Source organism: Cervus canadensis, chromosome 15 (genome assembly GCF_019320065.1).
Source record: "Cervus canadensis isolate Bull #8, Minnesota chromosome 15, ASM1932006v1, whole genome shotgun sequence".
Taxonomy (NCBI): domain Eukaryota; kingdom Metazoa; phylum Chordata; class Mammalia; order Artiodactyla; family Cervidae; genus Cervus; species Cervus canadensis.
Window position 1 is genome coordinate 8,952,351 of NC_057400.1, and position 142,697 is coordinate 9,095,047.

Sequence of the window (142,697 nt, forward strand, 5' to 3'; positions counted from 1 at the left end):
AGTATTGGAGCTTCAGCTTCAGCATCAGTCCTTCCAATGAATATTCAGGACTGATTTCCTTCAGGATTGATTGGTTTGATTTCCTTGCAGTCCAAGGGACTCTCAAGAGTCTTCTTCAACACCACAGTTCAAAAGTATCAATTCTTTGGTGCTCAGCCTTCTTTATGGTCTAACTCTCACATCCATACATAACTACTGGAAAAACCATAGCTTTGACTAGATGGACCTTTGTTAGCAAAGTAATGTCTCTGCTTTTTAATATGCTGTCTAGGTTGGTCATAGCTTTTCCTACAAGGAGCAAGCATCTTTTAATTTTATGGGTGTAGTCACCATCTGTAGTGATTTTTGAGCCCAAGAAAATAAATTCTGTCACTGTTTCCATTGTTTCCCCATCTATTTGCCATGAAGTGATGGGACCAGATGCCATGATCTTTATTCTTTGAATGTTGAGTTTTAAGCCAGCTTTTTCACTCTCCTCTTTCACTTTCATCAAGAGGCTCTTTAGTTCTTCGTTCTCTGCCATAAGGGTGGTATCATCTGCATATATGAGGTTATTGATATTTTTCCTGGCAATCTTGATTCCAGCTTGTGCTTCATCCAGCCTTACATATCACATGATGTACTCGGCACAGAAGTTAAATAAGTAGAGTGACAGTATACAGCCTTGATATACTCCTTTCCCAATTTTGAAATAGTCCATTGTTCCATATCTGGTTCTAACTGTTGCTTCTTGACCTGCATTCAGATTCCTCAGGAGGCAGGTAAGGTGATCTGGTATTCCCATCTCTTTAAGAACTTCCACAGTTTGTTGTGATCCACACAGTCAAAGGTTTTAGTGTAGTCAGTGAAGCAGAAGTAGATGTTTTTCTGGAACTCTCTTGCTTTTTTGATGATCCAACAGATGTTGGCAATTAGATCTCTGGTTCCTCTGCCTTTTCTAAATCCAGCTTGAACATCTGGAGGTTCTCAGTTCACGTACTGTTGAAGCCTGGCTTGGAGAATTTTGAGCTTTACTTTGCTAGTGTGTGAGATGAGTGCAACTGTGCAATAGTTTGAACATTCTTTGGCATTGCCTTTCTTTGGGATTGGAATGAAAACTGACCTGTTCCAGTCCCGTGGCCACTGCTGAGTTTTCCAAATTTGCTGGCATATTGAGTACAGTACTTTCACAGCATCATCTTTTAGGCTTTGAAATAACTCAGCTGGAATTCCATTACCTCTACTAACTTTGTTGGTAGTGATGCTTCCTAAGGCCCACTTGACTTTGCACTCCAGAATGTCTGGCTCTAGGTGAGTGATCACACCATCATGGTTTTCTGGGTCATTAAGATCTTTTTTGTATAGTTTTGTTGTGTATTCTTGCCACCTCTTCTTAATACCTTCTGCTTCTGAATTTTTAGTCAGCTTTTTTTTAATCGCCAAGAATTTTTTCATATTATTATTAATTATAATTAATATATTATTAATTATAATTAGTAATGGACTATAATTATAATTATATAATTACAGCATACAAGGTTGTTAAGTGAGGCTTTTAAAAATAAATTTGGAGTTGAAAATCCAGGTTTAAAACCCAGAATGTAATGTACCCCATATTCCAAAGAGAGATGCTAGACCATCATATAAGACCCACTATAAGACAGTAAAACAGGTCTTGTTCTCTTAGTCTACTTCCCAACTCAAGTGCATATACGAAGAGAAAGTAAGAAAGAGGAGGGGAGGGAAGGGGGAAGGGAGGGAGGGAGAAATAGAGGTTGAGAGCATGGAAGAATGGAAAGAAGGAAGGAAGAAAGAGAGAAAGGAAGGAAACAAGGAAGGAAGAAAGGAAGGAGGGAAGGGAGAAAGGCTAGAGACTTTTCAAAGTGAGTCAAGATTTTTTTAAAGAAATATATACATGGGAGTGGGAACATGTGGATGGTTCTCCTCCCCCCACCCCTTCAGGCCCAGCAAGGAGACACTTCTCAACACACACTCAAGTCCCTGGAATTGCCTGCCATGGGTGGAGACTAGCGTCCTGGGCCCCAGCCAGCTTCTGCTAAGCTGCAGATACCTGTGGGCTTGATCTATCTATGCTGCCACTTAGGCAACCGGCAAAAGTTTGGGGAGAGAGTGCTTTAGGGGAGAACTAGATCCATGTCCTCTGGACTTAGGGGTCAGCTGGGTGGGGGGCAGAGGGATTAGTGCCTTCTAGTCACCTGAGACTGCCTGGTAATACTTGTGTAGAACAAATAAGAGAGTATAGTGGAAATGGTTTAAATGTTCACACAAGAGAGAAAGAAGGGAAGTGGAATGGATGAGTCCTGAGTTCCAGGAACTAAGTGGAAAACCAGGAAAGTAAGAGCTTGAAAGGACCCCCGCATCACCACCACCTAATAACTCTGTACCAGCAGATGATGAGACATCTGCAACATGGTGTTCCTCTCAGTGAAGTGTGGGAAGAACAGAACAAGGTCAAAAGTCCCCTGAGATGGTAGGCAAAAAAGTACTACCAGAAAGGATCGGCTTGGGGCCACAGTCACACAAAGGCATCAATGACAGGCAGGATAGCCCAATTAAATACAGTTTCCTTCTTCTAATTTTGGCTTCCCTTAGGCATGACACTGGGAGGGGCAGAAGCATCAGACAGTGGATGTGGGAATAAGGAGGGTGAGAGTGATAAAAGAATAGTCCATGAACCCCCACTTTCACTTTGCAGAATTCTGGGTCAGATTCAAGCTAGGAGGGGGAGAAGGTATGGATTGGATGAAAGACTGAAGGAGAAACTAGAGTGAACTGTTTAATACCCGGAAAGGAAGTGATTCTGACCCCCCAAAGTGCCCCTAAGAGCATATGCACAGACCTGATCCAGGGGTGGGGGAAGGAACTCTAACAGCAACTTAAAGAAGGGGGATAGGACGACACCCAGGTTGCCTCCTGCTTGCACCTTATCGAGTATAACTCATTTCATGAACTGGATATAATAGCATGTTTGTTTCCTTCTCCATTCTCTTTGTCCTGTGGAATCATACTCTTGCTATCATTTTATTTGGATTTCAGGGCAAAGAGAAGATGGGCACACATGTCCAGTCCCTTTTCCAACCACAAATCCATGCAACTGCATTTTTTACTTCCAGAGTTTTTCCAAGAATAAGCTAACCTATTGATATTTGAAATGAGAAATCAATAGATGATAGGATAGTCCCGGATTTCCACGTAAATACTGGGTGTATTTCACTTACACAAGTTACCTCTGAGAACAGTTTTAGCTGTGGTCCACCTGAACTCTTTCGCCAGATCATTGACTGTCACATCTGCCACCTGGTGGCCACTCTGATGCACATATTATGCTAATATTACCACGCCTGGCCTACAGCTTTTCATCCATCTATCACCCATCTACACATCCATGGTACACTTGTTCAAGGCAGGTTCGGGATATGAAGATAAACAGAAAACACACATCCCCTTGTCCTTCCTTGAGGAGCTGACAGTATAATGGGGAGACAAAAAATATTTTAGGGTGATTTGTAAGAGCTAGGGGACTAAGGCTCAAGTCCGTATTTTTAACTTTTGTTTTCTCAACTGGCTTTTCCCCTCCAATTTAATAAAAGATACTCATGTCTCTGCCATCTTTTAAAAAAATCCAAATAAACAAACTTTCCATCAATCTTGTACTCCTTACCATCTTATTTCTTTCCTTCAATTCATAAGTAAACTTCTCCAAAGAGGAGTCTATACCCTCTGTCCCCTCTTTCCTGCCAATAATTTAAAGTTTTTAATTTCATTTTCATAATATATTATATATATATATTTAATTTATTTAATTGGAGGCTAATTACTTTACAATATTGTAGTGGTTTTGCCACACATTGACATGAATCAGCCATGGGTGTACATGTGTTCCCCATCCTGAACCCCCCTCCCACCTCCTTCCCCATCCCACCCCTCAGGGTCATCCCAGTGCACCAGCCCTGAGCACCCTGTCTCATAAATAATTAAAACATGCAGAAAATAATAATAAAATTGCCCAAGTTATCACCCACCTTTATCAAATTTTGACAGTATATCATACTTGTCTTAGATCTTCTTTCCCCAAGAAATAAAGCAGTAGAGATAGAAAAGATGCTCTGTGGTCATGCTTCCTGCTCTGTTCCTGATCCATCTCCTTGCTGCCCCCAGGGAGAATCACAATCATGAGCATAATTCCCATGCAGATTTCCGTGCTTTAAGTTCATATTCCTGTATCCATAAGCATTGAATAATATTATTTTGAATGGTTGTAAATTCAGAAAATCATTATGAAAGTTGCTTTCCTTAAAAATTCAACTTTGTATTTTTCATATTTATCCATAGTCAAACATATAACTCTAGTTCATTTTCACCACTGGATATTAAACCATGGCATGAGGATATCCCGAATTATATATATCCAGTCTTCATTTGATGACTATGTAGGTCACAGTCAGTATTTTTCTATCCCAAACAATGCTTGCCATGAACAATCATGTGTACATCTCCTTGCTCACATGTGTAGTTCTTGAAAAGAGGCCCCTCTGTTCTGCCCCTGTTCTGGAAAGTGAGGAAGAAGCTCCGCAAGAGTTCTCTCTATTGAGGGTCTTTGCCAGCCCATCACACCCTCTGCTGGAGACAAGAAAGGTCACTGTCCTGAGCACTGGATTCAGTCCTCTATCCACACAACCTGGGAACAGCAGTTACTTACCTGCCAAGTTGACGCCACTGTGTAATGAGTCTACTTCTGAGCATCCAGAACTACAACAACATTATTCTTTCTCTACTAATATAATTCTGATTTCTTTTTTTCTTACTTTTATTGCTATTAAGTAATGGTTCAAATAGGGTTTCCCTGGTGGCTCAGCTGCAAAGAATCTGCCTGCAATGCAGGAGCCACAGGAAACTCAGGTTCTACCCCTGGGTCGGGAAGATCCCCTGAAGGAAGCCGTGACAACCCACTCCTGTATTCTTGCCTGGAGAATCCCAAGGCCAGAGAAGCCTGGCAGGCTATGGTCTGCTGGCTGGGCTGGGTTTGGCAGGGTTGGGTCTCAGGTCCTCTCCCTCCTCTGTTTCTTGTTCAAGAGCCCAGGCAGAAGGAACTGTGGCTGCCTGGGTATATTCTTATAATGGACAGAATGAGCAGAAGGATTCTCAGTATCTCTGCCCAGAACCAGCACAATCTCATATCTTCCCACACTCTTCCAGCCAAATCAATTCTTTTGACTCAAAGTCAATACAGGACACTTGACATCCATAGTAGCTCGATGCTAAATTGTTGGTAATCCCTCCCAACCACTGTGAAAACTGCAAATTCTCCTTGGGTGCTGAATCACACCCCCTCACTCCCACTGAGAACCCTTCTCAGTGACTGGCACACAGCAGACATTCAATGGATATTTGATATCCATTGGGGACAGTTTGGCAAAATTAACTTTGCCAAACTGCCCTCCAGAACCCTTGAAAATTTTATTCAGTGATGAGGGAGTGTTACAGCAACTAGTTTACTGTCCTTACAACATTATTTCTTCCATGCAAAAGTTACAACTTTTTAATGTGAAGCTTTGGATTTTTTTTCTTTTCATATACTTAGTGACAATTGCTTTGAGTATTTCTCTAGTCAAGTCTTTGGCTCATTTTTCTATTAAATTTTTCTTCCTCATTTACAAGAACTCTTGTCACAGGTAAGGAATGTGTTCCTAGTTTGTCTTTTAAATGTTTTAATGATTTTCTGACAGGCAGACATTACGAATATTTACATAGCCTCATCTCTTACCCTTTCCCTTCCTGGTCAGCTGCAGTGAACATTTTTACTGACAACATGGTGTTGCACCAAAAGCATATATACTATAATGTATTTGCCCATTCCCTTTTAGTGGGCTATTTACATGGTTTCCAGGTTTTTCTCTTATAAATAATATTATGATGAAGACCACCTTTTTTTTTTAAAGGTTTCTTTTTAATGTGAACCATTTTTTTAAAGTCTTTATTGAATTTGTTACAATATTGTTTCTACTCTGTTTTGGTTTTCTTGCAGTGAGGCACTGTGGGATCTTAGCTCCCCAACCAGGGATGGAACCCACACCCCCTGCGTTGGAAGGCAAAGTCTTAACCACTGGACCACCAGGGAAGTCCTATGATGAAGATCTTGTACTTAAGTCTTAGTAGTGAAAGTATCACGTCCAAGGATATTTTTTCAGTTCTTGATACAGTCTGTCAAATTATTACTGATACTCTGCTTTCCAGGCCTCACACTCTAGATTCCCCAACCCGAGAATCAACACTTCAGATCTTCACCTCCTAGTCAGCCACGCCCCAGGCCCTGCTGAGGAACCCTTAGCAGCCAGCCTTGGACGGGAGCTGGCAAGGTGAGGGGGGTGGGGGTGGGATGGGTGAGAGTGGGTCTGGAGGGGCAAATAGAGGTTTCCAGAACACCGTAGATGCTCCTTCTGTCTGGAATGCTCTTCCCTGAGATCTTCCCATAGCACCTTCTTGAGACTGGAGTCTTCCCTCAAATGTCTCCCAAGAACACTATCCTGACCCCTTTAACTAGAAGATGGACATGGTGTCGGATCTAAAAGAGCCTCTGATTCCAACGTATTATTCCCTATCACATTACACTGTTTCTTTTTCTTGAAGACCACTTACATCTATCCAACACTAACTTACTAATTTACATACTTAATTGCTGCCACTAATCATCTTGTCTGGTTTGCTAACTGCAGTGTATCCAGCATCAGGAAAGAGTCTCTGGCACAAAAAGAGTGGTTCTCGAATTGGCTGCTCACCGAAGTCACCTGTGAAGTTTTAAAAATTCACTTCCTCCCCCAAATAAGAAATGTATAATGTCAATTTTATCAAGAAAAAGTTGGATATCATTTTCTACAGGAGACACAGACTATAACAGATGTTCTCAAGCATTTGTTCATTGCTGTGTAGCTGGATCTTTGTCAAGTCCTTGCTAATGTTGCTAGTAGAGTGTGGTTGTGAAAATGATGGAAATTGTTGGAATGCTTTAATAAAAGTATCATGTTTGGAAAGATGCAGTAGAACTCATCCGTGTGTGTGTGTGTGTGTGTGTGTGTGCGTGCACATGCTGGGTTGGGTCTGAAAGCAGAGAGAGTGTGTGGTGTGTGTGTGTGTGTGTGTGTGTGCGTGCGTGCACATGCTGGGTTGGGTCTGAAAGCAGAAAGAGTGTGTGGTGTGTGTGTGTGTGTGTGCGTGCGTGCACATGCTGGGCTGGGTCTGAAAGCAGAAAGAGTGTGTGGTGTGTGTGTGTGTGTGTGTGTGTGCGTGCGTGCACATGTTGGGTAGGGTCTGAAAGCAGAAAGTGTGTGTGTGTGTGTGTGTGTGTGTGTGTGTGTGTGTGCGCATGCACATGCTGGGTTGGGTCTGAAAGCAGAGGGGGTTAGGTTTGCTTGTGCCTCTACTTTTGGTGCACAAAAAAGAGTATATGAATGGTGCACTGTTGGTGCCTCTTATTTTTTACTACAGAAATATAACATGCTTAATATAGGATGTGTGTTGTAAAATTTTACTGTGTGAGAACAGATCAGCTTACAATTAAGGATTTTCAAGAAGAATTCACTTAACTTAGAGACTTTTAGCTTGCTTATGGATCTTAAATTTTGTGTGCCACGGTAAACCTTAAAAAGTAACCTAACAATAACAATGTAGTCACTAATTAATATCACGTTGCCCAGGTACATATACCTGCATTGTTTTGTGTATAAACAATATATTCCAAGGGAAAAATTCAATACTCATGTTTCCTTCCAGATCCAATAAACCAGAATTTCTGGAGGTGGAACCCAAGGTATTGGTAACTTTTAAAACTCCCTTGGTGATTCTAAAGTGCAGCCAACTTTGAGAGTCACTGATGTTAAAGGAACTCAGGAATATTTGTTGGACTGATGGTTGGATGGATAAATGACAGAAGGATAAAAGGACACTGTGAATCAGAAATCTGAGGCTCTAGTTCCAGCACATAGCCAATAATGTGCTATGTATCCTAAATTGTGTCATTCTATTTTCCTAAACACCCATAGCTGCCTTCCAAGTTCCTGCTTCAAGACTTCACAATTCCCCTTCTTGGTTATAGCAAGGGCCCTAGAGTGGAAAAGCTGCAAGAAACATGAGGACAGCATGTTTGAGGCTTTATAAAAATGCACCCAGAATAAAGATGACCCTAACAGAAAGCTCTTTACCATGGCAACCTTTTACCTAGAAAAGGAAAGCATTTGCAAGGTTCCTGACAATCTCACACTTAGAAGAACATCACACATCTCTGTACTGGATGTGCAGAGGAGGGACAAACTGATCCCTAATCCCCAAATATCCCAGTTGGGAAGTAAAATGTGTGTATGGGTACCCTGAACCAGAAAGGGAGAGATGCATTTATCTGAGTCCCCACAGATCTCCTTCTGACATAGTCAGGAATATTTGTTGGACTGATGGTTGGATGGATAAATGACAGAAGGATAAAAGGACACTGTGAATCAGAAATCTGAGGCTCTAGTTCCAGCACTGCCAATAATGTGCTATGTATCCTAAATTGTGTCATTCTATTTTTCTAAACACCCATAGCTGCCTTCCAAGTTTCTGCTTCAAGACTTCACAATTCCCCTTCTTGGTTACAGCAAGGGCTACTGTTCGTCTATACAGACAGTAAAACCGTATGGTTTCTTACTGGGAAAGATAGCTGCTCATGTTTATTTAAAGTATGACAAAGGCATTTACAACAAGAAACTCCTGTGTGGCCTACCTGATTCCTATTATTCTTCAGGCCCTGTTCCCCAGGCTGCTTTAAATACAGCTTTCTGCTGTGGGAGTTAGCGCTACATGTCCCTTGGCATCAGTACCTGCCTGGTCATTCAACAGTGGCTACAAATTATCTACCTTTAGTCCCCCTCATCCTATGCCATCTCAGGGAAGGACAGTTTTAAGCCTACAAAAATAACTCACACGCTAGTAAAGTAATGCTCAAAATTCTCCAAGCTAGGCTTCAACAGTACGTGAACCGTGAAGTTCCAGATGTTCAAGCTGGTTTTAGAAAAGGCAGAGGAACAGAAATCAAATTGCCAACATCCTCTGGAGCATCAAAAAAGCAAGAGAGTTCCAGAAAAACATCTATTTCTGCTTTATTGACTATGCCAAAACCTTTGACTGTGTGGATCACCACAAACTGTGGATAATTCTTAAAGAGATGGGAATACCAGACTACCTGACCTGCCTCTTGAGAAACCTGTATGCAGGTCAGGAAGCAACAGTTAGAACTGGACATGGAACAACAGACTGTTTCCAAATAGGAAAAGGAGTACATCAAGGCTGTATATTGTCACCCTGCTTATTTAACTTATATGCAGAATAAATCATGAGAAATGCTGGGCTGGATGAAGCACAAGCTGGAATCAAGATTGCTGGGAGAAATATCAATAACCTCAGATATGCAGATGACACCACCCTTACGGCAGAAAGTGAAGAACTAAACAGCTTCTTGGTGAGAGTGAAAGAGGAGGGTGGAAAAGTTGGCTTAAAACTCAACATTCAGAAACTAAGATCATGGCATCTGGTCCCATCACTTCTTGGCAAATAGATGGAGAAACAATGGACACAGTGACAGACTTTATTTTGGGGGGCTCCAAAATCATTGCAGATGGTGACTGCAGCCATGAAATTAAAAGATGCTTGCTCCTTGGAAGAAAAGTTATGACCAACCTAGACAGCATATTAAAAAGCAGAGACATTACTTTGCCAACAAAGGTCCATCTAGTCAAGGCTATGGTTTTTCCAGTAGTCATGTATGGATGTGAGAGTTGGACCATAAAGAAAGTTGAGCACCAAAGAACTGATACTTTTGAACTGTGGTGTTGGAGAAGACCCTTGGGAGTCCCTTGGACTGCAAGGAGGTCCAACCAGTCCATCCTAAAGGAGATCAGTCCTGTATATTCACTGGAAGGACTGATGCTGGAGCTGAAACTCCAATCCTTTGGCCACCTGATGCGAAGAACTGGCTCATTGGAAAACACCCTGATGCTGGGAAAGATTGAAAATAAGTGGAGAAGGGGACGACAGAGGATGAGATGGTTGGATGGCATCACCGACTCAATGGACATGAGTTTGAGTAAACTCCGGGAGTTGGTGATGGACAGGGAGGCCTGGCGTGCTGCGGTCTATGGGGTCGCAAGGAGTCGGACATGACTGAACAACTGAACTGAACTGAAGAAGTTATGAGAGTGGGCACCTTAGACATTGTATCCCTGGCTTCACAGTGAATAAGGGTAAACTGCCACACAACACAGGCAAGACTGGCCTCATACCATAATTTGCGTATTCAAATTTCTCAACTTACTGCTAAATATCGTTATCAATATTTACTAAGTATATTTTAAAAGGAAATGGTCGTTCATACGATGCTTCCAACCTCTTGTAAACTCTGGTTCCAGAGAAATCTCTCCTCTGTCAAGAAAATGCCCGGGAGGAGTGCAAAAGTCGCAGAGAATTTCTTCAAGGCAAACATTGAGTACCTGCTTTTTAAGATGCTAGGGATACAGAGAGGAATACATACACACACAACCTCTTTGAGTTCAAGGGACTCACAACCTCACACTCCTCACTCGGCCCCTCCCACCCAACGCCCTCACAGAGGAAACTTTTCTACAGGAAAAGTTTTCACATGTCACCTCTTTCTTCATCCCTTAAAGAAGAAAAAAAATAATAATTATAGAGCCGGTGCCCAAGGCTTGTGGCTAGGTACATAACTCCTTTATATAAATGCCATTCTCTGGGACAGACAAGGTGTGCTTCAGGTAAATGGTGTAACTAAAATGACATCACTACAGGAGTCGCATCCTCAGAGATGACTTTCCTCTCAGGAAGAACAAGAAACGGAGGGTAGTTAGGGTGAGTGAACACGAGGCACTCACTGAGTGGAGGGACGGAGGGAATCCTTTTTGGGGGACTCGGTTCCCCGGTCCGTATATCAAGAAGTTTGCCCAAGTGCGTGTAACTCAGGGGACACCCCGATTCTGAACTAGAACCAGCCCGGGTCTGAATCGCCAAGTTGATCATTGCTCAAACCTTGATCCGGGAGCAACCGGGCTTCCGAAGTCCGGCTCGCGGAGAGAACCAAACCCACTTGGGGCATCCGATGCCCGTGAGAGGCAGAGAGGGGAGGCAGGATGCAAACCTTCCCCAAGATTGAGGAATGATCCCTTTACAAAGCACCTCTGAGGAACACGCAGAGCCGGGGCGCGAAGTTACGCGGAACGAGGACCGCGCCGGGCGCGCTGAACTGCATGCACCTCCTCGCCGGCGTGGGTCCGGGCCTCGCCCGGGGCTGCCCTCGCGCAGGCGCAGTCGCGCAGCGCTCTCGCCCCAGCGCGCATGCTCCGCCGAGCCGCTGCGCTCCAGGCTCCCGGCGGCGGCGGAGGCGGCGGCGGCGGAGGAAGTTTCCGCTCTGCTCTCCACCCCGGTAGCAGCTTCGGGGCCGGGGACAGCTTCCCCCGGACGCTCCGCGGGCTTCGCTGCCGCCCCACGGCGGTCCGACGGGATCATGGGGTTGTCAAAGGGGCCGGAAGGCCAGGGTCTCCCGGAGGTAAGGAACCCCTCCTCCTCCCTGACACGTCCGGGTTTCCGAGCGAGGGCCGAGCCTGCGGCGTCGCAGGCACCGGGGGATCCGGCAGCGTTTAGGGCTCCCCGCCTCCTTTCTCAGGTGTGTCCGCCTCCCCAAGCACCGGCCCTGTCCGCTGGGGGCCGAGCTAGTTCCCCAGTGTGGACATGGGCGGAGACCAACTTCAAACGGTGCCGGGTCTCCTGGGACGGAGGGAGCCTTCCCGGGCCAGTGCCAGCCCCGACGCTGCCCCAGGCGCCCTGGGGCCCGGGGTCCCACCTCTCTGGCTCCCTCCGGCAGTCTTCCCCGGACCCCGGCGCCGCTCGGCTCGCCTCGAGGACAGAGGCTCCTGCGCCCAGTAGTCACGAGACGCGCGCTGGGACGGTCCAGGCTCGGGTTGTGCAAGGGGCGGTGACCTTGTGGCGCCTACCGCCGCCTCCCCGGGCCCACGGGGTCCTGGCGGCCGGCACCCGCCGCCGTGGTGTCAGGGGGATCGCCTCCCTGCGTTTGTCCCCACGCCGGGCCAGGCTGGCTGGAGGAAGTTTGGGAGCCGGGCGCGCGCCAGGTCGTGTCCGGCCGGGTCAGCGCACCGCGGTGTCCGCGGTGGAGACGCGCTCTCCTTCCGTGCTGAGTGGCCGGGCGGAAACGTCGCTGCTTTTCCAGAAGGTAGAGCGCGTGCCTCTCCTTCCAGAGGTGTTTGTTATTAAGTACTCAGCCGATCCCGAGGGACAGGGTGATCAGCGGTTTCTGGATTTATACACACATTACCTGGGAGGAGAGGAAAAGTGCATTTCCTTTTGGCTGCAAAGATTACTTAGCTAGACGGTTTGCATCAGTGCTCTGTTCCAGTTGATTTACTCAACAGCTAGTCTAGTTTACCAGATTCTTGAAAGAAATGGAGTCCATACTGCGCCTCTGTCCCCTTCCTAAGGTTCTGAAGCAGGTGTTTGTCAGACGGACTGATTCCTGGACATGGGGCGTGGTCCCTTCACACTTAACTGCCTGGGGCCAGTCTTGCTTCTTTGCCTTACTCCCCAAATGCTTAGTTCTTAAATCCCACTAGTACCATTTATTGAGGGATCACTGTTCTGTGCATAAAAGCTGGAGATGTAGTGATTGCAGAACAGACTTAATCTGTCAGTGTTTGTTCCCAGAATGCAAATCCATTTCATCATCTTCAGAAAACCTAGCAAGTGTAATGTCAGAACCCTTCTGTTAGGTAACACTTGACATGCAAGTTGCTTTGATGGACCAGGGTTTGTGAAGACTAGAATCTGTTCTGTGATTTGATTTGATATTTCTTTTTTGCCTTTTTAAGTTCTAGGCTCTCATCAGGTTTTTTGCCTGGCACTTTGCTGTGGACTCTGTCTGGTCTCCCAGGTTCTAACTTAAATCCCTTCAGTTCTTTGCCCCAGTGTACCACCAGTAGGGTCTTTCTAGAAAAAAAACAACTTGCACCTCCTCTGTCCTTTGTTTAACCCTTCACTGTCAGGAGACTGGGTCTAATTTGTCGCTTTTCCAAGTTCCTGACAATTAAGAGGCAAACAGGATTCACTTAGTTCAAAGACTAGTATGTATGAATATGAATAGTATGTGTCATTAAGCTGTGACTAGTCTGGTTATTTCATTAAATGTAATTTTGTAAAAGCTTTTTTGTATGTGAAGGAAAGAAAGATAGCTAGATGTGGCCCTGCCTTCCAGCTTACATGAACTATGGTCCAAGGCAACTGACAGTTTAGTGTTCCTAGTTTAAGAGCTCACAGCATTCCTTTTTATTAGAATTTTAGTTTTAAGAGTTGGGTGTATTACCCAGCCTGGTGATGTTTTATGGCTTCAAGCTAGAGTATTCTTTCATTCACTGCATATTAGCTAGTGACCCTTTTGCATTTTGTTTTAATGCTAACCTATGAAGTGGATTTGGTGTCTTAACATTCCCCATTCATTGTCTTGTGCAAGAAAATTACTTCACAGGGTGCATTGCAGAAGTACACTTCTCCATTCCAGGGGTGGGTGGATGGGAAGCGTGGGCCGTGCACGCGTCAAGGTGTGGGCAGTGGGTGCCCACTAGGTACAAGGTGCGGCAGGGAGGACCCTCCCGGGTTGTCCTGATCTATTGTCCTCTTCTTGGAAGGGTCTTCATGATAACGTGGTTGAACAAATGAAGGATTCCTTTTTTTACATCCCAGGAGTTTTAAGAAAATACTTATATTATCCCATTTTCCTTTTCTGTTCTATTTTTGTGAACCATAGCTGTTCTTTATTTTCTCTTATTTGAATCTCTCGACTTGTAGATGGTTCTCAACCATCACAGACCTTTTGCAAGGAAGAGAAGGTGTGAATAATTAATATTTTTGCATGTCGCCTAGGAATTAGTGAATGCTAACCTTCAGAATCTTTGCTAGCCTGGACCAGGGTCATTTGAGAAGGAAGTGAAATGAGCAGTGTCACAAGGCTTTCCCCTCCATCACTGCCTGTTGCAGGAGATAAACAGTCTCTTTAATAATTCCATGTTCAATGATGTGTTAACATGTGTGCTCCTCCTGAAAGTTTGTACTTTAAAATAAACTTGACTTTCCATTATCAGTGTCATGATTGTGAAAGCATGTTGTTAATCCGTGACTGGCTTAGGTCATGGAGCTTGTGTGATTGATGGTTAAGCATGTCATTCCATATTTAATAAGTGTGTCCTTGGAGCCTAACGCTGTTCAGAACAGAGAGATAAACATGGGTGGCGAATAGATGGAATATATGCCACCCCCCACCCAACCAGCTAACAGTCTATTTGGAAAGACAGGCATGCCACTCAGAAGAAGTTGGTAATTGTATGAATAACAGACTATAAATAAAATAGAGATGCAAAGGAATGACCATTTTAAGCTGCAGAGATGACATTGAATGGGAGCTGGAGTTTGAAGGTGGTGTCTGGGCGGTTGGAGAATATCAGGAGAGCAGTGAAGGGATGGCCACCGCTGTGTCTGGATTGTTTTGGTGGGAGGTAAAGGATGGAGCTGAAAAGATAGGTTGCAACCCAAGATCTGAATGCAAAACCAAGACATATGGAACTTAGCTGGTAGTCAATGAGTGATGCCTTAATGATGAGGGCTGGGTGCTCAACTAAAGAGGGGTTTTGAAAAAGCTGTGATTTAGGAAGGAATGAGCAGGATAGGCTAATAGGGAAGAAAGATTGAGAGGCAGTTGCCATTGTCCTGGCATGACATGCAAATGGAAGATAGGATAAATGTGAGTTGCATAATTAAGGAAGATTTAGCAGGCATTTTTAGCTAAAGGGAATAGTCAGAGGTGGATATGAGGCTATGAACCAGGATATCTTGACATTGTTTTCTATAGAGAGGCAGTTGTTTATTTTCTGCAATAATGGAAGACAGGAAAGGCACAGTTCAGTAAAGTGTATGGAGGCAAAAGTACTAGTCTAATTAGATGTATTGAACTTGGAGTTAACAGCCTGGAGTGAAGGTAGGATAGAAATAAAGAATGTTTAAATCAAATCCCTATTTAAATGTATCAAGTAAATATTATTTTTAAGGCAGCCCTGTTACATGGTAGTAATCACCCTGTAATATGTCTTGTGTTGAAAGCCTTCCTTGTATTTGCTATAGAGATCAAAGAGCAGAGGGAGCCACATGATTGAATTCTTTGTTCTTGCCCCTCTTGTTGGTAATTTCTAGAACCAAGATGAGTGTAAAGTTCAAACAAAACCAACCACGTGTTCCATCTGAAAGGAGTTTGTAATGCAGTTGAGAAGCTGCTATATAAGTCACGTGTTAGAGAACGGGGTGGTAAGTGTGCTGAAGTCTTCCTTTCCCTGGATTCCTTCAGCACCTGCTGAACCTGATAGACCCGTGCATGTCTTCTCCCCCATCTGTGATGGTTAACCGCTTGTTGAGCCGGAACCTTGTTCTCTGTGACTCTGGCAGCGCTGTGTCCGCCAGGCTGCTGCATGAACACAGTGATAGCTGCCAGGATCATATGCTCCCTGGCAGTGAGTCCATGCTCTCAGGGAATATACCTGGTGTTCCTTTATTCAAGGTAGCTTTTACCAGCCTTTTGCTTTCGTTTTAGGTAGAAACAAGAGAAGATGAAGAGCAGAATGTCAAGTTGACTGAAATTCTGGAGCTCTTGGTTGCAGCTGGGTATTTCAGGGCAAGAATTAAGGGCTTATCACCTTTTGACAAGGTAAGAGGAAATCTTTCTAACCATTAGGGTATTCTTTGTCAGGATGTCATGGTTTACCATGGAAAGGAAGAAGAGATTGTATTTTTCTTTCTATGTATCCATGTTGCATTTCTCCAGGATTCAGATTCACTATGGAAGTGTTTGTTTCCTATTAAAAGAAAATACTCATGTATCAGTAAAATACACCTTCAAGTCCTTTTGTGCACAAAGATTTGAGAAATACAAATAAGCAAAATAAATAGTTTCTCCTTTCAAGGAGCTTAAAGTTTGGGTGGGAAGATAAAGCTTGTAAGATAAAGTAATTTGAGTTAATAGGGAGCTATCCCAGGTTGATAAAGCTGATAAAGAATCTGCCTACAATGCGGGAGACCTGGGTTCAATCCCTGGGTTGGGAATATCCCCTGGAGAAGGGAATGGCTACCCACTCCAGTATTCCGGCCTGGAGAATTCCATGGACTGTACAGTCCATGGGGTCACCAAGAGTTGGACACAGCTGAGCAACTTTCACTTTCACTTTCACCCCAAGTTGGGATGCTCACAGATAGTGAGTTGCCAGGTATTCTCTGGGCTCTGAATGCTAGGTTTGGAGAAGGAAGAAGTCGCTGTTGGATGAAGTCATTTAATTCGGCAGAACCTTGAACAGTTCTTACACATAAGGAATAGAAGTAGGGTTGAGAGCACAAGGATAAGAACAAAGACCTTGTACTCAAAGAGCCTGACTTCTGCAGGGTAGGGAAGACAGACAGTAAGCCAGTGCACATGGAATAAATGGCGTGATTCATTAAGTGCCTCAATGACTGTGCACAGAAGTGAGGCATCCAGATCAACCGGGACATGCCGGGCAAGCTTCCTGGTAGAAGGAAGCATTGAGTTCTGCAGTGGGCCAAAGCCCTGTCTCCACGTAACAGGCTCTTTTGTAATACAGATGTGTAGGTCTCAGCCTTTGAAATTCTGATTTGTTAGGTGTGGGCTGGGACTGGAATCTGTATTTTATTAGGCATCTCGCATGAGTCTACAGTATAGCCAGGGATAAGATTCATTGTTGATCTTTTCTGAGATCAAGCAGTGTCTATGAAGGTTTTGTTTCAAAGGGATTTTTAGCCTTTGTCTCATTTGCATCTGAGAGAAGTCCCATGGCAAAATAAGAGTACAGATTCTCATCTCCTTTAGGCAGAAGAAAAAATGGGATGTATGGAAATTAAGTAACAAGCCACAGAATGTCTCCCCTGCTACCCACATATCTGGTCCATAAAACTCGTAATTCCTCTGCCGTCTTGCACTTGACTGTAACTGGATTAAGGCTTCTCTCAGCTGAGAGTTAATGTCCGTCCCCATTGGTATAAAGAGAATCTATGCATCACACATCCATTTAGTCTTAGAAGGCAGCTTCTCAGCTTCCCCTGGCCACATGTTTCAAGTGCTCAGTAACCATGTGTGGCTGGCAGCACCACACTAAGCGGTGTGGATCCAGACTGTTCCTGTCCTGGCAGAAAGCTTTATCCAGCAGTGCTATTTAGATGGGAGAAGGCAATGGCAGCCCACTCCAGTACTCTTGCCTGGAAAATCCCATGGACGGAGGAGCCTGGTAGGCTACAGTCCATGGGGTCGCTAAGAGTCAGACACGACTGAGCGACTTCACTTTCACTTTTCATTTTCACGCATTGGAGACAGAAATGGCAACCCACTCCAGTGTTCTTGCCTGGAGAATCTCAGGGACGGGGGAGCCTGGTGGGCTGCCGTCTGTGGGGTCACACAGAGTCGGACACGACTGAAGCGACTTAGCAGCAGCAGCAGCTGTTTAGATGAGTTGCAGTGGATGGAGCCAGGACACATACTGTCTCTCTCTGAGGATACACAGTTTTGTATATAAAAACTGTTTCTATTTTTTCTGCCTTACACTTCTTCCCTTCTTCCCAAACTAGGAAGAGAAAATAGGTATTTTTTTATGTCTTGCAGGTGGTGGGAGGAATGACCTGGTGCATCACCACTTGCAACTTTGACGTGGATGTTGATTTACTCTTTCAGGAGAACTCTACAATAGGTCAGAAAATGTAAGTTATTAGGCTTTCCATAGATGAGCCTGAACAGTGAGAAAGGAGATAAATCTTGAGCATTTGCTGTGTGCCAAAGGTTGTGTTAGATGCTTCACTCATGGACTAAAAGAAGCCAAGGTCACACAGCTAACACATGAGAGTCATCTAATATTATTATAATGTTAATAGGCTATTTCTGGCATTTTTTGTTGATCAGAATTTCTGTTGATTGCTTGAGTATCTCCTTCCAAAGGCATTGAATTTGGATGGAAGTTGGATAGTTGAGGGGAATCTTTCCCTCCCTGTTGCTTCTGCATAAGGCAGAGCCTCACTTTGCCTGTGTCCTTGCCAAAGACATCCAGGAAGAGTGCCCTGGCTGATCTTCTGTAGCTCACCAGGGACTTGGTGATTTCATGAGATCATTGGGATCCCAGTTTTGCCCAGCCCTGCCAGTGGGCAGCTGTGTGACCTTGGGCAAGCCTTCCTTTATGTATAGAAAGAGGGTTTGTGATCTCAGATCTATAGGATTCTGTGATTTACTTACTCATTTTTCTGAAGCCTTGTCCTCCCCTAAATGGACTAAAGATGGTTTATGATGCATGGGAGAGCAGTAATAGTGGAAAAGTGAAGCAGAGCAAAAGGGGTAAAAAAGGGAAGGAAAGGCAGAGTTGTGGGTAAGGAACACAACTGTGAGGAGCCAAAAGGCCCTGTTTGCCTAAGGATGGGACACAGATTTGGCTGAAAAGAAGGAAAAAACACGAAAAGAAGAAAACATAAATTATCCAATTTATACTTTCCATATAGTAGAAGAAAAACAAGTCCCTGGGAATCACCAGAACCCTTAACACTAAGACCAGAAGGCATCCTTGGCTCCCTGTTAAGGAGTTGATGCTGTCTGACACAGTAATGCCGTCATCAGTGCCCGGCCATGAATACGGGCGCTGCCTCCTGACACCTGTGTGCGGGGCTGTGGCGTCATGTCCAGCCACCCACAGAGAGACGTTCACCTGGGCGGGTGCAGTGGAGTCCAGGTGTGTGGCTCTACTCCCAGTGATCCAGTTCACGCCAGCAGGGGAGTGTAGTCCTGTTCTTTTATTAAGGTGTTACATTCGTGAAGGTACAAGAAACATTTAGATACTACCAAAGGGAGCAAAACATGCAGCTGATGTCTCTCCCCTTTCCCGTTTTACACCCTAGTTTTATTCCCTGGAGAGAGTCATCTTTGACTGTCCAGGTTTTAGATTCTTCATCGTGGTCACTAATATGTCTCCACCTTTGTGTACACTGTTTCATTCAAATCCAAAGAGAGGAGGAAGTTGGCTCACCTGTACCACTCACTACATCCCCTTTGTCTTCCAACTTCCACTCTTAATTTTTATCTTTTCTATAATCGCTTGCATAATTTTGCTCTACTTAAGCTTTTATTTCTTGACCCATTAATATAAAGTAGTTTCTCCTATTTATAGTCTGTTCTATAGTAGCAGTTAAGTTGTCCATGCTTTATCTACAGGTAGATTCTAAAAGTAAATCTATAAACAGTATTTGCAGTAAGGACTAAGACTTGTGATGGGGTCAGAAAAAGAACAATAATTTTCTGGACCATAATGGTGCTGTTTAAAGGAGAATATTTGAATATTACAGTCAAAAGCAATCTCTTCATTTATTCATTGACTCAGCAAATTCATAATGTTCTGGATGCATTAATGAAAAATGTGCTACCCTCATGGAGCTTAGAGTCTATTGGAGGAGACAGACAAAAACTAATCTAATAAGTAAGTACAGTATGTGTAGACATATGTGCTATGAAAAAAAACTAAACCCAGGAAAGGGTATGAGGAGAGATGTAGGGTGGCAGGCAGCTGTGGTTTAAGTCTGTAAGCTTCACTGAGAAAGTGATGCTGGAGTTAAGACTTGAGGGATGAGGGTTCCAGGCAGAGGGGACTGCCAGTGTGAAGGCCCTCGCAGAAGCGGGCCTAGAGTGTAGTGTGGAGGGGGCTGGGGCCGTGGGGAGGGGGCAGCAGCAGACGAAGTGCAGAGAGGTCGTGGGACAGGCCAGGTAGCGCCTTGTAGGTCAGGTTAAGGGCTTGGGGTTTACCCTGCGTCAGGTGGGAAATCCATGGAGGGGGCGTTGAGCAGGGGAGGAAGACAGCGTTTTCTGTGTTTAAGGAGGAGCCCCCGCCTGAATACTGAATTAAAGGGGTGAAGGTGCAGTCGGGAGCTGCTTCGGCGTGTCGCAGTAGTCCCCCCTGGGCCAGTAGCGGTGGCATTCTGGATCTGTTTGAAAGGTAGAACCAGCAGGGTCTCATGGCATGTTGGATTTAGAGTGTGAGGGAGAGGAGCGTGGAGCGTGACTGTGGAGTATTTGGCTCGAGGGAGTGGAGGTGGTCTCTGCAAGTCATTGAGAAGCAAGCACTCTGCATTTTGCTTCATGTTTACAAAGCTTTTTTTCCCTTTGCGTTTCTGATTGCCTTTTTTCCTTATTGACAAAGAAGCATGTACTTTCACCTGTAGCTGAGATCAGCCAGCTTCTTAATCAGTCTGTTGACTAACATGAATTCTCTGCCTCCTCAAGTACACTCTTAGCTGAAGCCTCTTTCTGTTCCAGTTTGAGCTGATTGCCTCTTACACATGTGGCACCTCTGATGTTCTGGGATTTCTTTCTTTTGCATTCTTTGTGGGCTAAGATTCTCAATCTGTATTTCTGAAATCTAAAAAACAGTGAAAATGTTGGTGGTTTTTTTTTTTTTTTCTTTCTTTCAAGTGTGGATATAAAACTTTAATTGGAAGTAAAACATGACGACTGACTTAAGGTTATTTATGGTCTTTATTGATCCCACTTATGTGAATATTCATAAGTTTTACTACAGAAATACTCATTTCTTTGATGATAGCGTGCTGCTGTGGATTTCAGTGGGTCTTACATAATACATAGTATATACCCCTTAATCTACTAAGGTGCAGCATCTAAAGAATTGTGAGTTCTGAAGTGCATCTGCCCCCACAGGGTTTGGTTAAGGAGTTAAGGGTGTGTTATTTTTCCTGGTAAGTACTTGATGTGAAAGCAAAGCTGGGGACAGAGTTTACTTGTAAAGACCCAGTAGACTCCTAGCAGATTCATCAGGCAGTTGAGTCTTTATTATCTGTAGGAGAAATGTCATAGCCACAGGGCACTGAATTATCCAAAAATCTGTTCTGTTTGGTTTTGGGATGTGTTCTGTGTTTGTGGTCCTCCCACGAAGTTTCTGGTTTGGTTCAAATCAGTTCAGTCACTCAGTTGTGTCCGACTCTTTGTGACCCCGTGGACTGCAGCATGCCACCCCTCTCTGTTCATCACCAACTCCCAGAGTTTGCTCAAACTCATGTCCATTGAGCCTGTGTTCTGTGTTTGGGGTCCTCCCACGAAGTTTCTGGTTTGGTACCGCTCAGACTAATATTGCCGTGTGCTTGCAGGGCCTCTGTGCATCTCAGCTGATGCGAGGGGGCAGCACCGTCTCTGAGGTACACACTTGCCCCATAGGGCATGCTTATCTTCCATTTGTGCTCCATTGGGGCACAGATGGGCCTCACTTGTGGATGGGCCTCCACTGGGGTCTCATCCTCTTTCTTGATCCTTCTTTCACATGGGTTCCCTGAGCTTGCCCTCTGCATCCCCAGTTTGTCCTAAAGTCCTATCACCTCAGAGTGCTGTGTTCCAAGGTCCATAAATAAGATTTTAGGCTTATAACCGAGTTCATTTCTACAACACACATCAACACACATTTATTAGGCACCTGTGTGCCTAGAGAGCCCGTGCACTTTATTATTTAACCTTCATAGCAACCCTTGAATAGGCAGGACAGAGATTATCCCTCATTTTATGATGGTAGTGTTGGACCAGAGGGACTGGGTAGCTTGCCAAAAGTACCAGAGTGGGTGATGGAACTTGGAATTTAGACCTTGGTTTAACTCACTCTCTTCCAAACTGTTTGCAGTGGAGGAGGAGACAGTGCATTGAACTCTTAGAAAACTAAAGGAACCAAACTTACCTCCAGTAATGAAAAGTATGTGTGTTAAAAGCATAGACTGGGAAACCTGTCTGGTGACCTCTGCAGTTGTCATTTTCCCTGATTTTCAGAAAGTCAGAGGATCCACTCTGAGCTCCAGGGAAAAGCCCAATGGAGACTGGTAGGTTTCTGCAGGAAGTCTTCCTGACTTTTGCCCCCAGGCCGATCTGTTTCTCCCGCATCCCCACCCCTTTGCAGTAACAGTGCCTTCCGCTTCTACACGCTGCTGACGCTGCACGCTTGGTCGTCATTCCTGGGAGGCAGGCTTAACAGGGTTGTAAACTGCAAGATGACCCTGGGCATCCTTCCCTCAGGGCCTTTATGAACTGGGAGAGTGGGCCATCTCTGAGGAGTCGCCAGGGAGAAACTTGCCTGAAGGTGGAAGGTTGGCTGGATGATGTTGGTGCCCCAGCCTCTAATTTTTAAGCTTCTGAATGGTTCTGTGCTATCAGTAACCCTCCCTGCATAGAGCCACAAATCTGTAGCCACTAGAGGGAGCTCTCCTCCTGCCAAACCAAAACGTGACTTGTTTAGGTGGTTCCGGAGTGAGTGAATTCTTAGGCCTGCCTGTGCAAGGACTGGAAGCCGGAGTGTGACCATCTTCACTTGCTAAGCTTGGAATCTGGGGAGCAGAGCCAATTAACTACCCATTTCTTCCTCTCACAAATTTCAGAGAAATTAAGGAACAGGACATGGGAGTCTTAGGGACATTAAATTAAAAAGTAAAAACTTATCAGAGAGAGAGCTTTAGATAATGTTGCCAAATGGGTGTGTCAGTCTTTTCTACCAAACTGTCCCATTCAGACCCCAGGAGGAGCTGGGCAACCACAGGCTTCCCTACTGGGACAGAGAAGATACTTGTGTCCTGAGGACGGGCTACTCAGAAAGGAGGGCCCGCAGGGGTTCTGCGAGTCAGATGACACTTTGCTTCCACGCCTCAGGCCTTTTGGATGAATCACACCCCGCTTCTGTTTGCAGTGAACACGTCCTCCCGCATCCTCCCCTCTGGAAGGTGGGTAGTCCTGCCTTCTGTGAGTGTGCAGTAAGGGAGCAGACTTCTCCTCTCCACATGTTTTTCTCTTAACATATTGGACTTCATGTTATGATTATGACTGTTTCCACTCAGCAGTTTTAAGCTTGGTCCCGCCCTTTGAAGCTACTGTAGATATAAACATGGTTGTGTAGTGTGTTCTCTGGGGAGCCTTCTCTGGGAGGCATTTGGCTTCTGTTCCAAGGTTACTTATTTCCTACCAAGAGCGAGGGCATGAAACATGATCAGGGGAACTTAAGTTAGATATTTTCTCATATCCAGGCCTGAGTTAAGTGTTGGTCTTATGGGTGTCTGTCTCCTGGAAAGGGTTGTGGAACTGCATGAAGACAAAAGTGTACAAGATTTCTTTGCACAAGAGATACCTTTTCAGTAGATAGACCCAAAACTTGCTGTATTTGAAGCCTCTAGTAAGAACCTGCTGACCTTGTAACCATTGCCTTTATCTGTTAGAAAATAATCTGATACTTTTAGATGAGGCCACTCTGGCTGAAATTTTTTAATGTCTTAGATGGGAATATAACCTAAACTGTCCATGTAGGCTGAGCCAGGAGCCCCCATTTCTCCATATGACTCCACAAGGCCACAGCTTGGACTATTTCTTGGAGTTCCTAGTCTATGTACCATGACTTTGTGGGTTAGCAAGCCCACTGAAAACCTCTGTTCTCTCTCCTCTTGAATCTGATCCAACAAAGATATAAGAAATAGAAACCAGACAATCGGAGATCAAATAGCAACTGATCACAGATTTAAATCTGTGGTGAAACGAACTTGCACACAAGTCCTTCTTTCACTCCTGCCATAAAACTGTCCCACCCGGGCCAGGGCTCAGCTGGGCATCCAGTGGGGGAGGGTGCTCACCTCCCGACTGAGGTCAGTTATGCTCTGGGCCTCAGAGAGCCTGCCTCCTGCTCTCCTCCAGCCACTTCAGGGGAGGACCAAGCCAGGTGGAGGAGAGAGATCATGTCCCTTGTGAGAAGCTGAAAACTCCTCTTCTCTGGAAAAAGAGTGGTTCCTCCAAATCTAGGATTAATTTTAGAGTAGAAAAATTAAAGGCTATTGTTTATTTCAACAATATTTCTTTAACAGAGTAGAAACTTCAGTTTTTTTTCCCACACAAGCCTGAGACCTCATGTTTTGTCTTAATATTCTGGGCGCCTGGCACAAAGTCTGGTAATTAATTTGCTGCGCGGATGATTTTTCAACTTCCCTGCTGGCTCAGACAGTAAAGAATCCGCCTGCAATGCATGAGACCCAAGTTCGACCCCTGGGTTAGGAAGATCCCTTGGAGAAGTGAATGGCAACCCACTCCAGTATTCTTGTCTGGAGGATCCCATGGACAGAGGAGCCTGGTGGGCTACAGTGCATGGGGTCACGAAAGAGCCAGACACGACTGAGCAACTAAGCATGCACGAATGATATTTAGAACATTTTAAAAAAATGTTTAACCTAGTGGTTTCCAGACTTTTGAGAAAAGAAAGACAACACAGTGAAATGTAGAACATGTAGCACTAATAACTTTTTATTTTACCATGTAAGGATGTTTAAAAAAAAATAGCTACTACCTCAGACACCACCATAACTTCGTGAAGAAACAAAATAGTTTCTTACAAAAAGTAGGACGAACGTGATCTTGGAATTAAAGGTGAATGCAATTTTCCTTACGTGGCCTTACATGCACACAGGTCTAAATTGTGCTTATTTTTCTCACTTTGCTCTCGGCCAGGAGAAGTGTGGTCCTGGTCTGGGATTGGGAAGCCCCGGGTCCCTCTGGAGCGCGGCCTGGACGGTAGAGATGTCTGAAGAGTCACGTAGTGTGTTCTCACTCTTGGCTTCTTGTTTTCCTCCGAGCAGAGCTCTGTCGGAAAAAATCGTCTCCGTCCTGCCAAGAATGAAGTGTCCACACCAGCTGGAGCCCCACCAGATCCAGGGGATGGACTTTATTCACATATTTCCTGTTGTCCAGGTGAGCGCGTCTGAGGGGTTTCTTGTCCTCTGAGCGTTGGCATTCCTGTAATGGGTCTGGCTCCCGGGCTCTTGGGCCTGGATCCTGGATCTCATGGCCGTGGCGTGAATTTGGTGGCCACAGAACGTGAGTGCACTCCCCAGTGTTATCCTCGGAATGTTGCCAGTGTTCAGCCTGCCTTCATTCCACTCAGTCACCTGTTCTGATCTTTGAATGTTTCCCACAGGTAGCTTTTCACTGCTCTTCTGGGAGGCCCCCATGCTCTGGTTCCCTCTAGCCTCAATTTATTCTTTGCTTTTCTTTGTTCTTTATGTTCCAGCCCCTCTGGCTGTCTTTCGTTTCCTCCCACATACTACTTTCCTGTCACAGGGCCTTTCTCTCAGCCTGGGAAGCTCTTCCCTTCTTTCCTTCATCCTTCAGCTCTCAGTTCGCAGGTCTCCTCAAGAAAGCTCCCCGACCCCCAGATCTAGAGCAGGTTCTTTTGCTGTATTCTCTTATCCAGCATATTCCCTACCTTCACAGGGATCTTCCTTACCACGTTTGTGACCACGTGCACCAAAGTGTCTGGTTGTTTATCCGTCTCTCGTGGGCAGGTGTCAGGGCCATCCTGCTCAGCCCTGGGTCTCTGGCCCCTCATGGAATGTCTGGCACTTTGCAGGCGTTCAGTCCTTATTTGAGGACTGCATTTCTGACAGGAGACTAATCTCTACCCCGGCTTTTTTCTGAGGCCCCGTGATGAAGTGGCTCATGCCACCAGTCCCTGTATTCTGTGTGGTTTTTGTGTCTCAGCCTTCCCTCCGGGTACCACGGAGAGAGGAGGAGGGAAAGGACTCACTCTGTTGCCTGCTATGTGGACAGGGCTTAGCCTCGGATCCTAATAGAGTTCCTTGAGGCATCTGTTGTAATCCCAGTCTTAATTTGAGAAAAGTGTGACTCATTGAGGTTAATCAGTTCGCTTAAGGGCAGAGAACTAGTGAGTGGAGAGGCGGATTCCTCTAAATTTTTCCTTGTCTTTAAGCCTGAACTTTCCCCCTCCACCACCTTGCAGCCACCCAGAGGAAAGCCACACAGCCCCTGCTGGAGAAGTTCAGTGATTCTGTGAAGGTCATGTAGTGTAGCGGTTAAGAGCCTGGACTCTGGAGACGTTCTGGGTTCACATCTTGACTCTGCCACTTTCCAGCTGTCTGATCTTGGGCAGATGTCTTAACTTCTTACCTGTTAAGTGGAAAATCATAATAGCATCTACCTGATGGAATGAAAGTTGAATAAGTTAATGTGGGTAAAGCACGTGGCTGAAGGGCTAGCACATTTCAGTAAGAGCTTTCTCTAAGTGTTATGTAGTTGTTTCTGTGGTAGTTACTACTGGGAATCTTCCCCTGAACTGATTTGTAAATGAAATTTGTACATTTGAGGCTAGTACTTCAACTCAGGATTTGACATGTACGTTCATTAGAGGATGGTACCCCCATCCTTTTGTGAAAATATGAAGTAGGAACCCTGTGGAAATTCTTACAGAAACCTCTAACAGTATCATATTGTGAAGTTGTTGGCTTTTCTGCCTCAACCTGGATCTCTTGTGACTAGACTTTACTCAACCCTGTGCTAGAACTTGGAGGACCAAAATGATAGTCCACGTATGAGAAGGGTGTGAAGGTGATTTTCTACAGTCGGTTTGGGTATCCCGAGTATCTGATGGTCTGTGTTCCGAATGGAATGCCTGAGGGCTTCCTGTCTGGATGTGAGAGCCTCAGCTAATGGTTACCAGCCATCTTAATTTTGTGGACCTGCAAAATTTTAAAGCAAAAATGGAGGTTGATCTGTGGTTGCCACCTGTATTTTGGCAGGCAAGGACATTGTTAAAAGTAACAGTTATTTTGCTTTTTCTATCATTTCTTGAAAGAAAGGCCATTTAACCCTCATTCTGAGAATAAAGAACAGTCTTTCCCACTGAATACATTTAGCACTGTGAGAAACTCACCACATGCCTGTGGTTTTATTTCCTGTTTTGTTGGATACCAGTGAAGGAACAATTGTGGACCAGTCACTGGGACCCACTGAAGCGGCCTCTTGGGTGGGTCTGAGGTCCACCACCCTAGTTCTTGCCGTTTAGCACAACTATGGTGACTCTGAATGCAGCGGGATGGTGGAACTGGCTTCAGGCTACTTAGTTCCAGGTCTCATGTTTTTCTGCTACATGGGGCGTGTGAATCTTGTGAAGGTAGATATTTTTCTTGAAGGCTAGGGGCCTGCGGCAGAGCTTGGCTATCCCAGAGGCTCCCTCCTCAGCTCTTCAGGTTGGGAACTCCGAGACAGAGCCATGGTGAGTCTGAGGGAATCTTGTGAACCAGTGGGTTTTGCCTTCCTCATCAGAGCACGTTCTCCAGGATCCCGCCAAGTAATAACTCAGTGTAGATCTAATTAACAGAGGCAGATTTGAAAAGGCAACAACTATGAAAGGCCAGAAAGTAGATCTCCAGATGGGAAGGAAAGCAGAGTGAAGTTGAGTTGAGAATGAGTCAGCCTCCTGAGATGTCCAGGGTCCATGCTGGGGTGTGGGTGAGGGGCTGGAGTAGCCTCAGATGTCATCTGATCCTCGGCCCCTGCACCCCTGGATTTTAGGCAGTGCCTGCGGTTACTGTTTGGAGTTGGGGTGGAGTGGGGTGATAGAAACAAATGGAGGGTTCTAGCAACAGAAGAGTGCTCTTAGAGGTACTTGTGGCCACTGCTTTTGCGGACAGCTGCTTCCTGGCATGTCCTTTTCTTGAGTTGCCCGCCATTCTGAGCAGGAGCCCTGTGCTGCGTGCAGCTGTGCCCTCTCGGGCAGCACAACAACTGTATAGAAACTGCCCCTGAGATGCTGTAGCTCCCTGAAGGGAGCATGGCACCCCTCCACAGAGGTCTCCAGTGATAACGGGAACGCGCGCACAGCCAGGAGGGGAAGTAGAGGCTGTCTTTGTACTCTGCACGCTCACGCTCAGAGGGCCTGGGCCCACCACAGAGCGTGGGTGTGTGCAGGTGTGTGTTTCAGCTCCCTGGAGCTGTAGGTCAGCAGACGCGAAGAGCGGCTCCTTGCACATGTCCGCTCTATGGATCTGGGAAACAATGCATGAAGCCCAGACGTGCCATGGCCTGGTGGTGGACCCTCCAGGTTGTGGCCAGCAGCTGCTGGCTGTGGATCACTGGAGCTGTAGGTCAGCAGATGCGAAGAGTGGCTCCTTGCACATGTCCGCTCTGTGGATCTGGGAAACAATGCATGAAGCCCAGACGTGCCGTGGCCTGGTGGTGGACCCTCCAGGTTGTGGCCAGCAGCTGCTGGCTGTGGATCACTGATGTCATCTCTCTGAGTGTCCAGTTCTGTGAAACGCGGTCAGTGCTGTTACCTCACAGTGTTCCATGGATGCTGTGAGCGCTAAGCTACCCCTGAGGTCTGAGGCCTGTCCTTGGCACACCTGGTCTCAAATCTGAATGTCCGCGGGATTCTTTCACCTATCAGACGAGGGTTCCGCTAGGTATTCTCACTGGATCTCTTTCCTTCCTGTGGTCTGTGGCACAAGCAGCACACGATGAAGAGAGTTCTGTTAAGGCCTGCCATTAGACGCTGGAGGCTTCGGGAGCAGCTGTGTTTGTGTCGGGCTCCTGTATTTACAGAGCCATCTGGTACTTCTGTTTCATGTGCTCCCGCAGTCGCTCTGTGAGGTGAAAAGAAATGATACTCTGCCCCCCACTTTAGCAGAGAAGGAAACTGAGGCCTGGGCACCTGGAGCAAGGCTCCAAGGTTCCTCTGAGGCTGTCGGCTCCAGTCCCCCTGACCTCAGCATCCAGATGACCAGCAGCTGTCTTCCCTGCAGGGCAGTGTGTATTGATGGTCGCTTGAAACCTGGTTAGTTCGTGTTCTGTGATTCAGGTTCAGGACCTGTGCCATCTCTGAGTTGGTCGTTACCCTTTACTTCACCGTGTTTCATCCCCATCAGCTCACATTTCTGCACTTTCTTCCCCAGTGGCTGGTGAAGCGAGCCATAGAAACAAAAGAAGAGATGGGTGACTACATCCGCTCCTACTCCATATCCCAGTTCCAGAAAACCTACAGTCTGCCTGAGGTCAGTGTTCTGCTCTCTTCTTGTCCAGCTGAGAACCTGAGCGCACAGTTAGGGACCCCCTGGAAGAGGCAGAGTAAGCTCAGGCTCCCCTGTGCTCCTCCCCAACTGTATGGCATCTCTGCGCCCACCTGGTCAGCACTGAACCTGGACCTCCTGGTTCATTTGAATTGCCGTCTTTGAATGGGCACTGAGTGCCAGCTCTATAATTTTGTCCTTTTCTCTCAATTTTGGTACTTGACCCAGACCTTTTATTAAATTACAAGAACATGAGCATGCTGCTGCTGCCGCTAAGTCGCTTCAGTCGTGTCTGACTCTGTGCGAGCCCGTAGACAGCAGCCCACCAAGCTCCTCCATCTCTGGGATTCTCCAGGCAAGAACACTGAAATGGGTTGCCATTTCCTTCTTCAATGCATGAAACTGCAAAGTGAAAGTGAAGTCGCTCAGTTGTGTCCAACTCTTTGCAACCCCATGGAATACAGCCTACCAGGCTCCTCCGTCCATGGGATTCTCCAGGCAAGAGTTCTGGAGTGAGGTGCAGTTGCCTTCTCCGGAACATGAGCATATTTCTGTATAATTGTATGAAGCTTTTCAAGAGACCATCTGCTTAGGATGACACACCTATAGTAGCAGTTGAGTAATAATCACAGCAACAATAACTGCCGATTTCTGTCAGATACCTGCTACATTCCAGTCCCAGCGCACTACATGCCTTCTGCTTCTTGATCCTCATGGTTGCTCCCTGGTTTCCAAGTGGAGAAGCCGAGGCTTGGAGGTGAGGTAACTTGCTAAGGCCTCAGAACTCAGAGGACTTGAACTGAGAACACTTGTCTTCGCCTCTACACTCTGTGGTCCCCTTTTTCTTACCAGCTGTAGGGACCTGTTTTGGAGCCCTTGACAGAGGCCCTCACTTTCCTCATGCTTAGTGTATTCCAATATGTTAGAAAATTGAGACTTTTTCAGACAAAGCTGTGATGAGAAGTCAGTTTATAGGACAGATTGCTGAGCAGTCTAATTGAGTTTCAGTCTTTACGCAGGATTTGTTTCATCCCTGTGTATTCTTGTCTTGCAGGATGATGACTTCATCAAGAGGAAAGAAAAGGCCATCAGGACAGTCGTTGACCTCTCTGTGAGTTCCCTGCCGGAGTTCTCCTGTCAGGGAAGATCATAGGGTCATAGCTTCCAAGTAGCCCTTTGATTTAAATCGCAGAAGCCTCTGCTCCCGCCCCCCCACCCACATTCCAGGAGGTTTCTGTCTGTGGGGATTGCCCAGCAGCTGACCTCAAGTGAGTGTGTGAGGGAGACCCTGCCTGCCGCACACGCATGCCCGGTCTCTAATGCCAGCGTTCAGGGTAGACCGTGCCTGCCGGGTGCGCATGCCCACTCTCTAATGCCAGCGTTCAGGGTAGACCGTGCCTGCCGCGCACATGCCCGGTCTCTAATGCCAGCGTTCGGGGTAGACCGTGCTTGCCGCACGCGCATGCCTGGTTTCTAATGCCAGCGTTCCGGGTAGACCGTGCCTGCCGCGCGCACATGCCCGGTCTCTAATGCCAACGTTCGGGGTAGGCTGTGCCTGCCGCGCGCGCATGCCCGGTCTCTAATGCCAGCGTTCGGGGTAGACCGTGCTTGCCGCACACGCATGCCCACTCTCTAATGCCAACGTTCGGGGTAGACAGTGCCTGCCGCGCGCACATGCCCGGTCTCATGCCAGCGTTCAGGGTAGACCATGCCTGCCGCGCGCGCATGCCCGGTCTCTAATGCCAGCGTTCGGGGTAGACAGTGCCTGCCGCACGCATGCCTGGTCTCTAATGCCAGCGTTCAGGGTAGACCGTGCCTGCCGCGCGCGCATGCCCGGTCTCTAATGCCAGCGTTCAGGGTAGACCGTGCCTGCCGCACGTGCATGCCCACTCTCTAATGCCAGCGTTCGGGGTAGACAGTGCCTGCCGCGCGCGCATGCCCGGTCTCTAATGCCAGCGTTCAGGGCAGACCGTGCCTGCTGCACGCGCATGCCCGGTCTCTAATGCCAGCGTTTGGGGTAGACCATGCCTGCCGCGCGCGCATGCCCGGTCTCTAATGCCAGCGTTCGGGGTAGACAGTGCCTGCCGCACGCATGCCTGGTCTCTAATGCCAGCGTTCAGGGTAGACCGTGCCTGCCGCGCGCGCATGCCCGGTCTCTAATGCCAGCGTTCAGGGTAGACCGTGCCTGCCGCACGCGCATGCCCACTCTCTAATGCCAGCGTTCGGGGTAGACAGTGCCTGCCGCGCGCGCATGCCCGGTCTCTAATGCCAGCGTTCAGGGCAGACCGTGCCTGCCGCACGCGCATGCCCGGTCTCTAATGCCAGCGTTCGGGGTAGACCGTGCCACACCCACTGCCCTGTGTTTTCCTTAGTTCCAGTTTTCCAGACTCAGAGTCCTTCCTCATTTGTGCCAGTGCTGACCATAAATGTCAAACTTCACATAGCTCCAGAGAGCGAATGACGAACTAAAAGTGATACCGAGGTTGTCACTGCCTTGGTGGCTTTGGAGCGGCAGCTTCTGAGCTCTGTGTGGGAAGCTCCGAGATGACCTCTGCCCCGTGTGTGCTGTGTATCAGCCGCAGGGTCTGGACCCACAGGCGCGGTGACCCCGCGCAAGGGCCAGAGGCGAGCTTCCGGCCTTCTCTAAGCACTCAGGGCCAGAGCCGGCAGAACCGAGTCAGTGCCACCCACTCCTCACCCCCCAGCCTTCCTGCACGAAAAGGAAGCCTCAGTGCCTAGGTCTAAGTGCTCTTTCTTTAGAAAATAATGTATTATTTTGCCCTTTTTTTTTTTACCTTTGAGAATAAATGTGTAATCTCCCCAGGCGATTACTCTGAAAAGAGTAACAATAGCTTGATGATGAAAGACATGAAATGCTCATTTAAAAGTCTTGTCAGCTTATGGTTATAATTTGTATTTTCCACAATTCCATTTGGGAAATGTGAGGTATGGAAAACCTTTAAGTTACATTCTGAAGCTGGATGTGGTTTTCAGATTTGGTGGCAGTATTAATAATAATACACGATAGAACAGTAGAGTAATTTTTTTTTCCTGGTTGTGAAATAGGTGTTCAGTTTAGAACATCTTTAAAGTTTTATTTGAAAATGTTGATCAATCAGAGGAAAAAAGGTCAACCTTAATCTAACAATATAGAAACAGCCACTTTTGGACATATTTCCTCTATGTTTTTAATGTGTATTTTTTTAGTGAATTAGAATTATACTTTGAATATAAATTAAAATTTTTTCCCTACTCACCGGTAGAGCAATGTATGCTGTTAAAGATTTCTCCTGATCGCATTTTCATGACAAATAATAACCAGTTGGTTGGGTGTGCTATTGCTTTCCCTTGTTTTAAGTGATGCTTCATTTCTGGAAAGAACTGAGAATTAGATGACAGTGTTACCTCAGATACAGGGAGCTGGGGAGCCCGGAGCAGGAGAGGAAGGGAAATTCTCTTTTCCCCGTGAACTCTGTCCTATTTGAGTTTTATACTAAATCTCTTATCACCTATTCAGAAACAGTGACGTGAAAAATTTGTTGTTTAGTTGCTAAGTCGTGTCTGACTCTTTGCAACCCCGTGGATTGTAGCCCACCAGGCTCCTCTGTCCATCAGATTTTCCAGACAAGAATACTGGTGTGGGTTGCCATTTCTTTCTCCAGGGAATCTTCCTGACCCAGGGATCAAATCCACATCTCCTGCATTTGCAAGCAGATTCTTTACCACTGAGCCATCAGGGAAGCCCAAAAGTTAAAAACAAAAACAAAAAAACAGTTAATGTTTATTGAATATCTTCATGTGTAAATCTCACTTGGAGCCCTGAAGAGAGAGTGAGAAACATCACATTTTTTGACTGTGTCACCAAGAATAAAAAGGCCAGTGTAGCTGTTGATTATCCTATCAATGAAGCTGGGCCTGATGTCCCTTTACCTATTAAACATTTCGGTCCTCTAGAGATATATTATTTCCTCTTTTCCTTTGTAATGGAATTTTTAAAGAAATTGTCTGCTTAGCAATGTGACTTAAATTCTTAAAGGAATTTAAGGAGCTAATGACAAATATATAGTGTCCAAACGTTGTTCTAAGCATTTGTATATAACTTATCTAGTCCTCACAACAACCCTATGAAGTAATAGTATTTTTTTTTTTTTTTGACAGTTGAGGAAACTAAGGCACAGTTTGGTTATGTAGGTTGCCCAAGGTCACATTGGTGATGACGGAGCCAGGATGCAATAAAATGCTAGATAAAATGCTGTCGGCAGCTCTTTAGAAAATAATATCAAGATACAGGAAAATGGAGAAAAAATTGGAGGTCGTCTTTGATTAATAGTTCAAATTGCTTAGTTTATTTCCTTTTTTAAATGTGTGAACTTACTCCTCAGTTGACTGTCAATACATTTACTGTTGTTCAGTTCAGTTCAGTTGCTCAGTCGCGTCCAACTCTTTGCACCTCCATGGAGTGCAGCACGCCAGGCTTCCCTGTCCATCAGCAACTCCTGGAGCTTACTCAGACTCGTGTCCACTGAGTCGGTGATGCCATCCAACCATCTCATCCTCTGTTGTTCCCTTCTCCTTCTGCCTTCAATCTTTCCCACCATCAGGGTCTTTTCAAATGAGTCAGTTCTTCACATCAGGTGGCCAAAGTATTGGAGCTTCAGCATCAGTTCTTCCAAAGAATATTCAGGACTGATCTCCTTTAGGATGGACTGGTTGGATCTCCTTGCAGTCCAAGGGACTCTCAAGAGTCTCCTTCAGCACTGCAGTTCAGAAGCATAAGTTCTTCGGTGCTCAACTCTCACATCCATACACGACTACTGGAAAAACCATAGCTTTGACTAGACGGACCTTCGTTGGCAAAGTAATGTCTCTGCTTTTTAATATGCTGTCTAGGTTGGTCATAACTTTTCTTCCAAGAAGCAAATGTCTTTTAATTTTATGGCTACAGTCACCAGTTGCAGTGATTTTGGAGCCCCCCAAAATAAAGTCAGCCACTGTTTCCACTGTTTGCTCATCTATTTGCCATGAAGTGATGGGACCAGATGCCATGATCTTAGTTTTCTGAATGTTGAGTTTTAAGCCAAGTTTTTCACTCACCTCTTTCACTTTCATCAAGAGGCTCTTTAGTTCTTGGCCTTCTGCCATAAGTATGGTGTCATCTGCATATCTGAAGTCATTGATATTTCTCCTGGCAGTCTTGATTCCAGCTTGTGCTTCCTCCAGCTCAGCGTTTCTCATGATGTACTCTGCATATAAGTTAAACAAGCAGGGTGATAATATACAGCCTTGGCGTACTCCTTTCCCGATTTGGAACCAGTCAGTTGTTCATTGTCCAGTTCTAACTGTTGCTTCTTCACCTGCATATAGATTTCTCAGGAGGCAGGTAAGGTGGTCTGGTATTCCCATCTCTTTAAGAATTATCCAGTTTGTTGTGATCCACACAGTCAAAGATTTGGGTGTCGTCAATAAAGCAGAAGTAGATGGTTTTTCTGGAAGTCTCTTGCTTTTTCAGTGATCCAACAGATGTTGGCAATTTGATCTCAGGATCCTCCGCCTTTTTTAAATCCAACTTGAACATCTTCAGGTTCTCAGTTCATGTACTATTGAAGCCTAGCTTGGAAGAATTTTGAGCATTACTTTGCTAGTGTGTGAGATGAGTGCAATTGTGCAGTAGTTTGAACATTCTTTGGCATTGCCTTTCTTTGGGATTGGAATGAAAACTGACCTGTTCCAGTCCTGTGGCCACTGCTGAGTTTTCCAAATTGGCTGGCATGTTGAGTGCAGCACCTTCACAGCATCATCTTTCAGGATTTGAAATAGCTCATCTGGAATTCCATCACCTCCACTAGTTTTGTTCATAGTGATGCTTCCTAAGACCCACTTGACTTTGCATTCCAGGATGTCTGGCTCTAGGTGAGTGATCACACCATCATGGTTATCTGGGTCATGAAGATCTTTTTTGTGTAGTTCTTCTGTGTATTCTTGCCACCTCTTCATTTTATGTTTCTGTTAGGTCCATACCATTTCTGTCCTTTATTGTGCCCATCTTTTCATGAGATGTTCCCTTGGTATCTCTAATTTTCTTGAAGAGATCTCTAGTCTTTCCCATTCTATTTGTTTCCTCTGTTTCTTTGCACTGATCACTGAGGAAGGCTTTCTTATCTCTCCTTGCTATTCTTTGGAACTCTGCATTCAAATGGGTTTATCTTTACTTTTCTCCTTTGCCTTTCACTTCTCTTCTTTTCAAAGATATTTGCAAGGCCTCCTCAGAGAACCATTTTGTGTTTTTGCATTTCTTTTTCTTGATCCCTACCTCCTGTACAATGTCATGAACCTCCGTCCATAGTTCTTAAGGCACACTGTCTATCAGATCTAATCCCTTGAATCTATTTGTCATGTCCACTGTATAATCGTAAGGGATTTGGTTTAGGTCATACCTGAATGGTCTAGTGGTTTTCCCTACTTCAATTTAAGTCTGAATTTGGCAATAAGGAGTTCATGATCTGAGCTGCAGTCAGCTGCTGGTCTTGTTTTTGCTGACTGTATAGAGCTTCTCCATCTTTGGCTGCAAGGAATATAATCAATCTGATTTCTGTATTGACCATCTGGTGATACATTAATGTTGTAATGATAAAGAATTTTTTTGGATGGCCAGAGGTGGCCTTTGGGTTTTGTTTATTTTCTTCTTTATCTACTGAAAGTACTTCTTATTTCCAGATGCTGCCTTCTTAGGTTTCTTAGCTGAACCCTGTGGCCATTAATTTCCTTCTTGCTAACCCACCAGCTCTGCACACACTTACTTGCAGCCTTGGAGTGAGAGTCCCAGGAACTTGTCAGAGAGTCAAGTGTACGTCTCTGTTATCTTCTTGTGACCCCTGTAAGGCATAGAACAGCTTGCTGGGTTTTGTTTCCAGTCACTGTCCTCACAGAGAGTCCCTCCCCTTGTAAAAGGAATGAGTGTGAATTGTGAAAGTTGCTCAGTTGTGTCCACCTCTTTGCGATCCCATGGACTGTAGCCTGCCAGTCTCCTCTGTCCATGGGATTCTCCAGGCAAGAATATTAGAGTGGGTTACCATGCCTTTCTCCAGGGGATCTTCCCAACCCAGGGATGGAACCCAGGTGTCCTGCATTGCAGGCAGATTCTTTATCGTCTGAGCCACCAGGGAAGCAAGGAAAAGGAATGAAGTCTTTCCTACATTACCAGGGTGTGGTTCTTTGCAATTGTCAGGTTCTGAAGAATGTTTTCTTCTCCTCCCCAGTTCTGCCCTCCACATGGCTCATCACTGTTTCTTACCGTCCCTTACAGGCCAGTCTATTCTGTAGAATCCCAGATTTAAATTCTGAATGGTAAATTAAGGATTAAAATTCAGTTTAATGTATGGTGGCAGGTTTGTAGACCCAGCCTTCTATAAAATACGGATGCAGCTGCTGTATACTGATCGAATGCCTTCTGTGTGCTTGACATGTGATTAGGTGTTTTACAAGCAATGTTTCATTTAGTTGTAATCAACACTCAAGGACTTACGTGTTATTTTTTCATTTTATAAGAAGTTGAAACTGAGAAGAGGTAGTAAAATCCCTGCACAGTTGCAGAGCTGAGAAGAGGCAGTCAGATTTTGATTTTCCATCTGAGTCCTCAGACACGCAGGTGCTGGTGCTTCTCGTCTTCTCACTCTTCACCTGTGTCTGATTTCTCACGTATCCCTGACACTAACTCTGCAGTAATGCTCCTGACTGATTTCAGGACCTTGGGATAGTAGTCATCAGGGTCCCAGAGACTCAAATGCATGCGTAGTGGCTGGGTGTGCTGCCCTTACGCGGGCATCTACTCTGCCTGCCCCACTGAAGACCATTTGTCCAGCTGGAGAATGGATGCCAAGTGGAGACTTGTGTTGTCTTTTTTCCCATCTATTAACGTGTTTCATTGTGCCTCAACAAGCAGACTTTACTTTCTCTTGCTTAGATATAACTTCCTTTCAAAAATAAATATTAAACGGTTTAATTTTTTTGAAAACTTTTAGCTTATTCTTGTCTTCAGCCATCTTTGTAGGACTGTTCCAATTTTCTGCCTTTGTCCTTGGTTGTGTGGCTCATCTGTGGTGCATGATTTTTAATTTTACAAAAGGTTGTTTTTCTTATATACTAGTGCTGTAGTAACAATAAGGAAAAATTAGGAAATGGAGAGAGTACAAAGACTAAATCACCCATGGTACCACCAGCCAGGGATAACCACTGATATTCCAAGTAGGAAATACAAGAGTTATGGATATTAATATAGAGAATTAGAGACTGCAAAAAAATAGCATGATACTGTATATTCTGTTTCACTGTGTGCTTGTTTTGCTCAAGAATATAATCAAGGTTATATTTCCGTGCCAGTAAATAAACCCCCACGGCATTTTTAGTGGTTGAACATTACACATTGTGTGGTACTAATTTAACTAGTTTAGTTTATTTTTTGGGGTTTTGTTTTGTTCTTTGGTTTGGGTTTTTTTTTTTTTCCTTTGGCTATTAAGTAGGACATCCCCATAGCTAACTTTTTTTCTTTTATCTTTAATTATTTACTTGGGTTACATTTCCTTGAAGTGAAATTGGTTCAGAGGTTATGCCCCAGTCTGTAGGACCTCTTGCCAGATTGCCTCGCAGAAAGGCTGTTGTGTGAACTTTTAACTTCTGAGCTCTTTTTGTGTTGGCCTCATTTTTCTTCCTCCTGGGGATTAGTCCCAGTACTTCGGCTTTGCCTTTGAAATGTATTCTTTTCTTGACTTCGCCATATCCCCCTTTTACAGAATAGCTGACTGGTTTGCAGAAGGCCTGCTTGATGGGAGGTGGCATTTTCAAAGGATGTAAAAAAATGAAGCTGTTGCCACCCAGGACAGTCCTCCCCTCACCCCTTCCACTTCAGCAGCATCATTGCCCGTGTGTCTCACCTTCTGTGCTGTTTTACAGCTTACTTCCTCCTTTTCTGATCTGTCAGCCTTCCATATTCATGGAGTCCCTGGGGCCTGTGCAATGAGGTCTTTACTCCCTCTCAACCTTGAGTAAAGAGCAGCTGTGAAATTTTATCCAGAGCCCCCAAAATATGTTTATTTACTGTTTGTTGAGCATTTTTTGGTAATGTTTAGAATTTTGTATGAGACCAGAGGGGACAGAATTGAAAAAAAAAAAAGACTTCTTAGCGGTCCCCTAAAAGACTATGTCATTTAAAACTCCACTGTGCTCTTCCATAGGAAACACCATGAGGAGGGCCTTTCCACCCAGGACATAAAATGTACATATGGCAACGTAAGAAAAAATATGTATTGGTACATTTTATTGATAATAGCAAAAACACACGTGTATGTATATCTTAACCCTTAATGTGTGCCAGATACGTTAGATAGGTTGACTAATCCTTATGTCTCTCTCCATATACCTGTTTCACAGATGAAAAACCTCAGGGGTTAAAGTAATTTGCCCCAAACCAGACAGATAGCAAAGGGGCAAGGATTAAGCCCTGTCTGTCTGACTCCATATGTTCATTCAGTAATAGTATTAATAACTAGGCATTCACTGTGGGCCCAACTGCATTCTGGAGTGTGGGGTGAAAGTAGGGACACTGCAGCGGGGATGCAGGGGGCTCTGGGGCTCATCAAGGGGCAAGATGTGATGGGTCAGGGCCAGAGCACCACAGGCTCTATTTAGGCGATGCTTGAACAGGCTTGCCTGCAGGCCGGGGAGGCCCTCCCAGTGTGCAGCCATCCCGAGGCCTAGGCACAGGGGCCACAGTTGAGAAGGGGAGGAAAGAAAGCGAGGGAGCCCGGGGCAGGGGTGGGGGCAGGAAGCCCCTGGTGGGTTAGAGATATTTGAAGGGCAGCTGCAGCCTGGGGTTTTTATAGTCTCAGGTTTCTCCTATCTGTGGTTCAGAAATGATGGGGCAGTTTTGCAGAGCATGCAGTGTGGACAGGCTGTAAACGGCTAAAACTCTATTCAGTGGGGCATCTTGTGAATAATTGGATGTGTAAAGAGTTGGAGGGTGTTGAGCAGTGGGTCTCAGCAGGCTGTGAAGAAATAAACCTAGGAGTCAATATACAGAAACCATCTTGGCTCATGTATACAAAGCAGCAGCCTCTTCCTTACCCACCGAGTTAAGCTCTTTGGTACAGATAGAAGGGGGTCTGAATGGGGCTTACACTTGACCTCACGGTCAAGTGAGGAGCAGAACCTGCACAGCGGGGTGCTTATAAGAGAGAATAGCGAACAAACAAGATTTAGGGGGTGTCTGGAGAAAGCCTTCCTCCCAGCTAACTTTCTACCCATAGACATGACTACCATCCGTCTATCTCACCATTCCACTCAGTTCCCAGGGGCTTCGTTTTTGTGGTGGTGGTAGTGGTGGTTTTATTAATGCGAAAATGAAGACAAACCTTTTTGTCTCAGAATAATTTTTTCTTAGGGGATGTTTTAGGGCCCTGTGCTTGCTGGTAGGGACATCAGCAGAGCCCCTTTATGTGGAAGGCAGTGTTTGTTCGGAGAAGGCAATGGCACCCCACTCCAGTACTCTTGCCTGGAAAATGCCATGGGCGGGGGAGCTTGGTAGGCTGCAGCCCATGGGGTCGCTAAGAGTCGGACACAACGGAGCGACTTCACTTTCACTTTTCACTTTCATGCATTGGAGAAGGAAATGGCAGCCCACTCCAGTGTTCTTGCCTGGAGAATCCCAGGGACGGGGGAGCCTGGTGGGCCGCCGTCTATGGGGTCGCACAGGGTCGGACACGACTGAAGCGGCTTAGCAGCAGCAGCAGTGTTTGTTCAGCGACTGGTGGGCAGAGGTATGTGTTAGAGTCAGGTTTGGGCTGCCGGCTGAGCTCTGGGAAAATGAGACGTGCTTCCTGCAGCGCATGGTGTGGTCCGGCCCCCTGGAGCTCTGGAGGGCAGTGAGGGTGGCTGTCTTGCTGCCCACTGGTCACTTCATGAAGGGGTTGCCTGCCGTGGCTGAGGGGCAGTGACTGGGGCATTGTTGCAGACTCGGTGTGGAGCTGAACTCTTCCCACCCCTTCCCCGCCATTTGGAATGTGACCAGAGGAGTGGCTCTGATGGGTGAACCTGACTTGGAGCCAGTCCTGCGAATCGGAGAGCTGGGCCGCTCACGGTACACAGTCTCTGCTTTACAGAGGGGTCACGTTAACTTTTTAACCCCAGCCACACTCACGTTTCCTTTGGCACATGCTGAGCGGATGATCAGAGCCCAGCAGGAAGGGTGATCACAGCTGAGGTCGGACACATCATGCAGGTGCTTAAGAGTCTCAGTTCTGAAGTCGTCTCTTTTTTCATTTTTTGCGTTTGTAACCATGGGCAAGCTGTTAACCTCTGTGCCTGTTCCATCATCTGTATACATAAAACAAAGGTCACTGCCCTCATGAGTGTGACGGTCAGGTGGGTAGCACATATAGAGCAGTATATGCCTGACACATACCACACATTCAATAAGTGATAACAATTACTATTACTGCCAGTGTTAATGGCCAAAGAAAAATTGATTTTTGCCTACCTTTTAAAAACTGAGGTCATGTTTTTTAGAAAGCATAGTTAAAAAATAACCTCTGACTTTAAATTACTGATGGAATTATGCTACAAACTCATTATCTTTTCAGGGTTAAAAGAACACAAAGAATGAGAGACCAGGAGTCTCCTTCAAAATCTGTTCATCCAGCCCTCATTGTGCAGATATGGAAAAAGGTCCATTGAGGGAAACTGCCTTTCCCAGGGTCATACAGCTTGTTAATGGCAGAGACAGGACTAGACATCAGTATTCCTGACTCGTTTCTTTGAAGGGTGACTTAGTAATAGTTCTTCATACTTGGCCTGGGAACATTGAGGTCCTTTACTTAAGCAAACCATTGGAATGATCCATGTGGCCACCTCACATTGTATAGTCTCGTGAGAGGGCTCAGCTGAGGTGACTAGTGGCTGAGGCAGTTAGTATAGTAGGGAACCTTGGGACTAGCAACCTGGGTACCTGTTCTAACAATCCTGGACAAATTATTTGTTCTCTGCTTCTTTAGTAGCAAGGTGGAGATAATAGCATCTGCCCTCCTTCTGCCCACAGTATAGTTATAAAATGCAAAAAGTGAGATGTGGTGAGGTGCTTTAAAGTATAAGGAATAATTGCACAAAGGCCAACATTGTCATTGTTTGGCTGAATAAAAGGTCCTTGTGCTGTTGGTTTCAAGTGTGCTATTGTTTTGGAGTCAGTGCTTTTTTAGAAGAAGCCAGCTTCCTGTCTGGGTTGTTGACTCTATAAATGGTAACTAAGGAAGGTAGCAGTTAAGCTCAATTATATAGTGGTGCTGTAATAATAGAGCTCCATGGAAGTTAAATCATACACAGTAGCTGATGTCATGCCAGTTTATTATGGTTTTCATTTCCCCATAAATCTGATTTGTTATTTATAGCTTCCTGTTCATGTTCATGTAGGCACCAGCAGCAAACAGGAATACTTGTGGCAGCGAGTTGAAACAACCCGCCAGGACTATCCCAGAGCCTGTTTGATTTCTTTTCACAGAATAGTTGAAATTACAGATGTTACAGAAAGGATGTTTTTCTGTATGTTTGAAACTTTTCATAATAAGAAGTGAGATGATAATAAAGTTAATCAGAATTATCAAGAGGGGAACCATTTTGATCAGTCTAAAAATGCCGCGGCCTGGAGAAGCCAGACGGTAGTGCTTGTTCTGGAGATGTCCAGCTGGAGATTTTATGTACGTGTATGTGCCGAGTCGTTTCAGTCGTGTCTGACTCTTTGTGACCCCGTGGAGTGTAGCCCACCAGGCTTCTCTGTCCCTGGGATTTCCCAGACTAGAATACTGAAGTGGGTTGCCATTACCTTCCCCAGGGGATCTTCCCGACCCGGGGATCAAACCCGGGCCTCCCACATTGCAGGCAGAGTCTTTACCGTCTGAGCCACCAAGCAGACTCTGCCAGTGGGAAAGAAAAGATCCAAACTGAGACACCTTTCACAAACAGCTGCCTACTTGAACCTAGAGCCCTGAACAAATATTATTAAGGTATTATTTGATGCCAGTTGGCAGTCAAGAAGGACATATATTTGGGGTAGAATGGTAAACCAGGTCATCTCAGGGTGATGACCTACATTAATTGAGCACCTACTACATGCCATAAACTTTGTTTAGGAAATATATATATGTGCAGTTTCAGTATGTGTCCTACACAAAATGGATCTATATTTATTTCTATATTTATAACTAAATAATACTCTAATAATTTAAAAGTCATTGAAAGTTTATAATGCATTTTGTGTTTTATAAGATTTTTTTCTGAGGGTAAACCTCAAACACTTTTGTAAAAATATATATATCTCTGAAGGGTTTATATCAGCATTCCTTTTTTGGTATTAGAGTTTGAGAATTTGAGATTTCTTTTGCCATGAAAGAATTTTTTTTTTTAGGTATACTAGGTTAACATGTATATCGGTGATTGTTGCAGTTTATGTCTCTGGGTGGTAGAAAGGTCTGGATATGTAGTGACTGTGAAAAATTTGTATTTCTTTCTGGAAAATTTTATTAAGGGATGAAAAAGATTTGAATAGAGATAAATTTTGCTTTTCAAGGCAAGATTCAGTATTATAGAGATGTTGAATCTTCCCAAAGTAATCTATAAATTTGGTGTGATTCTAATCCAAGCTCAACAGTTTTTCATAATGAACTTGACAAGCTGATACTGCAATTCATTTGGAAGAGAGAATGTGTAAGAATGTCCAGGAAATTTGAAAAAGAACAATGGAGACAGGATACTCATTAAACAAGAGGCATTGCAGAGGATAATATTGGTACATGTTTTATGTATGTATGTTTGCCATTTTAAATCAAGGAAAGGATAGACTATTAAATTTATGATGTTGGGATTCTTAATTTTCCATTCAGAGAAAAATATATCTATACATACCAACTTTTCACTATACCAGAAGAAATTCTGAATAGATTAAAAGGTTAAATATAATTTATAAAAGTAATATACAAAACAATCCCTGAGTTAGGAGAAAAGATGATTGATGAATTTGACTGCTTGAAATATTAAAGCGGCATAGGATAGAAAAAGACCCAGCCAAGATAAAGCAAAGTTGACAACAATGGCTTGGGTGGAAGTATTTGCCACAACATAAAAAAAAGGGCAGAGCCCTTGAAGGCAGCCACCCCATGCCGGCTGTTTACCAGCAGGGGAGCTGTACACCCCCACCCTGGGGAGGAAGGCCCACCCCTGACAGGCCAGGCCCGCCTCTTCACCCTGGGTAATTCTCCATCTCATCCACTTCTTAGGATGCTTACAAACCTCGTCGGAAATACAAACGCCAGCAGGGGGCAGAGGAGCTGCTGGATGAAGAGTCTCGGATCCATGCCACGCTTTTGGAATATGGCCGGTAATGAAGGGGACCCAGTCTATAAGTGTCTATTTGATAAAACCGTTGAAAAGAAAAACGAATTTAAATCACTTCATTGGGATGAACTTGGTTGGTTTTCACCTGGTCGAGTTTGCAGTTTTGGGCCCAAGATTTCCAACACCGAGTACTTTTCCCTCCGGTGTTGAATGAGTCCAGTTTCTGGGGGTAGCTTCCCTGCTGGTGGAAGAGGCCTGATCTCTGAAGTTCCTCCCCCGCCCCAGCTCTGCCCGCCTCGGGGAGTCAGGGCGTGTGGGGGTGCTCACGGAGGCTTGGGTGGGCTGCCCTCCTTGCCCCTGCCGTTTGTAAACATGTTCAGGGAAACTGCAGTTGAAGCAGCTTTCCTTTGTGTTAGATGCTGGTTTTGGTTTCCTGTGAAGAATTGTCCCGACCAGAAAAGTGAAGGATTTAGAAGTTGTGTTGTCACTTCTTAAAAATACCTCTAATTTAAAAAAACTCTTGTGGCCTCAGTTTTTCAGTTAAACACACAGAAGTGCCTCTCCTCGATGAATTTTTTTTGCTTGACTCTGGGTATTAACCTTCCTTTATGTCCTGCATTTCCTACTTAGGGTCACTGATTCCTTGATGTGAGTATGTCTCCTGGTGCTTCCTCCCCTCCCATCTGAGTGGTTGCCGTGTGTTGCTCTGCTCATAACCCAGCCCTCACTGTGGGGCTGGGGCTAACAGCACTGCCGAGCGTCTCCTAGTGAGCATCTATGGCTTCTGCCTCTAGGATGCTGGAGAGAACCAGAAGGAAATTAAGGTTTCATTGCCTTACTAACTCCATTTCTCAAATGGAATTGCAATTGCCACTTTTTGTTTGTTTTTGAGAGAGTAATGCCAGCTCTTAAGAATGAAAGCTGGTCCGTTTTCATTAAAAGGAAGTTGTTATTTCTGGCCCTAATCTAAATGTGAGGGCTGCCCCATGCTCACCATTTGCTGCTGTGATTTGAACTCCTCTTCTGAATCAGGCACCTCCAGACCAGCTCCATAATTTGCAGGGGCCAATATAAAATGAAAATGCAGGGTCGGTCCCATGTTAAGAGTTATGAGTGATGATTAATCATTAAGAATTTTGTGACAGCAGCAACAACCAAGTGTGGGGTCCTTTGGGGTGTGGGAGCTTGTGCAGCGGGACGCTGTGATGGGGGCTTTCTAGCCTCCCCCCTGCTGAAAGGGCAGACAAGGCTGTGCTGGTCCACATGAGCCAGAGCTGGAGAGACAGCCTCCGTGAGTCTCACATGTCCTAGAGCCAAAAAGGGCTCAGGGAAATGTGTTTTTTGTTAGTTTGTATGGTTCATACCTTCTTTTTTTTCCAATATCCAATATGTGTCTCAGCACTGACCTTAGTTCTTGGTGGGGTCATGCTGGCTCCTGATTTCTAAGCCTAGGGTAGCTCCTTGGTGAAGGCTTTCTTTTGTTTGTTTTTTAGGAGATGGGGTTATTTTGCTGCTTTTTTTGGTTTGTTTTGTTTAGCTTTTCTGATAAGGAGAGGGTGAATTTGTGAAGGTGGGGAATTCTGATGGTTTATTCAGTTCATTCCCCTTTTTGAGAATGATGAAGACAGCATTCACAGAGGTTAAAAAATAACCTGCCCAGAGTCAGCTGTTAACTATTAAGAACTAGCGAGAGCCTCAGACTGGGACTTGAGCTCAGGTCTGTTGGACGCCACGAGCACGTCATCATCATTGTCTAAAAATGTTGTTTGAGCCTCTGGTGAGAATTTGGTTGTTGGTCGTAGGAAGACAGGCCCAGTCTTTTTTGTTTGCTCCAAGACCGAACAACTAAAGAGTTATTACAACTGACAGAGCAAATGGGATACAACTTACAGCCCAGAGAAGTGGTTCACTTATTCCCCTTGCTTGGGAAGGCCGCATCCTCCTATCTGGCTGTCAGGCTCTTCTCGCAGGGTTCCAGTCAGTGCTCTCCACTGCATGGAGATCTCTCCATTAGATGAGGGTCAATAGCTGTGTCTTTATGAGGGACTGTGACAGTCTGTTCACCACATCATCACCACCACCATCTTCATCATCCTTAGCAGCAGCAGTTTTTGGTTTTCAGATGCTCATAAATATGACTTTTGGATTCAAATGAGAATCGTATCCTGAGCCTCTCTTTTTCAGTTTTCCTCATCCGTATGTTCTCATCCCCCCCGTTCTAGTCCTCCCTCCAGCCCATTTAAGAGAAGCCTTACCCTCTTTGCTTCCCTTCCTCATCAAGCAAGGCTGGCCCCCTGCTGGCTCTGGGCCTCGCCATTGTGGCATCCCTTAGTTGCTCATTCCCACCTAGGAATCTGAATCCCTCATTTGTTGTCAGTGCTTGTTTTCCTCTCCGTTTCTCCTCTTGATAAGAGGGAAAATATTTTGACTGCTAAGTAAGAAGGTCTGAAAACAGTGTATCCTCTTTGCAGTTAAAGGTCATTCAGCCTAGGTCCACAGAGCATCTGGCTTTGAGGCCAGCATCCCAGTTTCTCCTCCCTTTTTTGACTTTCAGTTGCTCAAGGGTAGATTTTGAGCCTCGACAACTATGCTGAGGGCCTTAAGGACTGTATGTCTTGGTAAAAACATGTTTAGGTATGTTTCTTTAAATATTATGTTGTTGGAAAAACAAGACTCATAGTTTTGATTTTAAACTGAAACACAATGGTATCTTTATAATATTTCAATTGTATTATGGGTTCAATAAACTTTTAGGGGCTAACTTAAACACCTGACCACACTGTGAAACAGCCAGTGCGAGGAAGTGCATTTTAAGTGCATGTAACATCTCTCTCCTAACCTGTGTTCCTCCTGAAGGCCCAGGACATGTTCACAGAAGGTGTTTAGTAAATGCTCATTGAATGAACGAAGAACAGAATCCATTGTCCTTAGTATTTAGCGCTTTTTATGTCCCTGATTTGTTCTGGATTCCAGGTAATTTGGTATCTGTCTTAATGTGCCCCAGGGAAGACGACTAGAATGTTTTCTAGAATGATGATGTCCAGTATAGTGGTCACTAGCCACATGTGACTGTTGAGCGCTTACAGTGTGACTAGTGTGGCTTAGAAACAAAATTTTAATATTGAAGTTAAAATTTTTAAATACATGCTTTTGTTATTTGGGTATGTTTAAATATGTTCAGGATAACTTGGTTAGGTGAAAACTAATCAAAGTTATATGTGTGGCACAGCGGTGGTTGCACAAAGTAGTGAATACACCAAAAACTGCTAAAATACGCATTTTAAAATGGTGAGTTTTATGTTATATGAATTAAACCTCAACTTTAAAAGTGTAGAGAAAAAAAGTGAGTGGAGAAGATTCCCTCCCCTCCAGGGCTCGACAGACAGAGTGCCTATGATACAGAATAATCGGACCCCATGCGGTGAGTGCCAGTGCTTGTTAGTGTCAACACAGAAGCACATGTCCCCCCAAATCCTGCACAAGACCTTACTTAGTCAGCATCCAGCATCTGTCTATCCTGTGCAGGCCAAAAAACAGGCAAGTCTGTTTTGCATATTCCCTTGCACTTAGAGTTGTGAATACTATTTAGGTTCTGCCCTTGAGATGCATTTTCTGGAGTTTTGAAAGTGCAGCAGTTAGAGGGGGAGACAGTGAGAGCACAGGGTGGACAGGCACAGAAGCCTAGTTTGGAGCGGTCAGAACAGTCTTCCTGAGCCTCTGTCTTTAAGGAGAAGTAGCTTGGACCTGGGGATTGAATCTACTCAGATTTAGTTGTTTACTTCTTTATTTGGAAAATCCATAAAGTTCCCAGAACTTTGATAAGGCCTGCCTGTCTAAGGGTATGTCTTCTGCCCTTAAAGGTCTCCAGAGACTGAAGGCTTGGGAAACAAAAGAATACCCGGGGTGCAAGGACACTTCAAGGAGTGGGAAACTTTGGAGAGACCCTCTGTTGGTCAGCTGTTTGAGTCCCTGTTTCAGACTCAGAACCCGCCCACTAGTTCCAGCAGAAGGGATTGATTACAGGGGTGGATGCAAAGAGCTAAGTCATGTGATCTGGACTGAGCAGGGTTACTGCCCAAGCATCACAGCAGATCTGGGCTGCCGAGGATGCTGCTGCTGCCTCTGAGGTCAGGAAGCTGGCAGATAGCCTGTGGAGCTGGGAAGCTGGTACCACAGCTGCTGGCAAAAGAGCCACCTGCTTTTTCCAAGATCAGAAAACCACTGTCACAGCTTCTGGCCCAGAATCAGGTTACTTCTGCTGTGATCCCCGTGAGCACAGTGGGCCCCTTTCGCTCTCACTGTTTCCTGCTCTAACTGTTGCACATTCAAAATTCCAGCAAATGCATCTCATTGATGGAACTTAAATAGTATTCAGAGCTCTGGGTACAAGGGAAAGTGGAAAATAGAGCTGTTTGTTTTCTGGCCTGCACAGCTTATAAAGATGCTGGATGTTGACTAAGCCAGTTCATAGAAGCTGCCGTAAGGTCTTGTACAGGATTTGAGTGGACACTTGGAACTGAACTTTGCTGTCCTGCACTATGGGCCTGTCGATCTGTGGACGGGCACAGTGCACCCGGCAATGACTTCTGGTCTCTCCAGTTATAAGACAGCCTGTTGCAAGGACAGGTGGTACATTTGGCTTCTTGATTTCGGCATTTTCTTGGAGAAGGATGCAGACATGCAAACAGGCTGCTGGACATGATTGCTGATCAGAAAGTAGGGGGAACACGCACAGGCACAGGGATAGATCAGAGCGCTGGTGTAGTTGAAAGTGTCCAGCCCAAACTGCACAGCCTGTAGTTTGTGTCTCCTAACCCTCCTATACCCTCAGTGGTAATTTACAGAAATCATACGGAAGCTGTTTAAACAGGGCTTGAGATCACGTCTATAATCCCGTATCAGTGGTACAAAGCTCAGAGAGGTGAAGCAGTTTCCCCCATGTCACAGAGCTGGCTGTCATCAGGGTGAAGAACCCACACCCAGTGTCCTGAGCTTCTCCTACCCAACCTACCCTGTACACCAGACTCAACTATAAGCTAAGCCTGTGGTTCGTCAGCCCAGTCGTGAGAAATCCGGTGCCCAAGTGTGCGTTTCCCTTCACACTCATGTCTGGCAAAGCACTGGCCCTAGATTGAGATTCTCAGATTGAGTGGTGCTGACTTTTGGAAATGAGCAAAAGCATCCAAATTGAAGTCTGGGAATGCTTCAGAGGAAGAGGTGGCTTTAGAGCTGGGATGTGAGGAGTGACCAGAAAGGTAGGCGGAGACAGGAGAACAGAACTCTGCTGGGCGCTGATGCCCGGGAGCAGAGAAGGTGAGCTGCCGGGTGGGGGGGGGGGGGGGGGCTCAGCAGTTGTTCGGCGGGTCCTGGGAGGAGGCCCCAGGGACAGTGCCCACCGGGAGGGCTTCTGTTCCCGGCCGGATGCGGATGATGCCAGTGGGAGGTTGCATAAGGGGTTGGGTGGGAGAGGGGAAGTGGAGGCTGGAGACAAGGGCAGAAGCCAGCACACGACCCAGCAAGTGGAGTGAGCTGTGAGTGAGGGCAGAGCAGGGTCCCTTAATCTGTTTTTCTTAAATGGTTGTGTGTGATTTTATTTCCTTCTAAACCATTTAAAGGTAAGTGAGTTTGGGTGTTTTGCATTATGGTTTTTGTTTTAGGTTGAATGGTTTTTGTATTGCTTTTTTAAAAAATAGATATTAATTAGAACCCGAAAATAAGCTAGTTTAAACCAAAGTGCATTTGTGAGTGTCTTTGAATTTAAACTTGCGTGAAGTGAGCACACAACATTTTTGGCATTGTGCTTGGGTTGTGTTTGAGAATAAAAATGCGCTGGATGTGAGGTTATGAAAGTAGATCATTAGCATGTTAAGCTTGAGCAAACACATGCACACATACAGATATTTTTAAGGCTTCTAGCTTAAACTATGGATCGGTACGGTTCCTGATTCAAACAGTCATAATCACACTTTAAGAGAACGCTGTGCTTTGCATGGAGACTTCCCATGTATATTGACAGTATTTATGTGGCAGTCTGAATGCTGGGCCCTTTATTCAGAAACAGTGGGATATGTTTGTGGTTTCGGCACTGGAGACATGTTCTCCAGTCACCAAATAGCCAAAATTCTCTTTGGTGCTTTTCATATAAAAGTGCAACTAAAATTCATTTGATCAATTTTTTTTTTTGGAGTAATAATTGAGCTCCTCTCTTTTGTGGCTTGCAGGAGATACGGATTTAGCCGCCAGAGCAAAACAGAGAAGGTAAGAAATGCTTGGCTGATGGGAGAGCACATTTGAGATATGGAAGTATGCTTCTACTTTGCCTCTGTCTGACACTGACAGGCTCACAGAAGGGATGGGACACAGGACTCTGGTCCTTGAGCAATCCCGGTCAGCAGGGGTGTACCAGCGGCTTTTGACCCCTGCAGCTCCCTCCTGGCGTTCCCCATCTGCTGCCTCTGCAGGTTGGGGAGCTGCGACAACTCCTCATCATGGGACTGGAAGTGAAGGGTGGTTGAAAATCATGGCCCCGGGGTCAATCATGTGGGCTTTAATAACTCTAAAATGGGGGCCTGAGCATCCTCATCTGATGAGAGATGCCCTAAATGGGTGTGAACAGCCTGCTGGCAGTGAGAGAGAGCACGGTGTACATTACAGGCTGGCCATGTATTAAGCCTGGAGTGGAAAAAAGTCAAGGTGGGGCTTTATAACTTCATACAGGAGTCTCAAGAGTTTTCTCTTCATTCGTATACTTTTTGTGTGTCTGTGTTTATTCATGATTCTTAATTGCCAGCAGCAGGGCAGGCGTATAAATCTTACAGTGCTGCCCTTTCCTGTGTCCAGGCCCTTTGGTCAGGGCTCTACATATAGCTTTTCACTTACTCCTCTAAACAACTCTGTGAGGAAGATACTTATTCCTGTTTTTCAGATCAAAGTGCTGAGGCTCAGAGAGGCTCAGTGATTTGTCCAAGATCACACAGCTCCTAAAGTGCCATAAAAAGAACCTGAGCCCAGGTCTGTGTGACATCAAAGCCTGCGCTCTGTCCTACTCCGTTTTCAGTGATAACGTGCTAACTAAAGTGGCTGGTGACCTCTGAGAGTCCACAGCTTGAGATCTAGCAAACCTGTTCCTCATTCCCTGCCTGACCCCTAGATTTTCTTGAATGAGACACCACTCCCCCTACCATTGTCCTGCCGCCCCTCCTCTGTCTAGACCCCACTCCCCGGTGCTTCCCGGAAGCCTTCCCTGACCCCAGCCTCCTTCTGCTTCCTGTGGTCATTGTCTCAGTCCTCAGAGGGCACTGACGTGCGTATCTTCTAAAGCCAGACTGGCTGGTTTCAAATGCTGATTCCTCCCCTTCACTGCGTGATTTCAGTCAGTACACTTCATTGTTGTGACTCAGTTTATGACATCTGTAAAATGGGGACAGAAGTTGTACTATCTCACAACACGGTTGTGAAGATTAAAATGTAAAAGATGGAGAATAATCCAACTCATAGTACACATTTACTAAGTGTAAACTGTCATCACCATTATTATCATTAATAATCATTTTATGCATTGATTATGACATCTTTTTTGGTTTTCTCACTTCCACATTTGTGTTTTCACTCAACCAAACAGCCATTTCCTCCAAAGCAAGGCTTTTCTGGATTAGTGTCATGGGGTAACTGTATTGTATATAAGAATTTGATGTGTATGTGTAATATATAATTTTAGGTCTTAAAAGAATGTCTGTGTATATGACTGTATTCTGAAATAAGGCAATTTGATTATGCTTGGAAAAACTGTGAGATGTCCATGAAATATTATTCACATTGGCCTTGCCTTATCATTCTCATGTCAGATGGCACATTTGAACTGGAAGTCTTAAACCCCGGAAGATATACACAGGTGCTCAGGCCGGCCCCTGCAGCCAGTCATATGCTTGTTATAAAAGCACAACCCAGAATTGGGATGGTCTCAGAGGGATATTTGAGGCCAGTCCTCTCATTCAACCCCAAGAGACCCTAATATCCAGAGAAGGTAAATCTGAGGTCATCAGCTTGTGAATGGCAAAGATGGAGCTGAAACCAAGAACTCTAGACTCACAGCACAGGCCTGGGAAGCAGCCGTGACTCCAGGTGTCCTGAGTGTGGTGTGGTATATTTTGAGCCTGAGCTGGGTTTGTAGCATGGAGCTTGAGCATCAGGACAAGCAGCTTAGAGTCTTATTCTTTAAACCAGCGATTTTAAAGCTTTGTTGACAGCTCTTGGTAGTAGGCATTACTTTCGTCATGGTTTAGTAGACACACACACACACAACCCCAAAACAAGTTCCACAAAGCAGTACTCTCTACTCCTTGTAATGCACTCTGATATGTTCTGTTATTTCTGTTTAGATGCCAGTCATACCTGCTAAATTGCTTTCACATCCACTAATGCACCTCAGCTGAAAAAAAGGCAGTGATCTTGTCTTAAAGAAATTAAAGTAGGGGAAGACCCAATCACAGTGCATGGATAAGTCTGGCAAAGGTGTATGGCCTGATAGGAATTTAATCAGCGAGTAGTTCAGAGATGGAGGCAGGCACTGAGCAAGGCCCAAGGCTCCACCTGCTTGGCACGTGGTTGGAGCAGAGGCTGAGGTCTCTGGGTTTTGCATCCTTTCCAGGGGCTGGGTCATTTGTCCAGATCTGTGTGTTTCTTTCACAGACTTATGGCAGTGTTACCCTTTCTCTACTGTCTCCACCTATAGTGTTACCCTTTCTCTACTGTCTCCACCTATAGTGTTCAGCTGCAGTTTTTGCATCTTCCCTTCCAGGCTGAGGACAAGAAAACGGCACTTCCGACAGGGCTGTTGACTGCAGAAAAAGCTGATGCCCACGAGGAGGAAGAGCTTCAAGCTGCTGAAGAGGTGAGTGGTCCGTGTGGCCCTCTAGGGTTTCTGCATAAATCTTCTGGGGAGAGATTTCACTTTCATCTCCAGTTTTCCAGAATGGCCAGCTACCGTTGGCTGTTTTTTCATACTCCTTTCAGTCTCCTTCCATCACCTCTCATGAGACTCACCATAAAATGAGACTGGGTAAAACAGCCCTTGGATTCTGCTGAAAAGCCCTGTTAGGATACTCGGCTTAAGCCTTTTGTGGGCAGACCTGCTCACTGCTACTTCTCCCCATTCCTCTTGTAGCAGCGTATCCAGTCCCTGATGACCACGATGACCGCCATGGCACATGAGGAGGTGAGGCGGGCGTGGCCGGGAGGGTGGGCGCAGCGTGCAGAGGGAGACTGGGAACCAGCCTGCTCTGCCGTGGAGGGCCCTCTCCCAAGAGTCCACCTTCAGGGCCCTCTCTTTTTAGCACTCTGCTTCTTGTTTTTCTGGGATCTTTCTTTGGGGAACTTTTTATACATGCACGGTGTTGCTATTCACGGGAACCTCTCGGAGGGAGACTGAAGGACCTTTGTGAAGACAGGATGTCCCAGCTGGATGTCATCACAGGACCCGTGTGGGACAGCTGAGGTTCCGCCCTGCTTGTCCACAACCACATGTGGCATTCAGGCCACAGGAGCCTCTGTCTCCTGTTTCTTTCCTGTACCATCTGGGTAGATGGTACGGCACCGAATTTATATTCCCTCTTCTCAGAGCTCATGACCTGTCCCGAGTGTTTATCCAGGTGCTTTGAAAGAGAATCCCTCTTTACAGCAGGAAAGACCCATGACAGTCAGGAGATAGATCAGGAATTCTGAGATCCCTTTTCCTCTCCCATTTCCACTTTCTTCCTCTGAGTCCTATGCCTGCCAAGTTCCCTGTAGGCTCTTTTTAGTGATCCTCCACAACAAAAACCATGGGATGGGGTGTAAATGGTGAAGAATGATTTCCTAGAGATACCCAGGGTCTGAAGAGAATCTTAACAGAGCTTGCTGAGTGATGCAGGAGGGAGTGAGGTGAGGTAACCTTTGTCCTGAGGCTTGTTTCTCCCTTCCTTGTTGATGAACACGTGAGGAAAAGCCAAATTACTTTTCCCCCGGGAATGTTATCTGTTTTGCTGTAGTCATGCCCAGGGTTTCCAATGTGTGAAAGCCAGTGCATGGCCTTAAGATCACACCCCCCCTTGTGATTGCAGAGCCGGCTGACCGCAAGCTCCGTGGGCCAGATCGTGGGCCTATGCTCTGCCGAGATCAAGCAGATCGTGTCTGAGTATGCAGAGAAGGTAGGTGGGGACCCAGCTGAAGCCATTGCCTCAGTAATGCCCAAGAATTTGTCCTTCTGCTTCCCTCCGCTCCCAGCAGTGATGGAGGCAGGTTGTAATTCATCAGCCACATTTGTCAGAGTATCCGCCATGCAGCACCATCCACATTTGCCCATTAGCTAAATTCATTTTCTTCTGCAGTGACTATTTTTCTATAAATATAAAGAGAAAACCTGTCTCTTGGAGCAATTATTGCATCTGATAGATGGATGCCTTAGGGGCAGCACCCACATTTTTCCTTCTTTCGCAGACTTCCTATAACTTGGGCACGGTTTGTTGGATGGGGCTGAGGGATGAAGCTTTGCCACTTAGGAGATAAATCCCATAACTCAGCCAAACCCAAGGCAAAATTTTGTGTCCTGCTTTATTAAAAGGGTATAGAATGAACAAAAGCCTGAAAGTCATATTTCAACATTAGATTTTTTTCCACCCTAAGAATAGGCAGCAGGACCTTGAATATTTCAGGGAGACAGTGATTAATCATTTTGCACATAACTGATTCTGGTCTGGCCAAGATGTAGTATCGGTAAAATCAGATTTACAGGGCCTTGTTTCACATCCTCCCTTCCCCAAACCTGCTCCCTCTGCCCCCCTAAAACGTTGATGTCTGTTCAAGCATCCACTTTCACTTTCCCTGTCTCAAAAGCCTTGACGACAAATGAGCTGTGCCCTGACCCTTTGTGATATTCTTCTGAAGAGATTGCACAGATGATGTAGTTGGACAGTGGGTGTCACTTGTAACCTGGGAGTTACAGTTGGCTCTAAGCACGACAGTGGTCATCTCACACAAAGTGAGGGGCTTTCTGAGCAAGACTGAGCAAAATGGTACAGAGTAGTGTTTAGCAGAGGGGAAGGGGGCAGAGGGAGGGTGAAGTGGGTAAAGGGGGTCAGTAGTATGTGAAGGACGGAAAGCAAACTTTTGTTGGTGAGCACGCTTCCAGAAGTCGAAGTAAAGTTGAAATAAAAATAAAAACTCATGTTATAAGCCAACTTAAGAAAAAACAGTATAGAATGTCTAGGGATGGGGTTCTCTTGTTTTCCCCACCCCCAAAATCAGTGCTGCTTAACATAGGTTTTCTGATCCAACTTTCATATTAGAATCCAAAGTGAAAGAAAGTGAAAATCGCTCAGTTGTGTCCAACTCTTTGCGACCCCATGGATTATACAGTCCATGGAATTCTCTAGGCCAGAATACTAGAGGAAGTAGCCTTTCTTTTCTCCAGGGGATCTTCCCAACCCAGGGATCGAACCCAGGTCTCCTGCATTGCAGGTAGATTCTTTACCAGCTGAGCCACAAGGGAAGCCCAAGAATACTGGAGTGGGTAACCTATCCCTTCTCTGGGGGATCTTCCAAGAATACTGGAGTGGGTAACCTATCCCTTCTCTGGGGGATCTTCCCGGGAATCAAACCAGGGTCTCCTTCATTGCAGGCAGATTCTTTACCAACTAAGCTATCAGGGAAGCCTAATAGAATCCAAAGCATCCTCTATTTTAATTTACTGCCTAGAAAAGGTGACGGTGGTTAGAGTGTCATCTGACATTTGACCAAGGATGTAGGCCACCCTGAAAGTACCAGTAGAATCAAAAGACTTGGAGACGTAGGTGTGGAAAAGAGTGAATAATTCACTGCCCTGAGAAGTGTCTTGCTTTGCTGTCAGCACACACACACCTGGATGGCAAGGGGCGAGCCTGTACCTGCCCTCAGGTTGCCACATAGCATCACTGATTCAGTTTTTACAGAAAGACAAACATACGGGGTACTCACTGCTCTTCCTATGGGGACTCCGACTTTTATCTTTATACCTGCCCCCTGTAAGTAGATAGGAGCTTAGATTAGTATAAGAGGGGAAGCAAATGGGCCTCCTTAGTACACATGTCCTTGCCTGGTAGTCTTGAAGCTAACCTGTCTTCCCCATCAGCTCTGCGATTCCATGGTTCCTGCTGGGTCTCTGTACCCCTGGGTTTCCCCTCCCTCACAGTTGTGCAGTGATCTGATGGCTATATTCTGTATTCTGTCCTTCTGTTCTGCTCTGTCAGGAAAGAATGAAATTAGAAGTCGTTTTGGACAGGACTTTTTCCAAGGATGTGTATAATTAAAAGACTTTCCTGGTGGCTCAATGAAGAATCCACCTGCCAATGCAGGAAACACAGGTGGGATCCCTGAATCAGGAAGATCCCCTAGAGTAGGAAATGGCAACCCACTCCAGTATTCTTGCCTGGGAAATTCCATGGACAGAGAAGACTGTCAGGCTACAATCCATGGGATTGCAAAGAGTCAGATATGACGGAGCACACACGCAGACATATAATTAAAACTTCTCATGGAATTGGAGTTCACCAGTTCATTGCTTGATTGTTTGCGTTGGGTAGATCATATATCATTAAAGATAAGGGGTTTTGTAATTAAATTGACATTAATCCTATTCCCATATCACAGTTATTTCACATTTGCATATTTAATCCAGTATTTGTCCCAAATATCCATGGTGGCATCTAGTTGCAGCCATCATGTGTGTGTAAAAGAGGTAAAACAGTGTAGTTACAAATACAGCATTGGAGTCCTATCTTGGTTCATGTCTGTCTCCTCAACGTCCCAGCTCTGTGACCTTGGCCACTTTATTTAATCACTTTGCCCTAGTATCTTCATCTATAAAATGAGAATAATATAACTCTCCTGGCAGGGTGGCAGGGTATTGTGAAGATTAAATGAAATGTGACAAAAATGCCCAAAACAGTGCCTGGGGCACATTATGGCCCTGCAGCTAATGGTAACCTTTATTTACAGTTTTATAAACTGCTTTTTTTTTTTTTTTGGTCACATTAAGTCCTAAATATTTTCCATGTTTCTAGTCTTCATAACTATGTGCATACTAGATAATCCAGCACAATTCATTAAGCATTTCCCTATTGTTAGACTTCCGTTTACCATTGTAGATAATCCTCTTGTAAAATCTGAACAAATGGTTTCTTTGGAAAGATTTCCTACGAGTCTCAAGATTGGATTCTGACTCCTCTGTGTTGCTTTATAAATAAGTTGTAGCAGTATAAAATACTGCCTCCATGAAGGGGCTTCCAGGATGGTCCAAGTGTCTCCGCCCTGTTCATTTGTCTGACTTGCTACCTTAGTGGCTTTAGAATAGTACCTCTTTGGATCACTGAGTGGCCTGAACATGATTGCATGTTTTTGTTTTCTCTGTTTTCTGCTTATTTGACTGATCTGTTGAAGCCTTTACTCACTTATCTTCTGGGTATCTGATGTTTTCCTTGTAAATTTGATTAAAGTCTCTATTCTAGATTTAAATATTTTGTCACATATTTCTCAGGCTGTTCTTTGATTTGTGTATCGCTTTTCTTTTCATGCAAGGCTTTGGTACCCAAATTGATCAGTTTTTTGTTGTTGTTTCAAAATGGCAGTGTTCTTTTTACATTGATCTGATAAGTAATTCATTACATTTCAGCTCATAATTTTTTATTTATGTTTAATCCTTTGTGCTACATAGAGTTCATTCTTATTTAGTCCACAATGTTGATCCATCCTAGTTTTCCTGCTCCTATCCACTTACCTTAATACTATTTATCAAATAATTTCTTTATACTCACTTGGAGATACTTTGTTATTTTTTTGTATTTTAGATCTAATTTAAGCTCTGTATTTTCTTGGTTTATGCTTCTGTTTTTATGCACATGCCATGATAAAATCATGTTTGCTTTTTATTTTTCTTGATTTGCCTTGTTTGCGGTTGGCAGTGTCCTCCAGTCAAAGACCTCTGGGAACACACCCAGAGTTAGACCAGTTGGGTTTATCGCTGGTTGTAGTGAAGGAGACCACACGGCAGTGGGGAATCATACAGCATCTCAGTAAGGAGGCCTTAGAGAAGACTTACGGGATTCAGACTTCTTTTAGGTGATTTAGGGGAAGATTAGAGAAAGTAGAGCTTTGCTCTGTGTTAGATGCATTAAGGAGGGATAATTCAGTGAATGAGCATCTAAAGAAATCTTCTCTATGGGCCAAGGGAAAAGAATCAAGGTTAAAAGCTCTATGTTCATATTAGCCAATATAGGGGGATGTTTGGTCATTTAGGGGATTTGAACAGTGTTCATGTTTTTGCCCATATACAAACATCACAGAGTGGTCATGTTTTTTTCCTTGATCCTTGTGGCCCTATCTGACGTTGATGTCCTCTGGAGTTATTTATATTTAACCCAAAAGCCTAGTGTGAATGCAGCCCAGCTCCCAGCAACACCAGGGCCTTGCTGAGAGTACCAGATTGGCTCTCAGATACCAGGGTTGCTTTTCTCTTTCTCTGTGAATTTAGTATGTGTTGCTACATAGCAATATTACACAAATACAGTGGCCTAAAATAACACAGTGTATTATCACACGGTTTCTGTGTGTGCCACTGTGGAGCAGGGTCCCTTGTGTCAGACTCTTACAAGGTTAGTGAAGGTGCTGACCTGGGCAGTGGTCTCATCTGAGGCTCGACTGGGGAAGAATCCACTCCCAAGTTCACACGGTTCTTGGCGGCATTCAGTCCCTTGACACCTGTTGGCCGAAGGCGGCAGTTCTGGCTGTCAGCTGGAGGCCACCCTCAGTTCCTGCCAGCAGCGCCTCTCCAGCGTTACCACTTGTTTCAGCAAGTGAAGCCCCTCCTCACAAGGCTGACATTACAGTTTTACGTGACGTACTGATGTTCATGCAGTCACATTCATCCCACCATGTTTGCAGAGACTGCGGGGCTCTGTCAGAGTTGTCCATCATGGTGTATTTGTTTTTCTCTTTAATCTCACTGCCATAAATTGGACTGAAATAAGGCAATTCATCTGAAAATCCATGCCCCTACCTTCAGGGCCTCAGTAATGAAATGCTTGAAAGTAAAGACAGAATTGAAGAATGCTCATGAGGAAAGCCTTTTGGTGGCACTTGAAAGAAACCCAAATTGGGCTGAGATCAGGATGAATTTTTGCTTAGTGAAGAAAAGGAACAATAACTTTTGGAGGATGAAAGTGTGAAAATGATTTTGTGCCTGAGAAATGAATCAAACAGCCTGCTTGGTGCAAGTCACTGGACGGTCAGCAGGCACTGAAAAATAGAAATGAAGTAAAAAACATGTGCAGGCTTCTCTTTCAGTGGTAAAGTTCAACAGTTCTTACAACAGTATAACATGGTACCTAATCCATGTGTTTCAGAGCAAGTCCCTGAGATATGTAACTCAGTTTAATATGGTTCCTGTAAAACAACAGGGAAGAAGAATGCAAAGACGTTCCCGTGTACGTAATTCGTGAGTGTTGACAGAGTCCAACCGGGGAGCTCCATCTCTCTCTGTTTCCAGAAGGTGCGCCCTTCCCAGGACGTGCTTGCTGAGGCATCACTGTGCCTTGTGGTACTGCTGCCTACCATGCCCACTGCATCTTATCATTCACTGTTACAGGGAAGAGGAGTCTAGGACTGCGATTTGCAGAAGACTGAGGGTTTGGCTGTCCCCAGAGGACTTCCACTCTGCGATGCCAGAAGGAAGGGGAAGGAAGCGGAGCCAGGGAAGGGCAGGAAGGGACCCTTACTCACGCCACGTGTTAACCAGCTGCACACTGCTTTCACTCACGTGCAGCTGAGGCTCTCTTGGTCAGCATCTCCCTGAGACGGGATATGAAAACATTTTGTAGACCACAGGCCTGTTGGGGAATCAGAAGAATCTACCCTGCTTTTGTTCTGTGCCATTATCGCTCTCGCAAACATGGTGAACGTTCCAAAAACCCACCAGACTTTCTGTAAGAAGTGCGGGGAGCGCCAGCCCCACAGAGTGACGCATACAAGAAGGGCAGGGGTTCTGTACGCCCAGGGAAAGCGGCGTCATGGCAGGGAGCAGAGTGGATATGGAGGGCAGGCTGAGCCGATTTTCTGGAAAAAGGCTCAAACTACAAAGAAGATGGTACTGAGTCTTGAATGCATTAAGCCCAACTGCAGATCGAAGAGAATGCTGGCTATTAAGAGATGCAAGCATTTTGAGCTGGGAGGTGATAAGAAGAGAAAGGACCAAGTGATCCAGTTTTGAGCTTCATATTTTGTTTTATTATGAAGAATAAAAATTTGAGATCATTTACTTCATTTAGTTTCAGTTAGTTTTTTTGGAAGGAAAATAAAAGTGCCATCAATTAAAAAAAAAAAAAAAGAATCTACCCTAAGTGCCATCTCATTGCCAGGTACCTTAAAAATGCTTTATTAAATATAGTTGATTTACAATATTATATTTCTTTCAGGTATACAGTGTAGTGATTCAGTTTCTTTATGGACTGCTGTCCTTTTAAAATTATTACAAAATAATGGCTATAATGTATCCTTGATATACAATGTATCCTTGTTGCTTATTTATTTTACACACAGTATTAATAGTTCTGCCAAGAGAATGTCCTGGTCATAGCAAAGACCCTCTTGCAACAACACAAGAGAACTCTACACGTGGACATCACCAGATGGTCAACACTGAAATCAGATTGATTATATTCTTTGCAGCCAAAGATGGAGAAGCTCTATACAGTCAGCAAAAAACAAGACCGGGAGCTGACTGTGGCTCAGATCATGAACTCCTTATTGCCAAATTCAGACTTAAATTGAAGAAAGTGGGGAAAACCACTAGTCCATTCAAGTATGACCTAAATCAAATCCCTTATGATTATACAGTGGAAGTGAAAAATAGATTTAAGGGACTAGATCTGATAGACAGAGTGCCTGATGAACTATGGATGGTGGTTCGTGACATTGTACAGGAGACAAGGATCAAACCATCCCCAAGAAAAAGAAATGCAAAAAAGCAAAATGGCTGTCTGAGGAGGCCTTACAAATAGCTGTGAAAAGAAGGGAAGTGAAAAGCAAAGGAGAAAAGGAAAGATACACCCATTTGAATGCAGAGTTCCAAAGAATAGCAAGGAGAGATAAGAAAGCCTTCCTCTAGATCAGTGCAAAGAAATAAAGGAAAACAATAGAATGGGAAAGACTAGAGATCTCTTCAAGAAAATTAGAGATACGGAGGAGGCATTTCATGCAAAGATGGGCTCAATAAAGGAGAGAAATGGTATGGACCTAACAGAAACAGAAGATATTAAGAACAGGTGGCAAGAATACACAGAAGAACTACACAAAAGAGATCTTCACGCCCCAGATATTCATGATGGTGTGATCACTCACCTAGAGCCAGACATCCTGGAATATGAAGTCAAGTTGGCCTTAGGAAGCATCACTACAAACAAAGCTAGTGGAGGTGATGGAATTCCAGTTGAGCTATTTCAATCCTGAAAGATGATGCCGTGAAAGTGCTGCACTCAATATGCCAGCAAATTTGGAAAACTCAGCAATGGCCACAGGACTGGAAAAGGTCAGTTTTCATTCCAATCCCAAAGAAAGGCAATGCCAAAGAATGCTCAAACTACCACACAGTTGCGCTCATCTCACACGCTAGTAAAGTAATACTCTAAATTCTCCAAGCCAGGCTTCAACAGTATGTGAACCGTGAACTTCCAGATGTTCAAGCTGGTTTTAGAAAAGGCAGAGAAACCAGAGATCAAATTGCCAACATCCACTGGATCATCGAAAAAGCAAGAGAGTTCCAGAAAAACATCTATTTCTGCTTTATTGACTATGCCAAAACCTTTGACTGTATGGATCACAAGAAAATGTGGAAAATTTTGAAGGAGATGGGAATACCAGACCACCTGACCTGCCTCTTGAGAAACCTGTATGCAGGTCAGGAAGCAACAGTTAGAACTGGACATAGAGCAACAGACTAGTTGCAAATAGGAAAAGGAGTACGTCAAGGCTTTATATAGTCACCCTGATTATTTAACCTATATGCAGAGTACATCATGAGAAACGCTGGGCTGGAGGAAGCACAAGCTGGAATCAAGATTGCCGGGAGAAATATCAATAACCTCAGATATGCAGATGACACCACCCTTATGGCAGAAAGTGAAGAGGATTTAAAAAGCCTCTTGATGGAAGTGAGAGAGGAGAGTGAAAAAGTTGGCTTAAAGCTCAACATTCAGAAAACTAAGATCATGGCATCCAGTCCCATCACTTCATGGCAAATAGATGGGGAAACAGTGGAAACAGTGGCTGACTTTATTTTTGGGGGCTCCAAATCACTCCAGATGGTGATTGCAGCCCTGAAATTAAAAGATGCTTACTCCTTGGAAGGAAAGTTATGACCAACCTAGACAGCATATTAAAAAGCAGAGTCGTTACTTTGTCAACAAATGTCCATCTAGTCAAGGCTATGATTTTTCCATTAGTCATGTAAGGATGTGAGAGTTGGACTATAAAGAAAGCTGAGCACCGAAGAATTGATGCTTTTGAACTGTGGTGTTGGAGAAGACTCTTGAGAGTCCCTTGGACTGTAAGGAGATCCAACCAGTTCATTCTAAAGGAAATCAGTTCTGGGTGTTCATTGGGATGATTGGTGTTGAAGCTGAAACTTGAATATTCTGGCCACCTGATGCAAAAAGCTGACTCATTTGAAAAGACCCTGATGTTGGGAAAGATTGAAGGCAGGAGGAGAAGGGGACAACAGAGGATGAGATGGTAAGGTAGCATCACCAACTCAGTGGACATCAGTTTGGGTAAACTCCAGAGTTGGTGATGGACAGGGAGGCCTGGCGTGCTGCGGTTCGTGGGGTCGCAAAGAGTCAGACTCGACTGAGCAACTAAACTGTACTGAACTGTATCTCTTAATTCCATACCCCTATCTTGTTGTTCCCCCGACCCCTTTCCCCACTGGTAACCACTAGTTTGTTTTCTATATCTGTGAGTTTGTTTTATTTTTTAGATTCTACATATAAATGATGACATAAAATATTTGTCTTTCTGGCCTTTTTCACTAAGCATAATACTCTCTATGTCCCTCCATTTTGTTGCAAATGGAAAAATTTCATTTTTTATGGCTGAGTAACATTCCTTTGTGTGCATGTGTATATACACTGACACCATTTTCATTCACCTGTTGATGACACTCAGGTTGCGTCCACATCTTGACTGTTTTAAGTAATGCTGCTGTGAACATTGAGGTGCATGTACCTTTTTGAATTAGCATTTATGGTTTTTGAGGATATATACCCACAAGTGGAATTACTGGGTTATATAGTAGTTCTGTTTTTAGGCTTTTGGGGAACCTCCATACTGTTTTCCATCGATGCCGCACCAGTCTACATTGCCATCAGTAGTGTACAAGGGTTCCCGTTTCTCTACATCCTCTCTGGTATGTGTTATTTATAGGCGTTTTGATGATAGCCATTCTGACAGATGTGAGGTAATAGCTTTTTATGGTTTTGATTTACATTTCTCTAATAGTTAGTGATGTTGAACATCTTTTCATGGACCTGTTAGCCATCTCTGCATCTTTTTTGGGGAAATGTCTGTTCAGATCTTTGCCCATTTTTTAATTGTTTTTTTTTTTTTTAAATATTGAGTTGTATGAGCTGTCTATGTATTATGAACACTAATCCCTTATTGATCACTTGTAAATATTTTCTCCCATTCTGACAGTTGTCTTTTCATTTTGTCAGTCGTTTCCTTTGCTGTGCAAAAGCTTTTAAATGTAATTAGGTCCCATTTGTTTATTTTTACTTTTATTTATTTATTTTGTCTTAGGAGACAGATCCAAAAGAATATTGCTATGATTTATGTTAAAGAGTGTTCTGCCAATGTTCTTTTCTAGCCGTTTTATGGTTTCAGGTCTTACATTTAGGTCTTTAATACATTCTGAGTTTATTTTTACATGTGGTATTAAGAAATGTTCTAATCTCATTTTTTTTACATGTTCCTATCCAGTTTTCCCAGAACTACTTGTTGAACGGTCTTTTAAAAGCTGTTGTATAATCTTTTCTCCTTTGTTGTAGATTAATCGATCATAGGTGTATGGATTTATTTCTGGTCTTTCTGTTCTGTTGCATTGATCTACGTGTCTTGTTTTTGTACCAGTAGCATTCTGTTTTAATTTCTGTAGCTTTGTAGCATAATTTAAAGTTGGGGAGCATGATACCTCTAGCTTTGTTCATTTTCCTCAAGATTGTTTTGGTAATTTGGGGTATTTTCTGGTTCCCCATAAATTTTGGAATTATTCATTTTAGTTCTGTGGAAGTGTCATGGGTATTTTGAAAGGGATTACATTAAATCTGTAGATTGCTTTGGGTAATATGGTCATTTTAATAATATCAATTCTTCCAATCCAAGAGCACAGGATATCTTTCCATTTAAATTATCTTCAATTTCCATTTTCAGTGTTTTATAGTTTTCAGCATTCAGGTCTTTCACCTCCTCGGTTAAGTTTATTCCTTGGTAATTTTTTTGGATGCAGTTTTAAATGGGATTTTTTTTAACTTTCTGATAATTCATTATTAGCATATAGAAATGCAACAGATTTCTGTAAATTGGTCTTGTATTCTGAAACCTTATAGAATTCATGTACTAGTTCTAATAGTTTTTTGGTGGAGACTTCAGGATTTTCTATATGTAGTACCCTGTCATCTGAAAATAATAACAATTGTACATCTTCCCTTCCAATTTGATGCCCTTTCTTTCTTTCCTTCTCTGTCTTTCTCTCTCCTTCCTTTCCTCCCCCTCCCCATTTCTTTCTCTCTCTTTCTTTATTGCCTGATTGCTGTGGTTAGGATTTCAATACAGTGTTAAATAGAAGTAGTAAGAGCGGGCATTCTTGTCTTGTTCCTGATTTTAGCGGAAGGGCTTTCAGCTTTTTCCCATTATGTATGTTGTTAGCTGTGGATTTGTTATAACTGGCCTTTATTGTGTTGATATATATTCCCTTTATACCCACTTTGAGAGTTGTTATCATGAATGAATGTTAAATTTTGTCAAGTGCTTTTTCTGTGTCTATGATCCTGTGATTTTCATCTTTCCTTTTGTTAATGTGGTTTATAACATTGATTGATTTGCAGATGTTGGATCATCCTTGAAATCTTGGAGTAAATCCCTCTTGATCACGGTGTATGGTTCTTTGTATATATTGTTGAATTCAGTTTCCTGATGTTTCATTGAGGATTTTTGCACCTACATTCATTAAAGATACTGGCTTGTAATTTTCTTTTTTGATAGTGTCCTTGTCTGGTTTTGATAGCAGAGTAATGATGTTTTAATAGAATGAATTTGTGAATGTTCTATCCTTGAATTTTTTTGGAATAATTCAGGAAGGATAGGTATAAGTTCTTTGTAAGTTTGGTAGAATTCTCCAGTAAAGTCACCTGGTCCTGACCTTTGTTTACAGGTCATATTTTTTTTCCCCCTATTTCATATCTAGTAGTCTGTCAAATTATTTATTCTTGACTTAGTTTTGGCAGACTGTATGTTAGTAGAAACTTGTCTGTTCTCAGTTGTCCAATTTGTTTGTATATAACTGGTTATACCATTCTCTTATGAGTTTTATATATCTGTGGCATCATTTGTTATTCTCTTTAATTTCTTATTTTGTTTATTTGAGTCCTCTTTCACTTTTCTTCCTTATGACCCTGGCTAAATGTATTCAGTTGAGATTATCTTTTAAAGAAAAAAAGACTGCTCTTAGTTTCATTGATTTTTTTCCCCTCCATTGTTCTTTTGATCTCTATGTTATTTATTTCCTCTCTGATATTTATAATTTCCTTCATTCTGCTGACTTTGGACTTTGTTTTTTTTTCTGACTCCTTTACATGTTAAATAGGTTGTTTATTTGAGACTTTTTTTGTTTCTTGGAGAAGACCTATTTTTCTTGTTTCTTGTGAACTTCCCTCTTAGAACTACTTTTGCTGCAGTAAAAGTTGTATTTTCCATTTTCTTTTGTCTGTAGGTATTTTCTGATTTTCCCTTTGAGTTTATCATTAACTCATTGGTTTTTTAGTAGCATGTTGCTTAGTCTTCACATGTTTGTGCTGCTCTTACTTTTCTTTCCATAATTGATTTCTAGTTTTATACCATTGTGGTTGGGGAAAAAAAATGCTTGTACAATTTCTGTCCTCTTAAGGTTGTTGAGACTTACCTGTGGCCTAGCATGTGATCTGTCTTGGAGAGTGTTATCTGTATGCTTGAAAAGAATGTGTATTCTGCTGCTTTGAGATGGAGTGTCTTGTAGACATCTGTTACATCCAATTGGTTGATTATAGCATTTAAGACCACTGTTACCTTATTGATTTTCTCTCTGGGTGATCTGTCCATTGATGTAAGTGGAGTGCTAAAGTCTACTATTATTGTATTATTGTTAGTTTCTTCATTTATGTCTGTTAATACTTGCCTCATATATTTAGGTGCTCCTATATTGGATGTGTATCTGTTAACATACATCCTCTCCTTGTATTAATCCCATTATCATTATACAGTGCCCTTCTTCAACTTTTGTCAGAGACTTTGTTTCAAAGTCTATTTTGTCTGGTATGAGCATTGTTGCACCTACTTTCTTGTCATTTCTGTTTGCATGAAATGTCTTTTTCTCCCCTCACTTTTATAGTCTGTATGTGTCTCCAGCTGTGAAGTGAGTCTCTTGTAAACAGTATATAGATGAGTCTTGTTTTTTGGGGTTTTTTTTTTTTTTTTTTAATCCAGTCATCTGCCCTATGTCTTTTGATTGGTACCTTTAGTCCATGGATGCGTGCATTCATGCTAAGTCACTTTAGTCATGTCCAACTCTGTGTGACCCTGTGGATTATAGCCTGCCAGGCTCCTCTGTCCACAGGATTCTCCAGGCAAGAATACTGGAGTGGGTTGCCAGTTCCTCCTCCTGGGATTCTTCCCAAACCCGGGGATTGAACCAGTGTCTCATATGTCTCCTGCATTGGCAGGTGGGTTCTTTGCCATTAGCACCACCTGGGAAGCCCCAGTCCATGGATATTCAAAGTAACTATTAATAGATATGTACTTATATATATCTATTTTATACACACATAGCTATTTTATAACTTGTTTTCCTATTGTCTTTATAGTTCTTCTCTGTTCATTTCTTCTTTTTTATTTCTTCGTTTGTTGTTCTTTAGTGGTATGCTTGTGTTTCCTTCTAGCTTTTGTGTATCTATTGCAAGCTTTTGATTTGTGGTTACCATGGGGTTCATATACCTTGGCTTCTAACTGTATCTACTTGTCTATAAAGAAAGCTGAGCACTGAAAAATTGATGCTTTTGAACTGTGGTGTTGGAGAAGACTCTTGAGAGTCCCTTGGACTGCAAGGAGATCCAACCAGTCCATCCTAAAGGAGATCAGTCCTGGGTGTTCATTGGAAGGACTGATGCTGAAGCTGAAACTCCAATACTTTGGCCTCTTGATGCAAAGAGCTGACTCATTTGAAAAGACCCTGATGCTGGGAAAGATTGAGGACAGGAGGAGAAGGGGATGACAGAGGATGAGATGGTTGGATGGCATCACTGACTCAGTGGACATGGGTTTGGGTAGAGTCTGGCAGTTGGTGATGGACAGGGAGGCCTGGTGTGCTGCGGTTCATGGGGTTGCAGAATTGGACACGACTGAGTGACTGAACTGAACTGAACTTGTTTTAAACTTACAGTCATGTAAGTTCAGACACATTCTAAAGAATCTACATTTTTTTATTCCCCTCCTGAACATTTTGTGGTTTTGATGTCACATTTTACATCTTCAGGTCTATCCCTTCACTGTCGATTGTAGTCATAGTTGCTTTTACAGTTTTTTGTCTTTTAACCTTCATCCTAGTTTATTTAAGTGAATGATCCTCAGCCCTCACTATATATTTGCCTTTCCTAGTGGGATTTTTCCTTTTCTATGGATTCTTACTTTTTGTTATAGCCTTTTGTTTCCATCTAGAGAAGGCACTTTAACATTTTAGGATAGGTTTGGTATTGATGAACCCTTCGTTTTTGTTTGTCTGAGAAGTTCTTTATCTCTCTTTCAACTTCAGTTCTAAATTATAAACTTGCTGGGTAGCATATCCTAGGTTGTAGGATTTTATTTTCTCTTTCAGCATTTTGAGTATATCATACCACTCCCTCTAACCTGCAAAGTTTCTGCAGAAAAATCAGCAGACAGGCTTATGGAGGTTCCCTTGTATATGACTCTCTTTTTCTCGTGCTGCGTTTAAAACTCTCTTTAGTTTTAACTGTTGCAGTTTTAATTATGCTATGTCTTGGCTGGGTCTGATTGAGTTCGCCTTGTTTGGGACCCTCTGTGCTTCCTGTACCTTGATATCTTTCCTTCTTCAGGTTTGGGAATGTTTAGCTATAATTTCATGAATATATTTTTAGCTCCCTTTTCTCGCTCTTCTACTGAGGCCCCTATAACGTGAATGTCGGTAACCCCTGTTGTCATCTCAGAGATCTTTTTAACTGCTCTTATTTTTTCATATTTGATTTTTTTCTCTTTGCTAACTAACTGGGTGATTTCCATAATTCTGTCTTCCAGATCATGTCTGTGTTCTTCCTCATCACTTAGTCTGCTTTCATTCTTTCTGGTGTGTTTTTCATTTGTTATCGTATTTTTCATTTCTGACTCATACTTCTTTATATTTTCTAGTTCCTGGTTAAAATTTTCACTGTATTCATATCTTTTTTTTTCCCCATAATTCAATCAGCATTTTTATTACTAATGGTGTGAATTCTTTATCTGGTAATGTGTTTATTTGTATTTCTTTTTCTCCCAGGGATTTCTTTTGCTCTTTCAATTGAGACCAGCTCCTCTGCCTTCTCGTTTTACTTCAGTTTCTCTTCTATGAATTTACATGAGACAGTTACCTGTTGCAGTCGTGAAGGGTGTCTTTATGTGTGTGTCTGTATACAGACTGCATGTGCCTACCGCCTTTGGTGGGAGAGCTGGGTTTGACATCAGAGCAAGTCACGTCTTTCCTCAGAGGTGTGCTGGCAGCTCTCACCTTGGCAGAAGGTGGGGCTGTCAATGGAGGGGCTTGAGTTGGAGCCAGTTGTAAGCTAAAGCTTCCCGTCTGCTCACCGCCCATTACTGCTGTGTCAGGAACAGGGACAGATCCCCAGCTGCTGAAACAGAAGCCCTGAGGGCTGACTGCAGGCTAACTATTCCCTTTACGTGTGTGCTTTCCCCTTTCTTGGCGCTGAGACCCACGCCCCAGACAGGGGAACAGCGCTGGAACAAGAGGCGCCTCTGGGCCCTCAGCTCAAGAGGTTGCAGGCTGTGGTGGGCCAGCCATAGACAGAGGCCAGCGCCGCCTCCCGAGTGCCCCCACCCTCCTCGGACAGCTTTGGGCCCACGTCCTCCATTGTCCCTCACAGCCAGTCACTGCCCCCAGCCTCTGCCTCCCCGGCCACGTCACAGAACCATGTCACAGGACAGATGGGGACCCGCACGGGCTCTCGGTCTGGATCAGAGTGCGTGCGCTGGGGCCTGAGCGCCGTCAGGGATTGGGGCTGCTTCTGATGCGCTGCCTGAGTGCGTGCCAGCAGCGGCTGGGCTCTCACCTCAGTCGTGACAGCCCTCCGCCCCTTCCGGAGCTGTGATATGAAATGAGCCAGGCTGGGGCGTTTGCTGGTCTCAGGCTGGGGCATATGCCAGGGTGGTTGCAGGAAACCGGGCTGCCGCTGGAGCAGTCCTCTGTCTACCCCCCACTGCCCTGAGAGCAAGCAGATGCGCTTCTCACAAGCACTGTCTAGGCTTCACCCGGCCCTCCTGTTACCCTCCACCGGCGCTCCTGCTAGCGCCCCGGCCCTGCTGCTAGCCCCCAGGCCCTGCTGTTAGCCTCCCGGCCCTGCTGCTAGCCCCCCGGCCCTGCTGCTAGCCCCCCGGCCCCCCTCTTAGCCCCCCGGCCCTCCTGCTAGCCCCCCGGCCCTGCTGCTAGCCCCCTGGCCGTCCTGTTAGTCCCCACGGCCCTCCTGTTAGCCCCCCGGCCCCCCTGTTAGTCCCCATGGCCCCCCTGCTAGCCCCCCGGCACCCCTGCTAGCCCCCCAGCCCTGCTGTTAGCCCCCCGGCCCTCCTGCTAGCCCCCCGGCCTCCTGCTAGCCCCTGGCCTTTTCCTGTTAGTCCCCAACGGGCCCTCCTTTAGCCCCGGCCCCCCTGTTAGTCCCCATGGCCCCCCTGCTTAGCCCCCCGGCCCCCTGCTTAGCCCCCAGCCCTGCTTTAGCCCCCGCCCCCTGCTAGCCCCCCGGCCCCCCTTGTTAGCCCCCCGGCCCTCCTGCAGGTCCCCCGGCCCCGCTGTTAAAGCCCCCGGCCCTCCTGCCTAGTCCCCGGCCCGCTTGTAGCCCCCGGGCCCCCTCTAGCTAGCTCCCCGGCCTCCCTGCTAGCCCACCCGTCCCCGCTGTTTAGCCCCGGCCCCCCTGCTAGGCCCCCGGCCCCCCCTAGGCTTAGCCCCCCGGTCCCCCGGCTGATTAGCCCCCCGGCCCCCCTGCTAGCCCCCCGGCCCCGCTGTTAGCCCCCCGGCCCTCCTGCTAGTCCCCCGGCCCCGCTGTTAGCCCCCCGACCCTCCTGCTAGTTCCCCGGCCCCCCTGCTAGCCCCCCGGCCCCCCTGCTAGCCCCCCGGCCCCCCTGTTAGCCCCCCGGCCGCCCTGTTAGCCCCCCGGCCTTCCTGCTAGTCCCACGGCCCCCCTCTGCAGCCCCCCGGCCCTCTGCTAGGCCCCCGGCCCCGCTGCTAGGCCCCCGCCTCCCGCCTGCTACCCCCCCGGCCCCCCTGCTAGCCCCCTGACCCCCTGCCTAGTCCCAACGGCCCCCCTGCTAGCCGCCCCGGCCCCACTGCTAGCCCCCGGCCCTGGCTAGCCCCCCGGCCCCCCTGCTAGCCCCCCGGCCCCGCTGCTAGCCCCCCGGCCCCCCTGCTAGCCCCCCGGCCCCCCTGCTAGTCCCACGGCCCCCCTGCTAGCTCCCCGGCCCCCCTGCTAGCCCCCCGGCCCTCCAGTCAGCTCAGGGGGCTCGCCTTCCCTGTGCTGGACCCCAGACCACGGGGAGCCCAACATGCGCTTGACATGCTCACTCCCTGGGGTGGATCTGCGCTTGTGTGATCTCCCTTTTCCTCTGCGTTCCCTTCTAGGGGACCTGACCTGGTCCTTTCCTTCCTACCTGATTTGTTGTTTTTGTTTAGTCACTAAGTTGTATCCAACTCTTTTGTGACCCCAGGGACTGTAACCTGCCAGACTCCTCTGTCCATGGGATTCTCTAGGCAAAATTACTGGAATGGGTTGCCATTTACTTCTCCAGAGGGTTTTCCTGAGTCAGAGATCGAACCTGCATCTTCTGCATTGGCAGGCGGATTCTTTACCCCTGAGCCACCAAGGAACCCCTCCTACCTGAGTACATGTGGATTTTTCTTATAGACCTTGATTGTATAGGAGTCTTTCTTCTACTTCCCAGTTAGTTTTCAGTAAGAACTGTTCCATGTATAAGTGTATTTTTGACAATTCATGGAGGAGGTAAATTCCATGTCTTCCTGCTCCATTATCTTTATCAATTTCCATTCCAGGTACTTTTTATACTATTTTTTTATTTAATTTTCAAAAGAGCATGTTGCCCCTTTGCTCATAATCCTTCCGTCATTATGCTCACTCAGCGTGCAGTTGACGTTAACCTGTTTATGTGTGCGTTGTTGTGGTTGCTCAGAGTCAGGTCTCACTCTTTGCGATCCCATGGCTTGTAGCATGCCAGGCTCCTCTGTCCTCCCCCGTCTCCTGGAGTCTGCTCGAACTCGTGTCCATTGAGTCAGTGATACTATCCAATCATCTCATCCTCTGTCACTCCCTTCTCCTCCTCTGGTGCCTCAGATGGTAAAGAATCCGCCTGCAATGCAGGAGACCAAGGTCGATCTCTGGGTCAGGAATATCCCCTGGAGAAGAGAATGACAACCCACTCCAGTATGCTTGCCTGGGAAATCCCGTGGACAGAGGAGCCTGCTGGGCTAACGACTGAGTAACTAGCACTTTCACTTTTACCTATGTAGATTGGACCACATTTTACTGTTCTCTGTAATCTTGGCGCCTCACCAGGCGCCTGGCAGTGTTGGCGCTCCGTACATAAGCATGTGACATTACATCTCTTTAGGAAATGGAACTAAGATCAGTGGGAATTTGTCCACTACCCTGTAGCTGGTAATAAGTCCCAAGTTTGCATACATGCCTGTCTGACTTTGAAACCAATCTGTGGCAGGGTAGTGTCCTCAGGGGGCAGCATGAGGCCTCCTTGGCCATCCTTAGTGTCTGCCTGCCAGGCTTTTTTCAGTGACAAAGCCTCTTTAGACTCTCCCAATGTCTTAACCACCCACCTCCTTGGGCTAAGTGGAGTGAAGAAGCCAGGTCATTTTGGAAACTAACCACAAAAACAAGTAAAAAGGAAAATGACGCAGCCCAGGGACTCACACTGAAAACTAAGCTACTGAAAACTGTGGAATTTTCTATTTGGAGTATGTGAGTGGTTTTTCATATCACTGGAAAATGCCACATTGAAATGTTCTCATCCAGCTCTCCAGAGTGTAATATCCTAGCCAGAAGACTGTCAACATCTCAATCTTATTTTAAGATGAGGCATTTTTAGGTCATCAGGAGACTTATTTTTAGAAGGAATTCTTTGTCTTGGTAGGTTTTGAATTTTTTTCCTATCCAGCAATTAAGAAATTCTGACACAATTTACTTCTGACCTTTTGATTCTGAGAGCGGTTCTCTGGCAGTTTATCAGAAGCCTGTATTCTGTCTTGAAATTTCATTTTTCAAGAGCATTTGGGGCATCTCTGTAGGTGATTAGGACCTGCATGTAACTCCAGAGAGGTAATGGCCGTGGTCTGGTCAGGGATGCACATATAAAAACCCAGCGGAAGGAAAGTCTCCTCTAGAGAAAGCAGACAGCCACACCGGTAGGTGTGGTCTGCACTAGAATAGGTTTTGTCCCCCCTCAGCCGCGGTCGTGTTAGTGCTACATGATGCAACCAGCCGAGAGAATTAACTCAAGTTCTGTCACTCACTCACCTCCAGAGTCGCCTTCTAGGAGCCTTTTGGTTGCAAGTGATAGAAACCCTGCCTGGAATGGTGGTATAAGCAAAAAAGAGCTTTTCTCAGCTCTCTGAGGGAGGCGGGGGTGTCCATGAATGCAGGGCCCCGGGGACTCACCCGCCTTGTCATCTCTTTGCCCTTGAGAACTTGCCTCACTCTGCCTCTCTCTGTCACCTGGGGGCCCTCACCGCAGACCGCGTCAGTCTCCAGCACCCTCCCACACCTGTGTGTAAGTCCTAAGGAAGGTTCTCCTTCGTCGGTTACGGGCTTCCCTCGTGGCTCAGCTGGTGAAGAATCCGCCTGCAGTGCAGGACACCTGGGTTCCATCCCTGGGCTGGGAAGATCCCCTGGAGGAGGGAAAGGCTACCCACTCCAGTACTCTGGCCTGGAGAATTCCATGGACTGTCTAGTCCATGCGGTCGCAAAGAGTCGGACACGACTGAGCGACCTTCACTTTCACTTGTTGGTTACAGGTCAGGTCACATGCGCCTCCTCAGCCAGTTGCTCTGGCCAGGAGGTGGGCTTGCTGATCGGCAGCCCCTCTGGAACAGGAGAGAGTGGAAGACAGTGATTCCCCAAAGGTAGGGGGTCATTGTTGCTAAACCAGAGGGTGCTGGGCATTTGTGACGGCTGCACTGCCGTGAGCCTGTGTTCACAGAAGGTCCTTAGGGATTCTGTCTGACCACACTGGATGGCATTGACCCGCGAGAATCCATGGCTAATATGCCATCTGGCCTCTTCATGCTCTTATCTCTCTGCTCTGGTGTTGTATTTCCACTTAGTGTTACAAAGTCTTCTTAAAGAAAATTGCTGTAGTTTATAGGTATTTTAAGGCTTCAGCATGATTCCTCTTCTGCCAGAGAGCTGACAGAATTAACCCCTTAGATGGAATGATCGTTTCTTCAGCAAACATCTACGGAGCAGTACTGTGTCCCAGGCAGTGTCAGGTATAAGGCCGGGGACAGGGTTATAAACTCTCACTGAGGCACGGTGCTCTCCGGAGGAGCTCCTGGCTAGGAGTCAATTAGCCTGTAAAAAGAAGAGTTACAGAATAATGTAATTCATATGTTTTCAAATGGATGACATTTGCTATTTGATTGGTGTTGCCACTCGGAATGTCAGTATCTGCCCAAAGAGAAGTGACAGTTGGGTATTTTTGATACTGAACTTTTCTCCTGTTAATAGGCAGAATGGATGACTTTAAAATTGTTCCAAGCTGAGGTGAGATGGAGAGTAATTGTTCAAGAGGGCTGGGAACTGGGTGAAGACACCAGTCCCCAGGACCTTGCCTGAGTCAGGAGCTCATGGGATGCAAAGCAAACAGGAGACCCTGGCTCTTCTAGAGAATCTGTCCTGAGCTGGAGCCAGTATGGTTTCTGATAAGCTTAGGTGTGAATGTTTCTAATCTCATCACCTAGCCCCACCCCAAAAAAAACAAAACCATTTTTCTAGCAACATTGGCATGAAGGGTACAGGAGAGGAGCTGCTCTCTTGGGGCCCTACTACTGCGACACAGATAGAAAAACCCAGGTAGGGATCAGGGTGATGAGGGCTGGGGAGTGATTTTTTTAAACCCCTTCCTCCGAGACTCCATTTCTTCACATAAGGTCACAGGTACTAGACAGGTCATATTCTAAATCTGTAAACTTCTGGAAGGCCAAGATTTCATCTTCCATCTCTGTGTTTCTGTTGCCTAACACATCATGTGTGTATGCTCTGCTCAGTCATATTCAACTCTTTGTGACTCCGTAAACCACAGCCTACCAGGCTCCTCTGTCCATGGAATTTTCCAGCCAAGAATACTGGAGTAGGTTGCCGTTTCCTTCTCTAGGGGATGTTCCTAACCCAGGGATCAAGCCCACATCTCCTGCCTTACAGGCTGATTCTTCACCACTGTGCTACTTGGCAGAACATAACTCTCAGCAGAAGCCTCTTCCCGTCGTCCATCAGCCTCTGTGGAGACTCACTCATAGACATTACGGGTAACTCTCCCTCCTATGGATCCTCTGATGTGTGGGTCAGCTCCTGTTGTCTTCTTCGTAGCACTGCTCACAAGGCATTATTTCATTTGTCTCTGCCTCTTTCCCAAGACTGTCAACCAGAGCTGGGAGCATTGTATATCACCTTTGCCATAGTGGGGTTTTTATAAACATTTGTTGGAGGAAAGAAAAAGGAAGGGAGGAAGAAGGAACCAGAAGAGCATGCAAAACTCTCTCTTTCTCTGAAACAGTGAAGGCTTGGGGAGAAGGTGGTGGGTACAACACCTTTATTTATGAATGAACAGGTGTTACCTGACTAGACCGTGAGGGTCCAGAGGTGAGGTTTGTGTCTTTTTCCACATTCCCAATGCCTAACACTTTGTCCCATACGTAATAAGATCTGAGTAAAGGTTAGTTGATAAAACAAAGGGAAGTGGTGAGAGAGATTTAAACCAGTCTGAATTTAGAGATGAAGGAATTTCCCAGGCGGCTCAGTGGTTAACACGCCACCTGCCAATGCAGAAGATCCCTGTATTGAGAAGATCTCCTGGAGAAGGAAAAGGTAACCCACTCCAATATTCTTGCTTGGGAAATCCCATGGACAGGTTACAGTCCATGGGGTTGCAAAAGAGTCAGACACAGCTTAGCAACTAAACAACAATCAAAAAACCCTGTAAATCTGGAGAGAATGATGCTAATAATATGTTTGTGTCTTAGAACTGCTCCAAGATTTCCTAAATTCTGACTAAGTTATGCAATATGCAAAAACTAACAATGCAGAGAATGGTATTGTGGTATTAGCTAATGAATTGGCCTGGTGGGATTTTCCCAAGCCACACAGCATAGCTTATACCCTTTCAGGTTCTTTAGCAATTTGGATGAAGACATAGGAATTAGCTTCATCCGATTTAAATGTCATTTAAAGCTAGAAAAGAAAAGGTGGCTAATACATTAGAGAGTAGAATCAACATTCAAAAATATGTTAGACTGAAATTTTAAGCCCAAACTATTAAGTTTATTTTTTTTTTAAAGTAAGCATGAGCTGTTTTATTTCAGAAAAGTAAGTTACGCCAGTTCAGGATTTGATGAGCATGCCGTCTGGCCTGACATTAGCTCGTGTGGGTGAAAGTGGGATGTTTTGGGGTTTGTCCATGCCTCTGCTCACCTTGGCGCCCAGACTTGTGCTTCAAAAACTCAGCAAGGCTGCATGAATATGGGTCTTTGAAATTCATGGTATTTCATTAGTGGGAGTCAAGAATATTGAAAAGCACATTTATGTATGCTGTTTCATTAATGGGAGTAGAGTGTAGATAAGGGAAAGTGGGAGGTCCCATCCCTGTCTGCCATGTTCAGATTCCATCAGGATTGCCTGAAAAAGATTATGAGCTAGGGTATGTCCAAGGGAGAGCAGCCAAGATGGTGAAAGGAGCTGACATCTTCTTGTAAAGCTTGGAATACTTCTGCATTAGAAAACTTGAACTGTTATATGAGAGTGATTACACTTTATCTCTGTGGCTTCAGGGAGAAATGAGCATGTGTGTTTGAGTTTGCATGTCTGTTTCTGGTTTTCATTTCTGCTGACGTTTGTTCATGAAATTATGTGTGCTTTTGATTTTTGACTGTGAGTTCATTCTGCTTAGAAATTTCTCTGTCGAGACCCTGGAATTGGAGCTCTGTTCTTCCAGAGAGGATTTTCTTTTGCTCTAACATGCATCTGGGCATACCCAGCTCAGGCCCATTGTGCATATAGTAGGTTTTTGGTATCATTCAGGTAGTATGTGTGTTTAGACTAGAACTGCACAAGGGCAAATCTGTTCTTACAGAATCTCATTGCAGACTTTTTTTCCTTCCTACATCTGTGCCAAGGATTATGCAAAGCAGTTGTTGAATTCTAAAAATCAAAGCTTGAGGTCAACTGGTTTTGGCAAATACTCTAAAGAAAAAGGACTTCCCTGGTGGCTCAGACAGTAAAGCGTCTGCCTACAATGTGGGAGACCTGGGTTCGATCCCTGGGTCAGGAAAATCCTCTGGAGAAGGAAATGGCAACCCACTCCAGTACTCTTGCCTGGAAAATTCCATGGACGGAGGAGACTAGTAGGCTACAGTCCATGGGATCGCAAAGAGTTGGACACAACTGAGCAACTTTACTCACACACTGAAGAAAAAAGCCAGCCTCCATGGGTACACCTACCTACTGGATTCTCATTTTCACTTTTTGGCTTTCTAGGATTTCTTACATCCTTTCTAGCTCATAGATTTTTTTAAGATGAAAAAATAAATATTCTGTATTGCCTGTTTACTTGTTTTCAGTGGGAGAGTTCATCAGGGTCCAACAACTGAAATTCGTCTACTCAGTCTGGAGAATTTGTGGTATCCTCTTGATATAGGGATCCCTTATTTTTTTTAGGGATCCCTTATTATTGACAGCTTAGTGGCCATATTTTAATGGGGTTACATAGGAGAGATTCCTGTATTAGGAAGGTTCTGTTCAGTTCAGTCACTCAGTCATGTCTGACTCTTTGCGACCCCATGGACTGCAGCACACCAGGCCTCCCTGTCCATCACCAACTCCCGGAGTTTACTTAGGAAGGTAGATGTGTAGATATAACCCTTTGGGCCTCTTCCATTATGAAAGTATATAGTTTTAGCTAAAGTAATCATTTTTTGTTTCTCTTAGGAATTTACTATGTTGAACTGGACTAACGTTATTGAGTGACATTTATATCTGGTTCCCCTTAGAATAGAAGCTGGAAACATCTGTCAGTTATTAGAAAACATTGAATCTACCCTAGATGCCATCTTAATCCATCCTGTCGTTTTGAAAGCACATTCTTAATCTGAAATTGTTGAACAAAATTAGATTGGCATTTTAGCCCTTGCTCTAATGTAAACACAGATGGAATGTTTATAGACGGTTGGCATTCTTTGAAAGACATTGGGCTTTTCAAGTAGAAATCAATTAAGTTACCCCAAGGACTTAATTTTTTTCTGTCAAGGATATACTATAAAGCCCCTTCTATTCTCCATCTGCCCAATGTAGTCTCATCCTTTAAGATCCAACTTGGTCAGTTCCAGTTTTCTTCTGAGTAGACCCAGTGAACAGGATGTCAGATGAGCCATGCTGTTTCATAGACCTGTTTCTGCCTTCTTTGGTCTAGTTCTTTTGGCTTTGAGGAGAGTATTTGAAGGAAATGAACATTTTCAGTTACTTAACACAGAAAGTATGTTTGAAATAGAGAACAGTCAGCTTTCTGTTGACTAGATTAAGAACTCTCTTCAGTTCAGCTCTAGAATAAGTGATTTTTTTCTGTTATAAAGCTGACTTCCCATTAAACAAAGCAGTTTGCATAGCACCATCTCTGCTGCTGCTGCTGCTGCTAAGTTGCTTCAGTCATGTCCGACTCTGTGTGACCCCATAGACGGCAGCCCACCAGGCTCCCCCTTCCCTGGGATTCTCCAGGCAAGAACACTGGAGTGGGTTGCCATTTCCTTCTCCAGTGCATGAAAGTGAAAAGTGAAAGTGAAGTCGCTCAGTTGTGTCCGAGTCTTAGCGACCCCATGGACTGCAGCCTACCAGGCTCCTCTGTCCATGGCATTTTCCAGGCAAGCGTACTGGAGTGGGATTACCATTGTCTTCTCCGAGCACCATCTCTAGACTTAGGCAAATGGAGGAAATTCGCAAATTTATGTGTACTGTGAGCTTGTTCATGTGCGTATTGTTCATTTTAATTGCACTGGAGAAATGTCAGATGTGGAAATGGCACCTAATATCCTGACATTAATGTACATGAATGCTTTGCAGATGCAAATTTAAGGGACTGCACAGAGCAATGAGAATTGCTACGCAGCAACAAGAGAAAGGATTTTGAAAGCCCATGTCCGCTTGGGACATGTCCTGTTGCAACAGAGATGTTTAGTAGTAAGTTTGTATGGAGACTTGAGCATCCTTTCTGTGAACTACAAATACTTTCTCTCTGGTTGGTTTGAAGCTGTTGTCTAGTAAAAGTGGAATCAGAACACTGTCCCCTCTTGGTGTTACGGATGGACCCACTGCACTGGTAGAGCTCAATGTTAGTGAGGCTGTCCCAGTAGGTGAGTTAGCTGGGCCCCTTAAAGTAACAGTGCTCAACATTTTTAGTTTCAAGAGCCTGTACAAACTCTTAAAAATTACTGCATGTTCATTCACTCCATCATGTCCGACTCTTTGTGACCCTATGGACTATGACTCACCAGGTTTCTCTGTCCATGGGATTTTCCAGGCAAGAATACTGGAGTGGGTTGCTATTTCCTACTCCAAGGAATCTTTCCAACTTAGGGATCAAATCTGCATCTCCTGAGTCTCCTGCATTAGTAGGCAGATTCTTTACCACTGAGCCACCTGGGAAGCTAAAAATTACTGAGGAGGTCCTAAAAGCTTACGTATTAATTCACTTACAAATAATAATGATAAATGTATTACACGTTAGCATCAGAGCAGTGATACCGTCACATGTCATATAGCAGCTGGAAAATTTCAATATATGATCATGAGAGAATGAGAGAAAAAAAATCATATCTTAGTATCATTGTGAAAAGGATTTTGACCTCAAAGAACCCTGAAAGGATCTGAAAGAACCATGTGACTGAAAATTAAAGTGAGAGAGAGCAGGAGAGCCAGTGAGCCTGGAAGTCCTCTTTCCAGATAGCAGGATAGCTACTGGTTTTCCTGTAAGAAAGTTTCTTGAAAGTGTCAAAGGCACAGTTTCAAACAAAGCAGTATGTGTTGCCAGGTACGCTGATAAGAGGGTGTGAAAGCTAGGTGAAAAATGTAGTCGGGACCTTGGCCATAAAAGCAGTTTACCAGCAGGAAAGCGTGCTGAGAATTAGAGACATCATCCAACTCATGCCAGAGGTACAGAATAGCCCTGAATGTGTACATCCCTACCCCCTCACCCCTGCGGACTGGAGAGAGCCTTGCTGAGAGGTGACTGAGACGGGGATACTCTGCAGCCCACTTGCCCATAGCTTGGCCTGATCCAGAGGCAGAAAGACAGTCGGAGGAGGTCAGAGCAGTCAAGACATCCTGACGTCAAACCTAGAGACATACCACAGGTGTAGTCCCTGTGTGGGGAAGTTAATTCCATTTCAGATATCAATTAACCATGAGATAGAAGGTTTATGTAAATCTGCTCATAAAGTGCCGAATAAAATGTTCCGAGGATATGCCAGTGACATTTTAGAAATCAGTATCAAGGAATCTAAGATGGAGGTTAAAACCCAAATGTGAAATTAACTATTTAAGAAGAAAGCTACTAAATATATAACAAGCTAAGTGGACAAATTGATAACATAGTTCAAGATGACGCAGTCAAAATGGACAAGATTTAACTGGTGAGATTGCATGCGTGCATGCTCAGTCACGTCCGACTCTTTGTGACTCCATGGACTGTAGGCCTTCAGGCTTTTCCATCCATGGAGTTTTCCAGGCAAGAACACTGGAGTGGGTTGCCACTTCCTTCTCCAGGGGATCCCTGACCCAAGAGTCGAACCCCTGATCCTGCGTCTCCTGCCTTGTCAGGTGGGTTCGTCATTACCGAGCCACCTGTGAAGCCCAGGATATAACTTGTTGGTCCCTTATTGGACTGGAACCTGGTGGTCTGGAGTCGACGATGAGAGAGTGAAAGAAGGAAAGAGGCTAACATTCCCTGGGTTATGCAGCCGGCTTGCACGCTCCAGGGAATCAGCCAGAAATAGATATATATAGAGAGAGAAAGAAAGACACAGGGACCCAAGCTCTGATGAAGCAAAGGTGTTTTAATCAGCATGGTGTGGGCATACATACTGTCTTACAAGGTAGTTATTCTCAGCAAAGATAAAGATTAAAATTCCAGATTTACAAAACACAAGGTGCTCCCTATTAAAGAGAGAAGAGGGTACTTATCACCATAATGAGAAACTAACAAAGGAAATACCTGGATTCCTCAGCCCCAGGAAAGGCGTGCCTCTCCTCCTAATTCCTGAATATTCAGGAATTAATAAGGACCAAAGGATTCCTGACAGATCCAGAACAGCACACAGGAAGCCCCTTGTTAAATGCTTCCTGACAGTAATTAATTATAATTATGTTTCTGACAAGTGGCTTGAAAATCGAGAAGTAGTGCTCTTTCCTTCCCCCCGCTTTTTTCTTTTTTTTTCTTTTAATTTTTTTTCTCCCATTTATCTTTATTAGTTGGAGGCTAATTACTTTACAGTATTGTAGTGGTTTTTGCCATACATTGACATGAATCAGCCGTGGATTTACATGTGTTCCCCATCCTGAACCCCCCTCCCACCTCCCTCCCCATCCCATCCCTCTGGGTCATCCCAGTGCACCAGCCCCAAGCACTTGTCTCATGCATCCAACCTGGACTGGCGATCTATTTCACACTTGATAAAATACATGTTTCGATGCTGTTCTCTCAGATCATCCCACCCTCACATTCTCCCATAGAGTCCAAAAGTCTGTTCTATACATCTGTGTCTCTTTTTCTGTCTTGCATATAGGGTTATCGTTACCATCTTTCTAAATTCTATATATATGCGTTAGTATACTGTATTGGTGTTTATTTTTCTGGCTTACTTCACTCTGTATAATGGGCTCCAGTTTCATCCATCTCATTAGAACTGATTCAAATGTATTCTTTTTAATGGCCGAGTAATATTCCATTGTGTATATGTACCTCAGCTTTCTTATCCATTCGTCTGCTGATGGGCATCTAGGTTGCTTCCATGTCCTGGCTATTATAAACAGTGCTGCGATGAACATTGGGGTACATGTGTCTCTTTTCAGATCTGGTTTCCTTGGTGTGTATGCCTAGGAGTGGGGTGGTGCTGGGAAAACTGGTCAACCACTTGTAAAAGAATGAAACTAGAACACTTTCTAACACCATACACAAAAATACTCTCAAAATGGACTAAAGATCTAAATGTAAGACCAGAAACTATAAAACTCCTAGAGGAGAACATAGGCAAAACACTCTCCGACATAAATCACAGCAAGATCCTCTATGACCCACCTCCCAGAATATTGGAAATAAAAGCAAAAATAAATGAGACCTAATGAAACTTAAAAGCTTTTGCACAACAAAGGAAACTATAAGCAAGGTGAAAAGACAGCCTTCAGAATGGGAGAAAATAATAGCAAATGAAGAAACAGACAAAGGATTAATCCCCCCTTTTTTTATACTCTCAAATAATTTTCAGAAATAGTTCTTCTTCCCTAGACTACAGGTGGTAAATATCTTGATGTGCCCAAAGTTACATTTTTAAAAGTTAACTCCAATTTGAAGAAATTCAGATAAGCTGGAGTATGTTATTTGACATTTCCCAAAAATTTCAGGTGTCATGGCTAGCTGTGTTGTAATACCAAATGCTTATTTTTTCTGTTTCCTTTATGGCCTCCCAGCTCACAAGATGGAAAATGATTTTCTTGCCATTTTAGGCAGTCACATCCTGCCGGTTGTCTCCCACCTCCAGAGTTGTTAAGCAGCAAAAACACTCATCATCTGTTAATGGTGCCTCTGAATTATTCAGGGAAATTCTTAACCAATATAAACAGTAACTATAACAATTCCTAAACAATTCCTCCTTTTCACATTTCTGTCTCTTCCCCATAACTTTCAAATTCATGATCACTGTTAAAACATGCAGGGAGAATCAAATATTCAAATAGTTTTGTTGCACTTGAGCTTCAGACCAGTGATTAGATTGGAATTGGGATGTTTCCAGTAAAGAAGGCAGTGTGGCTATAATGGGTGTTCATTGGCAGGTAAGTGAAGCTGTCTAGTCTGTGATCACCCGAGACAGGTTTTAAGGACTCCTGTTGGAAAAGGGTCATCTTTCTTGTTTATTCTTCCTGGGGCTTCCCTCTGGGGTCTTGAGGCAAGTGTTTGTTTTCATCATCTGCGCCAAGCTGCTTCCTTGTTTGCAGGGTTTCTTGGTATTGTTGCTACATTCATCTCATCATCCCAACCAGAAGTCTCTCCCTTCCTCCCCTCCAGTCCTGACAGTCTCTATGTCCTGTCCAGCTCTTCTTCTGCATCCTCTTATCATTTTACACAGTTTCAGGATCTTTCTCCTGGTCTCTCTCAGCAACACTCACCCCTTTCAAATCTATCCTCTGTGAACACCAGAAGAACAGAAATAATAAATGGTCCCATGGATGGGGGAATACTTTCAAATGCGGTTTCTTTTCATTATAAGTGCTACTGAATGGTTAAATTCTTTAACCATATACTTATAATACTTTGATGAAAGTGAATCAGTTCATCATTTTTGATAGCTCCAGAATAATCTCAAGTAGATATTAAGATGACTATGTTTTTCTTCATATTTGAGATCCTATTACTTATGTAATTATCAGCCTAACCCATTATATATCCCTGCGCTTCTGCACATGCTGTTTGCTTTGCCAGAAATGTAGATTCTCTCGATATGGCCTTTGGTCATTGTGTCACAGTCTTCTCTGGAGTGAGTTTTACACAGTTTTACACAGGACCCCAGTTGTGGCCATCTGCCCAGCAGTGTTCCTCCCAGATGAGGCAGGCTGATTAGCCCACTGAGGTGGGCTAATTAAATCCTTTGGTTCTTCTGTTTGTTTCCCACAGCAGTCTGAACTGTCAGCTGAAGAAAGTCCAGAAAAGTTAGGAACCTCCCAACTACATCGGCGAAAAGTCATTTCCTTGAACAAGCAGATTCTGCAGAAGACCAAACAACTGGAAGAGGTTGGTGTTTTCTTTTCATAATTGCATTCAAGTAAAATAAAGCCATTCTTCAAGAAGGGAGAAACTAGCAAAGGAGTCAAGATCTCTGTGTCAGAAAGATCAAAGGAGGCTGTAGAACAGGGGATCGATGCAATCTGGCCTTTGCACAGTCCAGCCTCCACCTGTTTTGTAAATGCGTGCATGCATGCCAATCACTCAGTCATGTCCAACTCTTTGCGACTCTATGAATGGTAGCCTGCCAGTCTCCTCTGTCCATGGAATTTTCCAGGCAAGAATACTGGAGTGGGTTGTTGCCATTTCCTACATCAGGGATCTTCCCAACTCAGGGATTGAACCTGTGTCTCCTGCATTGGCAGGCAAATTCTTTACCACTGAGCCACCTGGGAAGCCTGTTTTTGTAAATATTAATAGTTTTATTGAAATATATGCATATGCATTTGTTTACATATTTTCTGTGGCTACTTTTCAAACTTCAGTGGGAAAATTGAGACTACAAAACCTAAAATATTTTTCCACCTGGTCTTTACAGAGAACATTTCCCAGCCTCTGTTCTAAAAGAAGATCACAGGGCAAGAAGAACATTAATTGATTCACACAGATTAGCTGAGCACCACTGTGCTGAGCACTGAAATAGGCCATGGTGGTGAAAGAACAACAAGTTATGATCTCTGCTCTCAGGGTCTGGAGGTAGTGATGGAAAGACATACGCCATCATTCTTTTCTGTCTCTATCAATTTAAATGCTTCAGCCGCCTTTTTTTAGATTATAGGGATAATCCAAGTTCCCTGTAAATAAACCAGCTACTATGGGACTGTATGAAGATAAAAATGAGACTCTCCTGGTACTCGTCCAGTCCCACTCCTTAAAGCAACCCACTTTTGTAGGCTTTACAAGCTCTTAAATATGCTCATTCAGCTGGGTAAGGGGGGTTGTTTGGTTATGAAAACTGAGTTTGGTTTTCACTTATTTTACCACATAATAGTAATGGTAATGGAGAAGGAAATGGCAACCCACTCCAGTGTTCTTGCCTAGAGAATCCCAGGGACGGGGGAGCCTGGTGGGCTGCTGTCTATGGGGTTGCACAGAGTCAGACACGACTGAAGCGACTTAGCAGCAGCAGTAATAGTAATGACTAAAAGGGACTTTTTTTTTAGAGTAACTACAAGGTGCTTTTCATAATTAACTCATTCAGTTCACATAACATCCTTATGAAGGAGGTACTATTATTATTCTCATTTACAAGGAACCTGAGACACAGAGAGAAGTGAAGTAGTCTTGCCTGGGGTCACACAGCTTGTTAGCGGTGGAGCCAAGACTGGAGCATATAGCTCTACCTCATTCTTTCTGATGCTGCCTAATGTGACATAGTATATATGTGCCATGGCTTATTTAGCCTGTTCCTCTATTCATAAAGGTTTTTTCCCAAGATTTTTTTCCCCAGTTGTAAGTTTATGCTATGATGAACATCTTTGTACAGTCATATTTGTGCAAATATATAAATATTTCTGTAAAATGGATTTTAGGAAGTGAAACTGCTGGATCAAAAAATACACGCATTTTCAGTTTTTCTAGAAACTGTCAAATTATTCACCAATTATTTTACTAATTTACACTTCTACACAGAATAGTATGTGAGAAAATCCAGACTTTTTAAATCCAAGATGATCTGTAAGGTCGTGTAGATCGAAGGCGACTGGGATACACCTGCAGCTTTAGTGGGAGCCACAGAGTCTTAGCCCACAGAGAGATGGGAGGAGAGTACGATGAGGGAAGGAATGAAGAACATCTCGTGGCCCAACAGGGGGATGTGCTGTAAAGGCAGAGAACAGGAAGGCAGCTAGTAGCTAACTGATAAGAAACCTGAGATTGAGGAAGGAGGAACCGAAGGAGGTGTTAACCGGTGGGCTAAGTGTTGGGGGGTCAGTATAGGGGTTCATGAGGAATAAGAAGATGGGAGTGGGAGAATCATGGAAGACTTCAGCAAGACAAAGACTTAGCTAAGCTACTGGGATAGTTCCTGTTAGAGAAAAGATGAAGGAAGCTCTTATTAGTTTAGTTAATTAAAGAGAAGAGAAAAATCTTCCCTTTAGCAAGTTCCTACTTCCCTGCCAGGATCCAGCCTCCATGGGTCTTTGTTGGTGAAGCCTTCCTTGATGACCAAGCTGACTCTTTCCTTGGCTTCCCCAGGCCTGTCTCTGACCAAGCTCTTCTCATACTTTAATCCTCAGCTTACTAGTTTAGCAACTTGAGGGGCAAGGTTTGTGCTGTGTTCTTTGTCTTCTACCGTACACCTCATTTGAGCAGAGCCTCAGGTAAATGTCAGACGGTGGGTGGGTACAAGGTTGGGGGGTGGTACAGGAAGGTGGGTGAAACAGGTGGGAAATGGAAGGATCTCCTCCTGGAGCTTCAAGAGTTAAACCATTAGGATTTCAGGAGAAAAACAAACTTTCTCCAGAAATACTCTCATCCACCAGTGATACCGATAGTTTAATAGGAGTCTTCAGTGCGCAGATGGCTCCCTTTGCAAAGTGAGAGGCCAAAGCTCCCAGCTTTCCTGACGTTTATCTTTTCTGCCCTCTGCTTGTGGTGACTTCCTGAGAGGCCTGGCTGGAAACACGTCAGTCATGAAGACTGGTAACTCGAAGCATGATTTAGGAGTAATGATGATGTAGGTGATGTAATTCTAATTACATCTGTAGGTGATGTAATTCCGATAGGTCACTTACAGGCTCAAACATGGGCCAAGTTGAAAATTCCCTGAAAGTCCAGTGGATAGGACTCTTTGCTCTATCTTCTGGGGCCTGGGTTCAATCCCAAGTTGGGGAACTAAGGTCTCACAAGCGGTATGGCACAGTCAGTAAATAAATGAATATATACTTTTTAATGGGCTGAGTTATTTTGAAATAATTGTTGAGACATAAGATATAATTTCTCATTGTTAATTTGTATGCAGGTAACAAATGAAGTGTCTGATTAGTCTAACTGTGGTTTTCTACCACATCCCCTTTTCAAAAGTAGAAATGTACAACCCTTTGAGCTTTGAATAGAATATTTTCAGATATCTAAAAGTTCATAGACAGCATGGGATACACCTTTTTGGTAAAGAAAAGGGAAATGACATCTTTGCGATGTAAGTTTATGATTGTATAATTTTGTGCAGTAAAAGTAATTCACCTTCTTTCTATTCATTGAAGTCCTGACTCCTTTCTCCAATCTGGCATTGTTTGCCTTCCGGTCAGATTTTATGCTAGGGCTTCCCAGGTGGCACAGTGGTAAAGAATCCCCCTGCCAACGCAGGAGACATGAGAGATGCGGAGTCAGTCTCTGGCTTGGGAAAATCCCCTGGAGTATGAAATGGTAACTCACTCCAGTGTTCTTGCCTGGGAAATCCCGTGGACAGAGGAGCCTGGCGGGCTGCAGTTCATGGGGTCGCAGAGTCGCACGCTGAGCAGCTGAGCATGCACACACAAATTCTGTGTTAGATCCTTGAGTGCTTCAGTGCAGTTTGTATCCTATGAACCAGCAAGTTCATTAACTGAATTGATTGTAGCCATGTAGTAAAGTCAGACCTGAATTTGAATCTAAGCTTTATCAGTTACAAACTATGAAACTTTAGTGATTTACCCCTTCTGAATCTTTACGTTCTCATCTGTTAAATAAGAATAATGTCTTTTTCCATTGAATGTGAGAATTCTTTGTTAGGATTCATGCAGAATACCTAGTACATCACCTGACACATGGTTGGTGCTAATTGAATCTAAAATGTCCACATTTGCTCAGCTTAAATCTTTCTGAGTTTCCATTGTCTCATCTCTGAAATGTGGATACCACCAGCATCTGTGCTGTCGTGAGAATCAAATGAGAGCAGATGTCTTTATCTTTCATTTACAGCTGCAGGCAAGTCGTACTGACTTACAAGCCAAATATGAAGGAAAAAAGAAAACCCTGACCGAGGTGAGCAGATTTCCTTCCTCCATGGGTCTTGTTGGGAATTGTTTGACACTCACATCATCAGTCCGTGTGGAGGGGTCACGATCTCTTTCTCAGGGTTCAGGTCCATCTGGACAAAGGACAGTCACACAGTAGCATGTCTCTAGCCATGTTTATCCATGCTACCATGTTCTAAACCATCAGGGTCTTGGGTGGAGGGGAAGATTGTTGTGAGCTGCCAGGGTCAGGAAAGCTTCCTGAGGACAGAGGGCCTGACAAGCAGGGTGGCCACGTGAAAGAACACAGAAGATCATTCAGGGTAAATGACCCCTGCTCCCCAAGCCACAGGCTGGAGAAGGTAGCAGAACACTGGATTCCTGGAGAGTGAGGTTTCTTTTTGTAAAATGACAAAACTACAGAGAGTATAATTTGTTGTTTAGAATTGCCAGTGATCTCCTGGTAGAATGGGGGAGGGAATCTCTGGAGGAAAAGGGATTTGTAAGTCTGTTTTGACCCCATGATCCATTTCCTAACCCAGATTGCAATGGTGCTGTCCTCCACAGCATAGCTTATCCACCACTTCAATTACCTAGGAAACCAGGCAAGGAAAGCAAATACACGAGATGCTCTGGCATGAGGGAAGTTTAGGTCTTTCTATTTCTGTCCCTGTTTCTACAGAAAGCTAGTCCTCATCCGGGTCTGAAAAGCTCTCTTACTTGTGACTTTGGTGCTCAGGCGACAGCTGTCCCTGCGAGGTCCCCACCTAGTACTTTCTGGACCATGTGGAAACGGGACTGATCTTCAGAGACATTTCTGAAGCCAAGACAGTCGCTATTGTTTTATTTTTTAATTTCACATGAAATCGACACTTCTGAAATGGTAATTTCTCTAGCGGTGTGCAGCACTTAGTTCCCTGCCTTGTTATAAACCCGACAGAGCTTTGTAATTCTGACCTGGACTGGTCTCTTCAGTTGCTGTCAGAATGTTTGAGAAGGACAGGCATGCAGATGACAAATTAGAGGAGTTTTTTAAAATTCTTTCTAAAGATGCCCGTGTCGCATTTGGACACATCAGCTTTCTTCACTCTGTTCTGTGACTCCACTCCTTTCGATCAGATGGCAAGCTCCTTGGTGGAACCCCTGCCGCTGTCCCCGTGTGCACACTCCACAGTCCTGGCTTAAAGGGTGCCAAGTCGTAGACCCGTCTTTGTATAACAGTCTGGAAGACATTCAAGGCAGAACATCTTGATAAAATCCTAAGTGGCTGTCAAGTCACTTTTGGTATTAAACACTGAATCAAATATTTTTTGAGCTTTAATTTCCAAGCTCTTCCAAGATTCCTAGATCTCAGTGTTTCTATTTACTTTCTAAGGGCTCATGGCTCAGACTGGGGGCAGGGCAGTGGTTTCTGCTGAGTCAGAGATCTCCACTGTGTTCTTGTATACTGGCCTTTGAAACTCAAGTAAAGGCCCTTTCATTTTGGGTGAAATTCCTCTTGGTAGATTGAATCTAGGCTGGTCTTTGGAGAGGGATCAAGCCCTGAGCCTTTGGAGTGGGAGCACTGACTCTAAGACCCTAGACTACCAGAGAACTAACCCTAGGGAGTATCAAATAGTGAGAACTCACACACAGGAAACCACTTGAATACAAGAGCCGACATCACCCAACCACAGTAGCACCCTGTGCAGGATGCCTCATCTAAACAACAAACAAAACAAAAATAAAAACCATATCATCAGCTGACAGGATTACCACCTCACTCAGCCTTGCCCATCAGAGGAAAAACAAATAAAAACTCAGCACAAATCTCACCCTATACGAAGCTTACACAAACCATTGGACCAAACTTAGGAGGGCAGAAACCAAAAGAAAGAAAGAATTCAACCTTGAAGCCTGGAAAAAGAAGACCTCAAACACAATCAGTTAAAAAAAATAATAATGAAAAGGCAGAGAAACACTACCCAAATGAAGGAACAAACTAGAAACACAGAAGTCTAAATAAATGAAGAGGAAATAGACAAACTACCTGAAAAAGAATACAGAATAATGATAGTAAAGATGATCAAAAACCTTGAAAACAAATGGAGAAAATTCAAGAATCAATTAACATAGACCCAGAAGAATTAAAGAATAAACATGCAGAGACAAACAACAAAATTAATGAAATTAAAAATACTCTAGAAGGAATCAGTAGCAGAATATCTGAAGCAGAAGAACGAATCATTGAGCTGGAAGATAAAATGGTGGAAGTAACTTCTGAAGAGCAGAATAAAGTAAAAAGAATGAAAGAACTGAGGATAGTCTCAGAGACCTCTGGGACAATATCACACACACCAACATTCGAATTATAGGGGTCCCAGTAGAAGAGGAGAAAAAGAAAGGGTATGAGAAAATTTTTGAAGAGATTATAGTTGAAAATTTCCCCAACATGGAAAAGGAAATAGTCAATCAAGTCCAAGAGGCACAAAGAATCCCATACAGGATAAACTCAAAGTAGAAGCACTCCAAGACACATACTAATAAAACTAATAAAGACTAAACACAAAGAAAAATTATTAAAAGCAGCAAGGGATAAGGAACAAGTAACATACAAGAGAAACCCCATATGCTTAACAGCTGGTCTTCTCAGCAGAAACTCTGCAGGCCGGAAGGGAATGGCAGGATATATTTAAAGTATTGAGAGGGAAACATCTACAACCAAGATTACAGTTCCTGGCAAGGATATCATTCAAAATTGATGGAGAAATAAAAAGCTTTTCAGACAAGCAAAAGTTAAGAGAATTCAGTACCACCAAAGCAGCTTTACAACAAATGTTAAACGGGCCTGTATAGTCAAGAAATACAAGAGAAGAAAAAAGATCTACACCATCATCAAGTTGGGTTTACTCCAGAAATGCAAAGATTCTTCAATATATGCAAATCAATCAATGTGATACACTGTATTAACAATTTGAAAGATAGAAACCACATGATAATATCAATAGATGCAGAAAAAGCCTTTGACAAAATTCAGCACCCACTTATGATTAAAACTCTTCAGAAAATGGACATAGAAGAAACCTACCTTGACATAGTAAAGGCTATATATGATAAGCCTACAGCAAACGTTATTCTCAATGAAAAGCTGAAAGCATTCCCCCTAAGATCAGAAACAAGACAAGGGTGTCCACTTTCACCAGTATTATGAAACATAGTTCTGGAAGTCCTAGCAACAGCAATCAGAGAAGAAAAAGAAATAAAAGAAATCCAGATCAGAAAAGAAGAAGTAAAGCTTTCACTGTTTGCAGATGACATGATGCTGTACATAGAAAACCCTAAAAATAGTAACAAAATTGCTAGAGCTAATCAGTGAATTTAGCAAAGTTGCAGGATATAAAATCAATACACAGAAATCACTTCCATTTCTATATACTAACAATGAAAAATCAGAAAGAAATTAAGGAGTCAATCCCATTCACCATTGCAACAAAAAGAATAAAGTGTCTAGGAATAAACTTACCTAAGGAGACAAAAGAACTGTACACAGAAAATTATAAGACATTAATGAAAGAAATCAAAGATGACATAAACAGATGGAGAGATATTCCATGTTTCTTGATAGGAAGAATCAATATTGTAAAAATAACATATTACCAAATGCAATCTACAGATTCAGTGCTACCCATATCAAATTACCAAAGGCATTTTTCACAGAACTAGAACAAAAAATTTCACAGTTCGTATGGAAACACAAAAGACCCCAAATAGCCAAAGCAATCCTGAGAAAGAAGAATGGAGCTGGAGGAATCAACCTTCCTGACTTCAGATTATACTGCAAAACTACAGTCATCAAGACTGTATGGTGCTGGCAAAGAAACAGAAACATAGAGCAATGGAACAGGATGGAAAGCCCAGAAAGAAACCCTTGTACCTATGGGTACCTTATTTTTGACAAAGGAGGCAAGAATATACAATGGGGCCAAGACAGCCTCTTTAATAAATGGTGCTGGGAAAACTGGACAGCTACATGTGAAAGAACAAACTTGGGACACTTCCTAACACCATACATAAAGATAAACTCCAAATGGATTAGCTAAATGTAAGACCAGAAACTATAAAACTCTTAGAGGAAAACATAGGCAGAACAGTCGATAATATAAATCAAAGCAATGGGAGGTGGGAGGGGGGATCGGGATGGGGAATAAGTGTAAATCTATGGCTGATTCATATCAATGTATGACAAAACCCACTGAAATGTTGTGAAGTAATTAGCCTCCAACTTAAAAAAAAAAAAAAATAGAAAAAAAAAAAAAAAAGCAATATCCTCTATGCCCCACCTCCTAGAGTAATAGAAATAAAAATGAAAGTAAACAAGTGGGACCTGATTAAACTTAAAAGCTTTTGCACAGCAAAGGAAACTATAAGCAAGGTGAAAAGACAGCCCTCAGAATGGGCTGACAAAGGATTAATTTCCAAAATATACAAGCAGCTCATACAACTCAATACCAGAAAAACAAACAACCCAATCAAAAAGTGGGAAAAAGACCTAAACAGACATTTCTCCAAAGAAGACATACAGATGGCTAACAAACACATGAAAAGATGGTCAACATCACTCATTATTCAGTTCAGTTCAGTTGCTCAGTCGTGTCTGACTCTTTGCGACCCCATGAATCGCAACATGCCAGGCCTCCCTGTCCATCACCAACTCCCGGAGTTTACTCAAACCCATGTCCATTGAGTTGGTGATGCCATCCAACCATCTCATCCTCTGTCGTCCCCTTCTCCTCCTGCCCCGAGTCCGTCCCAGCATCAGGGTCTTTTTCCAATGAGTCAATTCTTCACATGAGGTGGCCAAAGTACTGGAGTTTCAGCTTCAGCATCAGTCCTTCCAATGAACACCCAGGACTGATCTCCTTTAGGATGGACTGGTTGGCTCTCCTTGCAGTCCAAGGGACTCTCAAGAGTCTTCTCCAACATCATAGTTCAAAAGCATCATGCAAATCAAAACTACAATGAGATATCACTTCACACTGGTCAGAATGGCCATCATCAAAAAGTCTACAAACAATAAATGCTGGAGAGGATGTGGAGAAGAAGGAACGCTCTTGCACTGTTGGTGGGAATATAAATTGATACAGTCAGTCTGGAAGACAGTATGGAGGTTCCTTAAAAAACTGGGAATAAAACCAGCATATGACCCAGCAATCCCACTCCTTGGCATATACCCTAAGGAAACCAAAATTGAAAGAGATACGTGTATCCCATTATTCATTGCAGCACCATTTACAATAGCTAGAACATGGAAGCAACCTAGATGCCCATTGACAAATGAATGGATAAAGAATTGAGGTACATATACACAATGGAATATTACTCAGCCATAAAAAGGAATGCACTTGAATCAGTTCTGATGAGGTGGATGAAACTAGAGCCCATTATACAGAGTGAAGTAAGTCAGAAAGAGAAATACTGTATTCTAACACATGTATACAGAATCTAGAATAATGGTACTGAAGAATTTATTCTCAGGGCAGCAATGGAGAAACGGACATAGAGAATAGACTTATGGACATGGGGAGTGGAGAGGAGAGGGTGAGATCTATGGAAAGAATAACACTGAAACTTATATTGCCATATGTAAAATAGATAGCCCGTGGAAATTTGCTCTATGGCTCGGGAAACTCAAACAGGGGCTCTGTATCAATCTAGATGGATGGCATGGGGCAGGAGATGGGAGGGAGTTTCAAAATGGAGGGGATATATATATATACCTATGGCTGATTCATGTTGAGGTTTGACAGAAAACAAAATTCTGCAAAGCAATTATCCTTCAATTAAAAAAATAAAAAAAAATTTTTTGAATCCTTGCATGTGCTAGAAAGGTGGAAGTTTCGAATCAAGCTAGTAATAGGAGATACTCTCCCCATCCTCACATGATAGTAGCAGCCAGCATTGCGATGTGCTGGCTGTGCTGTGGGCACGTCGTTTGTGTTATCCTTGAATCGTCCTGTCAACCCTGGCCGCACAACATTAATACCTCTGCTGTGCTGCTGGAGAAACTGAGGCAGAAAGGCCGTGCAGATTCCAGTGCTGGAGACCTGGCCCCATGACCTCTCAGGGAGCTTGCCATTTAGTCAGGCAGTCAAACTGATTCTTATCTAGAAAAATGGGAAGCTGTGCTGAGCAATGTAGGAAGAAGCCTGATCTGGTCAAAATACTGAAGACCCTGAATCAGTAATGAGCTCTGCCTCTGGGCCTCGGTCTCCTTATCTGTTCAAGGCAAGGACTGGGCACATGAGCTCTCTGAGCCCTTTCATGGCAGTCTGCCAGGTTTTACCTCTTTAGCAAAACCTAGTGGCACTGGAAATCAGGGACGACCTGCCTTCCCTGGAAATTTAGGAAAATAAAGCAGGGTGTGGAAGGTAGAGGGTGGATGGCAGCCCTGACATGTGGGGCAGGCGCTGCGGGCCCCTGCATCAGTGGGGGTCCCATCTAGCCTGTGCGCTTTTTAATTTCAGCAGTCACAACTTTAATTTCTTATGTGGAGGTTGATTCCTTTTTGTATATGGAGGATCCTCTCCAGCCTAAGGGCATTGACTGCGTCTGAAGTTTTCCTTAATCTACAAACTATCCGTTCAGATCAGAATCCATTTGTTGAGTTGATACCATTTTTACAGTTTTGTCTTTCTTAAAATACGTGATCATTCTTGATGGTGTGCTTGCTTGTGATTCTGAAATTTTCTGTTATCAGCTGTGTGGATTCTGTATTCATTTCATGCAGCATGCTTCACATAACTGTTTTGGAAGGGGGGGGGGGTCCTACTGTTTGGTGGGATCAGCCAGTGGTAACTGATGTTTGGGGTCAGGACGCTGCCCCTCCTCCTGAGTCTGGCCAGCTCTCTGAGAGCAGCCCTGCCTCTGGGAAACCTGCCCCAGCTCTTGGGTTAAGGGAAGCAGGCTTCACTGCACCGCCCGCTGGCTGTTCCTGACACAGACCCCAGTCCTGCCACCCAGTTCTTCCCACGCCTGCTGGATCCACACGGTGGTCCTCCACTGGCCGGTCTTATCTGCTACCATCTTTCTTGTCCCCAAGGTGCCCTCTCCTGTCATCAAACAGAATCACCCGAACTTCCCAGGACTTGAAAAAGAGGGCTTGCTGCCGCTTGTTCTCAGCTAGAACTCTTGGAAGTTCTTTAACTTTTTTTTTTTTAAATAGGTAACACATTCACATAGTGCAAAATTCAAAAAGTACAAAGGGTGTCCCCCTGTAACCCAAGCAGCTACTCTATCTAGAGGGTAACCAATCACTTGTGAATCTTTTCAGAAAATTTTTGTGCATATACAAATAACATGTGGGTTCTTTAATGCATGTGTATAAAAGATGTACACGTGTATACCTTCCTTGATGCACATTGGAATCATGATTTTATATGTTTTCTTCAACTTACAGTAAATGTTAGAGATCATCATAAAAGAACTGTTTATTCTTTTTTAATAGCAGCTTAATAGTCTGTTGTACGGTAGATCTACATACCTTGAAAATTAAAATCTGAGTTTCTTTAAAGTTTGCTTTTTAAAGTCTCCACTGACTCAGAGAAAGAAGGTGAAGTTTTTCAAGATAAGAGAGTTAACCCTGCCCCTGTGAGTAGCCCCAGCAGTGGTATCCTGAGATTGAAACCCAGGTCTGTCTCATGGCTGCTGCTTTTATTTACCTCTTCCCACTGAAAGGCACCTGCTGTCTTTACTTTGGCTTTCCACCCACTTGCAGCTGTGATTTAAAGGTATCACCAAGGTTTCTTTTAACTCACAGCACGTGTCAGGAAGGCTGTGGTTTTGATCTTTCTGTACGGTCCCTCCAGCCCCATCCTATGCCTCTGGTCCACCTGTTTTCTGAATGCACGGCCATGTCCGGTGGGCTGGGCCACCTGTCTAGAGAGGGCTCAGGTGTGGGCCAGGAGGGGGAATGGAAGCCCTCGCCTCCTGTCCTGGCAAGTCTCCAGCAGCATGCCTCCTTCTCTCTCATAGCTCAAGGGTCACAGCGAGAAACTGGACAAAGAGCAGACAGCTCTCGAGAAGATAGAGGCCAAAGCTGATCCGAGGTAGGAGACCTCAACACGTGGCATTTATTTTCTCTGTGAGCGTGGCTGGTGGGTGGAGAACAGGGCTGAGGAGCCCAGGTCATGGCTGCTGGCGCCGTTCTGCCAGTTACTTCACCGCTGATCCTGATCCGGGGCTGCCTTCTTCCTCTTCCTCCCACGTCCCCCTGGGTCAGGAGCAGCTGTGTTTTGTATTTTGTTTTGTCTGTTTTTTCGTTTTTAGAAAGTAAGTAATACATGCAAGGTTCAAAAAGACATACACTGAAAAGTCTTCTCCCGCCCCTGCTCCCGGCTACCCAGTCCTTCTCCCTTGGAGTCAACCATGGTTGCCAGGTTTTAACAGCACTGATCTTACCCTGTCCTTCAAGAATGAAAATGTTGTCTTTTTTTGCCAACACTGGGGTTTGGATTGTTTTTTTTTTTTTTAATTAATTGTCTTTAGACAATTTAAATATAAGCATTTACATTTACATTTAAAACTTTAAATGGGAATTAAAATTACAATTCTATCTGTGCTGAGTCTTCAGTAGTTGGTATCATTAAAAATATACAGTAATCTCAAAACACATTGATGTTTCTGCAGTTGATTAATTCTGGATTCTGTAACATTTGTTTGAATGTGACCTGATGGACTCAGCTTGTAGATGAATAATAATGTCTGTTAAATGGTGGTCGTTATCATTGGTGGGAAGCCCATTAGCCACTCTTGGAAGAGACAAAGGAAATTAAGAAAAAAGTTCCTTTTTCCTGGGGTCTTGGTTTCATAAAATCACAGTGGTTTGCTGAAAGTCAGTTGTTTTCTGGTCTTCTCAGCGTCCTGCAGAACCTGAGAGCCCTTGTAGCCATGAACGAGAACCTGAAAAGCCAGGAGCAGGAGTTCAAGGCACACTGTCGCGTAAGTGTTGCTCGGTGTCGTCAGATGTTAACAGAGATTCTCAGACGGTCTCCTGCCTTCCCTCCCCTCGTGCTGCTGCGGGTCCTCTCCAGGGGTGGTAGGAAGAGGAGGCTCACCAGGCGGGCACGCAGTAGTGTGCGAGAGGAGTGGAGTGATGTGATAACGTGATCGGAGGACACCAGAGATACCTTGGAGGAGTAACTCTATGTGCCAGACCCCAAGCTGAGAGCACAGTCTAACAATGTTTTCTAATTTACAGATGTATTTAAAAGAAAAGTTCTACAAAAGGCGTAGTATCTTATGAAACCAGGGCCGCCCTAAAATCCTGACATGTCTGTGTGTCACAGGGTCCAAGAGTGGGAGTGATATGTGCACAGGTGACCATGTAGGAGACGGGAAAGAGGGCTGAGTTCTGTGAGTCCAGGGGAAGAGAGGCCGTTATGGCCTAGGAGCCCTCTGGAAGCTATATCTGACTTAAGCAGGTAAGGGTGGCAAGTGGAGGAGGGCTAGACGAGGCAGGGCTCCAGGCTGGAAGGTCCCAGGAAAGGTGGAGAAGAGCTGAAAAAGAGGAGGCTTGGGACTGACTCTAAGCCACTCATTCATTCCATGCCCCAGTGATTAGTACAAGCCTCACCTGCCCTTTGGGAAGAAAGACCCCTTCTGACGGAGGTATGGCTGAAAAGACGTTCCCAGGCTGAAAATCAGGGGCCTAGGGGGCAAGTTCTTTATGGACTTCTTGTCCCCACATAAACTCACAAAATGTGAAAATAAGATTCTAGATCAAGGTAAATCATGACATCTAGTTACTAGCCTGTCCAAATCTTGTAAATGTTTGTATTACTTTTAAAGGAGGAGATGGCACGGCTGCAGCAGGAAATCGAAAGCCTGAAGGCTGAGAGGGCGCCAGGCAGAGATGAAAAGGTACGGGCTGTGGAGCGGTGCTCCAGACTGCGGGGGCTGTGTGACGTCCACCAGGGAAGGGTTTCTAGAGGACTCACAAGCAGAGCCTGGTGCTGAAAGGGACCAGACTTTTTCTCAGCCGTGTCCTCTGAACACTCATTTCTCACGTGGTTTTCGTCGATATGCGTCCCTGCACTTCGTCTTCCTTCTGTGGGTTGAAGCAGCTCTGAGTATGGATGGCAGCAAGCCCGGGGCAAGCGTTAACTGGTTTACAAGCCCGGCCGCCCCTCCAGCAGGGATGCGTGTCTCCAGGAGCTCCCAGAGCTCTGGCCCCACTTTGTCCCGTCTGCCTCTCAATTGTGTGCCCGTTTGCTGATGTCGCCCGCACTCCTGCCCCGGGACATGGATGCTACAGAGAGCAGCTCACTCGAGATGTGAGGTCAGGGCTCTGGTTGCCCGGGCGCGTGCCTGGCTCAGAATACGTCCCACTGGCTCTCTGAACCTTCCAAGGAGCTGGTGTGGACAAGGATGGAAAATAAAGTCTGTTTCTCTCACCAAATGAGATTATAGGGATCACTGGTTTGTCTTCCCTTCTCATACTCCATTCAAAGCGTCTTTGCTGAGGCTGTCTGTGATTAGCTCAGCGTATGGCCTCAGACCTCATCGACTGCACCCTCTTGCTTGGGGAAATGGGGACTTGAGGCTCAGGGGAGGGCGGGGACTGGTCCAGGCAGCCAGGGCCTTCTGCCAGGGCTGGGCCTGGGCCTGTGTGGACACTGCCCCGCGCATTAGGAGACAGGCACGGAGGTGCTGCCTCCCTGTCGTGATGGGTCCTGGCACTTCAGCCCCAGCCTTGAGGACTGGTGTGGACGGGCAGTGGGTGGTGAACTGGGGCCACCCACACTTAGACCACCCCAGCTTTCCAGCTGTTTCCAAGACTGACACTCTGAGTTCAGCTTAGCCAGCCTCTGGGCCTGTGCAGGACTCAGACTTTAACGATGGCATTTCTCTTCTTCGCCATCACACCGCACTAGAGGGATTGGCTCGCATTCAGAAATAGAGTTTAGCTTATTAGTATGTGACTGATGGACATACCAGAACAGTTTAAAATCTAGGGCTCATGTACTGGCTGTTCCCTGTTCAGACATGATCGGCACACTTCCAGCCCGCCCCTTCCTACTTCTGGACCCTCAGCTTCTTTCCTCAGAGATGTTTTCTTTTTTTGCTTTGCCTCATTGCAGACCCTGTCTGGGGGAGAGTCACATGGTGCCTTAACCTCTGCGATGACGCACAATGTAAGTACCTGCCGGTTCTCAGGGCCAGTTCTGTCCTCTGCGGGCGTGGTGGCAGCCTTGTGTCTTCAGCAGCCTCTTACCCCTCCTTCCATCATCTCTGTGGCCATCTCCTCGTCTGCAGGCTCTCGGGGCCTGGCTCCATCTTGCACGCCCGCCCCTCGGGTGGAGCACAACTCCCCTGTGGACAGCCCTCCCATTCCGTCTCCACCCTGGCCTCCGAGCTGGGGAGGGGAAAGACCTGCGAGGGCCGCGCCTGCCGGCCCACAGGCTCCGAAGGGCCACTGTGCACAGGGAGAGCTCTGTCTGCGAGCCTGCTCTCCGAGGTCAGGGGGTGTAAGCACCAGGTAGTGGATGTTCTCAGCCTTGTGGGCAGCTCCATGCTGGTCATCAGAGTCAGTATGTAAGTGAACGGACATAGCTGTGTTCCAATAAAACTTTATTTATAAAACTAGGCACACACACACAAAAAAAAACTAGGCACAGAGGTAGGCTCAGGGGGAGGGGATATGTGTATACCTGTGGCTGATTCATGTTGAGGTTTGGCAGAAAGCAACAAAATTCTGTGGAGCAGTTGTCCTTCAATGAAAAAATAAATTAAAAAAAACTAGGCACAGGCAAATTTGGCCCAAGGGCTGTTGGATTTAGCCACCGGGCTGTGGTTTGCCAACCCCTGTTCTGAGGTAAAGGAGTGCTTCCGGGAGAAAGGAACAGAAAAGGAAGAGGAGGAGGAAGGGAAAAGCAGGAAAGCCTCTACATTCACCTCCTTCAGGCTCCTCTTCCCTTCCTGCCCTCAGAGGCTCCCAGAGAGGGAACTGCGGGACTCCCACAGTGAAGGCTCTTGGGGTTTGCCTGCAGCTGAGCCCCACGGAGGAGCTGGCGGGGGTGTGTGTGTGTGTGGGTGTCTGTCTGTGTGTGGGTGTCTGTGTCTGTGTGTCTGTGTGTGTGTCTGTATGTGTGTGTGTGTCTGTGTGTCTGTGTGTGTCTCTGTGTGTGTGTGTGTCTGTGTGTGTCTCTGTGTGTGTATGTGTGTGTATCTGTGTGTGTGTCTGTGTGTGTGTGTGTGTGTCTGTATGTGTGTGTGTCTGTGTGTGTATGTGTGTGTGTGTGTGTCTGTGTGTGTGTGTGTCAGTGTGTGTGTCTATGTGTGTGTCTGTGTCTGTGTGTGTGTCTCGTGTGTCTGTGTGTGTGTGTGTAAAAACAGGGAGAGAGGCGTCTCTGATGCCTTTGTCGCTTCCTCTGGCACAGTGAGCCGTCCAGCCACGTCTCTTACCTCACTGGGTTCAGTGAGGGGCTGGTTTCTGTCTTTTAATTTAATTTTGCCCAAGAGGCCTTTCTGCAGTGGTGGAAGTGTTCTTGATCTGTGCTGTATCCAATATGGTGGCCACTGTGTGTGGTCACTGAGCATCTGAAGGTTGGCTAGGACAAGTGAGAAATTGAATATTTTTCAGTTTTAGATAATGTGAATTTAAATAGCCACATGTGCCTGGTGGCAGTCACATTGGACATTGCAGCTCTGAACAGACACATAAGCAAGCCAGCATCATCTAACACAGCAACACAGAACAGCAGGCTCTTTAAATATCAGTTATCTCCTCCTCATGGTTTTTTTGTTAAGGGAAGGAAGGGCACATGGATTTAGAGGATCCTTCACTTGAGAACCCTGGATTCAGCCTGGGTCCCAGAAGAAGAAAGAGTTGTTACAAAGTGATGTGAAAGAGTGTCAAGGGTCTTACAGGATGGAGGACTCAACCCTGAACTCAACGATTTCAAAAAAGAAATTGGGAGCCTCACAGTGAAGGAGATGTATAAAAACTGTTCAACTTCAAAAGATTTCATCAAAAAAATTAAAATTTGCAGATAATTGTGGGGTTTTTTTCCAATTCCAGGAAGACCTAGACAGACGGTATAACATGGAGAAAGAGAAACTTTACAAGATCCGTCTACTACAGGTGAGTAAACACGAGCTGATAAATCCATCTAATAGGTTTGCGTGTCCTATAGCAGAACAAGAGCATCTCAGTATCTAAGAGCCAGAGAGACTCGGTTTTAAGGCCACTATTTCCTCTTCTGTCTGGAGTGTAACTCTGGATTGAGGTGTTGGTTATAACACCTCACATTGGTCTGTTATTTCACCAACATCTCGCTTGACTTGATCATCACCTTTGCTGGAGAGTAGCTGTCAGCCTCATTTTCTGTATGAAGAAATTGACTCAAATCTGTTAAGTACAAGCTGCTAGAAAGTGCCGGAGGCAGGATTCAAGGTCTAATGTTCTTGTCAAGTACTTTTCTTCAAAAATTAAGTGCCCATTTTAGCTGTTAGTTGATACCCTGGGGTGGTGGTGGCGGGGGTGTATTGGGTAGGGGCGGTGAGAAGGCTATCAGATATGGGAAGGTAGGCTTCAAAGTTGGCTTTAAATTCATATAGAGTCAAAATTGCATTGTAAAATCTCTTCCGTTGCCAGATTCTGGCTCATGGACACTTAAAAGCCAAGAGTTAACTTGTGTTGCACTTTGGCCCAGAACTTCTCTGCTCTCTGGGGAAGGAAGGCCAGGTTCTGGTGGGAGTGGGCAAGGGGCTGCAGGGATCAGTGCTGAAGCCCGGGCCAGGGCTGGCTCAGTGAGGGGGCATGGAAGTGAACTGGTGGCTGAGAGGCTGAGCAGCTGTATCGATGGAACCAGGGATGGGTTAGAGAAAAAAGCAGAGTCAAAGATGGTGGAGAATTTCCGACTTGGGCACTAGCATGGATCCTTGTGTTATTCGTTGAGAAAAAGCCTAAAGGAGAAAGGATAGGGCTGAGGGAATGGGACGGTGAAGAGAAAGGTTCATGAGATCTCTGTGGGGCATTTAAAGGTTAGGGTACTGCACCAAGTAGGAATAATCTGGGCTGGAGGTCTGGGTGTCAGTGCTGTGTAGGTGGTGGTGGAGGCTGTGAAGAGGGGAAGGAGGACTCCACCAGTGAGGCTGGAGGCCCAGCGGGCAGCTCGAGGCCCAGGGAAACAGGAGTCTGAGGTCTCCTGGCCGCTGAGCAGAGGGCTCGGGGGAGACAAGGTTCAGCGTTGCCAGAAGTCGAGAGAGCTGGAGGCTGAGAATTGCCACAGGCACAGAGAAGTCTGTGTGACCTTGGCGAGAGTATTTCCAGTGGGTGTTTGGAGCAGCCAGCGGCCGTGGGTTGAAGGGTGGCTTGTGGGGAGGGGAGTCGAGACGTCAGAGTCCCTTGAGTACTTGGTTTTCGGTTTCCTTTTTTCTTTCTTTCTTTTCTTCTTTTGTGGCTGTCCTGGGTTTTCATGGTGGTGCATGGGCTCTAGTTGCAGTTCAAGGGCCTGGTTGCCCCATGGCTTGTGGGTCTTAGTTCCTCAACCAGGAATCAAAGCCACATCCCTTGTATTGGAAGGCGGATTCTTAAGGACTGGGCCACAGAGAAGTCCCTGATCAGGGTTTAAGGAAGGGCCTTAAAGGAATAAGGGACTTCAACATATTTAAATACCAGTAAAAAGAAACCAGTAGAAAAGGAGAGATTAAAAATGCAGTGAAAAGAATGAATGGTTGTATCTATAGATTCCTGGTGGGGGGGTGGGTGAAGCATAGGTGTCAGAGCCCAAGCACCTGTGGGGAATATAGCCTTGGCCAAAAGGAGAAATAGATCTGTCCCTCTGCTCTAGCTCAAGCCACAGACCTGGTTTTGGTTTGGTCACCAGAGCTGATAGTGGGTTTTGCACCCACATGAATCAGAGGTCCCTGTCTGCCACTGTGATAAAGTGGCTGGGAGAGGGCAACACTGAGGCTGTGAGTGTGTTGGGGAGCTGAACCCCTTCTCCGGTGCTGCCCACAGGAGACTCCCCACCTCGGAGCCCAAGGTCTCCCCTGCACCGTCACGGCTCTGCCTCCCAGAAGCAGTCAGGAGCAGTTTGACTGATAGAGCCCAGTTCATTTCGTGGGAAGGGGGAGATGCCAGAAAGATGCTTTAGGAGCTTTTCAGGCAGGCTCAGGGATTCGGAAGTTGTATGGAGCAGCAGGGTGGCATCAGTCTCTCGTCATCTGGGGAGCGCTTCTGGTACCCGCCTGGCTCTGGGGAATCAGCTGCTCCAGAGTCCTTGGGGGCCTGGTGGGCTGGCCAGGGGTACCGTCCCATTCAGAATCTTCCTTCTGGATCTGTTAATTTGATGCCTCCTGTGGCTCCAGTTGAGGGGCTTCTCAGGTGACGGTAGTAGTAAAGAACCCGTCTGCCAGTGCAGGAGACTAAGAGATGCGGGTTCGATCCCTGGGTTGGGAAGATCCCCTAGAGGAGGGCATGGCAACCCACTCCAGTAGTCTTGCCTGGAGAATCCCAAGGATAGAGGAGTCGGGGGAGATACAGTCCACAGGGTTGCAAAGAGTCAGACACGACTGAAGCGACTTAGCACACACGTACACAGGTGGCCCCAGCTCACAGCCACGCCTTCTCTCTCTGTTGCCCGTGGGAGTCGGGGTCGGAGCAGCTGGTGGTGTGTGCCTGCATCCCAGGGCTGGTTTGCAGGCACAGTGTGAGTGGGGGCAATATTTTGTGGGAACAGATAAGGCCTTTCATCAAACAGTGTTGTCTCCCCATCTCTTTTGCATTTAGGCTCGAAGGAATCGAGAAATAGCAATTTTGCATCGCAAGATTGATGAAGTGCCCAGCCGAGCCGAGCTAATACAGTATCAGAAGAGATTTATTGAACTCTACCGTCAGAGTAGGTGCATCGACCACATACGCTCCTGAGGCTGGCCCTGGGAGGGGCAGGGGCGAGGGGCTCTGACCCACTGTAGCATGGTGTTTGTGTCCATGGAAGCCAGCCCTGGAAAGGGCTTTAGCTCATCATCAGGCCCACTCATTCCACGTAGCCCAGAATCCCAGGCACAACACTGTGGAGCCCTGACTCCCTCTCCCTGATTGAGCTCTTAGAGTAATGCTTTCAGCCCACCCTCATCTGCATTGGCCATCGGGCTCCACTTTCCAACGTCACACGGAACCTTGTGACCCCAGCATCTCTATATCAGTCCTCACTCATTGTCCTTATTCTCTGTGAACCTTCTTCTAATGTGATCCTTGCCTTTAACAGCGTTGTGTTCATTCAAGACTGGGTATCCCTCAACCTAAATCAGGGATCACATCTCATCAGGCTCAAAGTGACCCTCAAAGCTGTCATTGCCTTTTTCTTCACAGTGCTTCTGCCATATCTCTTCTTCCTTATATCATAACCCAGTAACCATTAACTGGTGTGCAACTCCTTCTCTGAATCCCTCTCATCCACTCATCCAGTCGTATCACTTCTCTCCTGTGACAAATGCTCACAAGCCCCCTAGCCTGAAGGAAAGCTTTCTCATTCTCTCCAGGACCTTCCTCAGTCTAGGTGGCCTGCCCGGAGGCCTCATTCCTGCTCTCGGTCCTCCTCTTCCTCCCCAGGCCACACACTGCTCTTCAGCACACCATGAATGTTGACATCCTCGGCCTTGACTCCCCCTGTTACCTGCATCTGGGACCCTTTCTCCATTCTGTTAGACAGAACCCTTCAAGGACCTCCTCACTTACCCTCAGTAAACAGTTCCTGGACCATCGCCCCTTCCCTAGGCTCCATTCTTGCATGTCTCCTGGGCACCTCAGACTCGGCAGGTACAAGACTTTGCCTCCCTCCCATCTTCCCCCTCACTCACCGTGATCGCTTTGGAGCCCAGCTAGACCCCCTGTCTTCTCTGACCCATGCTGCTCTGCCAGTTCTGTTTCTGAGTAGTATCATGTCCATTTCTTCTGGACTCCTGCTATAGCCACCTTCTCCTCACTCCTGCCTGAGAGCTCTTTCTCACATAAATTTCATCATTTTACACTCTTGCTTTAAAAGCCTTAATATTTCATAGCTCCCTGTAACTGGATGGACAGTCGTAAGAATCCTGATCAGAGTCCTGCCTCGTCTGGGCCAGCTGGGCCCCTGCAGTCCCTGTGTCCCTCACCCCTGTGAGCTGGTCTGCAGGTCCAGGAGGCCAGGGCCCTGCAGTTCCCACTTGGGAAACTCCCAGTCTTCTCTAAAGTGCACCCAGTTTTCCCTTGAGATCTTGGCCTCCCAGCCATCCTTCCCAGTTCCAGCTGGAGCGCTGTCCCTGCTCAGAGCACATGTGCTTCCTTTTATGTTTTACCCCCCACCCAGATGTTTCAGCCCTCACATTTAATTCAGATGATCAGGGTAGGTGTCAACAATGGCAGTTTCTCAGCAGAAAATAGTTTCTTCCCTAAGTCAAATCTTTCCCCCTAAGCACGAGGTTTACAAAAGTGAGCCGACTGTGGCTCCTGCTCATGAGGAGTCTGGAAGGGAAGGGAGCCACACAGACAGGAAGAGTCGGCATGGGGCTGCTTCATCCCTGCCCCCTTTCTCCTGGGACCCTCACTTGGAGGACTTCAGGACAACGCCCCATCCCGCACGCTGGCAGGGAGCGTCCTCTAGCGCCTGTCCTGGCAGGGCTGTCACGGCTGCCACGTGCTGTCCGCCCACAGCAGCCCCCCACACACGGCCTGTGTGTCCCATGGGGCTTCCTCACAAATAATTGAGTGCGCGCCGGCCCGGCAGGTCCCAGTCCTGCAGGCCTCAGCAGGGATAGGGCACGTAGGGTCACTGACACGTTTTCTCACCGTGTGCTCGCTCATTTCTCTGCATTACAGTTTCAGCAGTGCACAAAGAAACCAAGCAGTTCTTCACTTTATATAACACCCTGGACGACAAAAAGGTTTATCTGGAGAAAGAGGTAAGCGCCCTTATAGAAAGCAGACGACATAGAGGAGTTTGTGTCTTGTGCCCCGCGCTGGGTGCACGGTCAGGAAGTGCACAATTCCTCGGGGCCGTCACCCTGCAGAGTGGGCGGCGGTTTTATGGTGCCCTGCGAGAGGCACCATCACAAAAAGAAACAACTGGAAGCACAAGAGTTACGTATGGAGAAGGATCTGGAGTAGGTGAAACTCGAGTTTGAGCTTTAAATGAAGGAAAGAACCAACTAAAGGAAATGGGGAAGGTGGGCCGTCAAGAGTTGGTTGACCTGGGGAAATGGCTATTTAGTCATCAGCGTCAGACAGAGGCATGAATTGAAAGAATTGTAAAATTGAAAGCAGGAGTGGAAGGGGTGACCGTGAGCGGCCACTCCATGTTGCTCTGACTCTCGCTCAGGCCAGATCTGCTGGTGATTCAGAGCTCCCTCCGTGGAAAGCGGTGGATGGGGCGGGTGTGCATCTGGATTTAGGAACAAGCAGGGGCGTCTTCACAGCTGCAGCATGCAGCGCAGTGTGGGGTGGGGGCCGCAGGCGCTCCTGAGTCATTTGGGGGTGGGTTTTAGTCTGGCCTTCTTCTTACCCTCACCACATATCCTACAGTGATAGAGAATGAATGAGACAATGTCTGTGAAGTTCCTAGCACACAGTGATATGTATTAGCTCCTGCCTACCCCTCACCTTGAAGGTGACAGAATCTTTCTTTATTTTGTTATCATCCTGCAACCTGCACTAATTACCTCTTTAATAAGAATACTGTTACAGATGTATCTTTTACCTGGCCCCAAATGGAAGCCTCTGTGGCTATTGTTATCTTGACTACCTATTTTTTGTTTTGGGGGTTTGTTTTTTTTTAATTGAAGGATAATTACTTTACAATATTGTGTTGGTTTCTGCCCTACATCAGCAGGAGTCAGCCATAGGTGGACATGTGTCCGCTCCTTCTTGACCCTCCCTCCCACCTCCCACCCAGCCCCACCCCTCTAGGTTGTTTCATAGCCCGAGTTTGAGTTCCCTGTTGACTACCTATTTTTGCCAGTCAAACCAGATCAATCACTCTCCTCTGAGAGGCACTCCCTGAGGGGTTGGGTTCTGTTTTCTCTATCCAGGGCCTTACACAGTGATAGACACATAACAAGCATTTGATCAATGTTTGAATAGATGAGTGCATTTGGGGGATTTTCGTCAGACCTGGTTCCCAGATAGCTTAGTGGGTAAAGAATCTGCCTGCAATGCAGGGGACACAAGAGACGCAGTTTCAGTCCCTGGGTCGGGAAGATCTGGAGAGGGCCATGGCAACCCACTCCAGTATCCTTGCCTGGAGAATCCTGTGGACAGAGGAGCCTGGCGAGCTACAGTCCATGGGGTCACAAAGAGACATGACTGAAGTGACTGAACACACATCAGACCTTGGGGATCACTGCTGCACACCCTGACCTGGGGGTCCTCCCACCTGGTAAGGGGAAGACTTGTCCCCTAACTCAGGAACAGGCCAGCTCCTTGTGAGAAAGCCTTAAACCCCATTGACTTCCCTTCATCAGCAGTGTTTAAGGTTATTGCATTCCTTTAGGAGTATGCAGGGTGGTGGGGCTTTTGAATTCCAAGCTATATTAATGCAGTTAGAACTTTTCATTTGGGTAAATTATACATTTTATTCCAAATCTATTTATACTTGTGATATTTTAGCTTTCAACATGCCTGTGGAGTCAGGGACAAGAATATCATCTCCATGTTTCAGAGTGTAAACCTGAGTCCAAGTATAGTAAATGCTTAGTTTGGGGCTTACAAGCCAGGTCAGTGACAGAGCTGGAAAGATGACCTAGGTTTCTAAACTCCAGACTCCGAGCCCTGCCCTGGACTGTCATCAGGGCAGATAAAGGGTCTTGTGTGCAGGCCACGGAATTTCCATGGGGGAGGGACCTTGAGTGGGGCACGTACCCGTGAAGGCTCTCAGAGCTGCCTGGCCGCAGACACATGGCAGAAACTCGGTGGGAAGGAGCAGCGTGGACACAGTGTTCTCACCTTCCCATGCCCACTGACTCTCCACTGGGCTGATGGCCCTGAAAATGAAGTTCAGTGTTTGGTGAGATTGAAAGGACAGTGGTGCAGCTCCCCCAAGGAGCCCTAATGTTGGCTTAGACGTGTCTCAGCGGGGGTTTGGGCCCCATCACGGAGCCCTCCTCCTGTGCTGCCAAGGTCATGCTTGCTAAAGCTGGAGACTCTGGGGAAACTATGAGTCTGAGAACACGTTGCTCTTCGTGTTACTTTTCATCTGCATGAGCAAGGTGCGTTCCTTTCAGAAGCAGCATCCAGAGACAGGCGCCAGGCTTTCAGTGGCTGGGGTGGCACAGGCATCTTTCAGCCTCTGCTTATTGTTCTTGTTCTTCCTTCCTCCCCAGATCAGCCTGCTGAACTCCATCCATGAGAACTTCTCACAGTAAGTGCTGCTGGTTCTCTTCCGATCAGTGTCCGTGCGCCCTGCACTTGCCGGCTCGCCTCCGTGTGCAGCAAGGCTCAGGGCCCAGGCTGGGGTTCTTACACTTCCACCCCTGCTGTGTGCAGATGTATCTTGGTTTATGACGACCTTGAGTTCTTACAAAAATATAATGATGTTACAGCAAATTTTAAAAACAACCAAGGAAAAAAAAAAAAAAAAAAAAAAAAACAACCAAGGAGTAGCTTAGGGGAAAAGTTAGCTTTCAAATAATTTGACTGTGCCTAGCTACTATAATTTCTTCGTAGATTACCTTTGTCCTACTAAGATTAGATTAATAACATTTGTTTTTGCACACATAGAGATGCTTTAAAATTTAGGTAATGAGGGAATTCCCTGGCCATCCAGTCATTAGGACTCCGCTCTTTCACCATGGAGGGCCTGAATTCAATCCTTCATTGGGGAAAAAAGTAAATTAAAAAATAAAATTTAGGTAATAAAATAACCTATATATTTTTTTAAATAGTTTTCAGATTTGGTGGTAGAGTTAAGTCATGTACATGCTCTAAATCACTGTGTTCAAATATAAATATTTTCTCTAAAAACTGAACAGCAAAGGCCACCTCTACTCAGATCATACCAGCCCTCAAAGATGACCGTCCCCTTGTCCGCCATCCAGGCATCCCCAGGCTGGTTCTCTGTCCAGAAGACTTCCTCTCTTACCAGCACAGACTCTACTGTGACCAGCAGCTAAGATCTTAATGGATTACAAGCTCTGGACTTTAAGTTTCATTTCTAATTGAAAACAAACAGCTCCATTTAATATTCAGATTCAGTTTAGTGACTTATAGCCTTGGGACATTTCTAAAAATGATGCCTTCATCTGTATCCCTGGATCATTGAGAGAAGCTGAGGTTGGAGTGTTTTTGTGGAAGTTCTGCTGTCTCTTGGCCCATCCTCTGAAAGATTTCTTCTCATCCTTTTGTCGTGTGCTCTGATCCTTCTCACGTCAGGCCCTCTACAGGACTGGAGGTGAACAGGCATGTCTTAGGTCATCACTTGTTTAGCTGCTGCTCCTGGAAACAGGACCAGGTTTACCAGCCTGGTTTTAGGAAAATCTCAGAAAATGTCTCCCAGTCTTGAACAGTGCCTTTTTTTTTTTTAAGTCTTTATTGAATTTGTTACAGTATTGCTTCTGTTATTTATGTTCTAGTTTTTTGGCATGGGGGATCTTAGCTCCCCTACCAGGGATCAGACTCAACTCACTGCATTGGAAGGTGAAGTCTCAACCACTGGACAGCCAGTGCCTTGATCAGTGCCTCTAAATCTGCAGATTTAAAAAATAAGTGAAATTCATTCCTTAAGCAGTACCTGTAACCATTCAAAATTTTTTAAAAATTAATTTCAGTCACATTTTATTTATGAAAGTACCTATTAGTAAAAAAATTATAGAGAAGGTTGGGGGAAAAACAGATTAATATTCATTTATAAGACCAAGCTAATTTTCATGCCTTGCTCACAAATTAAAATCTCTGGCTGCCTGGTATCACAGGGGACCCATGGGTCCTTCCTGCCTTGCAAAGGCCTGTCTGCCTCCTGGGGCATTATCTGGACTGACTCCTCGATTCCTCCCTTTTTCTTGAATCCTGTTCACTGGTCGTACCTCTGCTGGTCTTTCTTTCAGAGCCATGGCCTCCCCTGCTTCCCGGGACCAGTTTTTACGTCAGATGGAACAGATCGTAGAAGGAATTAAGCAAAGTCGAATGAAGGTCAGATTGCTTTTTTTCTGTAATGTGGCCAGAGTTTTACACTGGTGATGGGAGAAGGCCCTGGAGAAAGCAGGTCTCTTCCAGTTGCCCTGGGGATGTGCTCTCAATTCTGAAGACACATCTTCAGTGTCTCTACAAGGGGTCCCACTAAGGTCTCTGACCCTACAGTGGGCAGACCAGCTCCATAAGCTGCCTGCGTCGGTCGTTCAGACTCTTAGCAACAGTTCTGTGGGCGTAACACCTACTGAGTGTCAAGCACTGTGCTCATCCTCCCAGAAGTCACGTGAGTGTGTTCCCCCCCGTTTCACAGATGAGGAAGCTGGCTTTCACCAGCAGGCCTTCTCTCTTGCCTAGAATCAAATCCTCACTGGCTCTCTGGTTCCTGACATTCTGCCATCAGGGATCCATTCCTTAGCATCTCAAGTGCATTTTAGTTTCCAGGAGTCCCCTATAAAAATGCAAGTCATTGCTGAATTCTGCCAAAGTGAGAGGATACTGAGCCTCAGAGGAGAAAAGAGGAACTGAAAGGGATGTGGGGGCTCCAGAGATAGCTTTGCAGAGAATCGTGCAGGCTAGGGGCAGTGTGAGCATTTCTCCACTCTGGCTCCTCGCGTGCACACTTGGTCAGGAGGAAAGAAGACTTGCTGATGGTCGGGAAGCCGGACGTGCAGCCAGAGGCTCCCACTACCACAGCAGACAAATCCTAACTAATACTACCAATGTCTCTTGCTTTTGGTCCTACTCTAGAAATGTGTCACACACCTGGTTCTCGGGCATGGCAGTGAAACCATCTGGGGACACAGAGCATCTCCTTTCACAATCCTGGGATGGAGTAGTCCAGAGAGCATGGCCAGAATGTACACACATGAAAGGATTGCCTTAGGACCTGTCCGAAAAATCCACTCCTTCAAGCTGCCTGTAATCCCATCTCACCAGAGAGGGACTGCAGACAAAAGCTTGCCATGTCCCTTTCCCTCTAGCAGAATATTCATCTCCTTATTAAGGATGTCAACAAAATCATGTCAAAAGATTAAAAAAAAGTGTCACTGGTGACAAGACTATTCAGCCACAAAAATGAGGGCAAAGTGAGACGGCCGCTGTCCATGTGTGGGGCCACTTACCCCGGGCAGGCAGGCTCTCTTGCAGGAGGGAGTGTAGTCACTGCTTGGTGATTTGGGGTTAGAGGGAGGTGGGGGCAGAGAACCTGGCCAACCACAGGCCTGTAACAACCCAGCCTCAGTGCAGGGACTTTCCACTCACTGTGCTCATCCTCGGGGAGATAGTCTTGCTCATAGTAAAGAACAAGAGGAAGTTATTGGTTTCTTCCCCCACTTTGGTTTCCCTTTCGGTTACTATCTGAAGCATTCCACAGGAAGGAAATGGGCCTGCCTCCTTCATTCCCTCCATCCTGCCCCAAGCTTCGTGGTGAAGGCACCTTGGTGCTGGCCAGCAGAGGAGGCTGCTGCTGTGTGCGTCCCCCCACGAGGTGGCTGGGCCCCAGGAGGGTGCCCAGGTCCCTGAATGGGGAGGGCTGTCTCCTCTCACGTCTGTGTTGCTGGTGACTGGCTTAGCACCTGACCCGTGGTGAGCACCAAAGAACTCTTTGTTGAACGAGTGAATTCACTGAGTCCAAAAGTAGTTCTCCTTGAGGGTTGCGGGCAGACTTTGAATGTTGATTGGCACTGGAATGGATTAAGTCTGTCTGCTCTGCAGAACAGCACTCGTTTGGATGGATGTCTTTTGTTGTGTTTGTTTAAAAGAAACAAAAACACAGCCCCCTGTATCTGGGTACCATGATGGGTTCTGCTTAGATAGCGGTGGCAGGGGAGTGTCTGTGCCCCAGGACACAGGTTCCCCCAGAACCAGCAGGGGCAGGGTGTACAACAGAGTAGGTGTTTGTGGTTTGTGGAAAGGTTCCTGGGTAAGAGGAAACTGCCTTCCTGTTTCTTGTGAAATTGTGCTTACACAAACACACACACACAAAGAAAGAGTTAAATGAAGCAGTTAACACCCAGTGATAGGAGAATTGCTGAACAGATTATAATTCCTATGCCGTATCATGCAGATAAATAAAACAACCTCAGAAATGATGCATAGAAGGAAAGTACTGGAAGGAAATCCATGAGAGTTACTAATAGTTTCCTTCTGGACGTTGTCAGCCACGCTTGGTCAGAACATGGCTTTTCATCACTGTTTCCCAAAATGTTCCAACAGATGGAGAAGAAGAAGCAAGAGAACAAGATGAGAAGAGACCAGTTGAACGACCAGTACTTGGAATTGTTAGAAAAGCAGAGGCTGTACTTTAAGACTGTGAAAGAGTTCAAGGAGGTAAGAAGGGCATGGGTCCGCTGAGGCTGGGCAGAATTCTTGTTCAGATCCCCCCAGATGCACCTCTGCAAACCAGAACATTTCTTTGGTTTTCCACTGGTTTTCCACTGTTCTGAAATGGAAATAGCAATGGGCAGTGGACCTGATGGTAAAGTATACATCCAAGTAGTTCACAGTTGTGTTGTTTCGTGGCCCATCTTGAAGCCCTAACTGAACTTCAGTTCTAAGGAACATGGCTTCATTTTCCTGACACTCTGTAACCACATTAAACTCACAAGTAAAGTGGCATCGCAGGGCCACCTGGAAACAGTGTTTGTTAGATTCAGGTCTAGCATTTCCCTTCCTCCCAATCTTAAGCTGCAAGGGACCTTGAGAAGCCATGTGTGAGGGGAGTGAACTGTGTGACAGGCTTGGGTTCAGATCCTGCCACTGGCCTACTGTGTACACAGGTGTCTGGCACCCGTCACACCCACCCTCTGCCGAATGTTGTTGACCCCTGTCTTTTCACTTGCATTTGGGCAGGATTACTGTCCATCATTCCAGAAAGGAGAGTGCCCTTTTCTTAAAGATTTTCCAGAAAGCAGACTTCATTCTGTCACTTGCCAAGATCTCATCAGCTTTATTTTCAGGACTTCTTTCCCCCTTTCTAATATAAATCTGTGTGGTTTTAGTGAATTTAGAGATTGCTGAAGATGCAGGGAAGCTAAAGGTAGTTGTATCCTGGCATGTGGTCAGTGGAATAAAGAAAAGTCTTTGCCTACCAACGTTTCTGTTCTTACATGTTTTCTGTGGCTCTTCTCTCTTCCTTCCTCCCTTCCCTGTTTTCCTTCTCTACTGCTTCTTCCCATTATTGTAACATAACTTTTGAGAGCCACAACTGTAGGCATTTCAGAATGTCTCATCCTTTTCAATAAATGAGTAATAACAAATCAGAAGTAATTCCAGCCTTTGCCTTGAGGGGACTGATGTAGCAGGTGTGGTCAGAGAAGGCCTCTGCCCAGTGAGAACTTGGTCTTGGGCAAAGTGACCGGGCGAGCTGCTCCACGTCTGGGAGCCTCTGGTTGGCAGGGGTTGGAGCCAAAGGGCCAGCAGGAGAGCTACAGGAAGTAAACAGGGACCCCCCACTCCCCACCTGAGGTCTTTTCCCAAATAACACACAAAGACAGAAGGCCCAGAGGAGAATTACAGTAAACGTTGCCTGGACACCAGCACTGCCATTTGACAGCAGAAACCAAGAGCAGATGAGTTGGGAGGATAAGTCAAAGTCAGAGCAAATAAAAGTGAGATGGAAAAGCTCGTTACTACACTGCAGGCTCTCGGAGTGAAGGCTGGGGGCCATCGCTGAAGGAAGCAGTTCCCTCAGATACGTTAAGGTCAAGATTTCCATGTTCCCGCCTCCTTGGCACAGTTACTGTCAGTCAGAGACCGAAGGTGGGTCCCTCAGAACCCATGAAGACCCCAGAGCAGACCAGGTGCTGGCCTCAGTGTCCTTCAGTCCAAAGCAAGATGGAAAAGGGGAAGGGGCATGTAGTGTTTGCTGCAGACAGCCGCATGTATTTCACTTAAAGGACTCGCCTTAAAAAAAAAACTAGGTCCTATTTTTTATACTACAGTTGCCTCTCTCATAAAACGATGGTGACAGTGTGTACTTTTTATTTTTTTAAATCATCTTACTTGGTAAAAGTTTAAAACCATGAGTTAGCATTCTAAAACCTTAGAGATTGTTTTAAGCTCCTCTGAGGTGCGTCGGGGCCACCGCAGGTGTGGAGGCTTCCCTGCTGCTCCCTAGCTCCCACTGCACCCTTCCAACTAGAGTCATTCTGCCAGTTTAAATATTGCAGTTCCGTGTAAGATCTCATTTGTGGAGAAAAGCAGTTTGAAAAATCCGATTTTTCAGCCCAGGATGGAATCTTCTCCCAGAACCCTCTGTTCTGCCTCCTCTGCTTGTTTTTCCCCCGACCTGCCTGGTTTTCTTCTCCCCAGCCCTGAATTCTTACTGCATCCTGGTCCCAGCACCGTGCTGGGCAGTAGTGATTCTTCATGCAGAGCAGTGTCATCCAGAACATGGGCTTTGACCACCACTCCACATGTGTGTGTGCTCAGTCGTGTCTGACTCTCTGCGACCCCATGACTGTTGCCTGCCAGGCTCTTGTCCATGGGATTCTCCAGGCAAGAATACTGGGGTGGGTTGCCATTTCCTTCTCCAGGGGGTTTTCCCGACCAGGGATCAAACCCGAGCCTCCAGCATATCCTGCATCGGCTGGTGAATTCCTTACCACTGAGCCTCCCCAGCTTCCCTTTGACCACCCCAGTCATCACTTTATGGGGTACAGTTGACTCCACATTAATTGAGCTCCTGTGACCCCGTGGGCTTCTTGCAGGCACTAGGTCATGCCCTCATCCTGACTCCAACCTCCTCTGGAATCAAGGCCCTTTTGAGTAGACATTGAGTTATCTCTAAAATTCCATTGACTTGCTTGCCCTGGGAGGGTTTGTTAATAACAAGTCTGCCAGGAAAAAAACATACACTCTGAAAACACCTTAAGGGCAGTATTACACCAGCTAATCGTGTTTCTCAAAGCACAATTTCTCACAAGTTTCCCAAACTAAGAGCTAGATTCTTGCCTGGCTCTGATGAAGGCCAGCCATACGTTCTTATGATGCTGAGTTTGGGCACATAATCTCGAGTGAGTGGAGCTTGCAGCATCTGGCACATAACAGGCCCCATAGTTTCTTCAGCAGAAGAGAAGCAGACGCTAGGAGAAAGACCTAAAGGACTCTCTGTCTTTGCTTTGAACTGACAGACAATATCATTCTGTCCTCTCCTGAAAGGCTTCCAGGAGAGTGCGTGAATTAAGTAGTGCTCTCACACCAGGCTTGACGGCCCGAAATGTCTTTACTGGAAACGTGAAGTCTCGTGTCAGTGTGGTGTGATGAGAAGAATGACCCCTGCTGGGGATTTTGCCACAGCAGCAGTTTTGATGCTTCCAAGGTTTTTTGTGTGGGGGTTATTTTTTGTTTTTTCCTCCTTCATAAAGTGACGTGGATAGCAGTTAAAACTTATTTATTCCTTGTTATATTGTTTTATCTTTTTCTTATGGAAAATTTCAAAAACACACAGAACTAGAGAAAGCAGTCTACCAGTGTAATAGTATGCCTCTCTGCCTGTTTTATTCGTCTTTACTACTCCCCACTTACATTTTTTGTGTTGTTGTGTGTGTGTGTGTGTTTTGGTACTGGAGGCTTTTCCCCCAAGCAGATCTCAATAACTCATTTTTAATAAGAAAACTTTCTTCTCAACTTCTCTAACACAACAAATATTACCCATCTTCACCTTCTTTCTTTTCCCACCCCCCAGAAGTTATCTCCCCCTCCAAAAACACATGCTTAAAAAATGTCAGAGTATCTTGCTTCTGGCAGAGCAACTCAGCTTCACGCCCACTCAGCCCTCCCCAGCTCTGAGTGGAAGGTAAACAGAAACCCTGCAAGTGAACCAGGGTCACTGCAGCTGAGAGCAAAGAGCCTCCAGAAAAGTGGGAGCCTCTGGCCAGGCCCAGGGAGATGGGAACATCTTTGGGGACTTTGGGGGTCTTGGATGCAGAAAGGGCCAAGAGTGACCCAGTTTTTCTTCCACACGAAGTGGCAGAATGGTGACTGGAGGCTCAGGTTCGACCCCTCGAGGTCCTTCCCCTTCCGCGCTCACCTCTCACTGTAAACAGGGCTCCTTGCAGTCCAGGGAGGAAGGGGACATGATGAGCTAACAGACGGAAGTATCCTGAGCTGTTAAGGCCACTGCCAGCAGGGGGAGGAGGAAGCACAGTGAGATGCTTTGGAAGAAGGGGATTCAAAACAACACAGCGATGGCCTTGTACCCTGGATGAGGCCAGTGACCTCGTCCACATGCTGCAGCATCCTCAGTGATGGGTTTTCTTCAGCTCACTTTATGGGAGAGGTGTCCCTCAATACGTTTCTCTCCCTTTGTCTGCTGTGAGTTTCTCTCTTAAGCTGAGGGTATCCATAACCTTCGCTCTTGTGGGGTAAGAGTTCTTCTACATGCTCTGCCTGCTGTCTCTTAGGACTCCTTGGGCCGTGGTGTCCAGGACTTCCCCCTCCTCACTGGAGGCATCCAAGATCAGCAGAGAAGTGTCTGCTTTCTGCTTCTGCCCCTTGGGGATTGAAGTCTTTGGGGATGACAGTACCTAATCCTCTCCTGTCCTCAGTCTTAACAGTCAGTCTTTGAGACTGTTGGGGCTTTGAAGGTCAGCATGTGGCCAGGAACCTCCCCTAGGCTGGTGGCAATGGAAAAGGAGGCCTGTCCACTGATCCACAGGCCTCCTCGGGGACAGGGAAGGATGCAGAGGTGGGCGCTAACGTGGTCCCCACATCTCTGCTCTCTCTTTCTGTTTCCCCTGCAGGAAGGCCGCAAGAACGAGATGTTGCTATCCAAGGTGAAAGCCAAGGCCTCTTGAACATTCCCAGACAGCATCGCACGTCATTGATGTCTTCATCTAAATGCCATGTATCAGCTCCGAGATGGTGAAATGGTTCCGGACACTGCAGCAGAGATGTAGGTGTGATGATCTCAACACGGGATATTTCCTTCCTCCTGTTTGCTCACATTTCATCTCCATGGTGGTTGTTGTCCATGGGGTCGGACGGTGCAGACATTGTGGCTTGGATAGCACCCATCCTCCAGTGAAGAAATGTGGGCAGTGCTTGTTCTCTGTGTCGATTCTACTTTTATTTCTCCAGTAACGTTGCACATATGAAGGTACCTGTATTTGAATGGACTCTGAATAAAGAGGAATTCATTTGTTCAGTAATGTTAATTGAGCAGCTGCTGAGGAAGAAGCTCCGAGCAGGGTGCCACAGACGCTGCACCCAGGCTTGCGGCAAGTGGCCCCAGAGCTTGACCGCTGGGATTTTTTTTTTTCTTAGTAAACAAGGCTTTCAGCTGAACAACCAGCCCATGTGAATATTGGTCACTTAGGCCTCTCACTTGCTGTGATGCCTTTTGTTCCTGGTCCCTCGGGGGCCAGTCCGCAACCTTAATGGTGTAGCAACTAAAATGAAACCTCCGCGTCTGCCCTTGGCTTCATCACACTCACCCAAGTTCATCTCACCAAAAATTAAAAAAAAAAAAAAGGACCTCAGCTTGACACATAGGAATGACACCGCACCGCGCCTGCTCTCTGTGAGTCTCAGCCAGTCTCTGGGTGGTCTTGTGTGTCCCCCTCACTGGGAGCACATCACATGCTCCCTGCTGTGCCCAGGTCAGGGCTGGACCCAGAGGCGGGCTCGCCCACCGTCACCCCGCTCCAGGCCAGCATGTAAATCCTGGAGGGACCGGCCGTGAGCAGGTGCCGAGGGTGTCCAAGCAGGAAGAGCAGCCAGGTGTGTGGAGATCCAGGGGTTTTCACGGAGCCAGCTGGGTTGGGCTGGATCCGAAGGAGGACTCACAGTTGAATAGAGATTAGCAGGAAAGCCACTTTGGATAAAGTACGGATGTGATTAAAACTCAAGAGTGTAGGGAGAATGCAAGGCATGCTTGCTGGGAGAGGGGTGGGTGGCCGGTCTCTGCAGGGGGCTCTAGAGACCCGTCCGGAAAGGTGGGCAGAGACTCACCCTTTGCAGAGCCTTGAAGGAAAGACAGAGTGCTTTGCGTTCTTCCCCGGAAGGAAGGAGGCCATCCAAACCGAGCTCCTCCTGCCCCGGCCCTTAGGAATCGTTCAGGGTCCGTGAACCCAGCTCGAGCGAGGCTCGCACATCATCCCACACCAGCCTTGCCGGTACCAGTCGGCAGGCCTTCGGGCTGTGAAGCCTAGAAGCGTAGACGTGCAGTGAGCATGCTGTGTGCAGCTGCAGGGACACCGTTTTTAGTTCCCTGATGTGTGCGGTGAGCAGGGCTGGTGTGTACAGACTGAAAGGATCCCATGCTGGATCCACGGCCCTTGGCTTCTGTGCTGGCCCCGCGAGGCCCGCCCGGCGAGGAGGCTGCTGCCAGTGCCCCCGTGTGCTCATGGCCCTGTTCCTGGTCATGTGCTTCTCCACCTGGGTGGGTGCTGGTCACCTGTGGATTCTGCAAGGGCTCAGTGAGGCTGAAGCCAGCGGTTGCCAGAGTGCAGGTAGAGCTCCAGGGGCAAGGGAAGGAGCGGACGGTAGAACTGTGAACTATCTCAGGTTCAGGAAAACACCTTGGTGGTCTTGCTGAGAAGCTCACAGGCCTAACTAACAACTTGTGAGCAGGCTATTCATGTGTGGTCCCAGGTGGTGGGAGGAGAAACGGGTTCTCCTGGAGGTCATGGTGGCCCTCCTCTCTGGATGACTGAAGAAAGTTGGGCATAGCTAATCCAGAGGAACTGATGCGTCTTCCAGAAGTGGGAGTGTTGACTTTGGGCTGTGTTTCCACAGTTTCATTTGGTTTTGGTGTAGGGACGTATCAGGAGATGTTGTTTCCATTTTTAAGTCCCTTAGGACTAAGGGATAAGGCCTGAAAAAGATAATAAATCAGTTTCTGTTCCTTGAACACATCTTGAGTTAAACTGCAGAAGCCAGTCTTGAGAATTATGTTTGCTATGGATAACGCACAGCGCGGATGGTGCCTTTGTGAGTAAAGAGGACATTAAATGTGCTTTATAGTCAGGCCTCAGAGGTCAGGGGCCCTCCCAGGACCCGTCCTGTGTGCCCAGAGGATGGCTGGCTGCTCTGCTGAGCCCACATGCTTTTCTGGAGATGACAAATGCATCATGGTTGTAAAGCTTGTGCTACCAGGGGAAGGAGGGTTCTCCAGGAGCAGTCCGTCCTCCCTGTTCGGCCAGGGCAGTGAGCTTGCTGACGGCCAGGGCCTGGGCTGGGCCCCCATCCCATGTGCACCTTCGGGAGTCAGAGCTGCTGTGAGCAGGACAGACTGATGACCTATAGGCATCTGGGAAGATGCTCGGGTTGTGTGTGTTCCCGTCCGTGGCCTGGGTTCAGGCTCCTGGGTCACCGCTTGGCTAATTGCACCCAGGGAGGTGCCAAGGTCACTCGTCAGGGGCCCGAGTGGGCACAGCCCAAGTGCGTCAGGCCTAAGTGCTCATTGGAGTCTACAGGGTGTGATTTTAACCGGGTTCACTGCCCATGTTCTGTAGAAAGCTGGGTGTCCTGCCAGCAAAACCAGAAGGCCAAGGGGCTGGGAGACAGGAGACCCTTCCCGGGCTGAGGATTCACCCCCTGACAATCCCTGCAGCTCCTGGGCCTCCTGAAACCAGACGCAGGAGACGGGGGTCCTCGGGCTGTCACCGTGACCAGAGCAGTCCTGCCCGAGGGCACTTTGGGCCCGTGGCCCGCACACCTGTGCCACCTGATCCCTGGCACCTCAGCACGGCCTCACGGTGCCCCCTCTGCAGGCGATCAGGGACGTGGCCTTGTAGCAACAAGTTACCGTGGCTGAGCCCGAGAGGCAGTTAATTGACTTGAACGAAACTGAGGAAGGAAGTGCTCTGAGTCCTTTGTGGCCGCTGGTGGCCTTAAGCACAACTTGCTGCTCAGCTGGACAGTGAGGAGCCCCCGTAGGGTGAGGGCCCCCCATCTGTCCAAGCGGCTGGCACTGACCAAGAGAGGGGCCTTGTGTGATGTGTCCTCAGAGTGCGCAGCCGTGACAGTTCCGTCTCCTAGCACACGGTGACAGGCTAAAAATGCCGTGTAAAAAAATAATGTCATGGTCTCCCTGCTCTCACAGTAAATGTGTGGAAACGTTGGGGGGATTTAGCATCTGGTCTGCGGCCTCTTTGGTGACATGGGGAATACGATGAGCTCTCCACGTCAGCCTCCCGTCAGTTCCTCAGACGTGCCAGGCTCACACTGCTTGGCCTCTGCCTGGACCACTCTCCCTCCAAGATTGTGGGCCCGGGCTTTCCCAGACACCCGATGCTCGCACAGATGCCTCGGTGTCAGCCTGCAGCCCTGACCACACACCGCCCTCTCCCCTGCTCTCCCATCTTACCGGCACACGTCACTGTTGGACGGCACCCTCCCTAAGTCCTGTGCGACATCTGTGAGCTGCCCTCCGCTCGGGTGTGACATCTGTGAGCTGCCCTCCGCTTGGGTGTAAGCAGCAAAAGCAGGGACGTCACCTGTATTGTTCTCTGCCGTCTCCCTGGCATCTGACTAGAGTGGATGATCAGGAAACTCTGGCTGGATAAAATAGCTTCTCCAAACTGCAGCTATGCATCCTGCTATTAGCAGAGTTTAGATTGAACCTTTCATCTGATTTGTGCTTAGCTTGAGAATGAGGGGGTGATTTTATTCAGCCACTTTAGAGGGTCTCAGAGTGTTTGTTACACTGTAACTTTGATGGCTGAGATGAGAAGGGTGTCCGAGGTTTCAGACGTTTCAAAGGCATTACTTTTTGCAGATGGTTCCCCCGCCCCATGCAGATGGGGGGAGTGAGGGGGCAAAGGGAACACATTATTGTCAGAGATGAGGTCAGGAGTATGTCTTGGCTCAGAGTAAACCATGCATAAAGGTAGCCTGGCTGGCTGAAATGACTGAGCCACAGGAAACCAAGCAGTGGGAAGCACCCTGGGATACGGTGTTGGCGGAAGTATGCACGGTACAACCCCATGGAGGACAGTCAGACAGTGTCTATCAAAAGTGAAAATGCAAAAACCTTCCAGGTCAGCAGTGCTACGTCTAAGGATTTTTCCTATATACAAGGAATTGCATTTCAGCATTATTTGTAATAGCAAGAAGATGGAAACTACCACCAACATAGGGCAATGGTTAAATAATTGTGGCAAATCCACACAATGGTATATTAAGCTATTCTCTATGTACTCCCATGGAATGATCCCTAAGATGCATGGTTAAGTGGAGATAAAGACTTGGCTTACTAGTGTTTATTTCTGAAAATAAAAGGAAGAGGGTGGGGAAAATGTGGCTGTATATATACTTGTGTGTGCACGCACAGGTAGAGAATCTCGGGGGGGATCCACAGGAACCTGACGGCTTTGGCTGCCTCTGGGATGAGGGGTGGGGGTTACTTTTCACGGTTTACGTTTTGTACGTTTTGAATTTTGTACCATGTACATGTGTTATCTATTCAAAAAATAAAGTTTTTAAATTTTTAAAAAGAAACACGATGTCAGATTTTTGGTCAGTAAATCCGCTTTCCTTAGGAATTTAAAGTCCTTGAGCCCAAAGTAGTTGATCTCATTTTCTCGGGTCTTGGGGAAAACAGGGAAGTGGAGAGGGGCCTCCTCCTCCGGAAGAACAACTCTGGGGAGACGAGCAGCGAGGGTGGCCTGCTCCCACTGTGTGGGCGGAGCGGCCGTGTGGGGGACGGGGCTGGGGGGCTGGACGGTGAAGGGGCGGCATCCTGGGACAGACCGGGGCTGCGGCACAGGCACCTCCGTCTCGAGGATCACAGCCCAACCCCTGTTCCCCTGGCTTTGGGGCTTTACTAACTGCAGATGGCACCTCTGAGCCATGGTCCAAGGGGGGCCCCACCTGTCTGGCGTGGAAACCTGCTGTGGGCGATCCTTTCCCTTTCCCGTCCCTTTGTTTTACAGACGGTTTTTACAGTACTGATTTTGTTCAGCTCTAGGTGGCGATGTGTGCAGCCCCAGGAGAGGAATCATGACAGCTTTTCAAAAACAGTCATGAATTCTGTTTGCCAAGAATTGGTTTACAGATGGGTGTCTAACCCAGTCACAGCCAGTACAGAGGAGACCTTCCCACTGATAATCAACTCAGGATGGCAGAGAAGAGCTTCTGTTCTGGCAGCTCGTTGGGGAAGGGCAAGGGGTTTGCAGCAGGCTTCACCATCTCGAGAGCATCAGAAAGGACCTCCCAGCACCCTGAGCTCAGCGGAGTGAAAGGCTGAAAAGAGCCTGGCTCGCTGAAGGTATGACACCTCCATATTTCTTGTTCTCTGAGAAAAATCCCTGTTCACTCACTCATTCAACCAACAAACATTTGAGGTTCTGCTCTGGGTCAGACCCTGGGAATGGATCCCAGCAGGCAAAGGAACTTGTTTTCCTAGGGCTATACTCCTGTGGGGAAATACAAACAGGTAACACACACACTGGGTCACATGTGGCTTCAATGTGCTGACTCAGCAAAGACGCAGCTCAGGACTGTCCACTATGGTGGTGACGGCTGCAATTTTATCATGAGTAGTCAGAGAATACAACTTTACATTCTTAACTGAAGACTGCCTCGGTTCGGTTTATGTTCTGAAGCTTGTACCAGAGGGCCAGGTGATTTGCTGCCTATTAGAGATACTACACTTTTATCCATCCCATCAGGGATTCTCAGTGTTCAGAGTCTCCTGGTTTCATCTAGGCCAGCAGAAGACATCGCTGTAGCATTCTGCTTTACAAAGTGTCTCCTGTCCCTGATTGCCTTTCTTTCGCTTTTTAGACACACTGGTTGTCTCTGAATTGTATAAACTGTATACTTTTACTTGCTTTCGTTTTATTTTTGTAACATATAAGCCAGGTACTTTTTTATGATTTAAATGCTACAAGTACTATTTTTTGCATGATTTTAAAATTGCTCTCAGAGTTCATATTTCGGTGTCAGGTTAATTCAGGGCTTCCCTGGTGGCTCAGTTGGTAAAGAATCAGCCTGCAGTGCGGGAGACCCAGGTTCGATCCTTGGGTCAAGAAGATCCCTTGGAGAAGGGAATGGCTACCCACTCCAGTATTCTTGACTGCAGCATTCCATGGACAGAGGAGCCTGGTGAGCTGTGCAGTCAATGGGGTCTCAAAGGGTCAGACACAACCGAGCAACTAACACTTTCACTTTCACTTCAGGTTAATTCAGGTAAGAGAGAAAAAGTATTTTGCATTTTTCTAGATTTGTGGGCTTTTCTGTTTTAGAGGTTTGACTCATGAGTGTTTTCATTATAAAAGTCCTATTTAGAAAAAAATTACTGTTTATTGTCTGCCCCTTCTTTAGGATATCTATGTTCTTAGCACTAAATAAAATATTAATAAGCAAAACCTCACTACAAGTGAAGGAATGAGTCACATGGGTAGATACCTGTGTGATGCGAGTTCCAGGCACAGACAGGAGCAGGTGTCAAGGGGTAGGTAGGAGCACGCACAGCAGGTGAGTCTGAGGAGTGGGAAGGGGACCTGTGTGGGGAACCATGGGAGGGTTTTGACAAGATCTCAGCGAAGACACCTCTGGTGGTGTGCTGCCTACAGGCTACAGGAGAGGCAGGGGTTGCAGCAGGAAGCCCAGCTAAGCAATGACTGATAACCTAGATGAAGCACACCTGGGTGGGACAAAAGTTTTCAGAGATAATGCATACCTTTTCCATACTACAGTCTAATGTTTTTCCTGTTCTACTTAACTTTTGAAAAATGCTAACCACTGTATCGGATTCCATTCTCACTCCCCAGAGCAGACATCCTAGTCATGGCACCCTGGCAGGTGGAATGCGCTTCCTCACCCCTGGACTTCGGGTTGGGCCTGGTCCTGGGTTGTTAGCAGCCTTGACAGGAGCAAAGGTTTGAGAACGTGCTGTCTATTGGACTCGCCCTCCTGTAGCCTCTCTGGAGAAGAACTTACCCTGCTGGCCGGAGGAGGTTCAGACACTCATGGAGCAGATGAGGACCAACCTGCAGCTTGAAGCTGAGCCCAGAAGAGCCCAGCCTGAACCAGTGAAATCCCAGCGACTCACAGACACCTCAGCAGAGAAGGAGGCTTTTTGCTATACATCTGTCAGATTCTGCAATGATTGTGTGCAGATATTGAGAACGTAGCTGACTGAGATGATCACCAACTGATTTCATGGCAACTTGACCTGGAGTTTAAAAGACACTCCTCTGTACCATCCAGCTTCAGTGTGGAGAGAGCAGGTCAGGGGCCAAAGAGAAGGCTTCTATGATGGTACCCACACATGGAAGAGATGCTCACAGAGGACAACAGTTGTGAGCAGAATCCAGATTCCCCTCAGACATTCCTGAAGAAACATGAAGGCCATGATAAAGGGGAGAAAAATAGCATGCTTTATGCAGGACAAAATTTATAAAATAAAACTGCTAGGTTAGCCACATCCACCCTACAGACCTGGAACTTTGTGGAACTGGATTTGGACATGAAGACCCTTTAGTGATAACTTAATCAGCAAATAAATCCTGACGAGATTAATTCTAGTTACAGCCTCCTGGCCTTGTCTCCCTCGTGTCCTACAGGCAGATTTGAGGCAGGACAGAGACTAGGCTTAAGGAAATTCCTGCAATATTTATTGTAAGTCTGATGTCTTGTCAATAGATTTCTATTTCTGATACTCTGTATTAAAAGGAATTACATATGGATACATGGATATGTATGGCTGCGTCCCTTTGTTGTTTACCTGACACTAAATCAAAACATTAATAGTTTTTGAACTGTTTTTATTAGGGTATAGCCGTATACCTCAACACAAAATAAGAAGTTCAAAAATAAAAGGAATTACAAGTACATCCTTACATAAAGTTAATCATCAACTGATCTGTCTCAATAACCTCAGATATGCAGATGTCACCACCCTTATGGCAGAAAGTGAAAAACTAAAGAGTCTCTTGATGAAAGTGAAAGAGGAGAGTGAAAAAGTTGGCTTAAAGCTCAACATTCAAAAAACCAAGATCATGGCATCCGGTCCCATCACTTCATGGCAAATAGATGGGGGAACAGTGGAAACAGTGGCTGACTTTATTTTGGGGGACTCCAAAATCACTGCAGATGGTGACTGCAGCCACGAAATTAAAAGACACTCCTTGGAAGGAAAGTTATGAGCAACCTAGACAGCATATTAAAAAGCAGAGACATTACTTTGTCAACAAAGGTCTGTCTAGTCGAGGCTATGGTTTTTCCAGTGGTCATGTATGGATCTGAGAGTTGAACTATAAAAAAAGCTTAGCACAGAAGAATTGATGCTTTTGAACTGTGGTGTTGGAGAAGACTCTTGACAGTCCCTTGGACTGCAAGAAGAACCAACCAGTCCATCTGAAAGGAGATCAGTCCTGGGTGTTCATTGGTAGGACTGATGTTGAAGCTGAAAGTCCAATACTTTGGCCACCTGATGCAAAGAGCTGACTCATTTGAAAAGACCCTGATGCTGGGAAAGATTGAGGGCAGGAGGGGAAGGGGACGACAGAGGATGAGATGGTTGGATGGCATCACCAACTTAATGGACATGAGTTTGGGGAGACTCTGGCAGTTGGTGATGAATAGGGAGGCCTGGCGTGCTGCAGTTCATGGGGTCGCAAAGAGTCGGACATGACTGAGCGACTGAACTGAACTGATCTGTCTCAGAAATTGAGCATTTTGTAATTATAGTGAGTGGTCAGGGAAGGCCTAAGTAAAGAAAAAGTTGAAGTCTGAAAGGTCCAACAGAAGTTGCCATCAAATTAGTCAGCAGACAACTTGCTTTTAAGAAGTACTCAATGTAAATGATTCCCTCTGCCTGGGATGCTTCCATAATGATCTTACATTAAGTCAAGGCCCAGGCCAAATGAACACAATGATAAAGCATCTATCCAATAGTGACAGTGAGCCTAAAAATATCACTGCCCCCTCCTCCAAACCGCACCTAGGCTCTCCCTCTAAGGCCCCTTGCTGGAATCCAAGTAGAAAAATACAAGTGGAACCACTACACCATGTGTGGGTCTCATGGTACCAAATGCAAACCAACATTGAAATGTGGAGTCCAGTCAGATTTCGGTTGTGTTCCCTTCATTTTCCCATGTTAAGATTCAGGCAGACTTGGTCCAGGTACCCATTCTGCCACCAAGCAGGTCACTGGGCCCTGTGCTGAGAATATGGTGAGGAGACAAAGGAAGAGCAAGTTGGCTTCCACTCTGGTCTGCTGCATGCTTAGTCACTTCAGTCATGTCCATCTCTTTGAAACCCTATGGACTGTAGCCCGCCAGGCTCTTCTGTCCATGGGATTCTCCAGGCAAGAATGCCAGAGTGGGTTGTCATGCCTTCCTCCAGGGGATCTTCCCGATGCAGGGATTGAACCCATGTCTGTTACATCTCCTGCATTGGCAGGCAGCTTCTTTACCACTAGCACCACCTGGGATACCACTCTCGTATGAATTCTGGCCAATTAGCAATAACTGCCGAATGCACTGTCCAGAAAGGATTCTGAGGCTGAGTCCCAGCTCAGTGGGAAGATATGCTGAGATCGATTAGCAATGTCTGCATCACTTGGTGAGAGGGCATAGCTGCACGCTTGCCACCCACCTGCTGTCTTTCTGGAGGGCCTTTGGCTTCGCTGCTCCTGTAGTCCAGGCCCAAGTGCTATGGTTCCCAAATGTCGTCAATACTCAGCGGTGGGACGGCTCTGGCCCGGATCACAAATGAAGGGGAGAAATTCCAGTTCCCTCCCCTCTCCAAGCCCTGGCTTTATCTCTGCTTGGTGAAAAGGTTCTTGAAGGCATTGTTGTAGTTCTTGTTAAACGCCGTGTAAATCAGGGGATTGAAGAAAGAGTTGGAGTAGCCTAGCCACAGGAACACGCTTTTCCAGACAGGGGGCAGGCTGCAGGCGCAGAGGGGGCCAATGAGCTCGGCCAGGAAGAAGGGGGTCCAGCACAGCACGAACACGCCGATGAGGATGCCCACCATCACGGCCGCCCGCTTCTCCTTCTGCTCCCGCCACGAGGCTCCGCTCGCCGGAAAGGCCGCCGCGGGGCGGCGGGCCATGCACGCCATCTCAGCCTCCTGAGGGGCCTCCTTTCCCTGGGAACAGGGGAAATGCACAATTCAAAGATAAAATGCGTGAGGCTGGGCCATACAGTGACATACAATACATCCAACCTTGGCCAGCCCCTCCCCTCCAGCCCCATACGAGATGCACTGATCCATCATCATCACATGTGTGTGCTCAGCTGTGTAGTGCTCCTTGCGACCCTAAGGACTGTAGATCGCCAGGCTCCTCTGTTCATGGAATTTTCCAGGCAAGAATACTGGAGTGGGTTGCCATTTCTTCCCCCAGGGGATCTTCCTGACCCAGGGATCAGGCATCTCCTGTGTCTCCTGCATTGTAGATATATTCTTAACCCCTGAGCCATCAGGGAAGCCCAACTGATGCCATAATCCACCCCCAAATATTAACGCTAGGTGAAAAAGTTCTTGAAACCATAGGTTAAAATATGTCCTGAAGGTTCTTCAGGGACTGAGAGCGGTGGTGGTCCCCACAATGTCAGATATTAGAACAAATAATTCTTTACCATCTGAGCCACCAGGGAATCCCAATCAAAAAATAATATGATCTAAAAACGGGGGCGGGGGAGGCACTTAAGAACACGCGCCTTGGTGTCAGACCCTGGCTTGAGCTCCAGCCCCACTGGCCAAGCCGTTTCCTTGTATGAGGCCGGGTGACCAAGCCCCCTCCCCGCCACAAGGCCACCATGAATGAGCACTGGGAATGTGTGTGGGTGCCCAGCACAACCCCCTGCCACAGGCACTCACAGCTCAGTACTCATGGACGGGGGTGGTGCTGGGACCCGGACCCTGAATGGAACAGACCCAGGCCTGCCCCTCACAAAGTTCACAGCCAGAGAGGCAGGTCGCCTGTAAACATCAATATTGCAAGAAATTATATGATTACTGTGTTAAGTGGATTCACTTTAAATTAGGAGATAATGTTGTGTCGCCTAGCTTAAACAAGCCAAGTGTAAGTGACCTTGTGGTGATAATTAGCTACCATTTAAGGAGCCTCTGGCTGCTCTCCACCCTCTCACCCCCAGCCTTTGGTCACTTCCTATCTGCCTCTTGAGTCTCAGCTTAAAGGCCACCAGCCTCTCAGAGCAGCGCTGTTGCCCCCTTAAACTCAGTCACGTCTCTCTGTGCTCTGTGCACGTTCCCCTCCTTTGTAGCCATGGGTGCGATCACGGGTGTCACACGAGGTGCCCCTCTGGCCCAAGCTGAACCACAGCAGGCTGGGCTTTCCTGGTACAACACCTACCTGGCAGCACCACCTGGCGCCCGGTCAGAGCCTAGGAAACAGATGCCACGTTGACTGATCGTTTCAACCACACGCTCCTCACCTGCGTGTCTCTTCCTTTCCAGAAGGCTGCCAGCCATGATGCTGGAGAAAACACAGAGGCAAGGGGCCCCCAGGCAAGGACTGCAGCTCGTTTCTCTCCCAGACGCAGCTGGCAGCAGCCATCAGGAGAGCCACCTGACCTCCAGGCACCAAGGGAGGAGCCCGGGTTCCTCTCACCTGGCCCAGGATGGAGCTTAGAAGGCACCCAGGTGGTCTGATCTCTGCAAACCCGCGGCTCCTCACGCTAAGCTCTACCTTCAAATTCTCCGTCTCTGCTACTTCCTGCCAACACTCATCTCTATTTATTTGGAAAATCACTAAGTCATCCTGAAACAGATCATGGTGACATGGACAAAGTTGAGTCCTTTCCTTTCTGAGTGTAAACCCAGCCTCCTCCCGCCTGCCACTCAGAGAGAGAGAAGGAAAAGGCAGGTGACTCCAGGAGAGACCAACAGCACGTCCCTCCCCCCACCCCTCTGCCCCTTACACAGTCCTGGCTCCGCAAACACGCACCCTGCACAGACCAGCGGGCAGCCCCTCTTTAATGAGCCATCCCAAGGTTTCCGGTCCACCTGAGTCAGGCAGGAGCTGAAGCTCCTTTCTCCCCTTTAGAGGAGGTGACACTGACCAATTCTCACATGATGGATGACCAGCATCCACTGATGGAAGTCTGAGGAAGAAAACGTGACATCCTAAAATCCCCTACGGATATTAGCAGTCTATTGTCTGCAGGAAACAATATTATCAGGGCAGGAGAGGCGGTGGTGGTGGGTGGTTTGTTTGTATTCCTCCCATTCAGCTCATTAAAGGGCACTTTTGAAAAGATTTTTTTCTGCTGACCTCAATGACCTCCCAGGCACTTGAATTCCTTCCTCCCTTAACACAATTCCAAATCCTTGTCATGCTACAAAGTAAACACATGGGGTCAATTCACTTCAAAGGGATCCTAGGGGAAGAGAAACAGAAAAGGCAAATCCACTAATTAGGTTTAAAACACCTCAGCTTCCATCACTGCAGCATTCAGCAGAATCCCGCTTTGCTCCACCAACATGGAGCCTTATGTTCACAGCCTGTCACCTGAGCCTGCTGCATCCTGGGCGGAGGGACAGGACAGACTTTCCAGAACAGCCTCCAAGTCAACAAGTCAGTGAGGTCAGACCCTGGTTTGCTAGAAGACGAACAAGCATGGCTTTTTTCATCTGAAGAAATAGAAAACCAAAAGACACAAAGAACAATTCCAGAAAAGCCACTGTAAAACAGACACTTGTAATGACTAACTCTGATTCACCCTCATGCCAAAGCTTCAGGCAATTATCTCCATTTGACGGTGGAGAAAACACAGAACCTATTTTAGGACCACATTTATGCTTGGGATGCCTTCCAAATGAATGTCTCTGGCTTCCTGGAAACTGTCTAGGGGCTCCAGCAGTCAGCTCTGGGGCCAGCCCTGAGCTTCTCCATCTTTCCTCTTTGGTTGGGTGTCTCCTCAGCCTCTTTGCCCTGACAATGCTCTCTAGCAGTGGCAATCACTCAGTCGTTTCCGACTCTTTATGATCCTATGAACTGTAGCCCTGCCAGGCTCCTCTGTCCATGGAATTCTCCAGGCAAGAGTACTGGAGTGGGTTGCCATTTCCTTCTCCAGGGGATCTTCCTGACCCAAGGATTGAACCCCAGATCTCCCACATTGCAGGCAGATTCTTTCCTGTCTGAGCCACCGGGGAAGCCCTGACAATCCTCCCTACACCTGTTGTAAAACTGACCATTCTGGCTTAAAAGGCCTCGGACTCTTAGAATCCACTCATCTGAAGGTTAAAATACTGGGATTCTGACTGTTGAAGGCGCAGAACCAGTAGGACCTGCCACCTTCTGTCCTGCTGTAACAGGACAGGTGCTCTGAGTACATGGACGTTTGGAGATATCAGATGCTACGAGCAAGGTCACACGAGCACGGCAAAGCAGAACCAAGGTGCCCGCCCATCTGTCTGGCTCCAGGCCTCTTTGGCTTCTCTCTGCCACTGTGAGACACGACCTAAAAGATGAGTTCACCTAAACATCTCCATAGAATCTGAGGCTTTTCCATCTAAAGTTAATTAAGGACCAAATCAGCCAGACAATATATGCTGACATTTATTAATCATCTCCTGGGGCTTCCTTGATGGCTCAGACAGTAAGGAATCTGCCTGCAATGCAGGAGACCCGGATTCAGTCCCTGAGTCAGGAAGATCTCCTGGAGAACAGAATGGCAACCACCCCAATATTCTTGCCTGGAGAATCCCATGGACAGAAAAGCCTGGCGGGTTACAGTCTCTGGGGTCACAAAGAGTTGGACACGACTGAGCAAATAACACTAGACTGGACTAGTGCATGTGGGGACTATGAACTGGAATTTTTCATGAAGTCCCAGTTTCAAATATCCTGTCCCACTATTCTCGTAAGCACTCTGATACCAAGGCACAGATTCTGAATCTTCATGCTGATTGTGAATATTGTGTCACGATCAATACTCCAGGAGGGCAGAGACACGAGTGTCCCGTCCACTGAAGCATCCCCAGCACCTAGTGTAATGTATGGTCTATAGTAAAATCTCAACAAACACTAAATAAAAAGTTATTTAGGGAGACAAGTCTCTTTTAAGTCTCCTGTGTTTCTACACATTTTGCCAGCAAAGGCACTGACAGCTTTTGTTTCGGACCAGCCTGTCAAGGATGTTTGTATAACAAACAGCCTTGGAAGAGTGAGAGAGTATCTCCCAGTAGAAAAGAAGACAGATTTACTTGCAACCCATTATTAAAGATTTAGGTTTCTGAAAAGCAAAGGGCAGGTTTATATACTGTTCAGTGTTGGACAGTACCGACTTGAGTTCCCTAATCTGGGAGTTTCCCTACTATTTGCGATGCAGATCCAGCTGGCCCACTCCATGTCGGTCGCATGGGACTTCGAAGGGAAGAGAAGAGATGCACACATGAAGTTCGTGCTCCCTGTGAACCACGAGTGACAACATCCTCTGACTCTGACCCAGAAGTCTCCTGTCTTTTGTCAGTGTCCAGTAAACTAGGGTAGGCTGACTTGTGAGCTTGCCAGCAGGGGAAAATCTCAGAGTTCCTGACAGTCATCTGCTACTGGCCACGTGGTTCCACACACCACCTGACTCAGTTATAACAGCAGCCAGTGACTAAGGAGTAAGGAAACCAAGGCTCAGAGCAAATTAGGGCGTAGGCAGGATTCCAATCTGAGCTCCCAGTTTTGCATTTCCAGCGATGAAGATCTTTATCCGTCATACATGGTGGGCTTCCTGGAGGATGACAGTGAGACAGTAGTGCGTGGCAGGAACTCAGAGATGTCCTCGTTATGTCCCTCTAAGTAAAAGGAATGTGCCTTCCCTCCCCTCTAATTAAAAAAAAAAATCCAGCTGCCACAGGAAGCACCCACAAATGTGTAAACCGCCAGTGTTGTCAGCTGAACACCCTAAGAAGAACTAGAAAAGGAAAGCAGAAAAAAGAAAGATGGTTCCTAATCACTCCTGAAACCAACTAGCTTGGGTGCTGACGCACAGGTCAGGCATCCACTATAGCGAGGCTCTTCACAAGGCTGGTGGTGGGGACACGCCAATCCCAGGGACCAATGAAGCCCTGAGACCTCTGGGAGAGGACGGAGGACATTGAGAGGCATCCGGTTTCAGTTGAAGGCAATCCGAATTGTAACTGGAATTCCCCATTTCTATCCAGAGCTCAAAAGGTCAGGAGATGGAGCACCCAGGTTGCCATTCTCTCTGCCCGTGCTATACGGAGATAACCAAGCTCAAAGCTGCACTTCTCAAAGGCACCTTGACGAGAAAACTAATCAAAATATCCCCTCAAAGTAAACAGAAGCTGTCTAATGTCTAACTTGTCTAACAAACTACAACAGGAAATTTTCTCAGCAGCTTCCCTTGTGCAAAAGAAACCAGAAAATAAAGATGTTTCCTTATTTAAAAAAAAAAAACAGATTAATAAATAAAAGCAGAGCACTGCTGGGCTTGAAAAAAATTACCTTTCCCTTGAGTGTAATTACATACACCACAAAGAACAGTTATGCTAAACTCGGGTATGATCATAACATAAAGGACAATCGCTACTATTATTACATTTGGAAAATATGAATTTGGTGGGGGGGGGGGGCGGTGCTCAATTACCCTGGGATGGCTAAGAACTCACTGGAGTTAATACTGAGGAAGGGAAACTGTAATCAAGTGTGTTACTTAAAATTACACAACATTTGTTTCCGTTCTAATATCATCTGATCTAGTCATCCTCTTTTACGGGTGGAGGCCAACGGAAGGTCCTCTGTGTGAGTTCTTACCTTGAGGTCCCCAGACTCCCAGGGCAGAGAGTCTTGGCATAGAGGAGGGTGTAATGGAGAGAGGGGAAGTCTTGCCTTTTGCGCAGGCATCCTCCAGCCTCGGTGTCTTGACATGGGCGCGTAGGGGGCCATGGCTCCCGTGACAAACACTGCCCGTGCGGTGGAGAGCCCCAGTTCCTACTGCACTGTGGCCTCCATTCTCCTGAAGAGTGGGTGGGAGGCAAGACTGAGGATCACCCTCCAAATAGGCTTCGGGCAGTGCCCTAGGCACACTGGGCAAGCAGGCGCCTACAAGCCTTTCTGAGCAGCAAGTCCAAAGCTTTCTTTAATTTTCAAGGAATTCTGTGACCTGTGAAAGGGTTAATAACCATGGAATTTGAATCGCATTCTTCTACTGAGAAACTCAATCTTCTCTGAGAACTACAAGGATTTAAGAAGTAGCTTGTTGCAAGGTCACTGGGGCAGACACCTGATCCCTGCACCATACTTCATCTACATCCCCCTGCACTTTCCCCAACAATCCAGCCAGGGAAAAGAGAAATGGAAGCAGAAGTAAAGAGGCAGAATGAATGTAACAATGGAAGAGAACAAGGAAGAAGTTTCTAGAGAGGGGAAAGCCAGGGGTATCTCTAAAAAGTCTAGAGAAAACGCTCCTTTATCCACACAAGTAGTTCTGAAAACTCTCAGACAATTAGGCATCAGTCTTAAAAGAATCAAATGATAAGTCAGATGTATGTTACCATACAATTTGATGAATAAACTTTACTTTTCTAAAGTTAAAATAATCTTACAATTTGATGAATAAAATTTACTTTTCTTATGTTAAAATAGTCTTGCATGCTGGCATGGGACTGGTTTGAGTCATATTTCTTTTAATAGATGGAATCAGAATAAGGGTGGTGATTTTCCACCATCCTCTTCCCAGAGCTTAGCTCTGACTGAACTCTGGTCCCACACGTGGCTAGGTCCACAAGACCAATAGCCCCTTAGTCTTTGGGGTGGAACAAATGACAGCTAAACATTGAAGATGTGACAAAAACATCAAGTATTCTGTATAGTTTTTAGGTCACTTAGGGCTTATATACTGTATGCTTACAACACAAATCTAATGTGGAGGATTAGTTTGGAGAGGCAAATATTTTGTAATATGACATTACCTAAAATTCAGTTCCAAGTCATCACAAACCCAATAGTTCAATACTATACATTTATTTTGACCTTTACAGGTTACAAAGTGCTTTCACAAATACTATCAGTCTTTCAAGACCACTGTACTCTGGAACACATGTAAGACATCATTGCAGACTTCCCTGGTGATCCAGTGGCTAAGAATCTGCCTGCCAAAGCAGGGGACACAAGTTCAATCCCTGGTCCAGGAAGATCCTACATGCTGCAGGACAACTAAGCCTGTGCATCACAGTTACTGAGCTGTAGAGTCCGCAAGTCACAACTACTGAAGCCCGTGTGCCCAACAGCCTGTGGTCCACAACAAGAAAAGCCACTTCAATAAGACCTCACACCACAACTAGAGAAAGACCTCGTGCAGCAACGAAGACCTAGCACAGACAAAAAAATAAAATAAAATTTTAAAAGACTTTATTACATTTATAATTCTGTAATTGTGGTTTACTAACATGAATTCCTGGAGAAGGCAATGGCACCCCACTCCAGGGCTCTTGCCTGGAAAATCCCATGGACAGAGGAGCCTGGTAGGCTGCAGTCCATGGGGTTGCTAAGAGTCGGACACGACTGAGCGACTCACTTTCACTTTTCACTTTTCTGCATTGGAGAAGGAAATGGCAACCCGCTCCAGTGTTCTTGCCTGGAGAATCCCAGGGACGGGGGAGCCTGGTGGGCTGCCGTCTATGGGGTCGCACAGAGTCGGACACGACTGAAGCGACTTAGCAGCAGCAGCAGCAGCAGCATGAATCCCTGGAGAGCAGAGACCACTCCTACGAAACCTCAGAGGCTCCCATGTTGTCTGATGTGCAGGTCAGTACAAGTCCAATAACCTTGAATACCATCTGCGCAGCCTTTTGTGGTGGTTTTAAAATACATTCACAGGTTCTTTCACTCATCTCCCAAAAGTTGAGCCTAAGTTGCCTTCCCTTGAGGGTGGGGTGGAGTTAGTGACTCACTTGTAATGAATAGATTTTAGGGGAGAAGTGATGAAACGTAGCTTCTGAGACAGCTCATAAAAGGCACTGCAGTTTCCCCCTTGCCTCACTCTCAGACTGGGGGAAGCCGGCTACTATATCGGGGATGACACTCAGGCAGCCCTGTAGAGCCCTCTGCTAACAGCTGTGTGAACCACAGCTACAACCACAAATGACCTTGGACCAGAACACCCAGCTAAGCTGTTCCCAATGCCAGACCCACAGAAATTGGGTCTGGCATGTTTGTTGTTTGAAGACACTAAATATAGGGGTGATTGTTAAGAAATAACTAACTAATCCACCTATAATGGTGAGCAACAGCAGTAAGAGGTATAAAATAATAACTTATTATTTATAACTTATAAGAAAAGTTGCAAAAAATAGTAACAAAAGTAGTACAGTGGCCATCATTTAGGGTTTACTATTTTAGTTACTCCATATACACTGTTATCTCATCTACTCTTCACAAGAATGTTAAGAAGCAGATAGCAATATTTCTATTTTACCTACAGGGAAATGCAGATGGAGCTGAATTCACTTGGCTAGAGAGTTAATAAGTGGCACAAAAAGAATTGAAATCCAGGTCTCCTTGTTTCCAAATCCCAAGTTCTTAACTAATGTGCACACTGTCTCCCAGCACATGTTTATTGATTGAGTGAATGAAAGAAGGTTTCAACCAAGGCTGCATTACAACCTTCTTGAGCCTGAGGCATCCATGCCTCTGTGGGCCCTTCCTTCTTCCATTAAAAAATATTAAAAATTATATTTTATGATCATATTATTATAAAGACTAATATAATCAAGGCTGAACTCATTACTATTATATTCACTTTCCCTCTAAAAGAAATTAAACAATTTCCATGGGCCCCTAAAAGTATGGCAGCTCTCGGTGGTGTACCCACCATGCCTAATAAATAAGCATGCCCTGATATCAGACACAGCTATCAGACAAACAATTAAAATGAACAAAATGTTTGATGTTGCATTTTAAAAACCAAACAAACAATCTCTATTGACTTTGCTTTTTTCCTCTTCTAAGCAGTAAAGAGTATAGGATAGTAGGAAACAATTATAACCCATGGGGGATGCATTAGGGACAGCAGAATATACTACATCATGGTGTCCCATCTATGAGGTGGGAAAAGAAGGATGCAGATGGAAATTAACCCCCACTCCTGAGAGACGCTGGTGGTGCCTCTGTATTCACTTGTTTTTCAACTCTCCTACAAAGGAGTTCACAATTTTGAGATCCTGCTCCCCATGGATGGGCTGCCATCCACCTGCCAATGCACGAGACACAGGTTGGATCCCTGTGTCAGGAAGATACCTGGAGAAGGAAATGGCGACCCACTCCAGTATTCTTGCCTGGAGAACCTATGAACAGAGCAGCCTGGGAGGCCACAGCCCATGGGCTTGCAACAAGATAACACAATGAGTACCTCAGAACTATCTGAGAACCTGTCTTCCAGGATGAAGTTCTCAGAAAGTCCGCCAACATTATCAACTTTTAGGTTGTTTTTTTCTTGTTGTTGTTTTTAGTTGACATCCCCATGACCCACCTTGACTGGGATATGACTGTCTCCCTCCCATGAAGTTCTAGGTGCTTGTGACAGTGCTCAGAAATTAAATTTCTGCAGAGAGCACAGCATAATGAAAAAGGGATGAAAAGAACAGTGATTTTATTGATAGATCCAGGACAGACTTTAGCTTCTCCACCCAGGAACTGTGAGGTCATGGATGAACTCACTTTATGGCACCTGAATTGGATCATCTGAAGAATGGATGCTTTTGAACTGTGGTGCTGGAGAAGACCCTTGAGAGTCACTTGGACTACAAGGAGATCAAACCGGTCAATCCTAAAGGAAATCAACCCTGAATATTCACTGGAAGGACTGGTGCTAAAGCTGAAGCTGCAGGACCTAAATTCAACTCTGATGTGAAGAGCCAACTCATTGGAAAAGATCCTGATGCTGGGAAAGATTGAGGGCAGGAGGAGAAGAGGGTGACAGACCATCCTCTGTCATGGTTGGATGGCATCCCCAACTCAATGGACACAACTTAAAGACTGAACAACAAGAAAAATGAGAGCTGTGTGGCAAAGATGGTTAATGCTCACCAAAGAGCCATAGGTTCCCCTAGTCTTCACAGACAGTGTCTGGCCAATGGACTGTGCCCGGAAGGGGCTCTTCTGGGTAAGGCAGGTAGAAGCTGCTGTATCTCCAGGTCCCACTTCCTCTTCCACAGCAACCTCAGAAACCACATGTTCAAGACGGCGTGACTTAAAGATGACAAGGGGCCTGGATCCACAAGTCACTGCCTGGAGGAGAGCTGAGCAGGGGAGGGGGGCCACCAGACCCACACTGAACTTTGCGTGAACCTGGGTTAAACCATTAGTCTGGGGATTCTGTGTTACTCAGCGTATCTTAGCTTATCCTGACAAACAGATGCTGTATTGCCAATGTGTCTGGAGCCTGAGGGTTAAATAAGAGGAAGAAGGTAAAGGGTCACTGTGCCTGGAAGAGGGATCTCACTCAGTCAGCATTTCTTTCCATGTCTACTTTCAAAACTTGAGGCATGATTGCAGATTCCTCCCTGATCCTATTTTAGTGTTGGGACCTAGTCACAGAATCCTGAAAACGGTGAAGGGTGAGCACAACCTCATGACCAGAGGCCTTCTGCCTTCCTAAGTGCTCCCATCACCCACAGAAAGCAATAAAGACATTTTGCAGGACTTAAATTCAACTCTACTCATTTCCCCCGGAATGCAGAGAAAAGCAGGTTATACAGAGTGAAATAAGTCTGGAATAGAAAAACAAATATCACCTGTTAATGCATATATATGGAATCTAGAAAATGGTCCTGATGAACCTATTTGCAGGGCAAGAATAGCAATGCAGATGTAGAGGATGGTCTTGTGGACACAGGGGTGGAAGGAGAGGGGAGGATAAACAGAGAGAGAAGCACTGACATATATCCACTAGCATGTGTGAAACAGATAGCTGGTGAGAAGCTTCTGTGTAACGCAGGGAGCCCAGACCGGCCTCTGCGATGACCTAGAAGGGTGGGATGGAAGGAGAGGGGTGGAAAGGAGCCTCAGGAGAGAGGGGGTTATATGTACTCGTGGCTGGTTCATGTTCTTATACAGCAGAAACCAACACAACATCATAAAGCAACTACCCTCCAATTAAATTTTTTTATAAAGCAGGTGGGGGAAGGCACAGAGAGAGTATTTCTGGCACATTAGTTAAAACTTCTGTTTGGGTGTGGTCAACAAGCTTGCAACTGCTGACTCTGCGACATTACCCAGGAGTTTGAGTGATGGCTTGCTGGAGCCTAAAGAAGCAGGATGTTCTTGAACCCACCTCATCTACAACCTCAGCATCATATGATTCAAGACTCTTAGCCGTGACTTAGACCAATGCGGTGTCTTAGAGGAGAAAGCTTGCAGCCCAAAATGGGAAAGAAGCTCATTGCTGGCAGGTGGCTAAATCACCAGGCTGCTCTGCCTCCCAGAGAACTTTCTCCCTACCAGTGACCATCCTGATTGTCCAGCTCCCCCATCATCGAGGCACATCTGCTTTGTTATCAGCTGCTTGAATAGGGTCTGTCAAAAATGAACACTAAACGCAGGCGTGGCAAGCCTTTCTGGCATCCATTTCACCATGATTTCTCAGGGTGCACCCTGGATCGATGTAGCCAGTAAAAGTCTGCCCTGCCTTGGCAATCAGATAGAAAAAGGATAATCACCCCAGGCATTTCCAAGGGACCTTTCAAAGGACATCATTAATTCTGAATAAAGCTCTCCCTTAACAACACTTTCCAATTATAGACTTGACATTCCCGTTTTATCCTACAAAACTCCTCTGCCATTCCATGAAGGGTGTGGGGGGGCGGGAGATGCCTGCTTTTAAAAATACACATATTTGAATAACCTAAGCATCTGAGTTAACTTACAGAATTAAAACAAAGCTAACAACAAAAAAACTGACCCCCTTTCTTTCCCACCTCGTGTCCCCTTTCCCTGGTCCATACATTGTATTAGGAAAGAGGCAATAATTCCTATTATTCTCCAGGACTGAGGGCCTGAAGCCCACAAAGTGAGCTCCAGAGTGAGGAGGGAGTTAGGGTCTCTTAGGGTCTGACCAAAAGGCAGAGAGTCTTCCCAGGTGGCTCAGGGGTAAAGAATCTACCTGCCAAGCAGGAGGTGCAAGTTCGATCCCTGGGTGGGGACGATCCCCTGGAGAAGGAAAAGGCAGTCCACTCCAGTATTCTTGCCTGGAGAATCCCATGGACAGAGTGGCCTGGCAGGTTACTGTCCATGGAGTCTCAAGAGTCTGACAGGAATTACAGACTAAACAACAAACAAAAAAAGCAGAAAGCCCCATTCTAAAGACAGTGGAGAGAAGTTCTGCCAAATGCAGGTTCCTCCCTCTCATTCCTTCGTTTCCGGCGCCCATTGTGGATTGCCGGGCAACGCCCGGGCCCTGAGGATCCCCTCGCTCCAGGCAGCTCTGCGACCCCTCCACCGCCGTTTGCCAGGCACTGTGCCAGGGGTCTGCATTCTTTATCTCACGTAAGCCAAGAGCCCTATTACGTAGGAATTAACCAGTCTAAAGTGCAGGAAACGACGCCCACAGAGATTAAGTAACTGCCCCAAAGTCCTGAGCTTTCTATCTCTTTCCAAAGTCACTAAAGGATAGCACTGAGGTTGAGACAGTGAAAGAAAAGTGATACTTAGACTCATTTTTATCCTCACTTTCCCCTTGGCAGGAAGCTGGCCAATAGAGTGAATAGTCTCGGGACTGCAGGGGTGAATGAGGGTGCAGTGGAGACAAAAATACCGAGCGAATGGTCACAGAAATGTGTTCAACGGCAGGACGAATTTCCAGCCCCCTGCCGTCACGCTTGGTCTAGCCGGGGCTGGGAAATTGGCGGCTGAGGACTCCCACGGACACAATAGCTCCAGGGGAAAAGCAACGGAGGGCGCCGTGGATCCGCCGCGAGCTCAACGCTGCCGAGCAACACTGCCCCTGCCGCCCCTCCCAGCCGCGTGGTGCCGCGGCGCCCGCGCCAGCTCCAGGCCGAGTGGGCAGGTGCTGGAACTCCTTTCCCCACGGCGCACCATCCACGCATGAACCCTTCGTGTGCGCGCTAGGCGCGGATGCGGAGCTCCTCCGCGAGGGCTGCAGCAGAGCAGATGGCAACTCCGCGTGCGCTCCGGCTGGCCAACCTGAAAAGCTTGCGCCAAGTGTGCAAACTTGCACCTCCAGCTCTCCCTTTCGCCAGGCTTCCTCGTCCCTCGGCGACCCCTTTCCCAAATCCCCATTCCCCAACCCGCGCCTCACCTGCACGGCGGAGGGCAGGGGCAGCACAGCCCTGCAGCGGCGACCGAAGCGCAACTTGGCCGCCTTATATATCTTCCAGTAGACAAACAGCACCACGCCCAGCGGCAGGTAGAAGGCGCCGCAGGTGGAGAAGACGGCGTAGGAGGGCTCCTGGCTCACCTGGCAGCGCTGGAGTCGAGCGTCGTACGCCTCGCCCCAGCCGAAGAGCAGCGGTGCGAGGGCGATGAGCGCCGAGAGCGCCCAGGTGAGCGCGATCATGAGCGCCGAGGCGCGGCGGCGGGCGCGCAGCGTGTACTGCAGGTGGCGCGTGATAGTCCAGTAGCGGTCCAGGGCGATGGCCGCCACGTTCCAAATGCTGGCGGTGCAGCACATCACGTCGAAGGAGATCCACACGTCGCACAGACGCCTGCCCAGCCGCCACCGTCGCCCAGCCGACAGCTCGCTCACCAGGCCCAGGGGCATTACCAGCGCGGCCACTAGCGCGTCCGACACGGCCGTCGAGGCCACCAAGTTATGCGGCACACGGTGAAAGGCGCGGACGCGCAGGATGGTGACCAGGACCAGCAGGTTCCACAGGAACGTGGCCGCGATCAGCAGCACCAGCAGCGTCACCACCAGCACCGAGAAGACGGAGAAAGGCGGTTCTCGGCCCGGCGGGGCCGCACCTCCTGGGGTCGATCCGACGACCCCGCTTGGGTTTGGGCTGCTGCTGAAGGCTTCGGGTCCCAGGCGAAGGGCGACGCCGGTGGAGGCCACCGAGAGGTTAGCTGCTTCCATAGCGCGGCGCGCGGGATCCCGGCTCCCCCCGCGGGGACGCAAGCGCGCCCTGGGCTTGGCGTGGACGCGGCGAGTAAGGGCGTGGAAGGGGGCCTTGCGTGAAGGGGAGGGCAGAGAGGAGTCCAGTTTGCCCTACTCTGGCCCCTCATGGGGCCGCAGCTCCGCACCCCTCTGGCGCCTCGCCGTTGAGTCCTCGTGGGTCTCTTTTCCAGTGGAGAAAAGAGTGGGCCCCCTCAGGAGTCCAACTCGTCCACCTTAGTCCCCGCGCCAGTCCCTCCTGCCTTTCCTCGCGGTTCCCAGGGCAGCGGGCTGTCACAGGGCTGGGAGTCCGAGGGCGTGGCGGGTGTCCGCGCGCAGAGTGGGTTTGGAGAGCGGCCCGCGACTCCGAGCCCGGCGGCCCTGAGCTGAGCTGCACCCGGGGTGGGCGAGGGCGGCGTGGTCTGGGGAACCAGCCGACTGCAGCAGGGCCTTCAGGCTGTCCCTCTCCCCTCTGCGCGGAGAGAACCCTAACGCGGGAGTCCCCGAAGAAGGTTCACAATCGCCTAGGAATTCCGTAGCCGGATCCCCGGGACTCGCCTGAGGTACGGTTTGACATCTAGAAACAGAGGGACCGGCCCTGTCCGGGACCGCGAGGTTCTACTTTCCTCGATCTCCATCCTAAGTATGTGTGAACTAGGGGACTCAGGTGTTAGGGATGCTCAACAGGAAGCTCCTCGACCCGGCTCCATCCTGCCTGCGGCTTCCCTTACTACCCTTCTGCCCCTCTGAGGATTCGTGCTGCCTTGAGAAGTTCTCTCTCTGGCTCTTAGAGAGAACTCGGCGTCTACGCGTTTTGGCCGAGGCACTGAATAGGGCGTGTCCACCACCTCCTCTCCGTCTCCAACCCAACCTTACTGGCTTTCCACCCCGCCCTCCCTTTGCAGTTGCCGAAGTTCCTGATCGTGGGGCACATCTTCCAGTTCTTCACATCCAGGGTGAAGATGGAGTTCTATTTTGTTGAGCCCTGGACAAAGGTGGAAACCAATGGGAAGTGAAATTCCCCCAACCCGCCCCGCCTCCCCCGTTTTCAGTCTCTTTACACTTTAAAAAATAGTTCAATCATAATGCAATCAACTTAAAGCTGCCTTCCAGCCTGTTCCTGGGAGTAGAGTAGAAATGTAAAGGACACAGAGCCCAAACTGCCCCATCTCTTGTCAGGGCAGCTGGGTTTCTTATTAACACCAAGCCTCAGGCTGAGCAGGGTCCGCAGAAGGGGCTTTCTGTGGAAAAATGCCCTAAGCTGCAATGGGTGATGGGGGTGCCTCCCTGGTCCTCTGAGCATCCCACCCCTGGCATCTGGAGAAATCTTTGGGGATCAAGGACAGCGAGAATGTCCTTGCTCTCCCTTCCTCAGCCATTCACAGACTGGGATGCTCTGCATCCTGATGGGACTGCTCTTGCTGACACACACAGACACTCCAGGCAAAGGAGTCAGAGTAAAAATACTTGGACTTTCAGGCATAATGGTCAAGTGGTTGATAAAAGTAATGGAAATTGATGGACTGTTCAGAGATCACAGAGAGGGGGACACTGTGGTGGGAGCAGAACCTTAGGCTTACTGAATTGTTAGGCAGGCACATCAGTGTTGCACAGAGATACGTGGAGGACGGGACCTGGCCAGAGTGTGAGTAGCTGAGGTCAAGCCACCTGGAGATGGACAAGCAGGTGTAAATGCCGAGGAGCAGGGTTTGCAGGAAACGTGGAAAAAGCTGGATTTGGGATGGTGTTGAGAAAATTGACATGATAAAGACCATCCTTTAGGGGAAAAAATGGGGACTAGTCTTTGAAATAGTTTCACAAGAATTTTCTCCCTCTTTTATTCGGCAAACATTCTAACAAGAGCAAAAAATATAAAAAATGTAAAAGTATTCATCTTGCCTCAGTCAGATGCAGGGCATGCTTTTGTCTTCTGTTCTTTGCATATATCCACATACATTTTTCATGCCTAAAATCAATTTTTTATTTTGCAGATTTCTCTTAATATTTTTCATGTTGCTATATATACTCTCTTCATTGTTATTTTTTTTAATGTTGTTCCACGTATTAAGTCAGAGACTTGAGCAACTTAAGTTTTCTGAGACTGTTTTCTCATTTTAAAAATGAGGCTAATTATAACTGTCATGAGATTATTATAAAGCTATAGTTTAATAGTTTACTAAGAGTTCAATAAATGATGACTGCTGCTACTATTTTAAATTTCTGTTTCAAAGCTTAAATTCCATTCTCTCGTGACCTTTTGATGAAGATTGTGTTTTTCCAGTGGTACTCTCTCAAATATTTGTAACCACACAATACATGCACACCTTTTATTTCACTTGATCTTACCCACTTGCAGATGGAGAAAGAGCGAGAGGTTTGTTGCCTGTTAACTGATGGTGGGAGCAGGACTCAGCT

At 46.1% G+C, this 142,697-nt stretch overlaps 3 protein-coding genes across 4 annotated transcripts; 2 read left to right on the forward strand and 1 right to left on the reverse strand.

The window, feature by feature from the left end:
• Positions 1-11,374: 11,374 nt before the first annotated feature.
• CCDC93 (coiled-coil domain containing 93) lies at positions 11,375-116,750 on the forward strand. 2 transcript variants are annotated; one of them, XM_043487508.1, is made up of 25 exons: positions 11,375-11,584; positions 15,680-15,793; positions 17,750-17,844; positions 24,772-24,883; positions 28,882-28,980; positions 30,050-30,106; positions 43,308-43,408; positions 43,996-44,013; positions 49,587-49,623; positions 52,163-52,255; positions 52,529-52,579; positions 53,463-53,549; positions 83,110-83,226; positions 87,118-87,180; positions 95,163-95,236; positions 96,047-96,128; positions 96,978-97,049; positions 98,270-98,323; positions 100,210-100,272; positions 102,925-103,033; positions 104,992-105,074; positions 107,490-107,527; positions 109,209-109,293; positions 111,508-111,621; positions 116,037-116,750. In XM_043487508.1, exons 1-25 carry the CDS (start codon positions 11,543-11,545, stop codon positions 116,088-116,090), a joined length of 1,914 nt encoding a protein of 637 aa, XP_043343443.1. In that variant the 5' UTR covers positions 11,375-11,542; the 3' UTR covers positions 116,091-116,750. The 2 variants fall into 2 exon arrangements, with proteins under 2 accessions (XP_043343443.1, XP_043343444.1); XM_043487509.1 differs by lacking the exon at positions 43,996-44,013 and having other exon boundaries at positions 11,376-11,584.
• Positions 54,945-59,994, forward strand: LOC122453553 (60S ribosomal protein L36a-like). The gene has a single exon (XM_043487510.1). The coding sequence runs from the start codon at positions 59,321-59,323 to the stop codon at positions 59,636-59,638; it is 318 nt and encodes a 105-aa protein (XP_043343445.1). The 5' UTR covers positions 54,945-59,320; the 3' UTR covers positions 59,639-59,994.
• An 8,047-nt stretch (positions 116,751-124,797) lies between the features above and the next one.
• LOC122453991 (5-hydroxytryptamine receptor 5B-like) lies at positions 124,798-141,057 on the reverse strand. The gene is made up of 2 exons (XM_043488365.1): positions 139,488-141,057; positions 124,798-126,339 (listed from the first exon to the last, which is right to left on the reverse strand). Exons 1-2 carry the CDS (start codon positions 140,262-140,264, stop codon positions 126,007-126,009), a joined length of 1,110 nt encoding a protein of 369 aa, XP_043344300.1. The 5' UTR covers positions 140,265-141,057; the 3' UTR covers positions 124,798-126,006.
• Between the last annotated feature and the right edge of the window lie 1,640 nt (positions 141,058-142,697).

Bases quoted from the DNA above. Each gene is read 5' to 3' on its own strand.
- LOC122453991 (XM_043488365.1), bottom strand. From the start codon at position 140,264: ATGGAAGCAGCTAACCTCTCGGTGGCCTCCACCGGCGTCGCCCTTCGC. The intron at 126,340-139,487 runs GTGAGGCGCGGG...CCCTGTTCCCAG, and splicing joins CCCTGCCCTCCGCCGTGCAG to GGAAAGGAGGCCCCTCAGGA.
- CCDC93 (XM_043487508.1), top strand. From the start codon at position 11,543: ATGGGGTTGTCAAAGGGGCCGGAAGGCCAGGGTCTCCCGGAG. The intron at 15,794-17,749 runs GTAAGAGGAAAT...TATGTCTTGCAG, and splicing joins GCTTATCACCTTTTGACAAG to GTGGTGGGAGGAATGACCTG. The intron at 24,884-28,881 runs GTGAGCGCGTCT...TTTCTTCCCCAG, and splicing joins ACATATTTCCTGTTGTCCAG to TGGCTGGTGAAGCGAGCCAT.
- LOC122453553 (XM_043487510.1), top strand. From the start codon at position 59,321: ATGGTGAACGTTCCAAAAACCCACCAGACTTTCTGTAAGAAGTGCGGG.